The sequence below is a fragment of the Rhipicephalus sanguineus genome, chromosome 5 (assembly GCF_013339695.2).
Source record: "Rhipicephalus sanguineus isolate Rsan-2018 chromosome 5, BIME_Rsan_1.4, whole genome shotgun sequence".
Classification (NCBI taxonomy): Eukaryota; Metazoa; Arthropoda; class Arachnida; order Ixodida; family Ixodidae; genus Rhipicephalus; species Rhipicephalus sanguineus.
Genome location: NC_051180.1, coordinates 11,136,829 through 11,281,007, shown reverse-complemented (window position 1 = coordinate 11,281,007; position 144,179 = coordinate 11,136,829). Strand labels below are relative to the sequence as shown.

The 144,179-nt window shown below is 45.8% G+C and overlaps 6 protein-coding genes across 6 annotated transcripts in view; 2 read left to right on the top strand and 4 right to left on the bottom strand.

The window, feature by feature from the left end:
* Positions 1-12,400, top strand: part of LOC119392759 (signal peptide peptidase-like 2B) — an 18,586-nt gene extending 6,186 nt beyond the window's left edge. The window contains exons 5-12 of the mRNA XM_037659716.2: positions 136-232; positions 684-879; positions 2,281-2,355; positions 2,564-2,611; positions 4,647-4,800; positions 5,888-5,965; positions 7,387-7,541; positions 12,221-12,400. Of these exons, the coding sequence (XP_037515644.1) occupies positions 136-232; positions 684-879; positions 2,281-2,355; positions 2,564-2,611; positions 4,647-4,800; positions 5,888-5,965; positions 7,387-7,541; positions 12,221-12,400 (983 nt within the window). The remainder of the gene's footprint in view (positions 1-135; positions 233-683; positions 880-2,280; positions 2,356-2,563; positions 2,612-4,646; positions 4,801-5,887; positions 5,966-7,386; positions 7,542-12,220) is intronic.
* An 18,786-nt stretch (positions 12,401-31,186) lies between these two features.
* Positions 31,187-32,901, bottom strand: LOC119393208 (uncharacterized). The gene has a single exon (XM_037660063.2). It carries the CDS (start codon positions 32,768-32,770, stop codon positions 31,421-31,423), a length of 1,350 nt encoding a protein of 449 aa, XP_037515991.1. The 5' UTR covers positions 32,771-32,901; the 3' UTR covers positions 31,187-31,420.
* A 7,827-nt stretch (positions 32,902-40,728) lies between these two features.
* On the bottom strand, positions 40,729-95,907 carry LOC119393207 (kinesin-like protein subito). The gene is made up of 13 exons (XM_049415859.1): positions 95,886-95,907; positions 94,265-94,402; positions 89,452-89,603; positions 85,049-85,255; positions 83,755-83,976; positions 80,461-80,994; positions 75,349-75,716; positions 68,637-68,805; positions 67,096-67,271; positions 65,691-66,317; positions 61,432-61,729; positions 47,986-48,098; positions 40,729-41,847 (listed from the first exon to the last, which is right to left on the bottom strand). The coding sequence occupies exons 2-13, from the start codon at positions 94,380-94,382 to the stop codon at positions 41,721-41,723; spliced, it is 3,111 nt and encodes a 1,036-aa protein (XP_049271816.1). The 5' UTR covers positions 94,383-94,402; positions 95,886-95,907; the 3' UTR covers positions 40,729-41,720.
* Positions 95,908-105,216: 9,309 nt separating this feature from the next.
* On the top strand, positions 105,217-114,478 carry LOC119392758 (alpha-tocopherol transfer protein-like). Its single transcript, XM_037659715.2, has 5 exons — positions 105,217-105,331; positions 109,301-109,563; positions 110,307-110,477; positions 112,401-112,511; positions 114,302-114,478. Exons 1-5 carry the CDS (start codon positions 105,217-105,219, stop codon positions 114,476-114,478), a joined length of 837 nt encoding a protein of 278 aa, XP_037515643.1.
* A 1,954-nt stretch (positions 114,479-116,432) lies between these two features.
* On the bottom strand, positions 116,433-119,758 carry LOC119392757 (uncharacterized). Its single transcript, XM_037659713.2, has 2 exons — positions 119,497-119,758; positions 116,433-116,776 (listed from the first exon to the last, which is right to left on the bottom strand). Exons 1-2 carry the CDS (start codon positions 119,729-119,731, stop codon positions 116,601-116,603), a joined length of 411 nt encoding a protein of 136 aa, XP_037515641.2. The 5' UTR covers positions 119,732-119,758; the 3' UTR covers positions 116,433-116,600.
* A 2,417-nt stretch (positions 119,759-122,175) lies between these two features.
* Positions 122,176-142,516, bottom strand: LOC119393099 (uncharacterized). Its single transcript, XM_049415858.1, has 12 exons — positions 142,386-142,516; positions 140,728-140,880; positions 139,308-139,440; positions 137,318-137,388; positions 131,923-131,989; positions 130,403-130,549; positions 127,106-127,192; positions 126,198-126,266; positions 125,424-125,513; positions 124,049-124,179; positions 123,294-123,317; positions 122,176-122,203 (listed from the first exon to the last, which is right to left on the bottom strand). The coding sequence occupies exons 1-12, from the start codon at positions 142,514-142,516 to the stop codon at positions 122,176-122,178; spliced, it is 1,131 nt and encodes a 376-aa protein (XP_049271815.1).
* Positions 142,517-144,179: the final 1,663 nt, after the last annotated feature.

The window sequence follows — 144,179 nt, the reverse complement described above, 5'->3', positions numbered from 1 at the left end:
TTGTTCTTGATTACAATCTTCAGCTGATGGCTGCTCCATTCAAAGATGGCACATATTCTCCATCTTTCTTGGTTACCATAGTAGCACCTGATCGTTATGTGGCATGTAGTGCAATATTTCCATTCTTTCTCGCAGTTTACTTCATTCACGGCATGTTCGCGCTGTCCGCGTCCGTCGCCGTTCTCGGTGTTCTGGAGCCGTTGGCTTACAAGATGCCCTGTGGCACTGGCAGGTATACAGCCTATTAGACATACGCACACACGCAAAAAAAGCCAAGATTGGCGGCAGCACATACCTCGTTGCTTAAGAATCGTGCCGCTTAAAACGATCTTGCTCTCTTCAGCAAACTATGCTTGGACATTTTAAATGTATTGTTTAATAGCTCAACCATCTAGTATATACAGCCTCAACTGACTGAATCTTTGACGTACTGCTGTTCAATAACTAATTAGCTAGTCAGTTTAACGTCGTTATAAACGCTGAAGGGCCAGACCGAGAGAGAAAGAGAGCAAAAAAGGTCCGGGGGGAGCTCGTGATTACTTCGACCATCAGTCCATTTAACGTGCGCCTTTGTTCACTCGTCCCATCAGGAATGCTCCAGTCGCGAGTCAATCAGTCACTAAGTTAACTCTGTAGCCTGTCTTTCGCGCAACGCACGCGATGCCGTCTATCGGCGCGTGCAGGCTTCCGGATGGCGCCATACCCTGCTTCCACGGTTCGCTCGAGGTGCGGCAGGCGCTCGTGCTTTTCGCTGCAGTGATTGTGCCCGCTATCTGGGTCTACATCAGGCACCATCCGCTCTCCTGGATTATGCAGGACTTGCTGGGCGTCTGCTTCAGCGTGTACATCCTGCGCGTGCTTCGGATGCCTAACCTTAAGGTAGGTATGACGTGCCAAAGGGGAGGCCGATCAGTGCGTTCAGTTATGCATTTTATTGCGATAGCAATTATATACGGACACTCTCGGCTGGTTTTTGCCGTCGCCGTCGCGATCATGTCCCGGATATGTATATGTATGTATATATAAATAAAAGCCAGAAACAAAAATAAATCAGAAGGAGAAATTTCATAAGCGCGCCACCGGGATTCGAACCTGCGACCCCTCGCTCCGCAGCGCAGCGCGTTAGACAACTAGGCCACGCGCCATCCGCTCTTTGACGTATAACGGTGAGCTATTTATATAAACCATTTCGCACTGGTGGTATGCAGCGAGATTGCCCAAAGGGCGCGATTTAAAGCAACCCTCCTAGATTTTTCTTCAGTGTGAAAACTGCCCTTGAGACTCGCACTAAAAAGTGGCCCATTTCTGTACCCACTCGCGATGTGGAATGCCGGGTACGGCAGGAGGCGCGGAGGGGTCACTTCACGCGCCGCACTTTTCAAGAAAAAGGAAATATCTAAGAGCGCTGGGTTGTAGCGCGCTGCACAAACACGAAGTAACAACTGTAACAGTTGTTTGTTCGCATTTGTCCTGTGTATACCTGTGCGTTCTTTTCGAGCCTCCTTCCTTGTGTTTGAGCATAGCGCTGCAAGTGAATTGAGCCGTGGTTAGTTCGCACTCGTCCTGTGTGCGTTGTTTTCTTGCATCCTTCGCGCTTGAGCGGCGCGCTGCGAGTGTCGAGCTGCTTTCCGTTCTTCGTGTGACATTCTAATTTCTTTCTATCGCATTCATTACTTCGCCCTTGCGGCGGAACTATGACTTCTTTCTTTTTCGCGTTCTACCTAACAATTTGCGGTAGGCAGATTCCTGCTTCGCCTCGTCTGGCCTTTCTTCAACGATTGAAAAAAATTGCGTTTCCGATGGCAGGATTCGAGCCATGAATTCATAACGTAACAGACCGACGATATAACCACTGTGCCCCATATGTTTTCGTACTTCTTCCCCGCCATCTGGTCTGTTGACACTTGCTTGTGAAAATAAGAGCACGCGGGTGCGTGCCACTTTCGATTAAGCAATTGAGTAACAACGCCAAAGTAACTTAACGAGACTCTCGTGAGAGCAACGCTTTCACCAGCGCTCTCCTTACCGTTAGCTGACGATAAAGGGAGCAAAGATAAAATTGACACTCCGGGGCTGTCAATTTGATTATTGTAAGCGTGTGCATCACAGTGCACTGGTCATAATTCAGATGCTAACATCAGAGAAATCTGTACACTTCTAATCTGTAGCCAAGTTCTTGATCGCTAGATTGACGAGACCCGCTGAAAGTTTTAGAAACCAAATTGTTCTGTTGACTCTGTGCCGCAGATAACCTTATTGAGTACTTTCTTTTCGTTTCAGATATGCACTCTGCTTCTGTCGATTCTGTTCTTCTACGATATATTCTTTGTATTTCTTACACCGCATTTGATTCCGGTGAGTCCACGTTGGAGGCTTTTCTTTCTTTTTTTTTTTTGCTTTCTTATTTTATGAACATTACTAAGAATACTACAATATTGACGCCTGTATATGTGGCGTTCATTCGCTGTAAGACGAGCAGAAACGCTTTTTCAGGTGTTATCAAGCCGAGTATAAAAGACCGTGACGAAGTGTTCTTATTTTACTCGTCCTTTGACATTTACAGGCGAAAATGACTCACAACGCATCGACGAGCTTCGTAAATGCCTCGGGGGTAAGAGTTTTGCTGTTTTTATATCTTCGTAAGTTCTTTGTATGTTGCTCCCGTTCGTTCCAGCAACGTTACCTGACTTGCTTGTACTTGATGTGTATTACCCCGAGGAGCCTGCGCGGTGTTACATTTCTTATTTTATTAGCGTCACGGGACGACATTGGTCAGTTTACCCGCCGTGGTGGCTTAGTGGCTATAGCGCTACGCTGATAAGCGCGATGGTACGGTTATTGTTTTGATGGACGCGAAACGCAAAGACGACCTTGTACCTAAATTCAGGCACACGCTGAGGAACACCGAGTGGCAGTGGTCAGGATTAATTCGGATTACTGCAGACGCATTTCGCTACGGCGTGCATCATAACTGCATCTTAATTTTGGCTCTTGACGCAGCCGAATTTAATTTCTTGAACCTCATTCACCTTCTCATTGATTGTACACCTGAGAATGCGTTACCTGCACCCGTCGTGGTAGCTTAGCATTTGTTGCGCTGCTAAACTCAAGGACGCCGGTTCGATTCCCGGCCACAACTGCAGCATTTAGATGGGGCGAAATGCAAAGCTTAGGTGCACGTTAAAGAACCCCAGGTGGTTTAATTTAATCCGGAGTCCCCCACTGCGGCGTGCCTCACTATCGCATCGTGGTTTTGGCACGTGTATAGCACGTCAACAATTATTATTATTATGTTTTATCTCTATGTTTTGGGCTAAAATGTTATTGAGCTAGAATACCCGTCGCGTGAGCATAATGGATATGACCTCCTGTAGATAAGCACTTGGTCGCTGGTTTGATTCCCGGCTGATGCGGCAGCGTTCTAGTGGTGTGCAAGAACTCCCTGTGCCCATATCTAAAACTCCGAGTAAGATGGAAGTTAAGGGAACCATGCAGGCTTGAATGGATGAGAAGTCGTTCACTGACTTCTTATCCCCTCTAGGAGTACATTACGTGAACATATTGTTGATTAAACGACACGGCTACCTCCAAACGGGGCATGTGCTCGGCGAAGTGCCTTTGTATGTCGTGACTATACGTTCAAGTTCTCCCGCATGTTCTTCAATTTGAAATGCAACCAATCAGCTCATTCGATGGCGATAAAGTCGTTAGGTTCACGGGTGAGCGGTAGCATACAGTTGAGGGCGGGATGAAGAGAAAATGTAAAGAGTTATAAATGGAGATAAAAATTAAAGGTGCAAGAGATAGATATACAGAAACAAAACTTAGAGTATCGCGACTATGTAAACGCTCACCATATTTTCACCATATGCGTGAGAGAACAAACCTATTCAATGCTTTTTGTTTTTTTTTCATAAAACGTTTTTTATTACGGTAGCACATATATGCACATATAGCGCGACATAAACAGCGAGGCATCGCTTCAAGCCGAATTCTAGTGGCGTAGTTTTTATTCTTACTGTTTTTTTTATTTCAACGAACGACTTAATTCTAAGAGCCGCAACTATTAGAGCGACTGGAATGTGAAATAAAATTTTAATGATACTCCACGTATAATATAATTATGCGCACTCACGTGTAATGTGCTCGTCTTGTATGTTGTAATACATACTGCTCGAATTCATCGTCCTTCCTTGCTTACTACTTCTATATATTCACCCAACCCCCTACCCCTTTATTTTTAGCGAGTTAGAATTAGAATTTCGTACTCTTCATTTCGTTGGCCTCCCTTAAACTTTTGCATTAATGTTTCAACGTATTGATATCAACTAAACAGTAACTAGAGCTTAACCTTTTTTTTAGCACAACATATTTCATAAAATCAATAAAGCGGCTGTCTATATTATTAGGACGTCCATGCTGTTCAAATCTGTTTTAGTTTTCTTTGTTGTGGTTGGCTAAAAAGATTGTTAAACCTAGTAATACCTGTACTGGGCCTCACAAAGTGTTTCTTGGTTTAGCTGGCTCATTCCCTTCGTCTACGCTTATTCTTTCATTTGAAAGAAGTCTCAACCTGTCATGGTGTAGCTTGTCCGTCGCTTTTAGACATGTTTTTATCGCGATAAATCCTGCATATTTGTCCGCAGAAAGGCGACAGTATTATGGTTGAAGTGGCCCGCGGCGGTGGCTCCAAGGAGCAGATACCGATGGTGATGCGAGTGCCGCGGTTTGGGAACCAAGACATCTCCGCGTGTCTGAACACTTACTCGCTTCTCGGTTTCGGCGACATCCTCGTACCAGGTGAGCTGTCGACCAACGACTCCGAGTCATGACCATATCAGCTGTCACTCTGTTGGCAGTCCAGTACAGCTCCAAAAGTATTCGTTTGAGCGGCATGACCCAGTCAGATCTCTTGAGGGACAAGAAGCGAGCAGAGTGGGTCAGGGAACAAACGGCTGTTAAGGATATCTTAGTCGAAATCAAGAAGAAGAAATGGGCATGGACAGGGCATGTAGCACAAGTAGGCAAGATAACTGCTGCTGGTCATTAAGAGTAACCGACTGGATTCCAAGAGAAGGCAAGCACGCCAGGTGGAGACATAAAGCTATGTGTTCAGATGAGATGAAAAAGTTTGCGGGGATAACGTGGCCGCAGCAAGCACAGAACCGGGTTGATTGGCGGAACATGGGAGCGGCCTTTGCCTAGCTGTGGGCGCAGTCAGGTTGATGATGCTGATGATGGCCAGCACGGGACCGAGAAAGCAATTAGCAAGCTACAGCGTTCGAGCAGCTTAACAATAACTGGAATATAATTCTATGATTGCATTGGCGAAGCGCATGAAACATGGCGCGTATAGAACGATGTGCGTGTAACCAGCACCTGTCTGTTGTTCGAACAAAAGCAGTGCATTGACGAAGAATAACTTTAAGTGAATATTAAGCATCAATTGAGCTTGTTGGTGTGTGTTTCATCGTGGCACTAGCGGTGCTGCGCATGCGTATGTTGCACAATAAAAAGTCGTGCATGCAAATAAATACATAAGTAAATACAATTAAGAAATGTTTCAATGTAATATTACTCAAAATAGCGCAATTATGCGAGCCAGTGAGATAACGAATTCAATTGCCCCGTTAATTAACAATGTCTGTTTACTTACATAAAAGTACGCATTCGTAGGGTATACATTACGTGCCCCCAAGATATCGCGAAATTTTGGTGTACGGTATGAATTAGCCCTGTACTAAGTCGGAACCTCGAGCACTGAAATTTGAGGTGTAACAATTGATGTCTTATCCTCTGCTCGTTAACGTCATGAGCAAAGATGTGCCAACGTCGTCCAATGAAAGCGTACCGAAATGTATAAGCTATGCGCGCCCCATCTGTGCAGGTCTTCTTGTCGCCTTTCTGCGTGGCTTTGACCTCATCAATGTTGGTGGCTGCCTGTACTTCCCTGTGGCCTTAATATGTAAGCATATCGTCCTTTCTTGGCAGCATAATAAACCCTTGTGTCTCACTTTGTTTTAGATGCGAAGCATCTTATGGCGGAGTTCAATCCGGTGGTGGTGTGCGGCGTGACCACCCTTACTGCGCATGCGCAAGCCCTCTGCACACACCTCCTCTCCACACACCTCTTCTCCACCCCTCCTCTCCCCCGTACCCACTCTCCACTTCCCCTCTCCCCTATCCCCCTCTCCCCTTCCCCATCTTCACTTACTCTTTCCCCTCCCCCTCTGAAACGCAGGTTTGACATGCCGAAACGTTGCTTCGCATCGCCTCATGGTCCCCTTTAGCGGGAGATGGTGTGATGTTTTTCCTTTTTTTTCCTGTATGCCTTACAGTGTAGATGGGAAAGAGAAAAACAAACGTTTAATTGGCACATAAAAATAAATCACTGGCAACCCATGTGGTGCTTATCATTGAGGTTAATCGTTTCGCTCTTCAACAAATCAGTAGCTCGGCAAACTGTCATAAATGTGGCCAGGGGTTCCTTTTGGAAGGATACAGATGTAACAATCGAGTGCTGTGGACCAGCGAGGAAGCTTCTTAATAATGCTGATGTAGGCTAGGACATGTCCGTAAGAGACGGTGCGGAGTGGCTGTATCGCCAGATGAGGGAAATATTGGTTCGTTCTTATTTGCCGTGTTTTACGCAACTGTCGCCTGCAGGTAAATCGGGATACTTGTATTCTTTGTCATGATAACTGTGCCTGAAAGCAGAGCAAACACTAAACCTGTAAAAACCGATTTCTTCGCGAAAAAGAGGCAGTTTGTACGTTGGTAATCAAGAAGAGTTGGGAGTAATTTTCGTTTCTTGCCATGCTTGACAACATGGTTACAACATGGTTAAAGAACACCAGATGGTCAAAATTACCGGAGCCCTCCACTACGGCGCCTCTCATAATCAAATCGTAGTTTTGGGACGTTAAACCCCAACAATTAATTAATTAACATGGTTACTTATAGCTATGAGACGTATGGGAAAGTTCAATGGCTGGTGCACCGTTGATGGTCTTATTGCAAAGCTACAGGAAATCGAGACGTCAGTGCTGCTTATTTTCTGTTCCACGTTAAGATGATGCGATTAAACCGTATCTATATACAGCTGCTATTTTTGCGCCTGGCTTGATGTTCCTACAGCTTATTTAGATGTCCCATGTCCAGTGACCTTTGCATTCATAAAAGGGAGTCAGGCTGCAGAAAGGCGCGTCACATTATCTGAATGATCCCTTGTTGTTCAATAAGTTATATGATATCGCGATTCCATAGATTTCTAAGAGTAATTTTACGGCGATTACACAGGTGACGTTATCGTAACTGTAAAAAAAATGTGTCTGTTTCTTTAACCTTCAGCCTAAATGTTGGTTTGCTTTTTTTGACGTTGCGCAGTCTATGGCTTAGGCCTTATAGCGACGTTCGCCGGCCTCTACCTGATGCGCCTGGCCCAGCCTGCACTTTTGTACCTCGTGCCATTCACAGTAATACCAACGCTGACAATTGCGCGGTGCAGGGGCGAGCTCGACGACATCTGGAACGGAAAGACGGCAAGTGTTACGATTTGTGTGTGTGCGTGAAGTTTCCGTAGAATGATGTGGAAAGGGCTAAACAAAAACACTGACAGCGATTAGTTCGCCGTTTTCTTTGCCTTTCCTTAGTTCCGTTTCAGTTTCGCGCTACCTCATGACCACGAACAACTCGCCAAGTAGGCTGTCCTTCTTAAATACCATCGATGAAAAAAATTATAAGCTTTCACCGAAGTCGAAACATTGAAAGTGATAGCGAGGTGCAGCGTTTGTGCTCGAACTCCTTGGGCGGGGCTACACATTGAGGGGACAAATGTTAGCCTGACGGAGAAAGCGAGCATTACTGTCGCTACGCACAAGTGCCAGCTGGCGGATTGCAGGCGTCCCAAAATGGCGATTCGATGAGGGATGTCGGCAGCAACGTTTCTGTAGATATATACCCAAAATGAATATATATAGCTTTACTATCCGTTCAGTTGAGACCACAGTATTCACCAATGTTGGTATGCGAGCCTCGGTGTTGTACTCACACAGCCGTTTAGCAGAGGTGCTGGTGTTTTCGCACAAAACGCTCATGCGAAAACGCGATAGGCTGCAGAACCAATTTAACGGATGCTGTGTCCACTTCGATTCTCAGTTTTGGCAGCCAAACGAACTGCACATCTCTGGAAACCTAACACTGCCGTCGATACTGTATCGCCAGCAACCTAAGTCGCATAACAAATCAATTGGCGTGTAGGGAGCAAGAGCACCAAGAACACACGTGAACCCCGAAAGATCTACCAGTGACGTTCAAAATAAAAATATATGGCTCAACTTCACGCTGTGGAGGTGGTTGGACAGCGAAGCGACACCCAGAACGATTACCCATTGCGACGTCGCTTGAATGGTCTTCCGCATTAGAACCGCACACGAGTGAGATTGGCGTCTGACCTTCACCGGGAGCGATGGCCAAGAAGTGCTTCTGATTTTGAAGACCGGCCGTGCATGTTTCATTGTACACAATCGTCTGACTCGACGCGTTCATAGCCATGGCGCATTGCTTTGGGTCATCCAAGTCGTCGACGTCCATCAGCCTCTCGACCTCGTCTATCTCTCCTTCGTCCGGGACACGTCCGAAAGTCTGTGGATTGAAGCGAATGTTGTCGAACTTGTAGAGCGGACTCTGGAGAAGAACGTCTATTAAATTTAGAATCTGCGCCCTTGAAACGGTTGATAACATTGCAACTTCGTCGCTTACGCTGAGCGCATATGAAGAGCGGCGTCGAGAACGTCTATTAAAGGGACACTAAAGAGAAACAATGAATCGGTTTAGATCGATAAATTGTGCTCTGATAACTCTAATGTCTTTAATTTCGCCATCATAGGTTTATTAGGAGAAAAGCAAGTTCAAAGTTTCATTTTTAAACTTCGCGCTGAAATCTCCCCGTGTGACGTCACGGATTTTAAAGTGTACTTATCGCATTTTGGCGCCATTGGCTCAACAAAATTACTTCAAACTTGGTATGTTAAGTCTATGGCCCCCTCAGAGGACAACGTACTTCATTTTTACCGATTAGGAACTACGTAGTCCCTAGTAGGCACCGTCAAACATGTGACGTCACGGCGGATGGTGCGGAAACTTCAAGGTGGCGTCGCCACCCACGTTTTGTTTTTGCGCGTTTTCTCGCTTAATAAACGTCTTCTCGGAGCAAGCGTGATGTGTTTGGTATCGTGAAAGAGTACTTTACTAATATGAGAAAAATCGTTTTGTTCTTTAGTGTTCCTTTAAATCTAGAATCTACACCCTTGACACGGGTGTCCGAGCACGACGCAGTTTTTTTTTTCTTTTACGGAACGTCAGAGCAGCACGCTTTCTTTTTTTTTTCTTTTTTTGCCCACGGAGACGGAACCGTCGGGGGTAAGATATACAGTTTTTTTTTTTTTTTTAAGAAGGAATAAACAGCGCAGATACGGGACGAAGCGAAAGAAACACACGAGGACGGGCGCTCACTGCCAGCTGAAGGTTTCTTGAAAGGAACCCGGATACATACATGAAAAAACGAAAAAAGTCATGAACAAAGAGTGCGCTCGCAATCATGAACGGGACGTCAGGGAGCGGATTGCGCTGTCTAATAGATCCAGAGACGGCACGCTTATACACATTTCCCCTTTTTCGCTGATTACATAGGTGTCAAGTATCTCTCTTGCGCGCCTGTCACGATAGCGTTTAAGAACGGTGACGTCAGACAGGCTGGGGGTGCATCCGTGCTTGGCGCAGTGCACGACAAGATTGCTTCCAGTACCAGTTTTTAAAGAATTCGTATGTTCTCGCAACCGATCAAAGATGCACGGCCCAGTTTGGGCGGTGCATCAATGAGCTAGCTCAGCTCGTGCATCAAACGGCACTAGCTGAGCACTTAGATGGCTCAAAAGTGGTTCGCGTATTCCGGTACGTGGACGATTTCCTAGTGATGTTTACGTCCAAACCACAGGAGTACCAGGAGCATGCACAAAGCATTGTCAGGACGTTTGAACTAAACCTGGATTGATTCACGCTCACCAATGAACTCTCCTCGAATGACAGCATACGGTTTCTGGACCTTGTTCTCCGTTTCCGACCTGACCACGTTTGGTCGTCGACATCCGAACTGAGCAGCGCTATCCCGCTCCCGGAGGGCGTCATGAGAACTTGTTAATAGGTTGGGACATTCCCACAGCATATGTTTATATGAAGCCTTTTCTCTTTTGCATAGCTTGCATTTGTTGTTCGGGTATAAGTGTGGGTAGCGCCTGTGGAGGTGCACAGGGTTTGGGTAAGAGGTATTCTGCCGCTTGTTTTTTGTCTATAGACTCGGGTGGGTACGGGGAAGTCGCGCCTTGCCTTTCTGTAGTAGTGTGTGCGTTCCGCGTAGCTTGTAAGTCTTTGGGTGGTAGGTTGGAGGCGCCAGTGATGTCTATCACCCTGAGGTCTGTTCGGTTTGCGTGGTGGGTTGATTCTCGCGACAACTCGTGGGCCATGTCGTTCGGGCTGGAGGTATCAGTCTTTGTGTGCGCCGGGAACCATATTAAATATTTTTGGTTCATCTACTTTGGTTAGTTCTTAGCTATTAACGATGCTGCTGAGGGCTTGTTGTGAAATCCGCTCTTGCGTGAAACTTCTTATAGCTACTTCTGAGTCGCTCAGCATGAATTTGTGTTTGTTGGAGGTGATAGCCATGGCTATGACTACCTCCTCAGCTTCGTCTATATATTGTTGGTTGTGACTGTGCACGCGTTAGTTCACGTGCCAGTGGTGCCAAATGCGACAGCAGTGTGGGCCTTTTACAGCGCGAGACGACACCACAAAGAAGAAGGCACACAAGACACACGGAGCGCTGCATGACTGGCAACTGAAATTTTAAGCAGTACGTGGGACAAACTGGACGATGTTTAAAGCGAAAATTGAAAGAGTGCCACGACAATGTCGCACTTGTCGCCATGTGGCCTGCCGATCATAAGAAAGTGACAGTGAACCCTGCTAACCAATGTACACTGCATGATTGCAATGTCATATGTAAACACCGTGATGCCCTAACAAGAGAAATAGAGGAAGCACATGTGATTGCAAGATTCCAGGACACGTGTTAAGCACACCCTCATTAGCACTGTCCCAAAAAGAAATCAAGTACCTTGACTGTGAAATTTGACGCGTACCTCTTTTCTGCCAGCACTACTGTTCCGCCCGCGCATGTTTCTTGTACGTTCTTGCTGGCCACCAGTGGGTATAAAAGGCTTGCTGGTTTCAGTAAAATTTCAGTATTAAGTCAGCGCTCCGAGTGCCTTGTGTACCTTCTTCTCTGTGGTGTCGTCTAGCGCTTTAAATATGGAAGATGGAATAACCGGCGAGCGCCCCATTTCGAAATATAATAGAATATTGCCACGCCACTTCTTGTTTTATTTTGATGTATTTGGGTTTGACCAGCAAGGACGGCTGTCAACGCTCGACACTGTCCGCGAAGCAGTGTTCGAGAAGCTTCGCGATTGTAGTAGATCGTTTTGTTAAGATTGCGCGCCGCACGCGAATGTTCCAGCTTTGTCGAGAGATACCGCCGCCACCAGCGATATCGCTGGCAAGTTCGATAGCGCCTGTATAAAAGCCTACGCGCGTGACCGCTTGTCAGTTGATCGACGGTCGACGCTCTGTTCGCCGCTATCAGTGCATACCGTGTGTATTGCTGTAAATTACCTTTCCTTTTCCCGGCCACAAGTTCGGCCAAATAAACAGTTTCATCTTGAAAACGCCGACTGCTGTCTTCGCCGACGTCACGACCACGTGACAATATGGCAGCGAGTACCGTTTCCAAAAAAAGGAATGGTCGAATGTTGTTATACGACCGAACGAAATACATTTATACGCGATGAGTTCGCTGCCAGCGCTAGGTGAGAGTACCCAGCGCTATCGGCATGCAACCAACTTCTATTCCGGTACTTTCCAAATACTTCGAAAAAGTTTTTGTTGGGTATAGTAATGCTGCGGGTATAGTTTACGCAGCTTTCGCTGCATCGCGTTACAAATAAGCGCCGTAGGCATAGCCCTGAAGATTTCGATTAATGACGGAGTGTCGTTGGTGGATACCAAATCGAAACAGCTATAGAACGAAATAGCATTACGTCGTTAATTGCGCCCTTGCGAGTGCCACTCATTTTGCACTCATTCCTTCCATTTATCTTCGTTGCAGCCTGAGGAGCCCAGCCTGTCGGAGAGCGACATTTCGGGCGCGGAGGAACCCTCTAAAGCCACCGACGCCTGGAACCTGGGGGCTCAGCCTGTGCAGGCGGCGTTTCAGCCGGCGGGGTCGTACGGAATCGCATTAGCGGGCCACGCTTCGCAGACTCTCACTCCGGAGAAATTGCTCTAGCGCATTACTGGATCGATTTTTTTTTTGTCATTTCGGTTGCTTACAGCATTCATACTTTGAAAAGGATATGTAACGTACAGAAATTAATTATGACTGGTTCGTCATGCACGCCCGCTGTGTTGACACCGGTTTGTCACTGCGGGGGGGAACGTGCAATTTAGAACACATGTTCTGGCGGTGCTCCTCATTACGTAGGGACAAGGACGCCACAGAAGAAAAATGGTGCTCGGCCCGCAAGAGCTCGGAGTATCATCATCAACTTTGGGCTGTCCAGAGAGCCTGCGTCGCGGCGGTTAGGCTATAGCTATATGCATAGCTATTCCTGTCTTTTTGCTGCTGTTGTTTGCTGATGTTTGCAGTTTTTTACTCCATTAACACTTGCCCAAGCTTTTGCTGCAAGTGAGCACAATTTCTTCTGAGGGAGCAGTGGCCATTTTATTGTTATTGTAATAGAACCCTTTCCCTTGAAAAAAACCCTTGAAAAAACCTTGTTTTAACCTTGAAAAAATAAAATAAAATGAGTGGGTCCCGTACGACCAGCAGGGATGCCGTAGGTAAACCAAATTATAAAATATTAAAGTGCACTACAGTGAAACAATGAATCCCTTTAGACTGATACGATGTACTCTGAGAACTCTAATGTCGTTAATTTCACCATAATAGGTTTATTAGTGGAGGAGAAAATCAAGGTCAAAGTTTAATTTTTAATTTTATATTTTGCGCCGAAATCTCCGCGCGTGACGTCACGGACTTCAAGGCATATTTTTCGTAGTTTGGCCACATTGGCTGAACGACATTTCCTGACACTTGGTACATTAAGTCTCTCTGGCCCCATCAGAGGACAATGTACTACTTCATTTTTACTAATTAGGAACTACGTAGGACCTAGTAGACGCCGTCAAAGTATATGACGTCACAGCATTTCTTGCCGAAATTTCAATGCGGCGTCCGCATTTACTCTTTTCGCGTTTTCTCGTTTACGACGCGTCTTCTTGCGGCAAGCGTCGTAATTTTGGAATTGTGGAAGAGTAATTTACTGATATGAGAAAAATCATTTTTCTCTTTAGTGTCCCTTTAAGGCTTCCTGTAAACGCAGGGAAAATAAAGAGGAAAAAAGCCACTTGATCGTATTTTATTAATGTTCGGAGGCCATAGTGAACAGCGCGAGTTATAGGTGGAAGCGATAATGAAGGGGAGGTTAGATTGAATTTTTGGCAGGTGGACCTTGTATAGCTTACTAGTAAAGGATTGTTATTGTCAATGGTAATAAAGAGGAACATGGCGGACTTAACTGTGGCGTGATGCCGGGCAGTTCTAGTTCAGCTCCTGAAGCCGTGACATCAATTGCCGGATAAGGCAACCGCATTTTACCACTCGCTATAAGTTCCGCCCCACAATTTTTAGAAAAGCGCATGGGCCAAATTTTGGATGACCATCTGGAGGTAGCGAACCTCACGGATGACATTTTGCATTTAACCCATCAAAGAGCAAATGCGACGAGAGTGAAGAAACTTTATTTCCCTTTTTAAGAAAGGGGAGGGTCTGGAAGGAAGAGAGGGAGGTCTGTGATCCACATCTTAACACAGCGCGCACACACGAACACAGAAGAATAAGGAACCGACAGCACGCCCAAATAGCTACCCAAATAGGTACCCAAATAGGTACCCGAATAGCCAACTTGCCCAAATAGCTACCTTACTCTGTGATCCAGTCTCAGTATGGCGTCCGTCACCACTTCGTGTGGCATAACGTCAGCTTACCAGTCGCGGTATAGCCTCCGCTACCTCCCCAGCCCACCTCGGGACTCGGTCCTGGAGGGTGGGATCGGAGCTGCGCAGGGCAGTCTCCCACAGCTCCTCACGACTAATAATTGTTTTGACGGTGCGGGCGGGCGATTAGATGGGACACTGCCGCATGATATGCGAGGCTCCATGCCGTTCTAACGAAACTCTGGCGGACGGCGTCATGCTCGATCGGGCTAAATGTTCATGGGTAAAATACAGCACAAACCAGACGATTAACACAAGGAAGACACGGGACAGAGTGCTGACTTCAACTAACAGTTTATTCTTGGGCGAGCTTGCCTATTTATGAAATACGATCAAAATCAGACAAGATATCTCCCAAAAATAACAGATCAAGAAAACAAAAAGCCCTTACCACAAACACGTGCGCCACTGCGTCATCTCTTCCAGAACATAAGATTCATCTCGTACGTGATGACAAAAATTCAAGTTCTTTTTTTGTTAATAAGATCGAAGGAGCGCTTACGCACAACGAACCTGCCTTGTCAATTTCCCGAGCCTCAATTATTTCGTCTCACAAGTGCCGGTTTTCCTACGCCTCTTCTGTCAGCAGTGGCTGAAAGCCTTCTGAAGAAGTTTAAGAAAGCTAGGTGTTCCGAGGCCGAATCCCCACTGAAAGGGACGAGGAATGTGTCCGTCATTCCTTATTGCGACATGATTTCCCACAACCTGAAAAAAGTGGGTAATCGCGCAGGTGTACAAGTGGTTTTTTCCGTGCCCCAAAAACTGTCTCGGATATGCAAGGCAGTAAACGCTGCTGAACCTGCACCTAGGTGCACGACAAAACACCGTTCGCAATTCGTGGAATGCGTGGATGAAGTGGTTTACTCCGTTCCGCTGACCTGTGGAAAAAGATATATCGGCCAGACGGACAGGTGCCTGAATGAGAGGCTTAAGGAGCATCACTATAACGTGACGAGACTGCTGTCGGGGCATTTGGCTATACACTGCCGGGATTGTGGCTGTAAACCTATCTTTGAGCAGACTTCTGTTGTGCGCAGATGCCGGGATAAGACAGCGCGCGAAATAATTGAGGCTCGGGAAATTGACAAGGCAGGTTCGTTGTGCGTAAGCGCTCCTTCGATCTTATTAACAAAAAAAGAACTTGAATTTTTGTCATCACGTACGAGATGAATCTTATGTTCTGGAAGAGATGACGCAGTGGCGCACGTGTTTGTGGTAAGGGCTTTTTGTTTTCTTGATCTGTTATTTTTGGGAGATATCTTGTCTGATTTTGATCGTATTTCATAAATAGGCAAGCTCGCCCAAGAATAAACTGTTAGTTGAAGTCAGCACTCTGTCCCGTGTCTTCCTTGTGTTAATCGTCTGGTTTGTGCTGTATTTTACCCATGAACTATGCATCACCAACTAGCCTGCCAGCAAATGTTATTGAAGCTAAATGTTCGTTTGGGTTCGCGAGTATATTACAGTGGAATCGTTAAAGTCGAGCGTGGTCAGTGCGCAGCGATGATCGCAGCGTGGCCAAGTTGGGAAAGGGGGCAACTTTATAACGAGAGGGAAAGCATAGCATAAGCCTAGTGTACAAAGGGTGAGGGAAAAGGTGAGGGCGAGAAAAAGGGTATGGGAAACGGTGTGAAGAACGTAAAGGGCGAGTGAAAGCGAAGGGTGAGGGAAAGAGTGATGGTGGGAGAAAGCGAGAGGGTGGGGGCGATGGTAAAGAATAGTAAAGCAATGGAGCGTCAAGGCAAGGAACGAGTGAGGCGAGAGAGAGCAGGAACATTGCTTAGCTTTGATCCTGCTTTGCCGAACCGGATTCGCTCGCTGGATTTCAAGCAAGACGGACGTGCCGGCCGCGATGTCCTGGATTACTCCTCGTACCTCTCGCTGATCGGCGCCCCGTGACGGACTCCTCGCCCGCTATGCCGTGCGCCGCTCATCGACGGGGCCTTCGCCGCTTCGCCGATGTTGTGCACCGTGCCTCTAGCTGTGTTTCGCGGACCCGTCCCTGAACTCCCGTGACCGTTTCCCCATCTTTCCTGTCCTCTTTTCTCTTCGTTGGATGGATGTGCTCCTATCACTTTTCTTTCTATTTTCCTACTATTCTTTTATTCCCTCCTTACCCCCCCCCCCCCCTACAAGGCACTGCGCCGTGTCGCCTATAGGCAGACAGAAATTAGGTGCCTTTTTCCTTTCCTTAATAACCACAGAAGAAGAAGAACCACGCTCTTCTTCGCCTAGCTTTGCACAACTTCGCTAAGGCTTCCCCTCAGCTCCGCTTATCATTGGTGTTTGCGATAGAAAAGCCATGCCTTTTTAAAGACGATAGTCTTTCTTGGGGAACTTAAACGCAGAAATTTTGGTCTGTCTTTCTGTCTGTCTGTCTGTCTGTCTGTTTGTCGGCACGTCCCTCGTTTCAGCCACTCGGCCAAAGTTGAACCACTCGCCCAAGGGCCAGCCGTCTTGAACTGGTACGGCTGTTCATACTTGTGAACGTTGTCGATCCAAAAGTAAATATCATGCATATCTGAGGTGCAACATCACTAGGTAAGTATTATGTGGCGCGTTCCTTTAATAGAAAATGCATACATACGTAATTTTAAGGACCCTAGTTTCTTAAGCTGCGCTGAAAATGCATAAGAATGGAAGCTTGAGCGAGTTGGTATGCGTTCATCTTTGTTGAAACAGCGCTCACTAGACGACGACGAAGTAAAAGAAGGCACAGGACAGGCGCTGCCTGTCGTGTGCCTTCTTTTACTTCGTCGTCGTCTAGTGAGCGCTGTTTCAACAAAGCTGAAAATGCGACTGCGCTGAAATTTGCCTTCCTCCGTGCCCTTAGCACGAGCTCATTGTTGTGTTTCGGTTTCGGTTCTGTATTGCACTGTAAGAATGCCATGGGTTGGTGTTGAAAAACTTTAGTTTTGAGAAGGCCAAGAAGGTGAAAAAAAATATTTAAAAAATGAAAAAGCAGCGTTGTGGGCGGCCTTCAGGCTGCCGGTTGTGGGCGCCGCTCTGGCGTTCCTGTTTTACCCAGGCGACGTGTAAATAAAAGAGTGTGTGTACTCGTTGAGTGCGGAAGTTTCTCTGCTTCAGCGCTTCGCGCCAAACCGCGTTTTCGGGCTGGCTGGCGTCCCCGCCGGTCGCGTTGGTCACCGCCGGTCTTCGCCTGCTGCTGCGCCGGGACTACCAGCACGCAACACAGCACTCATGTTTCCCGACGTATTGCCAGATGGCGTCCATATCTCACACAGCGCCTCTTCTATCGTCTTTACACGACATTTGCAGCGAAGCACGCAGATACGCGGCCAATTTTTTTTTTTGGCTAAGTTATTGGTCGCGACTGATATCAATCCAGACCCTGGAAAAGCGCAAGCAGTCAAATAGATGCCTGCACCGTCAGCCGTTCCATATTATTTGGGAAGGTTATACCATAGAGTGAGTACAGACTCTAGAGGAAAAACTCGCTATAGGGCCCACGCATTAGAATGTCCGACAAGGGCGCCGTTACAATACCGTGCGAGCGTTCCAGCCCCTGAGACGCGTGCTAGACTTGGCGGTGGTATTCAGTTTTCATCGTAAATAATGAAGGTGAGCTCACACGGAATGGAGTTGTAAGTGCGTGTCAACAGAAAGCGCATAAGACGACGCACTGCAACTCACAACTCAGTCACAAGATGCGCAATCGGCCGTGATCTCGAACTCAAGTGCATTTATATAGACGTCAGCCTCTACTCAGGCGGCCTGTCAAAAAAATTTAAAAAAAAATCGCCGCCAGCGCCCTCCTCGCAGCCCTGGCGCTAACGGGTAGTGCAAAGAGAATGTGCGTCCGCAATAGATCTCGCCCCCTCTTTCGTTTGTGTCGAGGCACGGTTTCCTAAAAATCAAGGACCTAGAAAGCTTCTTCCGCCAATGCACGCATCAGAAAAGTAGGAAGCTCATCAAAGCTAACTGCGTGTATACAATGCAAAAGAAGCTTCAGTTATTTCGGCGCGCTGCGACTCGCAAATACAAGCGAGCATAACACGACGTTGAGCTCGAAGCAAGCCCTCCGACGTCCGTTCCTTAGCGCCTAAATGTGTTAAATTTGGTATATACATAATGTGAAAACGATGAACTACATACGCCATCAATTTATTTTAGCTATGTATCTTACGATCAGTGGTACAAGCTCAATTTGTCAGGGACAAATGTCCCCGGCGATTTTCGCCTTTTCAGTTGCATTCTCCTCCCTCCAGCTTTCGCTTCCTGTGCCTCGGGCTGTTTTATTACGTATCGAATGTTCTATTGACGGTTGTCTTCCGTTTGTTATACCGTAAATGGGGATACGTGCGTGTCCGCTTTCACGGGCTACAACCTAAGGCAAAACAAAACTGAATGTGGTGACGAACAACATTTTGCGTTTCACTTGTACGACGCGCGTGTTAGCGTTTGCTGGTTGAAAGTGGAACATTGAGGGTTCAAAACGTATAGTCTCAACGGTAAAAGATTAGCACAAGTGACCGGTGGCTGGAGCCGCAAAATCGCGACACGCGGCGTTGTTCTTCACGAGCACGCCGATAGCGAGATTGCCAAGCGCATTCCATTTTCCAAAGCAGGGGTGGCCGGCGGAAAGCAGCCCATGTTACTGTTGGCCCATCTGAAAGCCCATATCAATGGAGGTCAGTGGCCCATATATCTTAAAGAAACGCTTGTTCATTGCTTATCGGCAGATGTGGCTATGCCCATTATTTTTTTTTTTCGCTGGAGTTGCGAGCAACCGTATCTTTATCGCAGCTGTTCCGAAAAAGCTTTGTTGGAGTGCTTTCCGCCGGCCTCCTCTGCTTTGGATAATGGAATGTGCTTGGCACTCTCGATATCAGCGTGCTCCGGAAAAACAGCGCCGCATCTCGGAATCTTGCTACTCCGGCAACCGGTCACTTGTGCCAATCTTTTTCCGTTGAGACTTTTCATACGTGCGCGATGCTGTGTGGTTACGATTTAAACCTCCTTGGTTACGACCAATTCAGATTATGGGAGGTCGCGGTGTGCGTGATGTTCATCGTGCGTGTCTTGAGTCTGGCTCAGCTGCTCACTCCGTGTTACACGGCGCCAGGCCCGTAGCCAGGAATTTTTTTCGGGGGGGGGGGGGGGGGGCACTGGCTGAAAACCTTGGCTATTTGAGAAAAACGCCTATTTGCATTATTTATTTTTGGTAAAAACGCCTACTTCACCGAAATTTCGGGGGGGGGGGGGGGGCTAGCCCCCCCCCCCCCCCCCCCCCCCCCCGGCTACGGGCCTGCACGGCGCGCACCGCGGTCAGAGAGACTGCTGATTCATAGTCAAGGTTGCCATGGTTCTCCGTGAGGGCTACGCAAAACAAAAACAGCAGAGCCACATTATCACACTTTCTAATGCGACCAGCTGTAGGAATGCAAGTAATTCGCTTACCCAACACGTTCAACGGACCGAAGCCGAAGCCTCTCAGCAAAACTATTATACCCTAGCAGACGACAAGAAATACGTCATTGCTTCCTACAACGATTGCAGTGGTGTTAGTTCGTCTGAATTCGTTAAGGCTACGTGCGCCATGCGTGCTGTCATGTCAAGCACAGCCCGCACACCCACGAAGCAAAGCACATTGATGATTGATTACAGGCAGTTTTAGAATAGTGCACGCAGAGATAGCGTTCTTTGCGTACGATACGCTATTTTCGTCACTTAGCTTGGGTACCCAAGAGGTTAGCGTATGACGCATGCGCAGTGGCAGTAAACGCAAAGGACAGCGTGCGCAAAGCTTTGGGTATTGGGTATACCCTACAGCTCTAAAACCCTCTTATAACGACGTTTGCTCATTCTGGACTTCTCGATGCAGTCGCGATCTTCGGCTAACCTTTTTGGTCAAAAGTTCGAAGCAGCTTCATTCAGTTAACGTCGCGAAGACTGGCACATCATAATGCGATTTCATTTCTTGACTCTAGTTTTGCCACCATCTGCACTGTTTAACCAGCCTTCGCGACGTTAACTAAGTGACGCTACTTGAAATTTCAAATTCATAACGTTCAGTAGACCGGAGTAGTAGGGCTTTTTGGTCACAAATACAACCACGATCGATTTTATTAAAATTCGATGAAACACTGAAACATCAAAAAATACAATATTTCCAAAGGCTATAGGCTTACCTTTTATTGCGATAGCAATTATATGGACACTCTCGGCTAATTTTTGCCGTCGCCGTCATGTCCCGTATATATATATATATATATATATATATATATATATATATATATATATATATATATATATATATATATATATATATAAGGGCACGAAGAAAAATGAAGCAGAAAAAAATTCCGAAGCACCCGACTGGGGATTTGAACCATCGACCCCTCGCTCCTCAGCCCGCTGCATTAGACGACTCAACCATGCCCCATTTTTTTTCTTTAATTCATGGAAAGACGACCCGTTATAGCTGTGAACCACACACTACATACTTCGTCACATTAGAATTACCTTAACATGCAGAACACCCACATTGTTGCCTACAGTAAGAGGCTGTTCAAAAGTCAGGCAAACACACACAAGCGTCCAGAAGTGCAAGCCACTCCGGAACGGGCTCAAAAGTCTCAACAACACTGCGCACTTGAGCAGCTTCTTCTCGGAAGACAGACCTCGTCGATCGTGGTGGCTCGGCGTGCCTGTCGATCATGCGACTTTTCCTTAGCGAATAAAGTCCTAATAAGATAAATAAATCATACGGTGTATTATTGGTGGGGCTCTTTTTGAAAGGGAGGACCCTAATACCATGAGCTGTGATTGGAAGGTCTTTTCTGATTGTTCTCTTTAGAATGTCCCATAAATAAAATGCGTCACGACAATGGATAAAACAATGCTCTATCGTCTCAGGTTGGTTACGGAGTCTACAATTTACAGTCCAGGGCACATATATTGCTCTTTCATTGAGCCATTTCTTCGCTGGTAGAGTGGATGTGTGCAGTTTAAAGAAAAACGTTTTCGCTGCTGGCGATATGCACATTCTACGTACACGGAATAATACATGCCCCATTTTTTTTCCATCCATGGTATTTATTACACTGAGTATTAGGATGCACAATGAGAGCACAAATACAGAGAACAGAAATACAATCACATAGCGATAATAAGCGCTCAAACGTTACTAAGGACACATTGGATGGCTAACAGAACGTGCAGTAGAACAGTGAGAGTTCTTCACATCGTGTTATACAGGAAAGGTGGTGAGACCGAGCACCTCACCAAGAGGGGGTACCAGTCCGGTCTAATGTCCAGGTCGTCATAAATGTCCTTTAGGTGAATAGCCATTCGAATGAAGTGTACGCTTGAAGAAATGGTGGGTTCTGCATTACGGTCTTGCATACGTGTCTTCCATAAGCTATGCATACCAATGAGGAAAAACATATCATACGGCACTTCATCAAGTGATGTTGGTATAAGATAACGTATGGCATGAGAATTAATGACAAAACTTTTCTGCAGTGCTCGCTGAAGGACATGCCAGAGGAGAATAGCGTCTTTGCAGCTAACAAAGCAATGTTCTATTGTTTCCGGCACATCACATACACGGCAGTTAACAGAAGCAACAAAAATACCATGCCCCATGCATGCACAGGCGAAATAACGGCGAGTTATTATATACACCATTTACCTCTGGTGGTAAGCAAATCTCGGAGGAGCTTGAGCATGTTTTCTATCACGCAACACTCTTAATTTTCTTTCAATTTGAAAACTGCCCTTGAGACGCACACGACAAAGTGGCCCTTTTCTGTATCCACTCGTGATGCGGAAGGAAAAAAAAAAAACAAAGAACACCAGGCACACCCTACATCACACGCCCCCGTGTGGCAGGAGACGCAAAGGGTCACTCCACGCGCCGCAATTTAAAAGAAAAAGAAATATCTAAGAGAATGCGCTCTTTAGGTTTATGAGATCACGTAAAATTCTGCCATCCCCAACTAATATAGATTGTGAAATTATGTCGTCAGAGGAAATGAAGAAATCTTTGGAAACTATAGCTAAAGGCCTGGAGTGTCGATTTACATCAACTAAGTCGCACAATTTGCAATACCAGCGTTAAAGACAGATTTTACCAAAGTTACATTGGAAGAATTAGCTCAGGTGATACAAGGTTTGCCCTCGTCAGCTCCAAGTCCGGATGGAATTACAGTTAATATGATAAAAATATTATTCAAATTGTCACCATGTGACCTCCTAAACACTGTGAATTATTCATTAACTTACATCTGGATTCCATACGATTGGAAACTAGCTAAAATAATTCCGATACAATAACGACAAGGATTAGGCTATAACATAGAAAACATACGACTTATTCCTCTTACATCGAATATGATAAAACTCATAGAGAGGGTGCTACATAAGAGAATTACAGTATGGTTGGCGGTAAACGTAGTATTGAATCCAAATCAAATTGGCCTTAGAGTAGAGTGCTCAATATGGTGTGCACACGCAGACTTAGAAGGCCGCATACAACTTGCTCGAAAAAGAAGGCAACATGCTAGATATAGCCAAAGCACATGACAGTGTGGAACATTCAGTTTTATTGGACATCTTACAGAGCCACAATCTCCCACAATATATGATTGCGTGGTTGAGGGAATTTTTGAAGGCTAGAGAATTTTATTGTTTTAAGGATGGCTGTGCGTCGCCAAAGTTCAAACCGACTCGCGCAGTCCCTCTGGAAGCAGTCTTGTCTCCTGTACTCTTTAACATATTAATGAGCTGAATCCCCAATCGCCAGGATGTGCAAGTATATGTTTATAGCAGATGATATTGCATTCTTCACGGCAGATAGTGACATTCATTCTTTATATCAGAAATTACAGACATATATGAATATGCTAGAGATATGGCTAGAGACAATTTGCATGTCCATAAATGTAAATAAAAGCGCGCTGTTAATATTTCCGTTAACAGATCCCATCTCAATTTCAATATGTTATAAACAATAGCACATTCCACAGGTTGGGTCGCTTAAATATTTGGGGATAATTTATAATGGCAAGCTAAACTGGACTCCTCACATAGAGAGTATTGCATCTAAGGCACAAAGTTCCTTAGGTATACTACGCAGACTGAGCAGCAGACGATATGGACTACGTAGGGACACACATGCGCCCAATATTAGAATTTGGGTGTGTATTGTTCTCAGGTGGCCCTGCTTACAAACTTAAGCCTCTGATTATGCTGGAGCGAGAAGCCTTGCGATTATGTCTAGGGCTCCCTAGGTTTGTAGCTAACCATTATGTATCGAACGTTATGGAACGCTAACGTTATGTATCAGGAAGCGCGATTACCAACATTGCCTTGTCGATTCCGCATGCTAACGGTGCAGTCATTTTTAAAATTTTACAGCTATCCGTTAAGACGATCTGAATATGCTTTTAAAAATGACCAAGACTCCTTTTTTCGTGCTCATTGGCCACGTTTTCGTACACCACAGATTATTTTTGTTCAGAAGCAGCTAGACCGGATAAACGTGAAAATTCGAGATGTGCCTGCAGCAAATGTGTCCAATCAGAATCTAAAGGTAGAATATGATGAGATTTTCCCCTCTAAACATAAATTTCAATCATACAGGGTATTAAATAACCGGCTGCAAGATTACCTTGCACACGTGGAAACAAATAATGTAGCAGCCACAGACGCTTCAGTAATAGACGAAAAGGCAGGCGTAGGCATTTACTGCCCTTCGCTTGGCTGGTCATATTCATTAAGACTACCGTACTTCACCCCCATTTTTGAAGCGGAACTCTTGGAAATTATTCTAGCACTGCGCAAACTAGCCTTGAACGCCCATAGCGCCATAATAACAACAGACTCCATGTCAGTATGCACGTCGCTTGCAGCTTCATCAAAATCAACTGCCCTAAAGATGTTCCTTACGCTAATTCCTCCACAGCTGAAGCTCTCAAAATTATTATGGGTACCTGGCCACTCTGGATTAGAATTAATGAAATGGCTGACTCACTAGCGCGTATTGTTATAGCGCAGCTCAGTTTGAGCATAAAGAAAAGAGGCTTCAGCGAAGAAGGAAACACAGGCGACAGGATGAGCGCTAAACTTCCAACTTTTTGTTTATTGCATGACCCTACAGCACATTATATGGCTCACCTCACAGCACACGTGACGCCGCTACCTGACCAAAAACCAAACATGTGGCGCAGCACACGTGACCAGAAAACGCAGTTTACACCAATATCATAATGCACCAACTTGCCCATTCTGCAGTACTTGTCACTAGCGCGAGCTGCATTGAATGGTCCAATTCTTTCTGCCCTTCCTGTAGTGGCCAGTATAACTGCGATTAGGTATAGAAAATTTTCACTTCGTGCAGACGCCATAGAATTAATAACACCTAGGACAGAATTCGGTCATTTAAAATTTCCGTGGAAGATCCAGTGGTGTCACACTAGACAAATGGGAGTATTAGTAACTAGGTTACGATGTCGTGTGCCCCCGTTAAATCTATATTCACACAGGGCTGGTCTGGCGATATCACCCCTATGTCACTATTGTTTAGAAATGGAATCAATAGAGCACTATTTTTATCATGTCGCCGATGCACATTACTAAGAAAAAGACTTCTTGTTATCCCATTCGCTAACCTGGGGCTGAACTTCACAATTGACAATGTACTTACCGAAGGTGCTTCAGCTGTGGGCTTCAGCCACAAGAACACGTTTGATGCTGTGTGTAGATACCTTCGCGGAACAAAGAGAATACGACTTGAAAATGTTTTCTTTTTATTATTATTGTTCTTCTTCTTGTTATTCTTATTCTAATTTCTATTCGGGACAATGATTAAAGTGTCTGATCTGAATGTTTGAAAAAAGTATTGCACTCTTTCCTTGTTGCGTACCTTTTTATTTATTTATGTATTTATTTATTTTTATTGTCATCAACAATAAATACTCAAAATACTTCTAAAAATTCATATCAATTCTTGGCCAATCCCCCAGAGTGGGTGTGAGCCATGTGGCAGAGGGTACAACAACAACAACAACATCCGATTCTCCAATGTCGACACTTGCAACGCGTTGCTCAAGCACAACGACGCAACAACTGCGACAGTTGTTAGTTCACGCTTGCCCTGTGCATGCCTGTGCGTTCTTTTCAGGCGTCCTTCTTTGTGATTCAGCAGCTGGCTGCAAGTATCGAGCTGCTTGTCGTTCCTCCTGTGACATTCCAATTTCTTGCTATCGCACTCACAGCGGCGAAACTGTGACTTTTTTTTTTCGTCAAAAAATGCACCCAAGATTGATTTTATTAAAATTCAATGAAGCTTTAAAATATTGAAAAATACAATATTTCCAAAGGATATAAGCTTATCTTTTTGGTCAGAAATGCACCCACGATCGATTTTATTAACATTCGAAATAACTTTAAAATATCCATTAATACAAGATTTCCACTGGCTTACCCTTTTGGTCAAGAATACACCGACGATTAATTTAATAAAATGAGATGAAACTTTGAGGCATGGAGAAATGCCAGATTTCGAAAGGCTAGAGGCTTACCCTTTTGGTCAAAAATCCCGCACAATTGATTTTTTTTTAATTGGCTGAATCTTTCGAAAAATACAAGATGCTTATAATTTTGGGTAAAAAATGCACCCACGATTGATTCTATTATTATTCGATGGAACTTTACAACATCGAAAAATACAAGATCATAAATGCATGAATTATCATTTTTATTAAATTTGAAAGAAACCATAAAGAATTACGGGGCTTACAATAACAGAGAGCTGAGCTCGTTGGTAAGTATTCAGTCTAAAAACCTATCTTTTTTAGAATGAATTACGGGGGATGCTTAAAACATTCTAGGAATGTGGAGGCAAAAGTCCGAACTTTGTCCGAACTTCTGTTTTTCTGCTGTCGCAGCAGCGGTCTTTTACTACACCAATTCTGCATTCCCAGAACGCCTACATCGCATTAGGGCCGCATATGTTGCTGTAATGGACCACTGTCGCAGCTTTATCTGCAGCCGCTTCTTCCCGATCGCAATAACGGTTACGACGAGCGTAAAACTTTCTCGATCTTCCCCGCCCGTTACAAGGGCTTTCCTACTAATGCCGAAAAGACGATGTGGACGGATAGCTCGCGTGCTTTTATGATTATTTTTTTACTCATGCGAATGCCGCAATGACGAAGTCGACAGGCAGCAAAGCTTCAATTTGGGCTAGTTGGTATGGCATAGCTATGTAAATGCGCTGAATGAAGCACAGACGAGAAACGTCTGTGCTTCATTCAGAAGCACCAATAAGAAACGTAGCACCAATATGACCTCATTCGATGAACAACACGTTGCAATATAGTCCTTGTTATCTTCAGTGTTTTTTGTGTATATCTTTGACGTGCTTTTGCGAAAATAAACAGTTGAAAGTTTGCGCACCACTTGTCCTGTCCCCTGTTACGTTTCTCGTCTGTGCTTCATTCAGCGCATTTACATAGCTCGACAGGCAGCTTGATTTCTCGGTCCCCACGTGGGAGTTCGGGTGGCGCTGGGCAATCTCCGCGTCTGCACTGGACTCTTAAATATTGTACTCTACCTCGCGTGATATTTTCTATTATTGACCACGCGACCTTGAAGCATAAATATCGATAGCTTTCTTTTAAAAATCTACGAATACAAGATTTATAAAGGCTGCACCAATTACAGCCTCTGCTTTTTGGTCACGCCAACCTTTCTGTTCAATATACAAGGCTTACCTTTTGTTCAAAAATGCACCCGCGAGAGGTTTTATTAAAATTGGATGAAACCTTTTTTTTAATATAAAGATACAAGATTTATTGATTTATTTACTGAACGCTCTTCGCGTCCATGGTGCCACCAGTGTGCCAGTGTGGCCTGGCGGTGGCGTAACATTATTCTAGGCCACATACTAGGCACTATAGTTATGTGGTGTGCTTGATCCCGAACCAGGAGTGAACCCCCTTGGGTGAGCATTGGTGTGCGCGGTAGAGAAAGAAGAAGGAAGGCAGCATGACTGTAGAAGCGCTGCATTCAAGCCTTCCTATTTGACCCTTGGCTGAATCAACGTTGGTTTCATTGAAATAGCTGTTGTGCCATGTTGTGTGCATATAATTAAAGGGACACTAAAGGCAAATATTAAGTCGACGTTGATTGTTGAAATAGCGGTCCAGAAACCTCATGGTGCTACTTTCGTGCCAAGGAAGTGCTTATTTTGAAATAAAATCACGTTTTAGTGGTCCGCATCGCGTTAGCGCACTTCAAATTACCCGCCTGAAAGCGGTCTTTCTCACGTCACTGCTGCCGTGCCCAACGTTGCCCGCCTTTACTGCGCGGCGGCGTGCACCATTCGGGCATCCGGCAACATCACATGCATGCGGCATTTTGTCGAACTTTCCGTTAGAGCGACTTTCACGAGCGCGCAAAAACACACGCGGCAGTACGCGATACCGAAACTACCACTGAGACGCGACCGCGTGAGCGAAGCAGGACGCCGGGCGAAACGCAGTTCGGCGAAAACAGTACCTTTGAACCACGCGCGCCGTTCCCCATGGCAACGCCAAAGAGGTTCTTTTGTAGCCAGGGGCGTAGCCAGAAATTTTTTTCGGGGGGGCACCTCCTTGATATGAAGTGGGGGTCGGGCAGGCGCCACTGTTTGTAGCGTTAGCTACACTTGCCTAGCCCGAGCCGATTTCGCGTGGATCATGAGCCGTGCTGCGCATGCGCGAGGATCAGTGATGTCACACAGCTGGGTTGGCTGGGTCACCGGAGCTGGCATTTCACGCACTCTCCGACACCGCCGCGCGCGTCTCGCCGCTGCTTGTCTGCGGCGGGTTCAGGAGGAGTGGCGTCGTCCGCGGCAGACAAACTGGCGCCGCTGGCGCCGGCGCGCGCGACACGCCGCCGCCGGTTTGCGCTTTCCAGGGTGACGTCGTAGCCTTGACAGACGTATTGGCGCCAGCGCGCGCGCAGATATTCGCCTTCGCTGTGTAGTCGCCGTCCGACACTGTGCTGGAGCCGCTTGATAGCGCCTCTGACTGGTGTTTGCAGGTGGGTAACGCCATGGAGAAGGAGAGCGCAAATGCTGCTCAACGGCGCAGAAGAGCCGAGAAGCTTATCTCATCGGATCCCGAAGTAGTTGCCTGGCAATTAGCGGTTCAGCGTACGGAGAATGAACAGAAGAAGGCTAATAATCCTAGACAATCTGGAAAGCTAAGAATAATCAGCTGAACCTTTGCTAACGCTACGTATATCCTGGCATAGCCGAGCTAAGCCACTGCAAATTTTTTCCATGAATCAAACAGAAACGAACAAGCAGCATTTTATTACGTCTCTTGATGGATGGAAAGTTCTTTTATTGCAGCTAGTCTGATTACGAGCGATTAATTGTAGTCGGACTCTCTCACGTCATCGGGATCATTTCTAAAATGTCCCACTCGTGGCGCTCATCGTGTAATACATTTAGCTTAATTTCTCGCCAAGTAGGACACTGCTATTGATAATATTGCCGTTTTAGACGTTGTCATACATTGAGCTTTCACTCTGACATAAATTGTTATTTGCCTTAAGTGTCCCTTTAAATATAGGCTTGGATATGTGGCGTCACTGCCACACGTGCTCACCAACTAACTCCTGAAAATCCCTTGCATTGACCAGTGGTAAAACTCAGGGGCGGCGACAGCAGGTGGCATGAAGGGGGCAGCTGCCCCCCTAAGATTTCCGCCTGCTCCCCCTTTGCCCCTCTTAGTTCCCATCCTCTCTGCCCCCCTGAAGGAACTCTTGTCGTGGGTGCCACCACAGTAAAAAAAATCCTGGCGACGCCCTGGTAAAACTATGTCGGTCACATACATCAATCCAGGAACCCTCGGTATCACCACTTGCCCAACACCAGGGGCGTAGCCACGTTAGGGCCCACCCGGGCCCGTCCCCCCCCCGAAATTTTTTTTTGCCATAGCATACAGAGCAGAAAATGACACCCGACCACATCTGCCTGCTCGTCCCCACTGCAGATCAAGGAGGTGCCCCCCCCGAAAAAAATTTCTGCCTACGCCCCTGCCCAACACATATTTATGTCAGACCCATCCGGCTTTAAGTGCCTGTCGTATTACAGTTAATGCTAAGACGACGAAATGGAACACAAAGAGCGCTATTTCCAACTGTGTGTGCTGCTTTTCTTTGTCTGTGTCTTAATGCACTTACTGTTTTTAATATGTCACATTAGGAACTAGCTCGGACCCAGACAGTAAGTCATTACAGTTAAGTCACTTCTGATCTGCCGCACTTCTAGTAAGAGCCTAGCTAAGGTTGAAATCGATCAAAAATCATTCTCAACATTGTCAGTGACACCATAATACCCATTAAACAATGCGAAAGAGGCCCAGGAAAAATTACCTTTAAAAAATTCTAGTGTGACAGCTCCTGCATTTTGTTACTAGCCTGTGCTTGCATCTACTTCACCCTTCTAAGACGTGCTCCACTAGCTGAATGTCACCACTCTATGTTCTACCTCAGTTCAACCATACTAGCTCTTCTACGGGAAATGCAAGATTACTGGAAATACAAGATCTCCTTGTTCTGGGCTAAAGTACTACCATTTGCTGAACTGTGATATCATGAGCTCATGTACACTTTGATGAAACCTTCGAGTAACATCCTAAAATCATTGAAGCAGACACATCGAACAGTATCTCTGGGGTCAAACTGAGGGCACTTAAGTCACTGGGAGAGAGGAGATAACAGTTCTTGTTCTCCACCACCAACAGCCAATCAATTCCCCTAGTGGATGACAGCAGCTGGTTTTGCCTTTTAAGACAATGTCTCTATTATTGGAGTTAACTTTCTTTGAATAAACTAATTTTAATCATAACAATCATTTGCTTTCCGTGCCTCCTGAAGCTACTTCAGATCATTTGAACCAGAGCAACTGTAATATATACAGAAATGGAGGTTTTAAATGAAGAGATAGAGAAAATGCACACTGCAACAGATTTAACAACAACAACAAAAAAGTTTATATCCAGCAGACTAGGAATCATATTTGTCACTGCCTTGTTTCAATGGCAATGAAAGAAAAATTATCATGATTATCAGTGAGCATAGTAAAATTATACTCCCTTATAAAAGGAGGCTGCCGCATAAAAAAAAAAGGGCACATAAGTATGTTTTATGGCGATGGATTCCTTTCAGGATCATGAAGACTGAAAACAGGTGCAGGAGAAAGAAAAAAAGATGAAAAGCATGGTCATGGTAACCAGGCCCGTAGCCAGGAATTTTTGTCGGGGGGGGGGGGGGGGCACTTGCTGAAAACCTTGACTATTTGAGAAAAACTCCTTTTTTTCATTATTTATTTTTGGTAAAAATGCCTACTTCAAAATTTCGGGGGGGGGGGGGCTGGGCCCCTAGGCCCCCCCCTGGCTACGGGCCTGATGGTAACCACCACTCCCCAGTTTCAATGAGCATGCCCACAATATTGATCATATCATCTCATAGCACCAGGAGGACAGGAATACATAAAGGGAGGCTTTAGTTCCAGTGCTTTACAAAATGCAGTACCTAGTCAGACTCTCAGTGGACTGAGGTCTTCAATAATTGGCACTCAACATTTAAGCTTCATCACATATGGCTATGAGCAACGACTCATCGAGAATGCTCGATGAACACATGCAAGGCAATCAACGTATCACCAACATGGCAATGCATGATAGTGTCCTTGAAGAAAAAAATAAGTACAGGAGACCAACCTGGTTGCACAGCTTAACTTCATGGTTGCTGTAAGGGTCTATCCTAACTGAAACGACTCAATATGTCCACAAATAAGTAGGCAGAAGTGAGTATGAGAAGTGACAAGCAAGTTGTAACTGGTAAATAGGTAAATAAGGGTATGCTGCACAGCTGCGTTCACACATCACTTGTCATACAATATGACACAATAGAAACCACAGATCGAATATTACTTTTGTGAAATATTTTGTTCATTTGGTAACGTACAAGTGCAAAATATTTAGAATACCAGTCAAAGACGAAGAATGTTGGCCAGTTTTATTCATTCAAGTGTAAGAAATAAGTAATTTCTATCAAGTAACCAAACTGATCACTAAACAAGTGCAGCATGTGGCAATGAAAGTTTAGGTTGTTTGTTCCAAATGACCGTGATAGTGCACAAGTTTACACGTACAATAATGCACGGGGGAAGTTGAGGAAGAAGAGGAAAAAGAAAATAAACAAAGAAAGCACACGGCTAATACAGTCAAGATAATATTACAAACATGAATGCTGCGAAAAAACCTATCACATTGCCTACTATCCACACGTGTGGCAATGCAAAATGAAGCAGCGCAAATTCACAAATGACACCTAGCAGCTTGGGTACTGGAACCGGAAAGAACAAAAACAAGTACGAGCCCGCGGGGTAATAAGCCGTGTACACACCCTTCATGGCAAGCAGTGTCGCCGTCAATCCTAGGAAGCACTTGTAGTGCATCTCAAACGCACGCACACCAGCCACCTCCCTGTAGTTCGGCAGGATGTAGTACGTCACCAGGCAGAAAACGACGTTAGTGAGGACCGTAAGGGCCAAGAGTTTGCCTAGGAAGCGGAGGGTGCCCATCCTGTGTTCGAGGTAGTAGCCGAGGCCGACCAACGACAACACCGTGTAGGCCAGGTGGAGAGGTCCCGAAGTGTGCAATGCAGGGATGACGAGCAGCTGCCACTGGTGATGATCGATGACGAGCGAAGAGGCAAGACACTGACTGTTGACCATTCGCATCCAGTGGTGCGGCAAAATGTCCGTCTGCAACACGACTAGCGCCACCGACAAGAGGATTGCGCCGAACGGCATCGCACCCAACAAACCACCAGCTGGTACACGCCGACGGGGTCCGTAATGCGCCCGCGTGAGACGCGCGGGTTGCTGCCCGAGAAGGTTCCAGACGAGGTCGGAGATGGGTGTGATGACTCCGTACACGTACGCGAGGCCGACTAGGATACCGGCAAGGTGGCCGACCAAAGAGGCATTCGGCGTGACCAGCTGAATGAGCACCAGCTCGAGCCAGACGACTTGTCCCGCGGGCAAGTTGATGTCGATACCCAAAAAGCGCCGGCTTCGCCCGGGAAAATAGTAATTGTTCAGTACCTTGAGGGCAAAGATGACGCCCGAGAAGCCGACGGCACACTGGTAGTAGAACGCGTTGTCGACGAACGTGCCCAATAGATAGTTCAGACCTAACAACACAATGCCACAGAGTGCGGTGAAGAGGACGATGATGTAGGCGAACTGCGCGCCCCCGAGTACAGGTTCGAGGAGCATTCCCTTCCAAATGAAGGAAACCATGTTGTAGTACAGGTGTAGGCTGTCACCGTGCTCGATCGCCCCGTAGAAGATGCGCAACCACTGTTTTTTAAATATGACCGCGTCAACACTAATGCAAGCGCCGGATATGCCTCGCCATGGAACTCCAAAGAGTTGAAGGAATGTGCATGCTTGAGCGACGACGATCAAAAGCGTCACAGGTGGAATCGCTTCTAAACCGACCTGAAATAATACGTGGTTTAGGAGGAGCATCACGCCCATTGCATCTCGCTGCTGCCTGCGTTGCATTGCAGCCGCCGTTTGAGCCTACACTTTGATCGCATTCAAAATAAAGAAAGGAGACCCAAGGCTTCGTGCTCTGTGGTCAGCGTAACCCATTGCGCGTCGCGATATACAAGTTGAGTTAGGGTGGCAGCCCCTAGTTGAGTGAACGAACGCGAATGACACGTGTCATTTGTTTTGATGACGCACCATGATGACGCTATCCACTGGGCTAAGGTGATATACCGAGTTCCGTTATTCTGCAAACTGCAAAAATACAGAACTAAAATTTACAAGATACATAATGCTATAAAAAAGTGTAATATTTACATCGTGCGACAAACTAATGACGCTTGCAACATGAGTTCTACATGTGTCGATATGATAGAACATGAAGGAAGCAAAGGTTTTTCTTCTTTTCCTCACGTCGGTGCTGACGGTTTATTATTTAGCAATCGCGTTCACAGTACTCCACAGCATGCGTAAATAAGGTCCCTACAGAGGGACCTTATTAGAGGAAAAATAGAGGGACTTTACGCGTAAAGTCACGCGGCCAGCACGGGAGAGTATTTCGGCCGCGCGTTAAAAAAGTCACGTGGTACACAGAGCTGCTCCGCGCGCGGCGGTCGCGGTTGCCTAGACGACGAAGACGCGGCCGCGGCGGCACTCCGACCGTCGTTGGGTTCTGCGGCAGTGCCATGTTTCCTTTGGTATTACAAAGTATTCAGTGGGCATCGCGATCAAGCAGTGACTGCATGAGCTGCACGTCGCAGCGCACAAATGCAACATTCAAGGGTAAAATTTAGCACAGCTTCACTGACTTGGCGTCGCGAAGACTGATGAAACTGCGGAGCTGGTGCCTTTTCCTTGGCTTTGGGGTGCGTTTTTTACTAAGTACTATTTTAGCTGTCGATACAGCGATGATAATATGACGCCGCTAAACGGTCCGTGAGCTCCTGCTTTGGCCACTCGCAAGTCAGGATCGAATTCCCTTCGTTGCTGGGCGGCCGACGTCTCTCTTCCCGACGAGTTTTGTCGTGCAGTTGCGGCGACACGCATCACTCGAAACTCGGGGTCGGCCCGTCATCGTTGGGCCCATATGCTCTAGCGAATTCCCATCATATTTCCCGCCGCGCCGCTTCTTCTCCCGAAGACAGAACCTTGTTCGTACTCGCCATACTCGTCGCCGAACGTCGTAATGCTCTGCGCCGACAGTGCACGCTTTTGTACTGCTTTGTTCACTCAGAATTTATACTTGCAGCAACAACGAAATGAAACAATGTTAGTGCTGTTAAATCAAGGTGTGCGGCCTAGAGGTAGGGGGCACTCTTGTAAGCTCAGTGCGAGCAGTCCGGTCGCATTAGAATTAACACCACAATTAAAGCACGATATGCAACACGTACGAACTGACGGTCGGATGTCAACAAGCATGCACGCTAGCAATAAACAAAGATAATGATGTGCGTCTATCCTGGCCTCTCCTAACTCCATCGCACAGTAGTCAGGGAACACCAAGCCCAGCTTTTTACTCTGCCGAAATAACATAACACTACCGCAGAAGGGCAGCGCATACTATCGATACGATGGCCGGAGCCACCGCGTCTCCGTCTCGCCGGTCTCGCCACGGCCACCTGGATCGGGGCGCGCGGCAACACCGCCGCGCGCCCCGATCCAGGTGGCCGTGGTCTCGCTCGCCTAAACGGCCAGACCCCCGCCAGAGGGCCGCACCGGCCGCACTTTTTTAACGCGCGGCCGAAATACTCTCCCGGCCAGCACAGCGCCACCGTGGCCAGCACAACGGCCTCTAAGATCAGTATTTTTAAGGCGAAAGCCTTATATGGGTATGCTTCATAAAACGCGAAAATTGACCGGCGTCAACATAAATGATGCAAAAAGTCATCACGTGATGACGTCACAGATCGCCAAAAACTTGTGAGGTCATCATATGACATTTTTTTTTTTTGTTAAAGGTGGGCCGATCACGGAGGCAATGCAAAACCGGCAAAACCACGTTGAGTGCCGAAAGCTTTCAGAGGGTGGCGGGGCAGTATCAATAGATCGACTGAGCTTTCGCCTTCCAGTCGTCTTAGGTGAATGCATAAGGGGCCCTGCGAGTTTTTTTTTTCTCTCTCTCATACGAAAGAAGTGTGGTACAAAAGAAATGGGAGGCTCAAGTACCAGCGTTTTAATTCCTTGCTCACTCAAGCCAGCCAGACAGCTTGGCCAGCACATGCATACAAACTGCAAAAGCAAAAGGATGACACTTCTGTTCCTGTCTTAGGAAGGCACTAACAAGCTGCACTGTAGTCATTTCTCGTTTAATTGCTCTATCCTAAGCCCCACTCAAGTTGAACTTAGCTTTTTTAGCTATCAGTGAATGAATTTTCAACAGCAAATCTGTGCTGTTTAACGTGAGAATGGCCCATGCAACCCGGAATAATCGGCCGTGGCGAGCGTGGCAAATTTGCAAACAACTATACATGTTCAATTTTACCATGCTCGAAACATGGAGTGCCAACATATTCGGGAAAAATATTGGTCAGATGACAGCATTACACAAATTTCATTTTTGCCAGTCTTGAAAGCTTACCTTTGCTGGCTCGAGAACTTTTTCGCACCAGAAGAATGTTGCGTCCGCTGTGCCAAAGAAAATTGAAATGAAAGGTGGCAAAATTTAGGCAGCGTCTCGTGTGCTGAGACGCTGCCTACAGCAGGGCTTCTTACATACATCAGGACTTCTTACATGTCATGCCTAGAATGCATGTCAGGCAGTGCTTCATCTGGGTCTTGCAAAACCAAGCTACTTCATGAGAGCTATCATGAGACTTTGGTTATCTGGATAAAAATACCAATAATTAAAGTTGGCAACCAATTAAGGAGAATTTAAAGTGTAAATAGGCAACCATCATAAAATAGCTCCCCTGGGTGCCATCTTTTCACCAATGCACTTGCTTCAGCCAGGAGCAATTTTGACCAATCATGCGAGGGCAAGTGAAATGCCAAACCATGAATTTCATGGGCAAGAAAACCACTTTCAGATAGTGCGCCTGTAGCCATCAAAGAGAAAGTCACCTAAAGAGATGGTAAACTGGATGCAAATGACGGAAGCAAGAATGACCACAGAGGTTCACAGAGGCAGCAAGAAAAGAAATACGCAGGCGATATCTCTACACAAGGGTAAGCACTTCACTATCCAAAACCAAAGGTAACAGTCGGACAATAACATACCTGAGAAAATATTCTCAACATGATGAGACATGGATCTGCTGCAGCAAATGTCTGGAAATCATTTCATGTGCATTGTAACAGAATGCCAGGATATTCACCCAACAAGACTCACAGGTGTCAGAGGCACTAGGATTCAAAGTGGATTAAATGGTCAGTACAGGCACACCTAACTACTCATCATAGAAATAGAGGCTTGTATAAAGAACGAAAAATAAAATTGAGAGCCAGGATACTATTGTGGACATCAGATTTCACCATGTTGAATTCACTGTCTTCTCCACTCCAATTGGCCCAGGGGGTTGCTGCAGCCTCTCCTATTGGTTCAAACCACCACCACCACAGGATTTGACAATGTGGCCAAATTTGACCATTGCCAAAATAGCGCTTCTAATTATAATAAGCAGCCTAGGTAGCTCCTTATCGCTGCCCCATTTTAAAGAGGATGCCAATGACGACCATCATCATGAATATGACAACTAGTTCATTTCCCAAGGAATGTTACCCAGATCTTGAAGGATATGCTTTTGGGAACTCCATGCACTAGAAGCCATTGCAGAACTGTAATGTCCGATTCGTATGCAGAAAACTAAAGTAATGTTCAACAGTCTCCGAAGAGAAAACCGTGGTTCGCGGAAAGTGGCAAGGCCCTGGAAGTGGCACGAAAACATTGCTTAGGGAAGAGGCAGTGACCACAGATTTGAACCATGAGACCGAAGTGAATAAAATTCTGCTAGGTCCCAGTCCAGCAGAAATACTTCCAGATAATATCCGGTCCACATATTCTATCACTCCTATTGTTGATTCTTTTGTCATGTGAGACAAGAGACGAAACAATGAAAGAAAAAGAAAACGAACAAAATATGAAATACTTAATGCTGTAAACAATATAAGCATTGGGAAGGCAGCAGGGCCTGATGGCATAAATGCGAGGTTAATCAAAGACAACATTAAGCTATTGGGTTAACAGCTACTTCACTTATTTCATCATGTTATGTTTAGTGGCCACAGATACAACGAATGCTGGAACCGACATGAAATGGTTCGACGTTTTTTTTTCACAGATGGTGCCACCACCAAAAAACACCTGTAGATTCACTAATAAACATAATGCAAATTTATGTTTACAGAATCCAAGAGAAGGGCTTGATTAGTGAAGACACCAGAGCTTCAGCTTGAATAGCATGACCAAGTATAGTAGAATCTCATTACAACGAACTTCGCGGGACCACCGAATTTAATTCATTATTCTGAAATATCGTAGTACTGAAAAATGATGTCGTTAATGTAACACAACAGCGAAAGTAACGTACCTTTGCAGGAGGTGTACGTGTTGGGGCGTAAACAATGAACGGAAACACTGGGCACCGAGTGGAAACAATTTACTGCTTAAAAAAGTCTTATCTTCATCTGGCGAGTAGAAAGCAGGTGCTGGTGCATGTATGCCTCCACGTCCGCAACCTTCCTAAGAATGTCTTCGGGTACATCCTTGCAGCACCCGAGGTACGATCGGGTCTTCTCAAGGAACACCACAACATCCGAGCTGGAAATAGTCTCTTCCGTTGTCCCAGACTCTGCATCTCCAGCGTCGTCTTCGTGAGTCAAGTGCGTGAGCAAGATTGGTGTAGCAGTGATGATTTCTTTGCAGGTGAGCTCTGCGGACGTAGCCGCTGCGCAGTCACTGTCTACGTAATCCTCGCAGGTAACCGCGGTGTCTACCGGGAGCTTCTCTGTACGCTCATTTTAAAGCTCTAGGTCGAACTCCGCTTCGTCATCGCAGTCTCGTGGCGTAGGCTCGCAGTCTTCAGGAGAACTCATTGCCAGAAAAGCAACCGCACAACACTATCTCAATTTCGCAGCTCCAAACGACAGCAACTGGAAACGTGGTGAGAACAGCGGCAACAGCGGGACTAAGCCTACGACGTTGTTTGATTTGGTTTGACCAGTTTGACCGGTTGGTTATGCTCGCGTTGATGTCGACGCCGATGGGGCTGCACCCGTTGAAGCGGGTTTCCTGGCGCAAATGTGCTGCAGATGATATGTGTAAGCTTCAGTGATTTCCGTACCGAAACATTCACGGAACTTCGTAATAACGAAGCATCTTGTTGATTTCGGGGTTAAATTACGTACGTTAAAGGAGTCCTGACACAAAAATTTTCGCCCCGTGTTTTATTGCTGCAATGTGTTGCTGGGGGCCTGTTAGTCATAACACAGCACATCGTTTGCTGCAGTGCGCGACTGATAATTATTTACAAGCTCCTCATTACCGACACAGCCTCAGTTTCGGTTTGACAGAGCTCCAAAAACGACAAGCCGCCGGGTGCAACTATCACCACCTAGCGAGTGAAATGCTCGGTCACGTGAGCACACAGAACAGTGACGCATTTCCACGCGGTCTGTCGTCGTCGGGCTCATCGTCGCCTGATGGCGACGATTTTCTTGTGGCGGGGATGGAAGGAATTTTCGACGTAGCGAATCACTTCAGGTTTGACCCGCTGGCGAGGAGCGATTTGTCGGGAAGCGCGTCAAAACAGAAATGGCGGCTACGACGTCATCATAACTTGTACCGGCTGCAACGGTTACGTAGGGGAAGTAGGGGGGTCACCTCTGGTTACCTCCGAGGGTGTCAATGCACCAGGTGCAGCCTATAATGCTGGATCGCACTCGCGAACTTTCTGAAATTCGTAGTACCGAAAGTTTTTTACATTGGCAATATAGGCATTTTGGCGGGGATTTCAAAAAAAAAATTAATCTGAAAATTTCGTTAATCTGATGTTCGTAGTAACGAGATTTTACTCTATAGCCACAAATTGCCGAATTGAAGTACACTCAAGCCTCGTTAAAACAAAGTCACATCTGCCAAGAAAATAACTTCGTTATATCCGAAAATTCGTTATAAACGTTTATTTATAACACTGAAGCTATGACAAGACTATTCTTCATTTACTTCGTTATAACCGATAATTCGTTATATCTATGTTCGTTATATCGAGGTTTGAGTGTAACAGCAACTTGTGAACTGTTGAACAACATTCAAAACAAGTCCGTGTAGACAATAAGTGCACTGTAGCATAGAAAAACACTAAATGTTCAGAGTTGCAAAAAAAAAAGAAATATTCATAGAAATAGTATTGTTTTGCCTATCTTTATTGGAGCCTATATAAATTTCAGATTGCTTTACACGCAATATCTCTTCATAGAAACCTCGCATAACGAGTCATTTAAAGGCACAGCAAACTTAATTTCATTACGCTGAACAGCTTTGCTGGACATGCAGAACAGCTAGGACTTGCTCGCACTGTTTCAATTGCCATCAGGTAACGCTTCAGGCGAGGCGATAATGCTAGGTGTTATTGGAAAGTGCAGAATGCAAGCTTTGTAATGCAATATAATGCACATCCAATTAAAGGAGTGCAGCAAGCACTGTGCATCAGCAGAGAAAAAGACTAAAATGTGGAGCGAGTGTCGCTGGAATGGGACCGCCACTTTAAACGCTACAGATAACACCCCCTATGTTTTCCGCGATTCCAATCCCCTTCCTTCATTCATCAGGCTTCCAGAGATTTAAGTTTAAAGAAAATAAGGAACAAACTTGTGCTGCTTGGGCACCTTGCAAGACTATATTCATCCTAATTCAAGCTCTTTCCTTTCTTCTCGGCGTACACCTTTTCCGAGGAGTCTTTTAAAGAGACACTAAAGGCAAATAACAATTTATGTCAGAGTGAAAGCCCAATGTATGACAACTTCTAAAACGGCAATATTATCAACAGCAGTGCCCTACTTACCGAGAAATTAAGCTAAATGTATCACATGATGAGCGCCACAAGTGGGACATTTTCGAAGTGATCCCGATGACGTAGGGAAGTCGGCCTACAATAAATCACTAGTAATCAAACTAGCAGCAGTAAAAAAAGAACATTCCGAGCATCAAAAGACGTAATAAAATGCTGTTTGTTCGTTTCCGCTTGATTCATGGAAAACAAAACCTCCGTGGCGTTGCCATGGGGAACGGCGCGCAAGGTTCAAAGGTTCCGTTTTCGCCGAACTGTGCCTCGCCCGTCTCAGTGGTAGTTTCGGGATCGCGTACTGCCGTGCGTGTTTTGCGCGCTCGTGAAAGTCGCTCTGACAGAAAGTTCGACAAAATGCCGCATGCGTGTGATATTGCCGGATGCCCGAATGGTGCACAACGCCAGTGCTGCAGCAAGGAAACCGGTGTGTCTTTTCACTGGGTGCCGCGGAATGAACCCTTACGCTCGAAGTGGCTTAGTGTCATGCCATTGCGCCAGTGTGCTAAACAGTCAAAACCTCTGCGTGTGTGCTCGCTGCACTTTAGTACTGAGGATTACGAGACCAACCGCAATTTGGTGACGGCTTTGAATGTGCCCATCCGAGCACGTCTTTGCCGCAGCGCCGTTGTTGCTACTGTGGGTCCCGCTACTTCCGCTCGGCTGCTACTAGTGTCGGCGGCCGCGCAGTAAAAGCGGGCAACGTTGGGCACGGCAGCAGTGACGTACGAGAGTCGTATTTTCAGGCGGGAGATTTGAAGCGCGCTAACGCGATGTGGACCACTAAAACGTGATTTTATTTCAAAATAAGCACTTCCTTGGCACAAAAGCAGCGGTACGAGGTTTCTGGACCGCTATTTCAACAATCAACGTCGACTTAATATTTGCCTTTAGTGTCCCTTTAAAGCACTGCAGAACAATGAGGTCGACACAAGTGCGTGTACCATTGTATCGCAGAAAAAGGTTTACATGCTTTATTCAAGCTTAAGACATATAGTGGTGGCAAGTAAAGGAATGCTGAAGAATATTAAATGACATTTTGCTAAAAAGTGATATAAAAGTACAATGAAAGTTGCTGTACAAAATGAAGACTATTTGCAATAAAAGTAATATGGCTGGCTCAAATGGTAGGTCGCCAGCAGGTCTCCATCTGGTGTGGAAACTGTGCATCAATTACCTTACAAATATTAAATATGCATATTAACATGCATGTCACAATGTTTCCTTTAAGAGGGGACCCTGCTTTGGAGACATATTTCTTTGTTTTTGAGTACATGTTTATGAAACTTTTGCAGCTTATGTATTTTTATGTCCTGATTTCAAATGTGCAATTATTTTTCTAGCACACTATGCTGTTTTCAAAATAAATATTTCATGTATATTGTTGGGAGCAGGCTTTATTTCTAAACTATGAGAGTTATCAAGCAAATCAGCATATTACAATAACCTGGAATGAATACTGTATGCAATAAAACAAGAATGGATGCTCTAGGCCAATTTGAACAAGTTATGGTACGTTGAACATTTGGCAAGTGAGCAATGTCGAGCTTGGTCAAACTGGGATCAAGCTGGGAATGTTCAAAGTACCATAACTTTTGTTCAAATGGGCCTAGAACATCCATTCTTGTTTTATTGCATACAGTATTCATTCCAGGTTATTGTGATATGCTGATTTGCTTGATAACTCACAGTTTAGAAATAAAGCCTGCTCCTAAAAATACCAGAACTATTTAATGCTTTCAAAACTACATAGTGTATTAGAACAATAATTGCATGTTTCAAATCAGCACATAAAAATACATAAGCTGTGAAAGTTTCTTAATAATATGCTCAAAAACAAGAAACATGTTTCAGAAGCAGCGTCTCCCCTTAAAATGACTAAAAAGAAGTGCTATTAAAAAATATGCATGTTAACATGCACGTCATGATATACATTTAAATATGAACTTTAAAACAGTTGAAGGAAGTCACTGCTTGGCCTTCCTGCGTGCAGTTGTCCTACGCGGAGCAGATGGCGGCTGTTCATCATGCAGCTCAACGAAGTCTGCGTCAGTGGAAATCAGCTGGCGTCGATTCCGTGTACTTGTGGCCACTCTGCACATAGGCAATGTTTCTTACCGGTTATTTACAAACAGAGTAAAAAAACTCAGTTTTGCCGCAAGGGCGAAGCAATGAATGCGATAGCAAGAAAAACGGCCCATGATGAGTGCGCTGCTACGCTGCAGAAACATCTACCAACTACCGCGTGAGCAGACAGCGGATGATGGGCAAGGTTCTCCTTGCGCAAATATTAGAAGAAAAGCGAGCTGGCCGACGACTTTTAAATGCGCCCGTTGTGCTCCTCGCGCCATCTTGCTGGTAATGAAAAAACGCTTAGAAGCACCTGCCGTCTCCGAGTCCTGCCAGCGATAAAGGGTGTGTATATAATGCTCGCCGTTAGCTACCTGAAGGATCTGCGCTTTGTGGCATAGTGGTTAGTGCCAGGCGTTGCAGACCGAGAGGTCGCTGGTTCGATCCCGCGCTTCGGAAGCATTTTCCTGAATTATTTTTCTTCGGGACTTTTATATATATCCATACTTATACACATACGGTGCATGACGGCGGTGGCAAAAACCAGCCGAGACTGTCCATATAATTGCTATCGTAATACTAATACATAACACTGTAAAGAACCATAACACTGGTTTAAGAATCAGTGTCAAAATGCAACAACGCAAGCAACCTTGCACAACGCCAAGAAGGGCAGTTTGATTAGTAAATCACCCACACTACAGTCTGTGAAACAGTTGGTTACAACCTAGGATTAAATATGAGCTCTGCCCACAGCTAGCGCCTTCCCATGCAAGAAGGACCCACATAGATGCTGCAACCATGTTCACTCATTTTCAATGACATAAAGGACTTCTGTGTGTTATAGACACTCACTCGTATCACTGGTTTTGGACAAAAAATTTGAACTGAGTTTTATCGAAGATTCTGGACATCAGTACTCAGCCGCAGATAATACTTTGGCCAGAAGAGACAAACTTATTTCACAATATGCCTAGTATTTGCAATAGAAAAGAGAAAGTAACTTGCGCTCTGAACGAAGACCAGCTGGTCCGATTTTTTTTCTTTTTTTTTACAGAATATATGATGGGCAAACAGTGGTTTTGAGGGTGGCACTTGTACTTACCATAACAGTAGCCATTTCATTCGGCTGCTGAGCATGACCTAATGGGTTCTATTCTCAATCATGGCTGCATTTACTGTGCTGCACATGGAAGGAGTGCACACATGATTTCCTTTACACTTTTTTTTCTTTTGAGTTAAGTGAAGGTACAGGACCTCAAAACCACAAAGATACTGCCAATCCTCAGTGCACTCTTCAGAATTTAATCGAATATAACAGCTAAGACCAGCGTCGATTTAGTTTTTAGGGTCATGTGGTATATGGCTAGTGTGGATGACAACTTTTGAAAAGAGCACGTATGCTTGTTGCATGCGACAGGAGAGAGCAGAATAGTAGCTATAGTAGGCAAAGCCACGCATCGAATGTCCCGCATGAAGAAAAGTCCACTTATCGATTTAAACAAGCTAACAATTTGCAGCGGGAAGCAGAAGGGCAGTGCCTGCACCCCTAATGTAACAGCAGCGGTGCGTCCTTCCCCTCTTCTGCTCTGTCCATCCAACCTGGCCAAAACAAAATTTTCATGGTACTTTAAGGGGAGATGCGGGTCGAAAAACACTAGTTTTTTCAAAAATTATCGATATTTTGTTTTCACCTGTTTTGTTAAGATTAGTATCTCTACTGTTCCGAAAATAAAAATCAAAGTCGAGACTCAACTGGAAATGCGTTAAAATTGCGTCTAAAGAGCACAAGGTGGCTGCTAATCTTGACCGAAAGTGTGACATCTTCTAGCGCCTTGCGGCCGATAATGCGCGGCCGCTCGCCATTGGGGATCGCATGAGGAGATCTTCAAATAACCATGGTTTCCCGCGCTACAGAAGCGCAACAAATAATAAAGAAAGCATGCTTTTGCTGCGCTTTTCGAGTGCTGCGACTGACTTAAATCACGTGGTACGGATCGGGGACCGCCATTGGTCGCTGCACGCCTTGCGTGTTGTGAAGCCTGCTTGCAGGGTCCGTGTTTCATCGAGCCGCGCAGCTGAATGTTTCTCTCGCGTATTTATTTTTATCACGGACGAAGAGAGCCGTAGCAAGTGCAGTCACTGGCCAGTGAAGTATCGCTTGGTGAACAAATTTTGAGGACGCCGGCACAAATTGAAGCCAAACACTCGCCGAACGGCAAGTGCGTCTGCTGCCGCGAGGCCTAGCGACGACGACGGCGATGCTTCCGACGAGTTTGCCGCGGCGTTTGAGTATTTAAGGGCTTCTCAAAGAGAAGATCGGACTCTTCGACGACGAAGAAAGATCACGGTAGAAAGAGTCTTCCTTGATTGCTGACATAACAGCATTGAACATCCTCGTGATCGGTGCAGTGTGTCCAACGTGTCACCGTTCGGGAATATGCGTCCGGGAACCAGCTTACAAACCCAAAGGCGTCGTTTCTGGAACTACAATGCGAGAACAGCGAGTGCCCCGAAAGTATTCTTTCGATGACGTATACGTTGCGGCGAGTTGCTCCGAGCGAGGAGACCAGCGTAGGGGCGGCGAGTGCCGGAGCGATCGCAAGCATAACCAACGGCAGTGGGAGCTCGCGCAATAGCTACTCTGCTCGAAAGAGCTGTGAAGAAGAAACTTATGGCGCTGGCTCATTTTAGTGGCAGTGGCTACTAGAAGAACAATTTACCTCTTTTGTGTGCAATTTTGATTGGGTTTCATTACCTTTTTCATAAATAAACATCCAATTTTAACTTTAAAATTCATTTTTCTCAAAACAGACTTTTTGGCAACTTTTTCAGCGTGCCCCTCTTGTTTTTGGTACTTCTGGTGCTCTGATCTGCATGAAATTTTGCCCAAATTTTCTCTAAGGTGTGAGGAGTGCAGTTATCTCCTCCAAATCTCAATATTATTTATGCATATTAGAAAATTCGCAAGTAAACATTTACTGGGGTCTGGGTAATAATGGATTTCCCATGTTTGAATTTTTCACGTCTAGCAAATATTTTCTATGCACTTTCTGAATAGTTTTCGGCACTCTACAGTTCAAATGGAACAATACGAGCCATTAATTGTCAAAATGTATAGAAGTTTAAGTATCGAAATAGGAGGGCTAAAAGGCGCATGCACACATTTGTCATAGTGCAGAACAAAAAGTATGCAACTTACAAGAAAACTAATTATATATTTGAAATCAGCTTAACAATCTCTACAAATACCCCAAGTTTCATTGCTCTAGGTCGAATATGTAAAAAAAAAAAAAGTGTCTTCGAGCCACATCTCCCCTTAATACATTTAGAAGTGCCTTAGACTGTACCCAAAGAAGCAGCTTTTAAAGGTCCACTGACAGCCAAACCTGCATTAAGCACGCAATTGAATCTCAAGTGCTCCGACAGTGCTTGAAACAACAGAATTAATGCTCGAATCATTAAAGGTTGAACTGCTGTTCCAAGTAATCACCAAATGACATCATACCAGAGTTTATTGCCTCGCGAATAGACTGTCGCAAACATTTTTAGAATCCGTCAAGAACAAGTGGAGTTACAGGTTTCTCCCTTTATACCAACAAGTGCGCTGGAAGCTACACAAGGAGGGATGGCATGGAGAAAAGAAGTTACATCAGCACGCGTCATGACCTTGAGCGCACATGATGAAACGCGAATGCTTTCTCCCTTTGTGAATCCTGCGAATGAGTGTGGCTCACCATGTAATGTTAGCAGGCTATGAAGTGCAGCGCTACCCCGTGGCAAGAGGAGCATCTGATCCAAACGCCACTCTCGTTTTATGCTGGCTATTGACCAATGGCATGCTGTCTGCTGTTAGACTTCAAGTGCCAGCAGCTCCGAAAAGAGTGAGCACAGGCCTGTGTATGGAAAGTGAGTGCCTGAGAAAATGGAAACTTCGCACTCCACTTCCAAGTTCTCTTTGCCGCGCACAACTGCAAGATTTGGCAGAGATGTTCAGAGCAGTGTATGCTATCCACAGGATGAGTTCTCACCAAGTCCGAGGGGTGGTTCACGACCCCTTAAAGAACCCTGAAGCTTTTCCGAATTTTTAAATATTTTGTACGAATGCACAGAGCCAGTCATGCAAATCGTTCGGATCATTAGCAGAACAGTTTAAGCACCCCATGTAAAGAATGCAATTTATTAGGTTTTAAATAATGCACATTGCTATAGATCGCAATAGCCCTGGCAATAGAGTTTTCAGCCATTTCAGTGGCAAGAGCATGCACCTATAATAAAATCCTCAGTAAGGCAGGATTTTTATTTGCCCTTCCCAAAATTTGCATCTACTTTTGCCCTTGTATCCGAGACAATCCTGCGTGAAAAATAAAGAGCCGAGCTGAGACTGAACATAAAACACACCTGCACGTATAGCCGCCACCTCAGTGTCAAGAGTGGACACCTTTCTATAAAAATTTCTTACTAACGCAACTGCTGTAAGCAGCCGGAACCATTTATAGAGCAGCTAAAGAAAAGAGGAACAAAGGCCTGCCAATGAGTGCCAGTCTCAGTAGTGTTGCAATTTCTCCGTAAACATGTTTCTGCGACGCTGACAATACTCGCAGAATGGTTAAAAGTCAGCACCCAAGCAGCCACTAAGCTAGTCTTATTGATGACAATGCCTTAATTGTGTTTGAATGCGAGCAAAGTCAAGTAAGGACACAGGACTAGCGCCGGTCCCATGTCCCTACTTGACACCGGACTAGCATTAGTCCTTTGTCCATGTTTATATTTCACAGTTTTTAACTATGACTTAGTGGTGCCTTGTGGCATTGTCGTACAGACGAGCACTCGTGCCTATTTCGAAATAATACCCAAACACATTGAAAGCTGTGCTTGCTACTAATACTAAGAACTGCCTCTGTAAGCAGAAGAACGTCACAATAAAAGCATCTTACGTTTGAAATTTTGGTATCAGTGTACCTCTAAAGGGAACTACAGCCAATTTTTATAATACCTGTTTTCTATAGTGCAGCAGAAGGCATAAGGTCAGTGTCTAATCATGGAATGGCAATGTGAAAGGTTCTACGAAATATCTTTATCAGGTTTTTTCTATCTGCAGCATCACAGATGTTATATAGTATATGCAACACCTGCTGCAAGCAATGGTAGGCAAGCACGATAGCAATTATACAGTGGCAATCAAGTGAGGCCCAATCAATCAAGCCTATGTTGCGACAGGTTTGTGCTGGTGCGCTGTGGTACGCCGCACATGCGCCGTGGCTCTACATGAATTTATAGTTCCACTAATTGCCACGAAGGTAGCTCTACTTCTTAGTGCTAACTCCTTTTGGCTTAGTAACAAACATGTAATAAAGCGGACTTGCCATGGTGGCCGAGTGGTTATGGTGCTCGACTGCTGACCCAAAGGTCGCGGGTTCGAAACCAGACCACTGTGGTCGCATTTTCGATGGAGGCGAAAATGCTTGAGGCCCGTGTAGGTGCATGTTACAGAACCCCAGGTGGTCTAAATTTCTCGAGCCCTCCACTACAGCATCCCTCATAATCATAATGTGGTTTTGGGATGTTAAACTCTGACAATTACATGTAACAAAAAGGGAATGCTTGATAATATGCAGAATAATCTTAAACACAAATTATGGTGTGCCTAAACAACAGCAGACGTACAGCAATCCGAACAACTCTTTCGCACAGTACCAAGGCCAGCAGCGCGACATACCAGTTTAAGACTTTCAAATGCAATGTAAAAATGCAGATCCTATTGAAATCTCGAAAAGAATGCCAAAGTCTGTCTCTATAATTAATAATAATAATAATAATCTGGGGTTTAACGTCCCAAGACCACGATATGACTGAGAGACGCCGTAGTGGAGGGCTCCGGAAATTTCAACCACCTGGGGTTCTTTAACGTGCGCCTAAATCTAAGTACATGGGCTTCAAACATTTTCGCCTCCATCGAAAATGCAGCCGTGGCAGTTGGGATTCGATCCCGCGACCTTCGGGTCAGCAGTCGAGTGCCATAACCACGAGACCACCGTGGTGGGTCTTTGTCTCTATAATTCATGGTCTTTCCATTTCCACTACGACCTAAGCATGCATTCTGGCCGATTGTCAGTGCCATTAAGAAATTCTCCTTCAAAAGTAATGTTCAAGATTCCTCACCCACTACTCGTGCCCATGGACAGCATGCCAGCTACGAAGTTGCCAAGGCGTTTAAGTGGCGATGCTTCGGCATTGTCATCAGCGAGGACAGCACGGTGCTCATCCTCCTCCTCCTGCGTAGCAAGGAATGAATGCACATAAAATATGAGTACTATAGTTCAATACTTAAAGATGTGATGCCCCAGTGTCTGCTGTCAGGGCCAAATGACAGTTTTAAAATATGGGAAACAAACGCTAGGGGCGCAAGAATGCTTTGCATGTGCTAAGTTACACAAGAAGCAAGATTTAATAGGGTTTTGAGCTCACTATTCGAGTCTTGTGTCCACAGTGCTACGGTGGCTAAAAAAGGAGAGCTACGATGAATAAAAATATGCTGACAAAGGCATTTTCAAAATATATTTTAAGAAGTTTACTGGTCATGAATTTGCTGGCAATTGCCATAATTTCAGAAAGTCATGGCAGTGACTGAGAATGCCAGCCACTTTGGACAGACCTAAGAGAACAACAGATTTTTAAAAAAGGCGGCAATTTTCTGGGTCAATCGTACGCGAAAGAGTGGAGAAATAGTTTGCACAAGCATTTATTCATCAAGAATGTCAACTGACACGTGGCCAGTTGAGAACATTTCATACATTTGAGATATTAGTATATTCATTTTCGCCTACAGCCGTAGAAGAATGGAATGTACTGCCCGATTTGGTCATAGTAGTTGAATGCAATTCATAAAGATTTCAAGACTTGTTTCTGACAGTTTATGTAATAATCCTGCCTTGCTTTTTTTTTACTTGCTCAACTGATGGTTGTTTTTCAATTTTCTGCATTACATGTTTATCCATCCAGCCATTTATATGTTGTGCAACACTTCTTTTGTAAAATTCCGAGCAAGCACTCCCCCTACGGTGAAAGATAATCTGACAAGATTTGGAGTGGGGGCCCTTGCTCGATCGTGGATCAAAATTCAAGACGGCGGCGGAAGAATCCCTAAGAAAAAAATGCACACCCGTGCTTCTAATTAAATGTTTTATTGAGTACGCATGCTGCATAGCTCCAAGCTCGCCGACCAACTCTGGGCAGTCCAGCAGGCCCGTGAAGCAGCGGAGAGGCAAGGCCTTGACATCCCGACATGGGAGACCTGAGCCCGGGCCGTTAATCTGCCGGACAAACAATAAAGTTCTTCCATCCATCCATCCATCCATACGCATGCATTCGCCATTTCCAAAGCAGTGAACGAAACAGTAAAAGTGGCAGGAGAGAAGGGTGGGGGACGCTTGCTTTGTCACTGGTGCATAGTATTTCAAATCTCTCGAAGAAAGGAGGGGGGCGCTTGCTCAGGATTTCACGGTAGGTCGTTGGCAATTCCCGTTTATCCTGCATACTTGAGCTCTGAATAACTCAATGAATTGAAAAAGAGCAGGTGGGGAAACATGAATGTGTAAGTGACCACAGCTACTGTATCCGGTAAATGCATTCTTTCTCTTCCCCATCATATTATAACCCAACAGGGAACTTGTGTGCACCTTGTGTATGTGCAGTAGCATTGATGCCATGTCTTGGTTTTCACTTATCTTTTTTTACAGCAAGGACTTCAATGAAGCAAATTTGTAAAGTGGGTCAGTGCTTTCCATTTTCCAACTACGTATGCTGCACGCGAAGCAGCTTTTCTTCCTGTACCTGAAGCAGTGCCGTCAGAAATCTAAGCCGAAGGGTCCACATTTACAGACTTATCTGGCTTCACAGAATTAAAAAAATTTTGATCTGCTCAACTGGTGCAGTTTCGCAATCTTGAAGGGCAAGTAAACAACCCTGCAGTTCAAAATTTGTGATGGAGAGATAACGGCACACTTGTATGATGTGAACACGCTGCCGCAAGAATTTTGCGAATGAGTGGTGTAATGAAGCTGGAGTGTGTAGAACAACCTGCTTTGGCTGGTTTCTGTTTCTGGCTCTGCCTTCCCACCCTTCTCAGCAACGAAGAGCAGTAGGCATAGCCCATTGTAGCGACTACGCCCACTTCGGCGATGTAATACAATATCAGCGATTATGTTATCGGCATACAGCCAACGATCGAGCAAGGCTTCCTCTACGTGCCACTTGTGTCGGAGTGGCACAGTGAGGAAGCGCGGTACGAGGCAATGGCGAGGTAAACAAATATGCCACGACGCATGCGCCCTTCCCCTAGTGGTCACGAAACGCCTCTTGATTGCGCAGAGGCTTTTGTTCTGGCGATGCCGATTGTCCTGGTAGTCCCAGCTCTTGAAAACTGAAAATGCGGACTGTGCGGCCAAAACTACATCACCACAGGGCCAAGGTGCCGTTTCGTAGTGCAGAAGACGAATCGACGAAATCTGTGCTACGTAAAGTTGCCCATCATGTCACAGGACTGCAATATTTGCAAAAGTTGGAGGACGCCTGAGCTGCACCTCCAAGAGTAGAATGCGATAGAGTAATCGGGCCCTGTGTGCATCGCCTTCAACCATGCCGCAAGGAGCATTTGTGCACGTAACAATGGCTGTTTCCAACTATCCTAGAATGCCTACTGCAAGAACAGTTGTGAAGTGCCCACTAAGTGATAATTCTGCATTTTGCAAATTGGCGAAGTGCCCATTACACGTCCGTAAGGTGCCATGTGCGCCTGCACAGCTGCACACTTTGCAATAGGTGGGCAGCTTTAAACCACCCACTTGTTGCGCAATTCACATGTTTTGATGCCTGATGCGATTCTACGATTCTGCTCCGGAATACTGTAAGTCATTTTAAGCACTGGCGTGTCTCAGTGGCAGAATACCTGCTTGCCATGCAGAACGCCTGGGTTTGATTCTCACTCTGACTGAACATTTTTTTATTTATTTATTTGCATCTATCTCGAATTTTCGTTAATGGACAACGCCGATATTTCGCTCACAAACCAACGATGCCAACAGTGGAACTTTTGCGCAACAAGCTCTTTAACGCTACCACGTTAAAATGTGATTGCTGCAACTTTGTGCGCGATAGAGTGCTTGTTTGGAAGGAGTAGAACAAAAATTTACAGGGTATACTAGTTTCTTGTAGTATTGAATACATATAACAGGCTTAGTGCTAAATTTTTGCACTGTACTTGATTAGAGACATTGTGAAAAAGACCCAAACACAGGTGTTTTCAATAAGACAAAAAATGGGGAAAAAAAGCCCATTGCTGGTAGTGCACGCCAAATTGTGTGCACTGCAAATAGGGGCCACTTTTGACGACACAAGGCATAATAGAAAACTACAGAATTTTTTTTTATTAGTGAATACACAATGAGAGGACCAAATCAAATATGTACACTCGAACCTCGAGATAACGAACACAGATATAACGAATTAAATGAAGAATAGTCTTGTCATATATATAGTGTTACAGATATATGTTTATAACGAATTTTCGGATGTAATGAACTTATTTTCGTGTGAGATGAGACTGTTATAATGAGGTTTGAGTTAGTGCTATTAGTATATTGTATTTACTATCCAAAAATGTTCTTATATTTGTACAACCTTGACTACTGATCCTGCATCTTTCACAAGATTGTTTCAACTGCATCTACACAAGTTTAGAAGTCCGCAGCATCTCCTCCTCAAAGGTGGATGCACACAAGCCTGCACCACTGAGTGCGCGCTCCATACTGACGTCAGGCCCGAGGCATGATGGCAGTTTGGCGTCCGAGCCATGGGGCGTCGCTACCGTCGAAACGATTGCAGCGAACCTGGTACGGGCGGGGATTGAAGGCCTCAGTAAGCCTAATTAAAATAAAATAACGCGGCCACGGTAGTACACAGTAGTAAATAAAAACGTGCTTCTGCATTAAACTATAACCAGCCACGAGTATTACAAGGCAAAGTTTTAAAGAAGTTTTGTAAACATGACTGTGCGTGGCTCCGCTAGGTACCGCCGCCATCACGCCTGCGCAGCGCACAAGCAGACGTCGCGCAAGCAAGCACGAGAGCGCATAGAAACGCAAACTTTACTACCGCAGCGAGGAGCAGCGATGTCGCACCTTTATTGCGGCGTGAAGTGGTGCGATTCCTCGGGGAATGAAGGCGAACACTTCTTCAGAATCCCTGCTGACCACAGGTATTTATACTTTCACTATTATATATTTCCCAAGATGTTCGCAAAGTTTTGATTTGACTGTCGTTGACCGTTATGATTTGAAACTGCTGAATGAACAGCGAGTTTTCTTGCTGCCATTCGTTGCTGCAGCTATCTGTTTGAGAAATGGTTACGATAATAAGTTAAAATTAGTGGGCGGGCTGCAGTTTGTGGCTCGACGCGCGTCACCTCTCAAAAGCGGAGCTGTTCGCTAGTTATGGTTGCTCACGTTAGTATATATGTGCGTGCCTCACTGCCTGACGTTACCTCTACTATCTCATGAAATCTAACCAATTCGGATTACCGTGTCATGCAACCGTGTCTTCAGGGTGTTTTGTTACGTGTTACTTTAACTTATGCGTGCTAGTAACATTAACGGAGTGGGATAGTTGTTGTGCTCGCTGCAGCTGTTTTTTTAAGCGCTTTAATGCGTGCGTATACATCATGTCCGTGTAGTTTATGGGTGGTGCTCGCAGCCGACGAAAGTATCGCTCGCAAAGTTATTGCGGAGGCCCCAGTAGCGAACTCGGGACACTGCCCTCAGATTCGAATGTGTGCTGCGGTGTTGCACAAGTGAAAACCACCGCGTTCCTCATCTGTGTGTCTGTTTACACACCGACCGCCTGCTCGGATTTTTGTCGCCGTAAATTGTCCGCATTCCTTCCCTTCGGCGTACCTTGCCGCGCTGCTCGACGGGGGACCTTGAACCAAGCGTGATACCCACCTGCCCCTTTTCGCTCTCGGGAAGCTACCGGAAACAGTTTCGCTTATCTCTTCATCACTCCCTCGTGATGCTTCCAACGGGCGAAGGCATGGCCAAGCTCGGTTTTGGATGTTCATGAAACAGGCCGCGCTTATCGCGCGGGGCCACTTTTTTTTTCCCTCTCTAATCTGGACCCATCCCCACCGCCACCCTTTCACTTTTCTGTATTTTTTTTTCAATGCGCTGTTTGCGCTTAGCGTTTACACACCATAATTCCTTATAAGCTTTCAATATCGTTTCGACTCGCAAAAGCAGTGGAAAAACAAGAACTCGATCGAGTTGTGTTTCATATATCAAGTTTTAATTCAGAGAATATTGTCGGGATATATGTAATTATCTGCAATTATAATTTAGTGGAGATTAAAAGCAAGCACATTTATTAAGCTTAGTGCCATGCCTTTAAAAGCTTGCAAGTGTATTTACTCTACCAGCTGTTTTTTCACCGTAGCGTGACTAAGTTCGAGTACTTTAATTGCAGACAACCAGTTTACTGCAAGCGAGTTGCCGTCCCTGCTGCTGAGACTGCCCCCCTAGTGTGGAAGGTAGGTGTACCGAACAAGGATCTGTTTCACCTTTCTGCTTGGAATGAAAGGGCACAGAATATTTGGTTGGTGGTGCCACTGTAATACTGCACGAATAGCTTGCAAAAAATAAAAACAAAGAGCGGTAATATTTTGTATTCTACACCTGCACACTCGAGCAGATTGTTCTCTGAAATTAGAACAGTAGGTAGAAATGCCACAGCTGTTTTTCAATTACCAGTGCTATGAGAACAATTGCTGTACGTAAACCTTAAATGCAGGAAATGTACTCTAGGGAAAAAAAAATGTTGTTTGCTTGCACTCATAGAGTATCATTTTGCATGCTTTCCAGTAAGAATGTCTGAGTGCACTGTTTGCATGGTATGGATGAACTGATAGCATGCTGCACAAACACAAAATGAAGAAACAGGGAGATAGAGCAGCGAAAATGGCTTTTGGCATCTCACAGTATAAATAGTTTGTACTCTGTCCTGTTTCCGTCCTTACTCCTCTAGTGTTTGTGGAGCTCGGTATGAGTTCACAACAAACCAACCTCCCTGCAAGAAAACTTTGTTGCGTGGTATAGATATCTTTTCTTTTTCTACATCAGTGCATAGACTCAGTGCTTTCTTTGTTGAGCTCATTCCATAGAGATGAAAACACTGAGTAGTTTTCCTCAGGCACATGTGAAAATTGCTCCATAAGTCTGTTGCTCAGTATTCACATGTGCAATGCAAAGTGAGGGTATTAAAATACCTGCTTGCCAGCCTTTTATAGCATATTTATTTCTTTTTCAACAGCCGCTTCGCCAAGCACAACCACAAGAAGGCCACACCACCGTCACAGGTTTCACCAAGTGATGGTAAGTGCAAAAAGTGAGAGAGAGAATTATTGCAAAGTACACATCCTGCATCTGCATAAGGAAGCATGGACCAGTAGTCTTGATGTTTTCCTAGTAGATATGGACACCTAAGCCTGTGTAATATTGTCACAACCTATAATGTTGACAAAACCATACATATAGTTCAAGGCCTGCAACCCGTGATTTAGTTCACGCAATTATTTATATTTCAAATATAAGGTGGGTGCAGTTGGACCTACATAGTTCACACTGAAAATTGTGCTGTCCGATTTGTTGTGATGAGCGTAGCTCTGCGAGATAGGCCAGCGGAATATGATGCACAATCAAGGTGTGCATTCATGTAAGTGTGGCTTATGCAGCCCAGATAGCTATTTATGAGATGAATAATTCAAAATCCTCCACTTTGTAAATGTCATTGCCTCTGTTCAGCATTTCATGAAATGTTCATTTTTGCAATGCTTTGTGATATTTCCTTAATCATGGATGATTCTTTGAGGATAAAATGCTTGGAATGTATAAATCAATTATGATTCCTGTCTCAGTCGCAGAATACACATTGCTTCCAATGAAAAATGGCATGGCAGCACATAGTGGTCCGTATATTAGTAGCCCTGTGATTGCGCCCTGATAGCTTAATCGTGATTTTTTTTTCTCTGCAAGACTGATGAAAGCCTATACCTTCGCATTCTTCCATGTCTTTTTTTTTTTCAGCTGAGCCTAGTCCGAGCGGCCTCCAATTTTCCAAGGACGGCAGCAGCGCGGAGCAGATGCAAGAAACGCCAAGAAAGTGGGCGAAGAAAACGCAGCTCTGTGCACACCCTTCGCACCAAAAAGAAGCTGCTAACACTTCACTCACGAAGTGAAAGGTACCGCAAGGCAGTCGGTCAGATGAAAAAAAGGGACGAGGCGAGGCGAGTAACGCAGCAGGAGGTTTTAAACAAGCTTGAACCGGATTTGTCAAAGGACCTTTTTTGAACTGCTTAAAGCACGAATCAGGCTTGGTACATTCCCAAAAAAAAAAAAAAAAACATTGGTCCAAATGGATGAAACAATTCACTCTCAATTCACGCTTCCTCAGAGAAATGCTTCACTTGCCACATGTGCGGACACCCAGGTGCTGGCTGGCAGACATCCCAATGACACCTGGTGTCATTCCAGGTGCCATGGATGCAATAGAATCAATCATTAAAGCTTGGCCTCTGCAAGACAAAGCATGCTGTCTTTTATTCGATTAAATAGCCTTGAAAAGACATTTGATGTACGATCAATCAAAAGATATAGTGATTGGCTACACATATGATGGAAACACAAGGACTTCTCGTGTGGCAAATGCAGCCATTCTAATGGCTGTGTCTGGCATATCGAGAATTTGGATGCAGCCAGTAGCCTTTGCAGTGTCCCGCAATGCAACGTCAGCTCTTGCAATGCACAAGCTGCTATTAGATGTAATTATGCAGCTTGAAAAAAAAAAAGGTCTTTTGGTAAAAGTGGTCATCTATGATCAAGGGTCAAACAATGTCAGCCTGTCAAGAATGCTGATCCATTCTCTTCATGAACCATGTTTTACTGTCAACAACTGCAAACTATACTTCATGTTTGACATCCCACACCTGATAAAATGCACGCGGAATAATTTGAGAAAACACAAGCTCACGATTGGCTCCGAGGTTGTTGACTGGGCGTACATTGAAACCTTTTACAAAAATACTCGCAAATCACGCCTCTAACACACCAACTGAACATCTAAAAAAGAAACATTGCTAGGGAAGCTCAAAGAGCAACATATCTACAAGATGCCCTTTGCTGACACACGGCCGCTGGATAAAAAGTGCGCTTTTTCATCCAGCGGCCGTGGCTGACATAAGAGTGAAGTATGCCACACAAGTATTCAGTGAATCTGTCTCTGTGGCACTCCCCACTCTCATTGCCATTCAAGAGCTTCCTCTTGATGCTAAATTTACAGCTCTGTTCACAGAAAGAATGGATAAGATTTTTGGCAGCCAGAACAGTTCGACCCCAAAAAATCAGGATGATAAGTTGCGGTATGCAATGATTGATGGGTCGGAACACCGTGCTTTTCTTGAGTCATGCATCAGTTGGATTGCCCAATGGCACTTTGGTAGTCCTCGGGACAAGCAGCCGCGCACTGTTAAAGGTTGGCAGATTAGAATCAAAGCCTTGTTGTTGCTGTGGACTGGTTTAAAAGAGGACTTTGATTTCACTCATCTTTTCACACGTTGATTGCAGCAAGATCCCCTAGAAAACTTTTTTGGAATCATTTGTCAAAAACATGGCTGCAATGAGACACCAAATGTGTACTAATTCGTGGCGGCTCTAAAACATATTTGGATTGGCAAGCTCTTCAAGCTTTCTCAAGGAAACTGTGAGGTGACAACAATTGCTTTCCTCAACAACTTGGAGAGTGCATCTGCATTGTTGTCAACTATAGCAGCACACCAACCACAAGCCACAGCACGCAGCAGGCCTCTGATTCATCTGATGTGCAGGCATCTTCACAAGATGCGACCGACATGGTGTATGAAAATGTTGTGTACCATGTCGCTGGTACTCTTGTGAACAGCTTTCTTGAACTGAGGACTAGTGAGTGCATATGTGAGAGAACACTCCTTGAAGTGGATGGAGGCTCTCTCCATGGACGACACCAATTCTTTGCACTACTCAAGGAAAGTGGTGTACCCGAGAAACTCCTCGGTTCCATTGCAGTAACCTCTGAATCATGTCTGAATTACATAAAGGGATTAGATTCGGCCTTCAGACATGAAATCAACTATTGTGCACATTTTTCCAATGTGTGCAAAAATCTGGTGGAAAGGATGCCAATCCGGCAAGCTATTTTCTGTTCAGTTGGCTGCACTGAGAAATTTCTTAATATTCTGCCGCACAAGGCTACATTGGCACATTACATTTGTAAACAAAAACACACGAGAAACAAAGTCAAGGCACAGTGCTTCTGCCAGCAATAACGTAAAGTAGCAGGCTAAATTTATCCTGTGCCTTTCTAGAACATGATTATGTAAATTGGATTTCCAGTGCAGCCTTCTGCACCCATTTCCTATCCATTTTTTAGATGTGTTGCACTATTTCTTTTTTTATGTGTATATGTACGTATTTTTATGTATATATGTATATTTTATGTAGGTATATATTTATATATGTGTATTTATAATTCTGCTGTGGTTGTATGTAATGCGTTGACTACTTTTGCTCCTGCTGCGTTACTTTTGTATTATACAAGTTTAACCGACTAACTTTTTTTTTGAAGCCTTGTGTGCCCCTATCAGCATGAGTATTACAACCAGAGGTTCTGGATTGCTTTAGTATTGGGAAATGCCAACACTTCCCAAAATGCACTGGAAAACCCTGCTCGTTCTGCTTTCTTTCTGTTTGCTTGACATGGTTTGGAAGGCAATCAAACATCCAGCCTCCCGAAAAATGCCAAAATTTATATAATACTGACGACTCGTTTTACACTGAAGCAGTCTTTACAAACAGTAACAGTGTGATTAATTCACAATGAACGTTGCAAAAATAGGTTGATTAATAAAAAATGTGGAGGTTTTATGTCCAAAAACCATGATACGAATATGAGGCATGCAGTAGTGGAGCACTTCAGATATTTTGAGCACCTGGCGTTTTTTTAACGTGCACCTAAATCTAGGCAGATGGGCCTCAAGCGTATTGAATCCATTGATATGCAGCCGGGATTCAATCCCACTACGTTCGGGCCAGCAGTTGAGCACCGTAACCACTAGACCACTGTGACGGGCCACGAAGGTTGAAGCATGCATGAATTCAGGTGCTCGCCAAGTCCAAAAGATTTTCAGCACCCAGGGGCTCTGTCACTTTTCAATTACAAACCTCTGGTCATGACTGTTGTGCCACTGCAAAGAACTGATGGTGTCAGCTATTCACAGGCATAAAAGATACATTGATGAAGTGCTCAGCTCTGTGAGGATTCCAGAGGGGTTTGTGCAGAAGCTGCGACTCGGTTGACATGCATGTTAGTTTGAAATAGAAGCATGCATCCATACTCACTGAAACTATTCACAACGTACTGTTTGTGTAGAGCAACTGTGTTTCTTGTTTAACTAAACTCTGCAAACTCCGACATTCCACTTCCTGAACCAACGAATGACAAGCGATGCAGTTCTAGTTAATGACACATTATGATGAAACTGTGCAGCGTTCCCCATCTGCAATTTAAGTACTGCTCAGAAAATCTTCTGACATTGTGATGGATCCAACATGATACCTGGTAGAAAAATAATAGGGAAGCTGCGTTCAACTTTGCACTTTACTCTACTTATTTCTTTGATAAGATGCTTATCTTCGTGTATATTTCATGTTACCTTGAGTATTTCGCACCACTTCCAACTTGACTAATGACCTGTGATCATTCCTGTTGTTCACTAGTCACAACCACAATGTTTCCACAAATTTCAAAGGTCACCTCTGCAACTGAGTCTAGACCATTCTTCGTTGCGTTTTTCTCCCTTTATTACTTGAAAATTAAAGCATCGCGTGTCTTGTTCACATCACGTGAGCTTGCCTGCAACACATTTACCTGGAGGAAAACATGATCAGGGATAGCTGAGCCAAACGGTAGATTTGTCTCACTGCTTTTACAAAATAATATGCTGTAGCACTGCAGCATATTATGACATTGATCTACTTATGCTCCATGGGTTCGTCTACATGAGCCAAAGGCTATGACTGTTAGGTGCACTTTCTGTGTACATATATGCAAAAGTATGTGTGTGTGTGTGTGTATGTGCAAAAGGGAGTGACACAACGCAGGGCAATAAAAAAAAAGTACAGGAAAGGGTGTTTTTCCTATACCCCTTGTTTTCTTCGGCTTGCGTTGCGTCATTATCTTTTGCACAGTATGCACCAACCATTCGAACAACTTGTTTTGTTATGATATATTTCAATGCGCGGGATTGTTTCGCTTCATGCTGCTAGTCATAATCTGTACAACTCGTATGTGTACACTTATTTACGCTGATGTAGCACTTTATATGCTTACCCTGCTTATGTGATTGTATTATGCTGTATTATGCGTTTTCGTATCCTATTTATATTGTACGCGTGCTCGATGTACGCATTCCTGTATTCAGGTTTTACCACAGCAGTATTTCGAATCTTTTTCGTTTTCTTTTGTTATTGTTACCGATATTATAGCCCAAATATTGCCTAAACGTGCAGCAATTTACGTTTCCTTCAATAAAATGTCATGTGAAGAAAGTTATATGCGCTTTTTGCTTCTCGAGCGAGCGCCGAAAGCGGCTGCTATGCAGCTGCGACGGCGCCGCTCGCCACCATTCGCCATGCTACCACAGGGGCTACAACGAAGCAGAAAAGCAACTACACACATTACGTACGTACATCGGCAATAAAGAGAGAAGACAGTGCAGTAGCAATTAGTGCGCAAACGCTCGAACCGACGTCGCGGCCGCGGGGCCGGCGGCACCACGAGCGAGGAAGCGACCGCGAACGGGCGCGGCCATATTGGATTTTTTCCTTTCGGATTGGCTCGCCTCCAGCAGAAATCCAAAATCCAGTCAATCCCCGCCGCTCCCAGGAACCGCCACCGTCGCCGGAAGCGGAAAAACGTCCCCATTGGCCCTATGGGTATGTCACTCCACTGCTGACGTCATGAGCTAGACGGCCAGCGACCCCACCCTGCCTTCCGAGAACATTGGCGAGTGCATGAGTGGGACTATTTCTTTAGTCGCGGGGGCAGTCTGCTGCCAGGCTTTGGCAGTTAGGGCGGGGCCTCTCCGGACTTCTTAAGTTGTATTAGATTATAGTTCACGAGCAATTTAGCAAAAGTGAAACTTTCTTGCAAGTGGCCTTTAGTTCAGACAAGTTTCATTTACATATTAAGTTTTTTTTTAGAGCTGTGCAAATAGCAAAATTTTGGGTGCGAAGCGAATTCGAATATTGAAGTGTGAGTGCGAATCGAACCAAATATTTTTCGAATATTTCTCGAATATTTCTAGAATGTTTCTCGAATACTTCGAAGCGAAATTGCAGAAAAATAGTTGGAGAGGATTCCTAAGCATATACTTCTGAGATAGCAACATGAAAGTGTTTCTTTTTGCTAGGTTGATGAAGCGCTGGAGGGGTGGTGTTTCATAGTTGTCTTATCAAGAATGAGGCAATGCAGAGGCCGAATTGTATTTATGTACATGATTTGGTGCAACCAAAGTGTTGCCAACAACACTTTACACGTGATAGGCAAAGATGCCATTTCCTCAGCCTCTCCTCCTCTTTCAACTTCTGTTGAAGCCCAACTGATGTGGTGGACAAGGGTGTGCTCCCTTCAAGTTTGGAGTTCCAAATCTGCCTTGCAGGCGTCGATATATAAGAACATCTGAAATTTTGTATGCTAAAAAAGCTTCGGCGTCCGATTTTTCGGGCTTCCTGCCCAAATTTCAGGCCCAATACAGCATTATTTAGCCCCCAATTCTGCCACATCTTTCATCTCCATGTTGGGACCAGCGTTTTCTTGAGTTAATACGTTTGCGACCATAGCGGAGCTTGAAAGGCAGCTTTGCCGCAATATGGAGATGTGATGAGGTGAAGCATATTGAAAATCTAGGGACCACTTCCAATCGGACGCTGACTGTGTCTTGGCAAAGTTCGACCGTAACGAAGCTTGAAAGGCAGCTTTGCCGCAATACAGGGGTGGGATGAGGTGAAGCATATTGAAATTGAAAATCTAGGGCCCACTTCTAATCCGACGTTGACTGTCTCTTGGCAAAGTTCGACCGTAACAGAGCTTGAAAGGCAGCTTTGCCGCAATACCGGGGTGTGATGAGTTGAAGCATATTGAAAATCTAGGGACCACTTTCAATCGGACATCGTGTCTTAGCAAAGTTCGACTGTAACAGAGCTTGAAAGGCAGCTTTGCCGCAATACGAGAGTGTAATGAGGTGAAGCATATTAAAAATTTGAAGGGGTCAGTTGCAATTGAATCGGACGTTGACTGTATTTGTTTTGGGGAAGTTCGAATAGTTCGAATAGTAAAATTCCACTGCGAATAGAATCGAATAGCAAACACTATTAGCAAACACTATTCGAAAAATATTCGAAATTTCGAATATTCGCACACCCTTAGTTTTTTTTTAAACCACTGTTTAACAGAAACAGGGCAGTTGCTCACCAGTGGGTCATCTGGGGGTGCAACCGATTTCTTTGTGCGACGTGGGGTGCGGCGTGGAGTCTTGAAGTCAGCATCGCCATCCGATAGCTCGGACGATGCCAGCGACTGAGCCTTTGACCGAGTGGCTCTTGTGGTACGCCGGGTGGTCCGTGTTGTGCGCCGTGTGCGGCGCTGGCGGTTCTCATTGGCGGCCTCTTCTTCTGCATGCTCCTCGGCAGACTTCAAGGCCTGCTGCAGGCGGCTCAGCTCTTCCTCCTTCGCTTCAACAGAAGTCATGGCTGCTTGGCGAGACTGCTCACTGGAATAAAGGAGTGCCACAGTTTACAGAAACAAACGAGCTTGTTTTAACTTTTTCTCCGTAAAGGATAAACTATAGGTGCTACAAGCGAGCAGCACAAACTGATGACTACTGTATCCGTCAGCTTGTTCCTAGTTTTGCCACGGCAGCTGCATTTTCGATGGAGGCGAAAATGTTTGAGGCCCGTGTAATTTCCGGAGCCCTCCACTGTGGCATCTCTCATAATCATATCGTGGCTTTGGGACATCAAACCCCAGATATTATTATTATTGTTTCTAGTTTCAGTTTTAACACTAGATGGTAGTGCTTGTCAATACAGGCTAAAGTCCCTGAAAAATATAAAGTTGTGCCAACTGCGTCCCTTCGCCTCTGCCTCCTCTCCTAGCAGCTGCAGCAACGCCTCTAGGGTGTCCTCCGGAAAGCTACGGGTTTTACCCGCTGTAGTGAAAACCGCTTCTTTCTGCTGCTGTACCGGTGGTTGCTGCCACTGGCACAGCAGGTCGGCATCCTGAAGCATTCAGAACCACCGTACGAACTGACTCAAGCGTGGACGACCACGCACCGTGCACCGATCAAGTAAACAACCCAGACGAGGACGAACAAGATGGCGCTCGGACGACCTTCTAAAAAGCTAGTGCGCCACTCTAGAGATTTCTTAGCGCCGCCGAGTTTGCAGTGGCACTGCCATCAGGAGCGAGCACTTTTAATAATATCTGGGGTTTAACGTCCCAAAACCACGATATGATTATGAGAGACGCCGTAGTGGAGGGCTCCGGAAATTTTGACCACCTGGGGTTCTTTAACGTGCACCTAAAGCTAAGTACACGGGCCTCAAACATTTTCGCCTCCATCGAAAATGCAGCCGCCGCGGCCGGGATTCGATTCCGCGACCTTCAGGTCAGCAGTCGAGCGCCATAACCACTAGACCACCGTGGCAGGGCGAGCGAGCACTTTTACATACTAAAAGATTATGTACCGTACAATGTTATGCTGTTGGACACCACGAAAAGACGCCACTTGCTTCGCTATTAGGAGCTGGCTCGCCAGGTTCTTAAGCTGGGACGAAGTTCCGCGCCGTAATCTGCATCCATACATTCAAAGTGTCGTGGAACGCGAAGAGGAACGCTACGCGCGTTGTGTCTTCCCTTTAGCCTGTCCGTTAAGTCACACAGGGCGAGCGGGGAACACGGTCGACAGCCAGGCGAGCGTCGGACAGCTATTTTTAGGGCCACTTTGTTGTGCGCGTCTCGAGGGCAGTTTTCATATTGAAAGAAGATTAGGAGCGTTGCGTCTGCCAGTGTCGACAATGGAGAATCAGACGCTCTTAGATATTTCTTGTATATATACTTCAGCAATATGTATATAATTGTAAATTGTGGATATAGTTCATCAAAATTGTAAATTAATAAAACATTGTGTATATATGTATATATAACAGCGTGTGTCACGTCTTCATATGATGGTGGAGGACTTGGAGAAGATCGGGAAAACCCGTGAATCTTCCGTACGAGCCAGCTCCTCAATCATCATTCACTTCGTGGACATGGCGAGATTTTTTTTCATATCATTTATTTCGCGGACTTTTCGAACTGCGTCACTTAGAACTGCAGCCCTCTCGGGCGCTCTAGTGGAAGAATTGCACAAGCCTCTCTTTCCGGCCAAGAGCCATGATCTGCGAGCTTCACAGCTCAACTAACTTCAGCTGCAATCGACAAAGCGCACGGGAGAGGGGGTACCTGTACACTGACACGAATGGCGCTACTTTAGTTATTTTTCAGGGACTTTAATACTGGTAGCTTGGTGCAATCTCTCTTGTCATTCATTTTTTCCCTTGAAGAAGAACAAAGTTACCATTGATAAGAAGAATGGCAAGCTCCGTTTTCTGGAATTCCTTGTAAAATGCTGCAAGCAAGCTTCAACCCTTTGCATGCATGGAAGGTCCATACAAAGGCCACAATCCCCACTTCAATGCATTCGACACTCTGTGGAGCGTCTTGAAACAATGACATGGAACACAAGCACTGAGCAGCGAGAGCAGACTACTTGTCCAGTTTTCCCCCAATGCTTGCATGTGCATGCAAATAATGTAATACAGTAGAACCCCGCTGATACGTTTTTGAAGGGACCGTAGGAAATAAACGTAAGAGACGGGAAACGTAAGAGCCGAAAAACAGGAAAAACGGCAAAATATTTAGTGGTACAGAATCTTATTTCAATTCTTACGAGCAGCACGAAAATTGGCGCGCTCAGCCGCGATCTAGTCGATGGATAGAAACGCGGAGCTTAGGACGGCCTCATCCACAGAAATGTAATCAACGTATGTGATTTTTTTAACACCAACAGCTGTAGGCATGAAAGAACTAAGCACACGCAATCACGACCGGCGCGGCGAGTCCGACCGCGAACTGCACGCACGACCATGCGAGCTCTAACCAGCTCGAACTCCTCCCGTTCTCCGACAAATAACGATGATGATGAGTTTACGCCAACGCGATGGCAGAAGTGAATGCCAATCTCGAAGGCCTTGCTTTCGCAAGCAATTACGTCATACACGCCATGTTTGTGCAATACAAATCTCAAAGGCTATGCTTTTGTCAATAGTAAATGCCAATCTCGAAGGCCTTGTTTTCGCGAGCAGTTACGTCATAGACGCCATCTTTGCAATTTGAATCTCGAAGGCCATGCTTTTGTTTGGATCAATTGAAAGATTCTGTTGCTTGCGCCTCTCATGCGGCTAATATTACGTTCAAACGAGGCCAAGCTGCGTGAAAATGCACCATGACCGCTCTCTTTGGTCGTGACTCGGTCGGCTCCGAGCGCACTTCGCGACGTATCATACGGGAACGGTCCGACAGTTACGACGTAACAGCGGGGTTCCCAATACATTGTATCCTATGGGAGCTGTGCCGGGACCGGCGGAAAACGACGTAACAGCCGGGAAAACGCAGCAGTGAGGAACGTAACAGCGGGGTTCTACTTACTGTATGAAAATCTCCACACTTCACTGAAATGTAGCATTTCCTGCCGCATGGAGCCAATCTTTAAGAAGTCCGCGAAGGCCTCATTCAAATGAACGAAGCGTGGCAGCCGATCACCTCCATGCCTAAAGAAATAGTCCCGCTTATGCAGTGCCGGGGTGCCTGCCGTACCGGTACGTACACAGGCATTTGCCGCGAGAGTGTTCATCATACTCCCCTCCGTTCCCGACCACAGATGGGCACGGCAACAGCGAGCTGTGAAAGCAACAGGTCTGTGCGACGCATGTCTCTCACAAAGAGGCAGCAGTGAACAGTGGCGCAGCATGCTTAGATTGTCCCCTTTAAAAGTGTGCGGTACTCTTTAAACTGCACCAGGCCGCGGGCACTAGTGAGAAGTTAGCTAAAGATGCTTATCATAATACGGTCGCCAGCGATTAACGCGCATTTCTGATGCTGCATCGTCGCACTCGCACTGCAACAGCGGCCCCTTAGAATACTAGACATGCTTCACCGTGTAACACTTTGGCATAGCGGCAAAGCCGAGTTTTGGAATCCGCTATGGCCACAAACTGATCGACTCTCAAAGAGCCGATTTGAGCCTGCGAGCTAATCAACGCTACAGCTGTGGTGGCTTCAATTAATGCCATTTCGTACCTGCAATTGGAGAAGAAAGTCCGAAAAATCAGCAGTTGCCTGTATATTACCTACAATATCCCAATTTGTAATACAGAGGAACGAAAGTACAGTAGACTCTCGTTAAACGGAACCTGAAGAGACCAGAAAAACGTGCTCCATTTACCAGGAGTTCCATTTACTGAGAGACGAACAGGGGTGCAGAATGGAAGTATGAAACCAATCATATTAGAAGTTGTTGTTCCATTTAAGCAGAAATTCCGTTTAAGAGATTTCCCGTTTACTGAGAGTCTACTGTATGTAGTCCAGGAAGAAATAGGAGTGCACATGAACAGTTAATGCGCCCTCACCTGGCCACCAGCTTCTCCCGGCAGATCTGGAGCTCCTCATGCACTGCCTTGAGGCGCGACTCCACTTCGTGCAGAGACTCCTCCGCATTGCGAGCCAACCTGCGGACCTCCACAACTTCCTCTGCAGCAGCCTTGCTAAGCTCTTCTGCAGAAGCTCTGTGCGCAGCCTCCTCTCTGGCCTTGGTCTCGGCCTCGTGCAAGGCCTCTGTCATGTTGTCAAGCTGCTCTCTCAGCACGTCTAGAGCAAGTTCACGCTCCCTCATGTCGCGGCGCATTTGCTCGAGCTTGCAGTAAGACTCTGCGGCTGTCCTCTGCATATTATCATTAGCTCGTTGCAGCTCTTCTAGGCGCCGTTCTAAGTCCTCTTGCTGAACCTCTCGTGTCGAGAGTCTTTGTTGGATATCACCGAGTTGCTGGAAGGCTCGTTCGGCCGCAACCTCGGCATCCTTGCGGGCCTGCAGCTCGCTGGTCAGGAGAGATAGAGTCTCTTCGAGGCGGCTGTGCAGATCGTGCAGCTCACTTTCCGCTTTGGAGAGTAGAGCCTGTTCTTGCAGTGCGGCAGCTGTTGGATCTCCAGTGTCGATGTCCTCGGTCTGGATTTCCACCGGGGCTATTATCGGTAGGGATCTGAAAACAAGGCAAGCGCAGCACACGTTATACTATCCAAGGAATTCTGTATTCTGGTTATAGTTATAACAAGATCCTGTTACAACTGAATCCCTCTATAAGAGATGCCAGTATGCCTACATCGAAATAAGAGTTGACCAAAACATCGTAATGTGGCATCCTGCTTATAGAGTAATATGGTGCTAATGGGGCTAGTTGGTTGTTTAAAGTACCGACTTCAAACTGGTTTATTTTTCCAGTTTATTTTACACTGCTTTGGAGAAACAAATGCGGCAAGAGCATATGGACCGGTTCCTACAAGAAAAGCTGAAATGTCTTGTTATTGACGGTTCAATATTGGTTAAAAATTAAGAAGCAGCAGTTCAGTGCATAAGCAAATGAAGAAAAGCATTTCACTGCATTATCAGTTGATGTGGTAAAGAATAATAGTACAAATGTTTCACAAGATAATATTGAAATGTGCAGGTAGGAGCCATTCCAATCTCTATCTGTACCATCATCAATGTCAAATTCTGTTCAAAGTGGGTGTCTGAAACTGCCGCCATGTTTTAAGTTCCCTATATTAACCACAGAAGCATTGTAACAACAAATGTGAACAATAGCGTGCATACGCTGAACGCTACAGGTAGTTCAGCGTCTTGGACATGCGTATTCCGAACCCGCTATTCCACTCAGTCCGCTAAACTAAAACTGTCCATTAAGATTAAGCATTGGCTGCAGACAAGGTGTCTACCAGCGTTTGCATCTGAACTAAAGCTCAGCCCTCCCCGATAAAAGCCTTGGAATGGAGGTACGGACGGATTGCCAGTGAGAAGGCGACCCTTGCCTGCAATCTTCAGCCACCGAGTCATGCTGCACAGTCGCCTGCTCAGCCAGCTCTTTCTTGAGATCAGCAATCTGGCACTGTGCATCCTCGAGGCGTCCAAGAAGTTCTATAGTTGAGCCTCGCTCCGCCTACGAAAACAAATGAACAAAGCAGGAGACAATGCAATTCAATTCAATTCACAGACACCTCAATGGTTCAGCTGTGCAGAACACAAAGTGAATCACACTTACAATATTACGAAGGACAGTCCAAGAATCGTTTGCCACTGTTTTTGCAAAGAATAATTCCGAAACAAATTAGATTGTGCCACTGATCAAAGAAGCCGGTCATTTGTGCTAACAGCTAAGTGGCTATATGGGCTAGAATATTGAAAAGGAACAAAAACGTGAACAAAAGCATTGACATACATCCTAGAAAATAACTGCAACAGCGGTATTTGCAAAGAATATGGCCATGGAACAAGTGCTCACATGCCAAGCTGTTGACTCTTGAGCAGAAAGAAGTAATCAAGCAGACCATATAAATGCACACTATTTCAGCACTCAGCTTCATGATGAAACAAATATGTTCAAACTGAGCTGCCTAAACTGACTACTGTATTCAAGGCATCTTGTGGCGCTTGTGCAGACAAGTTCAGTATCGTCAAAATGTCTCATATTGCTTAATCTGTTTTTCCATGCTAATAGCGAGTACTTTCTGGATAGTACTCTCTTAATTCAGTTGCCAATGAAACAATGCTCAGGAGAGCACTATTCAGGTGATGATAAAATCTCACCATATGGACACTAATTTATTTGCAAAATAAAAGCAAAAAAAATGAAGACCTTTCCAGAAAGTGTTAATGTAAGAGTCCCGCCTACACAATCCACTCTTGTATCGGCCACACGACTTCAGGTGGAAACATACCAAAAATGCAAGCTATAAACTTCATAGGCAACGTTTTCAGTTTACTGCAAAGACAGTTAAGAAACTAAATATGCAACAGGCAGCAGTGGTAAGTGTTGCAGAACAGGAAACATCAAAAACCTCTAATTAAGAGCAACCTCCACTTACAATATCGACGATGCTTGCAGACAAAAAAAAAAAAAAAAAAAAATGAGGCTAATAAAAAAAAAATGCAGCCTATAGATGGCTTGCCATGTGGTCACTGAAACAGCCAGGTTGGAGCACCAACATGGCAGGATGCGAACTCTTTATGTCACGTTTGTGTTATCAGTACCTCGTATGCTGGCTCCTTCGTCATTCAAGCACAGAGGCTGAATAACGTTCCACCGACGTAGCTATCACACTGAAGAAGGTTAATCGCCACGTGATTGTGCTGCCTTGATGTCATCTAAGCCGCCATATTGGAGCCATGTTGTGCGTCCACGACGTTTATACTTGCAACTATAGGCAAATGACAAAGTTCTACAGTGCACTAGACTGGAAAATCCAAGCTGTTTATGACATTTGGATAATGCAAAGAGCTATGAAAAAACTCTAGGCATAATCACCTTGCGGTACATCTCAAGCCGAGTGATCTCGCAGGCGTTCTCGACACGAATGGCCATCTCCTGGTCAGAACGGTCACGCTGTGTGCGAAGCGACCTCTCCAAGTCTTTCACCATCTCCTTATAGTCGTTGACTTCAGCTTCGTTTGCAGCAGCCATCTTCTGTGCCCAGCTACAAGATAATCGTGCACTTTAACACGAAATGCTACCGATTTGCTGCAACAGTTAGTACAAGCATAGTCCCTCAATACTTTTTACTGGTCACGAAACTTCCCCATCACTCTACGGGAGAGCTTTGTGCGTCGCCAACTTTGACTGCGGGGCGGCGCCACCAGTGTTAGGGGGGCATTCGTGGCACTCGTCGAAGCAGTGAGCAAGGCGACGGCGTGGTCAGTTTGTTTTTGTGCGTCGTGCTGTATCACGTGTGTGCGGTGCTTTCTGCGAGTCTTATCGTATTAAAATGTGACAAATAGTTAGCGGCAGCGTGGCGAACGATGCAGAAGACGTCCTGCATGCCACACGGTCGCTCCGGCGAACAAGGTTCTCGTCGAGGCCAGCGCGGCGAAGGCGTGCTGCGTTTGCTTTGTTTGCGTCATTTTATCGCGTGTGTGCAGTGCTGTGTGTGCCTGTGACCATTTTCGTATGCAACAAAGAGTTAGTGGAAGCTGCACGAACGATGACAAATACATGCTGTGTGCCGCACTGTCGCTTCGGCTATAGAAGAACCACTGAAAAAGTATTGTTGTTTGTGTTCCCCAGCGACCCTGAAAGTCGTGAGCAGTGGAAGCGGGCAATACCACGTAAAGAAACGGGCACATTCTCGTTCAGTTCACAAACGTTCGAGTATGCGAAAAACATTTCTATAACGAGAACATTATTCGTGAAGATGAATGCATTATAAAAGGCACAGTTGTTAGGTTGCTGCGCAAAAGAGCGAAGCTGAGGGCCGGCGCTATACCTCGATTATTTGAAGGTCTCCCGGCTCATTTGTCCAAAAAGAAGCCGGCACCTCGGCAGTTGCCACACAGGCAGCCGGTAAAGCGTAGTCTGGAGTCTTCGGAGGATTCCAGTGGGGAAAATGCTGCGCAGAGGATCCGCGTAGAAGGCTCCCACGAATTGGATCCAGTAAAGGAGGGTAAATATTGCAGTTTTACGCGGCTTGCTCTTCTGTGTTCTTCGGCACGCTGATTATAACGCAAGTTGAGCAAACTTGATGGATTTCGTAAACCTTTGTGTTTTTCCCCTTATTGTGCAGAAAGTATGCCGACGGTAAACAAGGCTGAGGACAAAGCTTGCCAACAGAGGAGGCTGTCTGCAGCGCTTCGAAACTGCAGAAAGTTAAAATACAGCTCTGCCGTGCACAGCAGCAACTTGACTGCCAGATGAAGCTGGCAAAAGGAACGCTGCACGAAAAAAGACTCACCTGCATGAGAATTTTACTGTCTGCGTGCTGTTTACATGATAGTGTTCTATGCCTAGTTTCCGTATCCTCTAAAATATATCTGCTGAACTTAAACCTTACTCTATAGTTTAATACTTTCACAGCTGTTTGTGCTGCGAAGTTCTTCACTGTTTGCCTTCAGTTTCTGTTTTCAAAATAAAATGCTTATAGCCAGCAATTTACTGTTTGTTATGAATATATAGAATAGATGAAGCCCACTGGCTTTCACCTTTTAATAAGGTGCTGAAAGGATTGAATATTTCCTGTAGATCAAACAGCTGCACAAGACCCCTGTTCAATTTTCGTCCAAGTGAAAGAAGCTGCTGTAGAGCATGGCTGGGAAAATACATTATACGATCGCTTGGCACTTCGCAGAGTGCGAGGGCCCTTAGACATTTTGCAAGAAAAAAGAAAAAAAAACTACCTCATGTGGCTCTTCAATGTGCCTGTAAATTTAAGTACACATGTTTTTGCGCCTCATCTCCCTGGAATGCGACCGCTTCACCAAGCATGCTTAGCAGCACACCTTAGCTGCTTAGCCACCGAGGCGTGTAAAAGAGCGTTATCAGGGTTTTCGCTCGTATTATTACAATATTGTTGCGATATTCACTTCAGAGTTTTGTATGTGCAGTCTGCCCGAGACAGAACTTAGCGACGCATGGGCAATCTACAATTTTTTTCCCTCTAACGTGGTATTTCCTACGCCGAGCGTCGGTGGCACACGGAAATGCACCCTAAAGTAACGTTTAACGGTCATGTATATTCAGAGGAATTTAAGAAGTATCATCGCGTAAGTTGCGCGTGCCAGTACATTTTTCGGTGAAGAGGCGGGATTCTCGCCCGTCGTACGTACGGCTGTGTACTGGCAATGTTGGTTGCGGGTCTTCAGCTGACGTCGGCTACAGCCTCGAGGAAAATAAAAAATGTCAAAAAGGCATGACCAAGCAGTTTTTGCTGAATCAGCGTGCAAGGTGTGGCTGCACGCCGATGTCGCCACAAACGAAAGGAATAGAACACTGCTGCAACCGAACAGACATTTATGGCCGCTCCGCGCAGGTATGAGTACGCTGCCTATACGCGATGGGTGATCAGTATTTTATAAAAACCAACGGAAATATGTCCGTGAAGCCACCAGAACGAGTCTTCGCCACGGCAACCTCTTGATGCACCAAAAACACCGTTTAAGTGGCCGCGATGAAAGCCCCCTTGTCTGCAGTAATGCCCCCTGGCGGGGGGCTCTGTCCCTATACCAAACTTGGCCCGAAGTTTCATGACCAGTAAAAAGTATTGAGAGACTATGGTACAAGCCTTCAGAATGCAAAGCCTACCAGTGCAATTGACATGGACACTTCCAAGTCCGCCTGAACAAGTACCGCAACCAGTGCATTGGAATGTTTTTTTCCAATGTTGATCATTCTCGATGAGGAACCCACAGAATACTTTCGATAAATAGGTGATCATTTTATACCGGCAGCGCTCCGCGTCTGAGAGTACATGTCGACCATATGGCTACTGCTTCAGGCATGACATGCTGTTAATGATCTCTTCATGCAAACTAAGTATCAAACGTACAGAACATGTTTTAACAGCGGAGCTGTTTACACCAGCCGCCCGGCATAATTGAAGACAGAAAACCATCATCATCATCATCAGAACCGGGTACCGATTTGTCCGGTGCACAGTTCTGATAACTCTGATAGGTGAAGAACAAGTACCCAGAGAGAGAGAGAAAAAAACTTCTTGGCGAAAAAAAATTAAGGGCTAGCATCGTAACCACTCTGTTATCCAGGCACGCTAGCAAAGCATAATATTAGAGCATTGTATAGTATGGTGTAGCAAGGGGGTGGGAAAGGGAAGTGAGGAGGAGGGAGAACGAGTACAGAGACAGACAAAAAGATAAAGAGCAAGAAAGACACAAAAGAGAAAGAATGAAAGAGAGGGAGAAAAATAAAAATAAACAAGGAACTGCCCGGCTCCGCTGTTCCTTCAGAGCAACAGTGTGGCAGAATGGCCTTTGATATACCATTCGCAAAGCTAAGCCCAAATGCTTTTAGAGTTTCGCAGCCAGAACAAGTGATGCCTTCTGTGCACATCTCAGCAGCAATGTATAAAAATTCATTCAAGTGAACACCGACTGGTCATGAAACAATGCGGGAATGCGCACTGCACATTCATTACAGAATGTAGTTTCAACAGCCAAATATAGTCCCTTGTCAGCAACAAGAGCACACTTGAACAAGCAGACAAGTGGCTCTCTGCATGTGGAATTTCAAGATCAATGCCCACACACATTACAAACTGCATTTTCAAGGTGTGCATTATGACAAGGCCTCACATAACTGCCATGACGGTCTCTCACTGCTCACAGACTGCTGATATGAGTGTATAGTGTGTGATGACTTCGATCAACCCAAAATGAAATGCTAATTTCCTTCTCCAAGTCAACAAATTATGTGTTAAAGGGACCGACAACCGACTTTTCTCGACCAAGTTTTTTACGACGCGACAGGAAGCTCACCCTTCGTAGCGTTTGTAGCTGCAGTGGTTTATCCAAAAAGCACGTAGTTATTTTATAAGCAGTATTTTTCGATCTGAAAGGCTCCAAACACGCATGGAGGCTTGCTCCAGCAACGCTGAGAATTGATAGCGATGCCGCTAGCCCTTGTGAAAGCTGTCGTTCTGCTTTCGCAGGAGTTACTGTAACTATGCTTAACCACCTTTATTTTGAGCTTTCCAACCATTTTGAAAATAGCAAGCTGTTACAATGAGACGTGTGGCTTTATACACATTCCCGGTATTTGTACAGCGTTGTGTGCACCTGCGCCCAAGGTTGCCTGCACCTGTGTCATGGATGGCTTGTCCCGGTGTAGTTACTCTCTCGATGCATGAGCCAAGCCAAGTAATCGAAAACGTAACTGTGCATATGCACGGCCGCACCGAGTAGCAGCGCGCGTCATTTCTGAGACGTAGTGTAAACTATGTCGCTCCAAAATCTTAGCGACCTGGAAACTGCATGCACGGTTCCATGAGCACGCTGAAAAGATGCTCAAGACGCGCTGACAAGCATGGGATCATTACGTCACATGAAGGCAGTGCCACTTTAATGCATACTACTAACGCAGGCCTATATGTACATTATTATGGAGTAATACCTTTTAATATAAAGAAACGAAAAATATTTCAATACTAACAAAAGAAATCGTCGACCGCGTACAGCAATCACGGTCACGTGGCCGTCTTCATCGGATCATTCATGTTTTTGCCGCCAGAGGCGCCACAGCTCATTTTTCGCGACTTTCAACTAAGAAATAAAAATATAAATCCATCTCTCACGAAAAAAACAGGGTTGGTTTGAGTCAGTGCAATGGACAATCTTTACATCAGTGGAGTCAACTCATTTCATATTCTGGGCAGTTGTCTGTCCCTTTAACGGAAGGATGGGATCATGTTGCATTCACTGTAACCGCTTGTGGAACCTTTAAAACACATTGCTGAAGCCAGTTTGGGAATCCTTTAGAGTATCATAAATCTGAAGTTTACGCACTTTGCATACACATAACAGACTCCAGGTCACCTGAAGCAAAATTGGCTGCAGAGTGCTCGCTAATGTGTAGACTGCATTAATGGGGATAACACATGGCGGCCGCTTCTGCGCAACATGTAAGAGAAGCCATTATTGAGAATACCTCAACATACTCTGCAGATAAGTTCGTGCTTGTACATTAACAGCTTTTAAGCACATGAAATGAAACATACCCAACTTAAATCAATATTATGAGAACTAACAGACAATAATGCCAAGGGAAGTATAGGAGGTGTTATTTGTAGTAAATTGGATATAAAGGTGAACAAAGTAAAGTGGACCTTCTAATAACGCGTCTGATGCTCTACCAATGAGCTACGGCGGCGGTCATCCTCCCGTCCCCTTTTTGGGGTATATATGACCGTTTAAACCTAGGAGTGTAAGTCAGCGCCGATCGCAGCCATGGCAGCGAGTGTGAACACTTTTTCTGCCTGTTGGCGTCACGTAACACATGACGCCTGTTCCATAAGTAATATAGCACAGTCAAACTCTCTGCTCTCTTTACCACCCCTCTAAAATTCGTATCGCATCGCCTTGATCATGCACATAATGTTTTTATTCTCGACTGTAAGACTGTTATCCATTTAGAAGCAATTTCATCCTAAAACTTTTAGAGAATGGAAATAGCTGCCTCGCAATATTGTTGGAACAGTATCCTGGATCCGTGCCACTTTATACATTGCATGACAAACCTCATTGCTCCTGAATTAAGTAGCTAACCTTACGTTCGTATTCACTATTTTTATTGTGACAAAGCAGTAATAAAGGTAGTATTAATAGTGCAAATATAACAATTTATTTGCATTCTGTTTATGTGCTACGCATGCATTTATATTTAGATAATGTTGCATTGCTGATGTGCCTAGCCCCCTCTGTATTGAATTCAGGAGACTGCCTTGCACATGTGGGATATGAGTGCCTGTAATTATCAAGCACCAATATGTGCAAAAGCAACTGCACCTAAAGAAATCTAAGAGCTTGGAACAAATGCAGCATCCTAGAAAAACCGTGCATGCAAGAATATATACAGGGTCTGTCCGTAAGTAAGGAGCTGGGTCTTGTAAGTAAAATTTATGAATTTGATTGGCACATATTTATTTCCTTTAAATATTTCCTCGGGCATCAATACACCTTTTCCAACATGATTCTCACGCTGCAAAGGCTTCCTGAAAGGACGCTACCGAGACCACTATCTGAGACTGACAGCCAGTTAGATGGCGGGAACACTGCCAAAACTGACCTTTCCAACTTCTTGCAAGCTCTAGGAACTCGAAACAGTCCTGTGGGGCTCACATTTGGGCTCGTGCAGCCATGGTATAGCCCTGATGCGAGTCCAGCAGACTTCTTCCCGTTCCCAACGCTCAAGAAAAGCCTGAAAGGCCACCACTGAAACAGTGTTCCCGCCATCCAGCTGGCTGTCACAGTCTCCGATAATAGTCTTGGTAGCGGACTTTCAGGAGGCCTTCACAGCGTGGCAATCGTGTTGGAAGCGGTGTATAAACTAGCAAGGAAACTATATTTTGAAGAAATTAATTATGTGCGAATATGATCGATAAGCTTTTTGACCAGACGCAGTTCGTTACTTCACGGATCGACCCTGTAGCTCAGCCGATTGTTGTTGCTAGGACTGTGTAGCATCAATGGCTGAAACGATAAGAAGCTGCAGCACAATGAATTAAATGAATACACACGCGAGTTGGCTTCGGGTGTCCTTGAGTTCGCGTTCAAGTGCATCCAGGTCACGCTGTTGTGCCTCGATAGTCTCGAACAGCTCTTCTGCTGCGTCTGCATCCAAGGCTCCGGCTTCAACGTCTTCCGCTGGAATCGGTGAAAGTGCAGAGGCACAAAACCCTCCACTCGCACGGCTCCAACGCTCGCTCAGCCGACGAACTGCCTCTTTGCAGCGAGTGTGCCGCAGTTCCAGCTGCTGTGGCACAACTTCAATGGCAACAGCCGAGAACTTCAATGCGTTCAGCGACTCCTCCAGCATGGACATGGCTGGGCAGATGTTGACAATCAGAGATACTTGACCGCCAGTTGTGAAGTAGGCTTGCATCACCTACGTAAACCCAGAGAAGAAAAACAGCCTATCCTATATAACTGGCTAGTATAGTACATAATGAATGAAACAAAATGGATGTGAAGCATCTCATGAAAGTAACACTAAAGTGAAACATGAAATCACTTTAGTATCTCTGTAGGAAAATAGTAGCGCAAAACAACACAAGAACCAACAAAGAACACGGGACTGGCACTAACTAGAGAAGGTGATGTTTGGCGATGGTCCTTGTGTCGTTTTGCACTACAATTTTCCTACAGAAGTCATGAACCAACTAGCCCAAGAAAACGTTTTGCTTAGGCTTGTGCGAATATTTGAGCATTTCGAATATTCGAACGAATATTACAGTATTCGAATTCGCTTCGAAACAAATTTAAATTTTAGGAAATTTCGAAGTATTCGAAATGAACGAATAGACACATATAAACCGCATGTAACCCCCTGTAAAGGTGGTTTCACAGCAGTGGTGTGCTATACCGTGAATACACCTTTCCAGGAGAAATCCGCACTGCCGCAAAGCCCCGCTTCAAGATTAAATGAACATACAGTAAAACCTCGTTAATTCAAAGTCACTGGCACTGTGAAAAATCTAATTGAGCGGGTTTTTGAATTAACCAAACATACAAAAAGCGGGATGCAAGGAACCTTCAATTACTGGAAGTAATCAGAGGTGGTCGTTTGCTGTGACTGCTAGTTTGCGGCTACAACGGTTATGTCTTCCAGCAATGCCTGGTCCGAATTTTGCCGCTAAACCGAGGAAACGGCGGGCCTCGCTGCTGCCAGCGCAAGAAAAAAAAACGTCATAGTTTCGGCGCAACGGCGAAGCAATGAATGCGATGGCAACAAATTGAAAAGTAACGCGAAGAACGGAAAGCAGCTCGAAATTTCCAGCGCGTCGCTCAAGCGCAAAGGACGCACGAAAAGAACACACACAGGACGAGCGCAAACTATCATGCGTCGCAGCTCGACACTTGAAGCACACTGCTCAAACATAAAGCATGACGCACGAAACGAATGAACTGGTGCACACAGACGAGCGCGAACTGTCACAATTGTTGCTTATTTCTGTTTGAACAGTGCGCTCCTTTCGCAAACGCGGCCGCTGCAGCGAGCAAAGTGACCTTCGTACGCTCTGCGACTTCAGCGCTGACATCGCGGGGAAAGCACAACACATACAACCCCCTGCATCGCCTCATGGTCCCCTTTAGCGGGAGATGGCGCGATTTTTTTTTCCTTGCGCTGGCAGCAGCGAGGCTGGGATGCTTCACTTGTCACTCATTAGTATCGCTACATTGCATTGCCTTGTGGCTCCTAAGGGCCATCGTTTCTGCAGATTTGCGGCTAAATCGGGATTGGGGAATTGGTACATGGCACCCAAAGTTTTCGAATTAAGCGAGCTGGTACTGACCGGCGCTTCAAATTATCTAATTAAATTTACATTGCAAAATACGGGGCCGCAGAAATCCTAATTATGTGCGATTTCGAAATAACCCGAGTTTGAATTAACGAAGTTTTACTGTATTAGCCTCACATCGATTCATCATTTTTTAAGTTTAGAAGCTTGTTATACAGGCCTATATGCTCTAAGTATAGTAAATTTTAAAACGTAACATATTTTACAGGTTATCACTTGCATTCTACTGAAAGTCAAATCCTGCTACTACTCAAAGTTGCTTCCACTTCCTTTTGAACCAAAAAGAATGGCATATGCATATGCCTTGTTTCAACTTTAAAAATATTGCACTGGTTAGTTGGGTCATGACAGATATGCTCATTTTTCTTTATAATATGTGATATAAACCATTCGAATTCGCTTCGACCAAATCACTATTCGCTTCGAATTCGCTTCGGACCTAAAATTTACTATTTGCACAAGCCTAGTTTGGTAGACAGAAGTTCTTGGAGAACTCTATTGTTGCCGTGCAATAGTGCCAGCATCCCGCAAATAGCAACTATAGTGTGCAGCATATGTTGCCGCACTCTGACGATCCGCCGTTGTGTTGAATGTCTCCCCACTGAGCACAAACACATTAAAGAACCATTATAATTAAAGCACGATCGATGTAGCACTGCAAATTGCAAATCAAAACATGCAGCACTTGTGCACATTTACTAGTAATGCATAAGCACATTTACTAGTAATGCATAAAAGTGTTGGGGGTGGTGTAGGAGCCCTTTAAAGGAGCACTGACACCAAAATTTTGCATCTTGTTTTTTTCTGTTGCGATAAGTAGTTAACGACCCAATTATCACGGCGGAAAAGCTCGTTTGCTCGAGCACGCGATCGTTAATTATTTGGAGACTGCTTTAAAGCACCCAGTCGCAGTTTCGGTTTCAGAGAGCGCCGAGGGAGGCGGGACCCACAGCGGTGGCCATGAAAACATAGCTGGCTGCGTGAGCACAGAAAACCGCGTGCACATGAGCACCGCGTCGACAACTCTTTTCAACGAAGGCTTCCTGGGTGCTGCTACAATGCCCTCTGAGGCGTTGTAAATATGCGTGACCCCCCCCAAGATGCACTGCCGAGGCGAGGACACCGGCCGTGCAAGTCTCCCCTTCTTTCCGTTGAAAAGGGTCTGCTGGAAGAGAGCGCCCGGAACAATCGTGGCAGCCAACACAGCTCATGACGCAGGTGGTGGTTGGTTGTTTACAAGAACACCAAAAGCTTGTTTCGTGTGCCGTGGCGCAACTCGCACTTTAAACGCGATTTTAAATATGTTCTAGGCTATATTATCCGCTGATATTTCATAGATGATGCATGTGTGTCCCCCCAAATCCATCCCACCGGTTATCTCGCCTTTGAAATTTTGTGTCGTGCTCCTTTAAAGGAATACTGAACAAAATTTCCGCCGCCGAGATTTTCAGCCAAATTGAAAGATTGGGTGCAAAAAATTGAGACAACCTTCATTTCAGGAATAAACTAGCAGAAAATAATGAATTTAAAGAGTTTTTCACAAACTGCCGGGTCTAGCGGCCACGCCGTAACTAGAGAGGGTGATGTTTGGCGACATTTTATGCACTGGAAACGGGTATGCCAATAACGTCAGTCATCGCCCACGTCTCTCAACCCGCTCAGCTCCTAGAACCACCACGAATGGCACTGGCAGTGAACAATGCTCCCGGCTGGGGTACAGCCCACGAATGGGGAGACCCACCTCAGTGCCTTTGTGGAAGGGGGACAGAGAGATCTTTGGTATTCACGAGGTCGCAGCGTAGTGACAGACAAAAGAACCAGTGATGTATACACAACCGAACTGCGCGTGCCGGGCTTGTGCATCGAGCATGTGCCACCAATCTTTATTTTTCTCTTCTTCGGCAAGTGGGCCGAAGGCGCAGGCATTTGTTATGGCTGGGCTTCAAGAATGCCATACGACGCTTCCTCCTAGTTTTTCCTCCATGGGTATCACCGTGCTTAATATAGAGGCATGCGTGGTTTGTTTTGCTAGAATATTTTCCATGTCTCTGATATTGAGACTGATCAGCTGACGCACTTCCAGGAAGACATTTCGGCCGCAGTTGTAGCCACGATGCCTTCGACCGCTGACAATAATGCCGCCATTTTGTTGGCTTCCTTAACACAGGTGGTCAACCTCAGCTTGGAGAAACCACGGTTAGTGGGATAAGTGCCGTTAGGCTTTCCGTCTAACTGGGTAGTACCTACGGTTTGCAGGAACTGAGGCTCGTCGTAACCGAGGTTAGCGTGCCCGTGTAACTAGGGTTTTAGTGGTTCACTTTAGCGTCGAGGGGTGCTGACACTAATTTTTGAAGGGGAGTTTACTCTCCCATTCAAATCTTCTGTATACAGAGACTGTTCCAAGCAAGCGTGGAGCTCAGTCAATGCTGATAAGATATATTTTGCTTTTAAAATCAATTTTCATATGACACATCTAGAGACATCGACACTAGCATGTCGTCGGACTGCAGTACGTAATTCTGGTGACTTCATGCAGCAGCATGGCTAGCTGCAATGACGTCAGGTAACAAAATTTTCAAAATGGCTGCTTGTGTGTTACCAAAAAACATTCAAAATGGCCACTTGTGCATCACCAACAGGGCCACGGAGCGGAATGGCCATAGAAACATCCCAATATCTTGTGTGAGCACATGACGAGAGGCTCATACTGTGTTGAGGAGTCAGGATATAACAGGAACCAAAAGCAGTGTTTAAAAATACTATACTGCAATTTTTCAGGGTTTACTCGCACTTAGCAGTACATTTCCCTTTGCATGACCATGATCTCGTGATATGCTTTCCCCTACACCACGCACAATCCTATGCCAGAATAAAACCCAACTTGCATACATATATGCACAAGAAAAGCCTAGTTTTAAGAGCACTATGAAAAAGTAACTTGTAGGAGCATGTTATGTTGCAGGAGACTTAAAAAAAAAAACTTTTCAAAATTGCACACCGTCAACACTGCTCGACTGTTGGCATTTATACACGAACTTTTCACAAGTTGACAAATACTAAAAATATGTTAGAATGTTCCATTATATTCCAATGTAGTTGCTGCAGGTCCATATGCTTCGCATAAGCCTTTGATTTTGACTGTGCAAAGAGAAAAAGCAATGCCACAGACTTAACACTGGTCGTTACTTCCCCAAAATCCCCCCAAAACACGACACAAGTAGCTCTGAGAGCAAAAACTGACAAAGTTGCTTGATGTCAAACAGTGCATCACTGAAGTAATGGAGGACAAAACCTGGGTTACATTGTACCAGACCTACTATGCAACTGTACCTTTGTCAACTTGCTTTCTCTGAAGGGCACACAAGCATTCTTTGACGAGTCCTTCTTGTTACGTAGGCTTTCCAGGCAGCGGCTGAGAACCATGAGAGAGGTGTTGATGCGGCCAGCTTCGCGAAGCCGCGACCCATCGGTGCCAGCTTTGGACGGCCTCTCCGAACCTGCCAGGTCGCAGAGCATCAATGTGTTGACGTGCCAGTTTTGGCTGCCGTTGCGGCTGTCCACAGTGGAACTTACGAGCCGCACAGTGAAGACACAGTGGCTGCGGCTCGAGCTGCGGTTCAGCTGCGTCTCAGCGAAGCTCTGGTTGTTGCGCGCCAGGCAGAGCAGTCGATGAGCTTCATCGGCCGAGTGCACAGGCACTTCAACGAGCCCCCGCACAAATGAACGTTTGGCCCGGTCTTCACCAAGCTTCAGAATGGTGCGCCGCTGGCCGCCTGTTTTCTTCGAAGCTGCCTCAAGCGATGGGAGCAGCAGATCGTAGATGCCCTCATTGTAGATTTCGTAGAACGAGAGCCACAGCAACGCCTATAGACAAAACAGTGCAATGCAACCATTACATAAAGCAATTGACATAGCAAACACCTATTATAGTGGTTCCAACAAGAAAGCTTTTGAATCTCACGTATGTGGCAGTGGCATCTTTTTCAATTTTGGACACACTTGATGCCAAGATCACATCCAGGATTTCATTGTACTTTCACTAAATTGTGTCCTCTTTGTATAGCAATGTTACTACGATTTATTTGATGTCTGCATGCTTTCAAAAGAATTTCTTTTCTGTAAAATGATAATGTTGCCAAACACTGAGCACACATTGTCAAAAAGTGAAGTCTTGAAAAACATAGCATGCCAAGTCCGAAGCAAATCCATCTTCACTGAGCTGCCATTTTATCAAGCCATCACTCATGAAGACAGCGCATTAATTATTAGGCCATTTTAGAAGTGCAATTCACCACTCTAAATTAGCATATTCCCTAAACGGCACCCCACCAGATCTCGCAAAAAATCTGTTATGCAATGAAAGTTGAGAGGCACTGTGGCAGAGGAGGATTGTACCATAGCAAATAAAAGAATAGGCTTGAGAAATGGCGTGGTTAAAGGCCAACTCCAGCGATTTTTTGACCATGTCAAAGTAATGGTGCTTCTGCATTCCCAAGACTCTCCTGTCATGAGCCCGAAAGTAGAAATACTCTGCAAAGTGGACAATAATTTTAAATAAGCAAAAAGGTGCAACACCGGAACCGAAACCCAAGCAAGCAGTACTACAGTAAAAGCTCGTTAATTCGACACCCGTTAATTCGGAAATTCTGATAATTCGGACGGCTATATTGGTCCCGGCCAAAGTGCATGTTAATTTATGGGAGCAAACCTTCATTAATTCGTCAGAATTGGGCTCTGCACCACTTAATTCGGTAAAATGCTGACTGCTGCCGCTACACAAAAGTGTGGTAAAGCAGCGCTGGCACCACTGGAGCGAAACCGAAACCTGAGTGACATCGCCATCGTCATCAACTAGTGGGGGGCGATCGCAGTGTCACCAAACGTCAGAGTCTTCTTTCTTTGCTCCACTTAAGGAGGCTAAAAAAAATTGCTGGAATGGCGATTATTGCGCAAGAGTGAAGCCATGCCCACCAAAAGATGGCGGCTGCGCCCGCCATCTTAGTTGGGGCACGATAAACCATCAGCGTTTCGTGAAAGAAAGCGCGCGTTTTCCCCACATGCCAGACTAGTTTAATATGGCAACTTTTACGGGTCAGATGCTGCTCCAAGTGTGTCTCTGTGTTACTAGTTTTCGTAAATAAGCCTCAAAGTCATGGCAAATTTTATTGGAGATAAATCGCCAATATTCCTCTCAACGGGTTACTTTTGTCAGCAACAACGATCTTTTATTTTATAATTAACGTAGTAATTACACTAACAGATCAATGCCATCCCATCTCTCAGTAGGCACCACTAGAAAAGAGCATGTTTCCGAGCTCTTTGGTGGGCAAAAGTTGGCTTCACGTTTGCTGGCAAGGCACCGCGATACCTTCCACTCCAGAAATTTTTTTTTTAACCTCCTTGTCTCCACTGCGCCTCCGCCCCCGACGCCATTTTCCCTTGTGTTGTGTCGGCACAGTCTCTTCTTGCGGAATTCTCTTTTTCCCCGTTGTGACCGTGTTTACATGTGAAGCCTGAGCATGCAGCAGTAGCTGACGATGGCATCGACGAGGTGTCAGCCGAGTCCACCGACGATGACTGCCCGACCTTCGATGCTGTCCTTCCCACAGATATGACCCTTCAGGAATACATCGCGATTGATGATTGTGTCGCCACAACTGGTCTCCTGCCCGTTTTGTTCAAATGGGTTTGGAACATCCAATCTTTTATTACACACAGTTCTTATTCCAGATTATTCTAATACATAAATATGCAGTGAAGCATATTACTAACGGCATTAGTGATCAAAACTGTTTGCCACGCTGTTTCAAGAATGCAAAAGGCCTCCAAGTCTAATAGGAGTGTTCCACAAAAAGGCGTGGTTGAAAAACTAATAAAAGTTTAATGTGTACAACGAGGCCTTTAAGAAACAAATTTGCAAGTTACCATTTTATTATCCAAGACGCACCGAATTCTTATATACATGCTTCAGTTAGGCATATTTTATATTTGGAATGATCTAAGCAGCTCGATATATCTGGGAATGACTGTAAATGCTGTCTGTGTTTGCAAGTGCTGCACTTTTCTTTTGGCTTACATTCGAAGCAAGCTTATTTTCTGTTATCAGACTTCAGGGAGTCTGCTTATGGTGGATCCAGACGACGGGCCAAGCCACTCTTGTGGCCCGCGGCCTCGCCGTCACGTGACCCCCCACTTCCGGTTGGGGGAGTCCGTAGTTGGGCCGCGGATCGGGAGGGCCAACAATGCCAAAAACATTTTCACGAACCGTCCGTCCCCCTCCCCGCCTGCGGGCCGCGTGCTCGGAGGGGTGTGTTGTCAACAAGACAGGTTTTTTTTTCTTCTTTTTTCGGTAGCCGAGTGCGCCGGCGGCTCTTCGAATACGCAGTTTGTCTTTCGAGACGTGCACACAGCATCGTTTGCAGTTGGAACTGCAATCGGTCCGGGCTTTATTCCTCCAGTTTTGGACTGCACGTGTGTATGGTGCAAGCGGACGGGCCACTCGTGTTCTTACTGTCACGTGACTCAGCCGCCCGCGGGTCGGTCCATCGTCTGGATACACCTTTAGAATCGGGTCAGCCTGCATTCAAGCAAATATAATACCGAGACCCCCGCAGTATAACGTACCTGTGCTTTGTCATCATAGCTGTAGTCACTGCTGCGCGATAGGAAGAGCGATCCGTCGCTTTCACTTGCAGGCAGATGGAAAGTGCTGAAATCTGCAGCACTGCGGGCTCCCTTCTCACCCAACAATTTGCTTTTCTGCAAGAGTGCAGAGGCCTCCTCTTCTGCGTTGAGCAGGACAACGTCGTCAAAACAGTCGGGGCGCACTGGTGCCCCCTCGCACACCTGAGTGTAGAGAAGTATAATGCAGCAGGGATTTAGAATGTCACATACCAATTAAGGGACCAATGGGGCATTTGTCTCTTCGGGACACAGTAGTGGAGAGCTACAGATTCTGACCAGCCGAGAGTATTTGCAGCCAGCATTTATAAATGACTTAAGAGGCTGGATTCTACAGAGGAAGTTTCTTTAGTGCACTATTGGCATGGATGAACTAAAACAACAGCCCTGCAGCTGCAGTAATGGGCAATTCAAGTTGCAATGATCATGGTGATATGCAGGGTCTTAAGGCACAAGGGCCAAGTGGTGGTACTATGAAGTAGCAGATGGGATAAGTGACGAAAAGCAAGTTTCGTGTAGCTGTAATAGAAACCTTGAAAGCTGACGTGACGAGACTGGTAATTTTATGCTCAGCCTGCTCTGGTGGCTGCCAACTAAGGCTAGTATAGGACAAGAGTCATAGGCTGTGGTAAAAGAAGGGATGCTGCAGGGAGCAAATGTCTCAACAAGTCTTTGACAAGTCAAAAACATCAACATTACTTGCCTGACAAACCATTTTCATGGTACCCATTTTCTTTCGTGTAATAGCAGTAAGAATATCTAATCATGGAGTGGCTACACTAGAAAGGTTCAATCCGCCGAGCTGATGAAGTACATGCAACACATGCTGAAAACAGTGGTAGGCGACCGCTATAGTGGTTTGCGTTTGTAAACTGCAGTTTTCTGTGCACGTTTGCATGCCACATGCATGCACCATGGTTCGACGCGATACTAGTTGCCCCGAAAGCAGCACTGCTCCTCAGTATCGGCCCCTTTTAATTCATAATAAGCACAGATAAGCACGAATTGTGGTGTGCCTAAACAACAGCAGACTACATAAGGCAATCCAAACGACTCATTCAGGCAGTATCAAGGTGAAAAGAAAACTAGATTCTGTCACTACAATTCACAGCCTTTCCACCAGTGTCACGAAATAAAATCTGGCCGGTGGTCAGTCCCTTTAAGCCTTCATACCTCGAGATCCTCTCTAGTGTAAGGTAGAGTGCCGAGTAGAGACTTAAAGTGAGCGATTGCTAACCTGAGGCCCAAGCACCCTGAACAGTCTGTCGAGTGTGCGAGGCACAACTCCTGGTGCTGCAGGAGGGCCCTGCATTGTGTAAGTTTTGCCTCCATTAGTTGGGCCATATGCAAAGAGCAGCACATTGGCTCCGTTGATGAAGGCATCCACAGGATCCTGCACTGCCTCCTGAAACAGCTGCTCCTGGCTGCTGCCCTCTGGAAACACCTGGCCACATGGAGAGAATGAGAACTTAATGAGTGCCTGTGCAAGACTGCATGCAGGGTTCATAGCGACTTTTGAAGAAAAAAAAATCAAGGGTTTTTAAGGACTTCCAAGCTCCTAATGAAGAATACACGTGCACGCACGCACGCACGCACACGCACACACACACACACACACACACACACACACACACGCACACTTGCTCCAGCTTTCTTTCCCTCCAACTTTTCATCCATTTCTGCAAGCTCCAGAGTGTCTTGTCATTTTTCTTAAGCCGTTGCTTGCACAGGGGTGCAACAGCTGAAATAGGATTTGGAGCAATTTTTGGAGCAGCAAAATGTTGCTTTTGGAGCACAAGAATCCAAATTTGGAGCAGGTTACGAAAAAAAAACCTGAATTTTTTAGCCCGCAATCCCAAATTTGGAGCAGCATAATAAAGAAGGCTTACTTTTAGAAAAGAAAACAAAAATATGTAAAAACCATCCAACATCAGCTAATTCGTGCACAGTGCACATGAACATTACTATTTCAATAGAAGCAGTGTGTTTAGCCACCCCACAGTGCGAACAATGACTAAGTCCACATTAGCATTTTCAGGACCTGTCAAATAATTCGACAGGCACTATAAATGCTAATGTGGACCTGCGAACCTGGCAACCTGAAAATTTGGGAGATTCGTAAAGCAGTAGCAAGTGGGGGCAGCGAAAAAAGAAAACTGGCATACGCTTTTGTCTATTGTTTCTCAAGGCCGTAGAAACGCCATACACAGCAGCTCTAAATGATTGCCAATAATTTTTTAGATGTCAGCGGTCATACTAGTACTCGTAATTACATGGCGCGTGCACAAATGAGTAATTAAGGAACAAAATGTGCTGTGTCCCTCACAGCTATAGTACTAATAGCCCCTTCTAAATCTCAGTATGCTTTTCCACAGGAAACCAGTGTACTGCGGCAAAAGTGGCTTAAAAAGCGTTCTGCACGCAATAAAACAAGCATCAGGAAATTTGAGAACTACTGTCCTTTTCTATTGCGATAGCAACTATATGGACACTCTCGACGAGTTTTTGCCATCATCTCTCCTATAAAGTCCAAATTGATAACATATCCCTGTGCATAGTATGTTCTACCACGGGTAAAAGCGCGCAAGTGCGGGCGACGAACGCGGCTGAAGCAGATATAAAACGAGCCAGCCCATCTCCGTCGCTCTGAGGGCGCATGCGATAACACCACTCCGCTCGGGAAGCCTGCCATCGAAGCATAGAGGAAACGCTCCACCCGTCTTGAACGAGCATGAAAAGACGCGAGAGGGGGGCGGCGAGGGCGCTGTCGCTCGAGCAGCAACTTTGAACTTTGTTTCTAAGGGCGCGGTTGCGATCGCTGGCGGGCGCGCGCTATCTCGGCAGCCATCAGCGGGCGGCTCGTATATCCTCCTACGTGCTGCGCTCTCAATGCAAAGACGTGCACTGTGCAGAAAGAGCATCTTTCCCTGGAGCGGCCGTATTCTCTAGCACCAACATTTTGTAGAGTTATGCGAGATCGGATACAAAAGAGTTTGCTGCCAGCCTCACTTCGTATAACATTACAATTTGTTGCTATTGCGTTCATTGCTTCGTCCTTGCGGTGAAACGGACTTTCTTTTCTTTTGCGGGGAGGGGGGTTAGGGTCTGCACGTCTGTATTGGATGACGATGCCCACAGTGCAGATGACCAACGCGGCCTCCATTTCTCGCTCAAATTTGCGCAACTGAGAAAATTTTAAGCTGGTCGGGCATTTTGGCGCAGCGTGGCCCAATTTTAACATTTAACGGTTTTGGCGCAGCTTAAGGCAAAAATAAGGAATTGTATCAAATTGGCGCAATTGGCGCAGCTGTTGCATCCCTGCTTGTGGCTTTTGTCTACTCAGTATATAGTTGTCAGAGCAATTTATGTCAGAGTGAAAGCTCAATGTATGACAACTTCTAAAACGGCAATATTATCAACAGCAGTGCCCTACTTACCGAGAAATTAAGCTAAATGTAGCACATGATGAGTGCCACGAGTGGGACATTTTCGAAGTGATCCCGATGACGTATGAGAATATGCCTACAATAAATCACTAGTAATCAAACTAGCAGCAATAAAAAAATAACCTTCCGTGCATCAAAAGACGTAATAAAATGCTGTTTGTTCGTTTCCGTTTGATTCATGAAAAAAAGAACCTCTGTGGCGTTGCCATGGGGAACGACGCGCGTAGTTCAAAGGTTCCATTTTCGCCGAACTGCGCTTCGCCCGGCGCCCTGCTTCGCTCACGCGGTCGCGTCTCAGTAGTAGTTTCGGGATCGCGTACTTCCGCGCGTGTTTTGCGCGCTCGTGAAAGTCGCAGGTCCACCACAGCTTCATCTCCCAACACCGCACTGCTGGTTTCCTAGCTGCTTTCGGGCTCGGGAGAGTCGCTGCCGAGGCTGCTATCGTAGTACGCAACGACGCCGGCAATACGAGCCCTCAGCAGCATACCGCATTCATCGGGGCTCAAGTCGCTGAATTGGAGCCCAGCGTCACGAGCCAATGTCTCATTGTCAAGTTCTCCGTCCACATCCATTGTGGCGATTGCGGCAAGCTTCGATGGCTTCAATGGCCATTGTTGCTGCTGTGGGTCCTGCTACTTTCGCTCTGCTGCTACTAGTGTCGGCGGCCGCGCAGTAAAGGCGGGCAACGTTGGGCACGGCAGCAGTGACGTATGGAAGTCCGATTTCAGGCGGGTAATTTGAAGTGCGCTAACGCGATGCGGACCACTAAAACGTGATTTTATTTCAAAATAAGCATTTCCTTGGCATAAGGGTAGCACTACGAGGTTTCTGGACCGCTATTTCAACAATCAACGTCGACTTAATATTTTCCTTTAGTGTCCCTTTAATTCCAACCTCTTCTTTGTCTTGATATCATGTATGCCATCGACGCAGCTTTTCTTTAACACCATTGTCTGATCAGTAACTTTTCTTTTTATGACCCGTGCAAGTTAGATAGCGTTAGTGTGCAATTGAAACAGATCTATGCAACCCCTTTGTTATTCGAACGTTTTAGACGTCACCATCAAGATGAGGCATTGTTGGTTCCAGTACAGCAGCAGGTGTAGCCAGATGGAGGGCAGGGAGGAGGTATCAACCCCAGCTTTAGAACTTTTTTCAACTTAATTGAGTGTGTGTGTGTATGTGTGTGTGTGTGTGTGTATATATATGATATAATTCTTCCTAATATGACAAAAACACAGGAAAGAAACACAAACATAACACAGGCAGCACTTCTAACTTACTTTGTGTCTAGTAAACAGTTTTGACCTGTGCGGAATCAGGAAAAGGTCAACACTAAAGAAGATTCACAAAACACATGGGGTGCAACAGATGTGCATCTTCTCTTGAGTCTTCCTTTTCCGAGAGAACAGACTTTTGGGCTAGTTGGTTTGTTACATCTTTACATTCACGTCGTCTCCTCTTCCTTGGTCCCTGCATTTTTAGTGCTATGGCTTCATTGAATGTCTTTTCCCAACTTTGCGCAGTTCACAGTCGTTTACTAGAATGCACGAACTTTAGTGGCAATTATGCCATATAGCAGTAAAATATGTTAAGTATTAAAATTCTGTTAAAAAAAAATGACCGAAATGCAGAAGTGTGGTTTCTCAGTGGCACAGATTCCCCTAACAAGGTGGTTTCACAGTGCAGCAGTGAAACTATCTTTTAGGCTGGTTACACGCAGCAGAATATGTCAATGGCCAAGCGAATTCGACATCCGCAATATGAGATCGAAATTCAGATCGTCATATTCGGCATACAAGGACCACTACGAACCCTGGCAGGGAAATTTTAAGTGCTGTTTGAATGGTTTTTGAGAATACCCAATAGAACAATGAAACTGACGAGGTGTGGACTCGCGCTCAGTTTTAAATTTTATTTTGAAGAACAATAATTTTTATATAATCAAAATAAAGCAAATATGTATCAAAATAAAATTGCCACCAGGGCAAGACTCTTGTCCCGCCTTCAGATTTTTCTGGATTTACACCACCGCCTCTGACCAGAATAGTTTGAATTTGTGTCCAAGTTCCCAGACTTGAAAAATTGCAACTGGCGAACTGTATCACTCAAAATTAGCAACTTCATGAACATGTTACTTTATAATATACAAAATGATATTGTGCATTGTGCAGATACTGGCTGTGAAACCCACCTTTGTAAAGCTAAATCGCTTTTGATGTTTGTGTTCCAGAGTAGCTGTGGTGGACTCCACAGTTTTGTCATCAAGAGGCTGAAATGCCGGGTCTGTGAACGGCCGGCCCCCGACTCGAGGCCTGATGCGCAGGTAAACCTTCAGTGCCGAACCTGAAAACAAAAGTTTCCACTATATGCAAAAATTCAGAGTACACTGTGTTTGCCCTGACAACAATGTCTTTCCCGAAATAAATTATAAGCCTCTTTAATATGGATGTACATTCTGAACCAGTTCTCGCACAGTACTTCACAAGTTCATATTGTGCAAGTGCAGTGCGTTACCTGCATGCCTCGTGACACTATCGAAAATAGAGGAAGAAAGCCAGAAATGAGCCGAAATATTTCCTGTGGGCGATTAAAGGGGCACTGACACCAAAATTTTGCATCTAGTTTTTTCTGTTGCGATAAGTAGTTAACGACCCACTTATCACGGCTGGAAAGCTCGTTTGCTCGAGCGTGCAACCATTAATTATTTGGAGACTGTTTTATAGTGCCCAGTTGCAGTTTTGGTTTCAGAGAGCGCCGAGGGAGGCAGGACCCAGAGTGGTGGCTGTGTAAGCATAGCTGGCTACGTGAGCACACAAAACCGCATGCACATGAGCACCACATCGACAACTCTTTTCAACGAAGGCTTCCTGGTGCTGCTACAATGCTCTCTGAGGCGTTGTAAATATGCGTGACCCCCCCCCCAAGATGCACTGCCGAGGAGGCGGCGAGGACATCAGCCTTTGTACTCCCGTGCAAGTCTCCCCTTCTTTCCATTGAAAAGGTCAGCTAGGAGTCAGTGGGAGAGAGCGCCCGCAACAATCGTGGCAGCCAACACAAACTCGTGACGCAGGTGGCCGTTGGTTGTTTACTCGGACACCGAAGGCGCGTTTCGCGTGGAGTAGGGCGACGCGCTCTTTAAACGCGATTTTAAATATGTTCTAGGCATTATTATCCGTTGATATTTCGTAGATAATGCGTGTGTGTCCATATAAATCCATCACACGGGTTATCTCGCCTTCGAAATTTTGTCAGTGCTCCTTTAAGAGTGGTAAATCCATATGTAACAAAGGAGAGAGTATGGACCCTTGTTAAGTTGCATCTTACAAGTGGTAACAAAAGGCTTGCAGTGGATGCTATTTGGCCAAAAATGTGTCCCACGAGAAAGACTTACAAAGTAAAAGCAAGTTAGTGCACTAGAACAATTTAGCAATGTACCTGGACAATGATATAAGCATCAAGTGCTGCTCCCTCATTCTGGTTAAATGTACTGTTAAAAGCAAAATGGGCAATGTTGAACTCCACCAAACAAAAAATAAATAAAGAAAGAAAGAAAGAAAGAAAGAAAGAACGAAAGCAGCTTCTGTGGCTTCGAGCCAAAAGCACTGCCTGAATGTGCCTACATATAATCAAATTAAAGAGTGGAACAAAAGGTGGTCATTGCTGTTGTAGCGGCCATGAGATGGCATGCACCTCGACAGAAATGAGAACCAGTCCACCAGTGGCGAGAGGACGAGTAAAACAGGAGGGAAATAAACCCGACAGTTTGGGACTTGCGCTGCGAATTCAGCTGCCTCCCCGCGTGCACGCGTCCGAACACTGATTTGTCAGAATGAAGTCAGTGCTGCACCGCCTGAATTGAAATAAAGAATGTAGCCAAGTCGAAGAGACCACATTCAAGTGATGCTTGGTTCAATACAAAATAGGCAGTAGCCCAAAAATTGAAGACTGGCATGCGATGCATAGCAGACTAGTTAACTCTAACGAGTGCCAATCAACCTGATGCAACCATTTAGTAGGCATGCACAATAGACCTTTTAAAGGGACCCTGAAACGGTTTTTTGAAGTTTTGTCAGCGTTTAGGCAGGGGCATCCCCAAATCATTCGCACCAGAAATTAAGCGACGCACTGTCTACCAAGGCCGCTACGGAATTTATATCTATACCCTCCTCCTCACCACTGCCTTGCAACTTCAACTCACAGACACCCTGACATCGCCGGCAATCGCAGCGCTCTCATGAGCACACTCGACGGTTTGAGCTTCACCCAGTCATGGTCTCAGATATTGTGCGCCGACGGGTTGCGCGCAATCTCTGAGGCCCAACAAAGATTAAGTTCGTGGAGTGGTTGATATCTACTCCGACAGGTGCCACCACACTACCAGCAGATCTTATTTTATTCTCCTGTACAGCGACAATCTGCAAAAGCATGCGGACAAACAAAAATAATTCGAGAACGATCACCGATAAGCGTAAACTCGGGCAATGTGGTTGTGTCTTCAGGGGTGAAGTTACAGCCACAAAAACGTGGATCGTGGCGTTGAACGGATAGCGAGAGTGCGACGCTCATTGCAGCGATGAGCTGAAGGAATTCCGCTCGCCAGATGGCTCACGAACATTGCACGATGTCGCAGCTTTACAAGTCACCAATTGCTAGAAACTGCTAGATATGTGGCACACAACACGGCTAGGGAAATTAATTATGTCCAAGAAAAGAAACCTCGAGATAAACACTGTCGCTCAGCTCACGTCAACACGGAGTACGTTGTAACACAGACAGACGATGCTCGCTGCCCACAGGAGGTTCAGTGACGTGTGTACTGGACATATCCAATCAGATCAGCCGCCTGTGTGACGTCGCGCTTCCAATACGACGCGCACTGGAAGTGGGCGGTTTGAAAACGCGTTTGGCTGAGCCGCTGTGATCGGTGGCGATTTGCAGCTTCAAAGCCTTGTAATAAATTACACAGTTTATGCACAGAGCTTAAATCGGTCTGTAAATGATCCTTAGGACATGCTCTACCGGCTCAATGTGTTCGTACAAAATTGTCGAAACTGTTTCAGGGTCCCTTTAGGCAGTACTTGCTCCCATTGTGCCTTAACCACCAGAATTCTGGGCACTTTGGCATCCTGTTCCACTTTCACATTGCAGCCACAGAAAGAAAGTAACCCTGCCAAAGGCAGCAATTTTATACATCAGTTCAACGTCAAACGTCCTACACAAGTGTTCAAATACCGACATCACAAGCACAACTCTCTTTACACCAGATTGTAAATTTGTTTGGTTGCTTTTGTGCGCCTGGTAGGTTGCATTTACCTAACCCAAACAAAATCTATGGTTCTTGAGCTTAATTTCATTAAAGGGCAAAGGCATCAATATTCCACTTAAGCTGAATTAATAATAAATGGCTCAAAGCTTGCACTAAGCCACGCAACGCCCGATACACAGCAAAGCTCATCGGTCTCATGCTTATTTATTGTATCTAGGCAGAACTTGGCTGTAGAGAGGTTGAGCTTTGTTTGAACTTCGCTGTAGCGAAGTTGTAGAAAGTTTGGTCTCCAGCTTTGCCTTATCGTCCTCGGTTCTCCACTCGCAGGACTCTTCTTTGAAAGGGACCGAGATGCTCCGATGATGGTGGCGCCGGCGCCACCGGTAGAGGCACGGGCTTGCTCCGCTTCTCTGTAGGCTGGATCTTGCTGCAGGGAACACACATGAGCAGCATGTGCCACACGTTTGTGCTTCCTGTATTCGGGATCTTGTTGCCACTGCAGCCTCTTCTGTTCCGTTGGTGTTATACTCCGGAGCTTCTCGGCGCTGCCGCTGACGTTCGTGCATAGCGGCAAGCATCGTTTCTCGGAATGCGGCTTCTTCCTCGGGAGTGAGATTTATCTTCGGGCGACCCGTGGCTGCGTATGGTTAGGCGGGAGTTGCTTCGCAGCCATTTGTTGGGCTTCCATTTTTAGTGGACCAGTGGCGAGTAGTGGGATTTAACTAATTTTTGTGCACATACCTGTTTATGATGACAGTATTGTGATACGAGATACAAGGAATGATTTTCTAAACAGCTTCGCTGTTAATAAATGGATATTACGCTAAGGTAAAGTAAGCTTGACAAAGCTGCAGGGTCAGGTGATCATGTAATTTTCTTAGCCTTATAACAGTGCCCAAATCTCAACATGTGCACCTGGTATTTAGCAGCTACGACATAGGTCCCAGCGCATCACTTTTAGTGTGCCACGGACAGATGCATGTGGCAACCAATCTAGGAGGTCACTTAAAGAAGGTGTGTACAACTTGAGTTGTGCAAGCTGAGTGGTAATTTAAACATTTCTTTCTTTCAGCAATATGCCTACATTTGCAAGCCCTTTGCGATATGCCCACATGTTCTTGAAAATCTTGTGCAGAGGCTGTTCTGTCATCTGCACCATTTGAATCTATAATGCAACGTGGAGGGGAAGATGTAGACATAGAAAACTAAATACATCTTTAAAAACCCAGCACAATGACGAGGCTTCATAACCTCGATCCAGGTGAGATATAGGCTAGAACACTTTCCTTGGGGTCAAGCATGGTTTATGCATAGAAAGCGAAGTTCTAAAGACCTAAAGTGCATTAGCCAATGTTGCACAACAGATTTTCAATTGAACATAACTATAGTCAGGTACAACTCAAGAAAGCAGGACAGCCCCTCCCCCACCAATGACCATGGCAAAGCAGCAGATTGCCTCCACAATTAAAGAAAATGTCCGGGCCCCAGCCCCCCCCAGCCCCGAAATATTTTTTTGCCATGGCACACAGAGCACAAAATGACACTTTACCTAATCTGCCTGCCCAGCCCGCACTTCAGATCAAGGTGGTTCCGTTGAACCCCAACTCCCCCCCGAAAAAAAAAGTTTCTGGCTACGCCCCTGACTGACACTAATTGTTATGCTTTGAACGAGGTAAGCAGACCAAGGCGCACCGAAGCTCGTACAACTGAACTTTCGGAAGCAAAAATGAAGACTCACTTGCAGCGAGGTTGTCATCCAACTGCTTACAAATCGTCTCCACTGGTGGCAGATCCGTGCTCGCGGCAGACTGCGCAGACTCTGCCGAATCCTTGTATTGTCTCGCATGTCTTTCCATGTCGTGCGAGCGTGTACAAGCTGCAAGGTAGAATTTCAAGTACGTCAGCATGAAGTTTTCACGGTACCGGCCAGCATCACAGTCCTTGCCTATGCATATCGTAAGAGGCAACATATTTACGAGGAAGCTTCTTTGCCCATCCGCATAGCTTTGCGGGCATGGAACACGAGGGTGCACTAGCTAGCAAACGCGAAGCCAGAATGCTAACAAGAACAACCAACCAACCAACCAACCAACCAACCAAACAAACAAATGAAAATACAAAATATTCGGCAGATCCCATGCGTTGTGGTAATCTGTTTCATGCGAAGCAGTCAGCGAGTACTTCTATGTCGTATTTTATGGCTTTGAGCCAAGCGTTACAAAGTGGATCGACGTGTTTTTGTAAGTGTATACTGTGTGCACATCGCGGGCTTACCAGGCACGTCGACAACACTGGCGTTTAAAGGGTAACATGGTGTGACGCAGCGTCAACCCTCACGTTTAATACATACGTCAGTATCATCGAAACTAAGTGCACTTCATGGTGCAATCATGTCAATATCACACGTAGCTTTCGTTAATGTATTCCACCGGGGTCGAGCAATGCTTCAATATAGCTTGCTGAATCAGAGGAATACAAATGTAATGTTTATTAGACTGTTTTAAAAGCGGAGCCAACACTGGAACCACAGACGTTAATCTGTTATGACGCCTGTATCGTATCTATGCAGTGTTTATTGCTTTCTTGTAAAATTAGATATCCAGAACCACAACCACAACTGACGTCGCACCGACATTACGCCTGCATAGGGTGTTTTTCCAAAGCACTTTCTAGACCGGACTTGGCTCTGTGGTAGAATACGTGACTGCCACGCAGAACGCTTGGGTTCGATTCCTACTGGGATCCTAATTTTTATTGTTTCCATTCGTCGGTTAAACGCTGCCGATGTCTGTTTTTCTTAACGCTCTCGCATTTAAATTACCAATGTCTGTCTCGCCGTTCCTGGGTAGAAATAAACTGTCAGTCACCTGTGGCGCATACCCGTACGTCGCAGCCCGTGGTAAACGGGTATGTGCCCCCCGTGTCTGGAGCAAAGGGTTTGACGACGTACGCGACAGGATTTTCCTGTTATTCATGTCAAGACCCGATAGTGATATTCGTCAAATGCTCTTACCTTGCCATGCCAATTTCGGTCTACGCCAAGTTAAGGAGACGGTCATGAGAGCACCCGGACGAGATAGAAACGCTCAAAGTGCCAAAGGTTCGCTAAGAAATGTTTCGCATTTAAAAAAAATAGAACTTATGACGAGAGAGGCGTCTCTAAAACGCGCCCAACTTCGTGCGCTAAAACGGCCGGAAAGGACTGCTGAACGAAAACATCGTTTCTCGCTAAAACCAAAGTAAGCGGTTCCAACGACACACGGTTTTCATGAAAACCACAGGTTACGGGAACAGTCAATGTAACATGGGGCGGTTCTACAAGCACCAAAACGGTTGCGCCGGCACATTCAGCCGCTTACCTCAAAACGTGGTAGCAGTGGCTTCAGTATCGCAAGCAGTCAATCGTCTCCTAAGCATAAGCGCCGCTACAAACTGTGCGCTGTTGACCTAGGAATCGGTTTCGGTAAATACGTTGGTTTTAAATATCGTCGCAGTACGCCATGTGACCGACTGCAGTGAGTTTGATTGGTCACTTTTTCTCCCTTCGTGATTGGCTCGAACGGCTAGGCTACACTCTATAAACGTTGGCTACACTAGCGACATTGTGATGATCATAAGCGAAACTGACTCAACAAAAACGTGGCCTCCGCGACGTGCCGCTACCAACGTCAATCGCGAAGGCCACAACAAAATTTTAGCACTCATGTAAAGTGTAAGCTAGTGGCTAGTTATAAGCTTACAAATTAAGAAAATAGTACATGGTTACCCAATCAACACTTGTTCTAACACCTGCTTCTTCAGATCTCTTAGACTTTACACCCAAATCTCAAAGGCTATGTTTTGTGTGCCGTTGAGAGGAAACCAACGTTCGTAGATGGCGGCGCGCAGGCCGCAGAAAGTAGCGGCAAGCTCGCCAAGCAGCCGCTACGGTAGCTACGGGGCTACGGGTAGCCGTTGACGTGACGGACGACTGACCTGCAGACGCAAAGGACAGTCCTACAAGCAAGACTCGAAGTGTGCCGACCGCTCCGCACCTCTCGGAGACAAACTGGGCTTTCTCACACAGGAGTGTCGAACGTGCACTCTCCCGCCTTCGGACGCACACAGCCACAGGGCCTGACGGCATACCAGCTAACCTAATGAAGTGTCTAGGCTCAGACTGCAAAGAACAGTTGGCTGGTTTCTTCACCAACATGTTGGATGGCGAGGAGATACCCAAAGAATTGCGACTCGGCAGAGTAGTGCTGATCCCCAAGAAAGGAGGCAATACAAGTCATCTAAGCGACTACCACTGACAGTCACCTGCACGCTATACAGAGCCTTCACGCAGGTGATAAAAGACTGGGTCTACGGGTGGGCGGAGTCCAAAGGTCTCCTCACAGAACTACAGAATGGCTTCCGAAAGGGCAGGCGGTTGGAAGACAACCTCTTCGTGATTACGCATTGGGCCGAGATTGCCAGAAAAGAAACCCGTGGACTGCTTTGCTGCTTCCTGGATGTGGAGAAAGCATATGACAATGTTCCGCATGCCAGTCTCTCTAACTGCCTGAGAGACCTGGGTCTCCCGGAAACACTACTTACAACAATTAAGCAGTTGTACAGCGGCAACACAGTTAACGACGTCCTTTGCTGGGGTCACGACAGAATCTGTGGAGGTTTCGAGGGGTCTCCGTCAGGGCTGCCCACTATCGCCGATACTATACCTATTTTATGTGTCCGGACTTGAGCGAGCGATAGAGAGGTCTTCCCTTGGCTTCAGCCTGAAATACAGCACCACCGGTATAGACGAAAATCGCAAGATGCCGGGAGCCGGGACTAGCGTTTGCAGATGACATCGTTTTAATGACAGAAAATCATCGAGACATGCAGGCACTACTCAACATCTGTGCAGCGGAAGTCGAAAAGCTGGGGCTTCGATCGCTATAACGCCAAGAAGACGACAGTAGTACAGCTGGTGGGTGTGACACTGGGCAACGAAACCCTGACGCTGTCCGGAAAGGCGCTGGGGGTTGCCTCATCATACAAGTACCTCGGAGTGACGCTGTGTGCAGGAGGCGACATTTATAGTGAACACGAGGAAATAGTCAGACGGATGGCCCTGCGGGCACAGTGTGTTCTCCGGCGCAGAAGCATATGGGGATTCAACAGATATCTCATGGTTCGCGACATGTGGAAGCTTGCGCATGTGCCGGCACTGACTTTCTGCAACGCCGTTGTCTGCTTGTCTCATGCGACCAGGGAATGGCTGGAACGACGGCAGCGAGAGGTCGGCCGCACTGCTTTGGGATCGCATGGGGCAGTAGCTATCGAGGCTGTTCAAGGAGACCTCGGGTGGTCCACCTTCGAGGCACGGGAGGCGGCAAGCAAACTGATCTACCGTGGTTGCTTGCCTTTCTGCGGAAAGAGCGACTCGCCCGACAGGTCTCTGACTACCTCTCAGCGACGTATATGCGCACCAACTGGACAAACCGCATATACCGCCTTGAGAAGAAATATGGCTTCTTCACGGCACCTATACAGGCGGACACATATGGCAGCAATATGTGAAGGATGTGCGCGACCGTGTCCAGGAGAAGGAAGAGGAGCTGTGGCTGCATGCAGGGGATGGGGGGCAAGAGCTCTATGACCTTGTATGGACAACACAAGCGGACCATTGTCGCGGTGTTCATATATGACAATAGCCTTGGAAGCAGCCTGCTCTTCGAGGCGCGAGCTGGGGCCCTGCGCACCTTGGAACGCCAGCGGACTATAGATAGTGAGCAGCAGGATGTGTTGTGTAGGGTCTGTGAGTGTGCGGACGAAACTATGGAACACATTGTGGTGCAGTGCAGGGAAATCGAACCCCAATGTAGAGGAGACATTCCGTTGCATTTCGCACTGGGATTCGAGGGTGATGGTGGGGAGATGAACAGAGGAGCGGTGGAGCGCACTAAGCGGCGCTTGGAAAGATGGAGAATCTTATCTCTTCAGAGGGTCGCGAAGTGAACGGACCCCCCCCCCCCTCTTTTTTTTTCATAGAGTAGGTCGTCCCTCACATCCTCCTTAATCGTTTTTTTTCCTTTTTTTTCTTTTTCCCTTAGCTGGGGTTTTCATACTCCTGTATTTTTTTATTGCCAAGCCGCCATACACGCGGCGAGGTGTTATAAAGGGAACGGCACCACATCATCATCATCATCATCATCCGTGCGGGTACAGTCGTACAGTGTAGTGCGGGCGGGCAAATGATTTGGGCGCGCTCTTTCTCCGCTGCAGTGCTTGCGATGCTGACGAGCATTTTTATTTAGTGACGGCGAGAGAACTTTATGAAGTCTTTCACTGCTCTCATTTCATTTCACGTGTAATTTACAAGCGCCGACAACGCAGCCATAACGCAGCCGATACAGCAGGGGTGCCAAACACGCGGCCCGCGGACCTTGCTAGCGGCCCGACCCGCAGATGACTGCCTTTCCTCATATTTTTTATTTTATTTATAAGTGTGTTCATGAGCTACACAGACATGAATGGACTCAAGAATTTTTTTTCGTTATCGATGGTACCCCATTCGATCACCATGTGTTGAAACATAACTGTGTAGCAGAAACTCCATATTTCAAAATCGACGTCCACATTTCTGACATTCTGGAGATCAATGTCGATGTGTTTCTGGCGGCAAATCCCTTTCAGGGAAACCTGTGCCTTCATGACCTCGCTCATTTTTTGGTATACTTGACGTGTAAAGCTTCCTAATCTTTAATATACTATCGCGCAAGTGTTCCAACTGACGCCCCTCACTAGCAGGCCCACCCGACACCAGCACTCAAACGCCTTAACCCCATATTTTGCTCGCACTGACCTATTTAAGTTTTCATGTTTTCCGCGAACCATTAGTGAATGGGACTGCCTTACCGACACATGTGATCAAACTGCAAAATAACGTTCTCTGTTGTTGTGTCATTGCTACTTCTTTTGTACTTGTACGAATCACCCTGCATGGACCATTAGTCTGCAGTATTGAATAAACAAATAAATAAAAAAATTCCCAGAGCATCATGGCGCGAACCAGCGAGGCCGACAAGAATTATCGCGTGCGCAAAAAGCCCGGCGAGCAATCAGTCACTCTTGCGAGCAGACGTTCAGACTCCTGCGCACAAGCCAACTCTCGTCGATTTCACCGTGTTCATATGATTATGGAAAAAATTGCTGTCCCTGTCAAGTATACCACGTTTGTTGTTCGTGTAATATTTTTGATATTTTTCGTTTCGTTAACTTGCAGACTGTCACAAACGATCGCGTTATAAAGCGCGCGCGAGGCCGCTTTCAAACTGCTACGAGACAGAACGGCGCGAATCGCGCGCCCAAGAAGCGCGAAAGACGAAAAAACAAGCATCAAAAGACGCCGGCGCGCCGCATCCTCCTCACCCACTCGAGCCAGACGCCGTAAACACGATCGAACGCCTGGCAAGGCCTGGATCTTTCTAGAAGGAGAGGGTGACGCATCCGCGAGCGATGCCGTCGCGATTCGAACATACGAGAAAGCTCTCGCCCTTTCCCCAGGCTTAGCTGTACTGCACGCAGAAGAAACATCCCGACGCTTCTAGAAACCGGGGAAGAAGGGATAAAAGCGTGCAAACGACGAGGCCAGTCAGTCAGTGAAGGGAGTCGGCAAGTCAGTGAGCGAGTCAGTCGGCCCGGTGATGGTGAAGTTACGCTAAGTGTGGCTCCGTTAGCCAAAGAAGACGTGTTTATGATGGTGTGCGGTCAATCGCTCGTGGATCTGGAAGAATCCGATGACGACGCCGTGTGAGCCGTGACAAGTCACGACGACGGTTGAGCTACGACGATCAACGCTGGAGCTGGCGTGAGTGTTTCCTTGAAGAGAAGCATTCGTTTACCGTCCAAGTATTGTGGACTGGATACGCCACTATCTATTCAGGACTTTAACGGTCATCGAATAGTTTAATGCATGTGATTGCATTGGTTGCGTGTGATCTGTTTGTTTAGCTCCCGTTGTGTAAACACCATCTGAGTTATATTGTGAAGTTGTAACTGGTACCAGCCGAGTGTGCACGTGTTTGTGATATTGGTATTGCCTTAACTGAGAATATATTTCGTTTTCGTTTGTGTTATCGACTCTCGGCTCTGACTCGGTCTTTGGACCACAACCGGCGTTCGCTGGCGCACCAAAGGACCAACTCTAAATTGTCCGTGCTTTCGTGGTGCGTTTTCGGAGGGCCTTGACGCCAGCCCTTAGAATCCGCCCGGCGATTGCCGTCCTCATTAACGGGATTAGGGACAATTATTCTGGCGTCCGCGACACAGGACCTTTTTGGTGCAAAAGTGTGTCCAAAGTAGGGAGAAAGAGCCTTGAGACGTTGATAGTGCTTGCGAACGATTTTTGAGTGTTGCACCGCGTTCTCGCTAACCTGTGTGCAGAGAGTGTACTGGTATTCGAAGTTAGGCAGAGGTATTGTGCACGCGGCTAGGTTTTGTTTGACGGGCATCATGGATCTCGAGAAGTTAGTTGCCCTTGGTGAGAAGATGGGTCTTTCTGGGGCCGAACTACGAAAGTGGGTGAGCCAAAAGGAAAAGGAGGCGGTGGAAAGAGAGAGGCTAGCAGCTGAGAGGGAGAGAGAAGAAAGAGAGGCGCAAGAGAGACAGATGCAAGCTGAGATGGCTGAGAGAGAAAGGCAACGGCAGCACGAATTGGAACTCGAACGGCTCCGTTTGCAGCAGCGCATAGAGACTCCCGTCCAGGCTAGAGTGGAGAGCAGCGAAAGGGAAGATCATAGCTTCCGTTTGAACCCAAGCAAACTGCTTGTGGCGTTTGATGAGAGGAAAGATGACCTTGATGCATACCTGCACAGGTTTGAGACGATAGCTAGAAGCCAAAATTGGCCGGAGCAGCAATGGGCAACAGCTTTGAGCACTTGTTTGAGTGGCGAAGCGCTCAGTGTGTACGGTAGGCTGACACCTACCGATGCAGCTAATTACACGAAAGTGAAAGCTGCTTTGTTGAAGCGATTTCGATTCACCGTGGAAGGCTTCCGTGATCGGTTCCGTACGGGAAAGCCAGCTGATGGCGAGACGGCAACGCAGTATGCCGCGCGACTAAGCCATTATTTTGACAGGTGGATCGAACTTTCAGAGACGGCACAGGAGTACGGTGAGCTTAGAGAGCTTCTAATCAGAGAGCAATTTCTCACCAGTTGCCACCCGAGCCTGTCGCTGTATCTGAAAGAGAGGAAAGCTAAATCGCTCGAGGATATGCTTGAATTGGCCGACCAATTCTTGGAAGCGCAAGGTGGCACGAATCTAGCCAAAGTAAAAAAAGAAGTTCACGAGGAGTCAAAGAGATCGGCACCTGAAGAAACCAAGCGTGCACCAGAGAGTGTTCCGCGATGCTTTCTGTGTAACCGCGTGGGTCATCGCGCTAACAGTTGTCGGACCAACTTCTCACGCCCCAGTGTGATGAAGTGTTTTAAATGTGGTCAGACTGGGCACAAAGCCGACGCATGTCGAAGTGATGTGAGCAAAGCCCACCAAGCAGCTTGTGCGTATGCCCCGCCAAAAGTGGAAACAGAAGCAGGCAAAGATGAATTAGCCGAGGTGAAAAGCAGGAAGATAGATTTCATTGGTGCTGCGGTGACAACAGACTCGACTAAAGGAATGCCGACACTTAAGGGGAAAGTTGGGGGAAAGGAAGTCACAGTACTAAGGGATAGTGGGTGCACCACGGTTATCGTACGAAAGAAATTGGTCCGAGAGAGTGACTTCACAGGCAATTCCACCCCGGTTCGCTTGCTTGATAGTTCCATTCGAATGCTTCCCGAAGCCAAGATTGAGGTTGAGACCCCTTACTTCAGCGGGAGAGTTACTGCCCTGTGCATGGATAACCCCCTGTTTGACCTAATCGTGGGAAACATCGACGGAGCTCGAGGGCCATACGATCCTGAACGTTTGGGAGAAGCCCCGAAGATGGAGCCCTCGTCAGTTCAGGAACCGCGACGTAAAGAAACCGCGGAAGAGAATCTCAGGAAAGATGTCACCCGAGCTCATACTGAAGCCGAGGCGTCAGAGAATGGCAACAATGGAGCTCCAACGGTCACTGTACCGCCGGTGACGACACGCAGAGCAGGTGACATTGCAACTGAGCGGCCACCATCATCTGCGGCTCAAAAGATGACGAAGGTGGTCGTTCAAGCAAAACACCACGACGCGCAGAAGTTGGCGAAGCACCGCGAACGTTCTAACGAACGCGACCACGCCTTGCTAGCGTCAAATGTGTCGACGGCAGCAGAGACGCCCCCTCCGGCACCGTCAAATGGAACGGCTCGCAAGAAAAACAAGAGAAACAGAAAGAGAGCGAGCGAGCACCGAAAGAAGGGGCGCAAGCGCGAGTCTGTTTGAACAGGACAGGGTGTTGGAATTGAAGTGTTTTGAGTTTGAATGTGTTGTGTTTATACCCTGCGGGAAGTGTGTATGGCTAGTGAGCCGAAGTGTTACTTGCGTTATTTTATGTGTACAATGCTATCGATATAATTGTATATGCATTATAATTGAAGAGCTTTGTTTTGTGCGTTCACATTGTTTTATACGAAATGTATGATGGCGTTTTGTACTTATGTACTTGGGTTTATATTTCGACATTGAAATGCCCTGTGAATTGTATTCAGAGTTCTATTATGAATGTGACGCGCATTGTGTGTGGACTGAGTTATGGACTCTGTATGTGGCACATTTTTGGATGTGTATGTGCGCGCTCGTTTGTGTTGTTTGAATATTATGTGATAATATTCTTGAAGTGGGGGGCAGTGTCACAAACGATCGCGTTATAAAGCGCGCGCGAGGCCGCTTTCAAACTGCTACGAGACAGAACGGCGCGAATCGCGCGCCCAAGAAGCGCGAAAGACGAAAAAACAAGCATCAAAAGACGCCGGCGCGCCGCATCCTCCTCACCCACTCGAGCCAGACGCCGTAAACACGATCGAACGCCTGGCAAGGCCTGGATCTTTCTAGAAGGAGAGGGTGACGCATCCGCGAGCGATGCCGTCGCGATTCGAACATACGAGAAAGCTCTCGCCCTTTCCCCAGGCTTAGCTGTACTGCACGCAGAAGAAACATCCCGACGCTTCTAGAAACCGGGGAAGAAGGGATAAAAGCGTGCAAACGACGAGGCCAGTCAGTCAGTGAAGGGAGTCGGCAAGTCAGTGAGCGAGTCAGTCGGCCCGGTGATGGTGAAGTTACGCTAAGTGTGGCTCCGTTAGCCAAAGAAGACGTGTTTATGATGGTGTGCGGTCAATCGCTCGTGGATCTGGAAGAATCCGATGACGACGCCGTGTGAGCCGTGACAAGTCACGACGACGGTTGAGCTACGACGATCAACGCTGGAGCTGGCGTGAGTGTTTCCTTGAAGAGAAGCATTCGTTTACCGTCCAAGTATTGTGGACTGGATACGCCACTATCTATTCAGGACTTTAACGGTCATCGAATAGTTTAATGCATGTGATTGCATTGGTTGCGTGTGATCTGTTTGTTTAGCTCCCGTTGTGTAAACACCATCTGAGTTATATTGTGAAGTTGTAACTGGTACCAGCCGAGTGTGCACGTGTTTGTGATATTGGTATTGCCTTAACTGAGAATATATTTCGTTTTCGTTTGTGTTATCGACTCTCGGCTCTGACTCGGTCTTTGGACCACAACCGGCGTTCGCTGGCGCACCAAAGGACCAACTCTAAATTGTCCGTGCTTTCGTGGTGCGTTTTCGGAGGGCCTTGACGCCAGCCCTTAGAATCCGCCCGGCGATTGCCGTCCTCATTAACGGGATTAGGGACACAGACCAATTCCAAGGTGAAAGCCAGATGCCTCATCAAACGCGAATTTGACCATCGGCGACGTCAACACGAGTGATTAAGAAAAACCTTCATCGCCTGATGACGTCATCATGACGTCACATATTGCCGAAATTTGTGACGTTATCATGATGTCACATAACGTGGCGTCGCATAATGACGTCGTCACATGACATCGTCGCTTGGTCAAATGTGGGTCTATCACGGAGGCAGTGCAAAATCAAGTGAGGTCCAGAAAGGCCATCCAGTAGGCAGAGCGAAACCGCGTTCGGTGTAGAAAGCTTTCGAAGGGGGCGGGGGAGGATCAATAAATCGACAGAAAAGAAAAAGAAGGTGGCTTTCGCCTCTGAGTCGTCTACGGCGAATGCATAAGTGTAAATATTAAAGCGCATATATTGAAAAAGTTATTACATTTACTGAGCTGTAGAAAGTCTCCGTCGCACCAGACCATCGATTCTGTTCAGAAACACAAACACACACACGCACACACGTATGCTGCTGACAAGAACAAATACGTTCAGATTACACGGTGTGGCAAGCTTTGTCATGCGATCCGCTGATACTGCAGCAAATTGAGCAGTGGCAATGGCCGCTCGCAGCGGCGGGCGGCCATCGGCGCATATGGAAATGCGATTCGAAATTCAAATGAAAATGGCAGAAAACGAGTAGTACGCCAGCGAGCATGCAGTCAGAGGAGCAAAGCTTCACGAAGGAGAGACGAGTTGGAATTTCAGTGAGAACAACAGAAATGCGTGCGTCGTTCTTGTCTAACGAAGAGGAAGTATAGCGTGAGCTTGTTCCACGCGCTGCTGCGTGGCGCGTGTCCGAACCGTTCAACCAACCGTTCGCTCGCAAAGACGAGATGGCAGGTAGTCCACCGTCCTCGGAAGACTTCGAATCGGATGGTCCCTCCCCGGCGAGCCCAGTGAGCCCAACGACGTCGCGCGAATTGGAACATTTGAAAAAGCTCATTGACCGTAAGTGACACTGCTCCTGTCTGCCCAGACTCTGCTTGTAGGAACACTGCTGTCACAAACTCTAAAAAGAGTATCGTGCCTTGGAACGCATTGAATATATGTAATACCGTACCTTAAGGGGTACTGACACAAAATTTCGAGGCCGAGATAGCCTGCGGGATCGATTCCCGTCTCAACAACGAATATATATCTATAGATTAATTGCGAGGTAATTTATTTGAATTCTGAAGTTCGCGTGCGCGATCCAGCGCTGTACGCCGCACGTCGCGACATTGACATCATCTTAGGTTAGAGTTACTGTATATATGCTACCTTTAGGTAGCAGAGTTGCGCATAGGTCTGGCTAGCAACCACAGTTATGCGGCGAAGACGCGCTCCGTTTTTGCAGGCGACATGCCTACCGGGTCACCGATCGGCAAGTCTGCATGGCGTGTCGAAGACCGGTGATTAACTTTACTGTGAATGACTAGTGTCAATCCAGTTCGCTGCAGCGGCGCGATCGAGAAATACAAGACCCGAGCGTCAGCTTCTCTGCAACGCTTCGTTGCTAGCGGCGTTTGGAAGACGGATGCGCAACTCTGCTACCTGAAGGTAGCATATACAGTAACTTTATCTTAGGTGACTTGAAGGTGACACCTAACTTCCTCGAAGCGATCTAAATACAGCCATAACTCATCATCGTCATCAGAGCTTGTCGTTCTCGGAGCTCTCTCAAACCGAAACTGAGACAGGCCGGTAATAAACAGACTGTAATTAGTATCTGTCGCGCGCTGAAGCAATCATATTGCAGCAAAAAAAAAAAAAAAAAGCAAAAGCCATATATTTGTGACAGTAACCCTTCAAAAAGAAAACATTTTCGATTTCGATATCAAGGGGGCAGATTCACAGCGACATGTCAACACATTCTGACGTACTCTATTACGTGGAAACAGCAACTCGTGACGTACTAGTAGCAGCCCTAATATTAATGAGAACTGACAGTCAATACTGCCAAGGAAAGTATAGGGGATGTTATTTGTAGGGAGTTATATAAATGTGAAGAAAGTAAAGTGGACGAAAAGATAACTTGCCGCCGTCAGGGACCGAACCTGCAACCTTCGAATACTTTCGAAGGTTGCAGGTTTGGTCACTGCCGGCGGCAAGCTATCTTTTCGTCCACTTTACTTTCTTCACGTTTATATCAAATCTACTTCAAATAACTTGGCATTATAGTCTGCTAGTTCTCATTAATATTGTACGTGTCTAGCAAAGAAAAAACGAGCCCTTAAATGAATCTAGCAAGGGCTGACTTCTGGCCTTGTTGGTACGACATATCTGAAGTGTTTAGCGCAGATTTATCAAGACGGGACAAGGAGGGATAACACGTACACAGGCGCTAACTTTCAACAAATGATTTATTTGAATCCGGATCACGCATATTTATACACTGAAGAACGAAAACACACGCATGCGCAGGTACAGCCCCTTCGAGGAAAACCAAATCAGCAACTATTCATGGGCTCGGCAAAGATTGTGTTAGTACCCCGTCACTGTCTTTGACAAGCAAAGAACTGGTTTTCCTCGAAGGTGCTGTACCTGCGCATGCGCGAGTTTTCGTTCTTCAGTGTATAAATATGGGTGACCCGGGTTCAAATAAATCATTCGTTGAAAATTAGCGCCTGTGTACGTGTTGTCTCTTCTTGTCCCGTTTTTATAAATCTGCGCTAAACACTTCTGATATGAGCCCTTAAAAGTCCCTTTCCTTCCTTCATTCAGTAGCAGCCCTGTCGTCTGCTACGAGTTGCACGTAAACAACTGCCCTCATATGCAGGACGCAGAGCTCGCAAACCCAACGGCCCGTGTTAACTCGTCATGATAATGCTCATTGCTGTAAGGCTGGTTTGTGCATGCTGGACGGCAAAAACTTACACGTTTCCTTTCTCTGGCGTTAACACTGGCATATCAAGGAAACGGAAATTGTCAATTTTGCATTGCCTGTCAGTACTCACAAGGTGTCGCTATCGACGCATCTGCACAGATGTATACATCCTCACTATGTACCAAACCAGAGCGGAAGCACGGTGTAAGCGTTATTGAATACTAATAATATCTGGGGTTTAACGTCCCAAAACCACGATATGATTATGAGAGACGCCGTAGTGGAGGGCTCCGGAAATTTCGACCACCTGGGGTTCTTTAACGTGCACCTAAATCTAAGTACACGAGCCTCAAACATTTTCGCCTCCATCGAAAATGCAGCCGCCGCGGCCGGGATTCGATCCCGCGACCTTCGGGTCAGCAGTCGAGCGCCATAACCACTAGACCACCGTGGCGGGGCGCGTTATTGAATACAGTGTCGATTTCACTATTTTAGCACACTGTTAAACAAGACAGAGGACAGAAGAACGACACGTACACAGCGCTGTCTGTGTCGTTCTTCTGATGTCTGTAGTAGAGCTCGTTGGGCTAGTTGGTGCATTGCATCAAGGATATCTTGACCAGGATTTGGAGACATGTGCACGTAGCGCCGTCTCGTCGGTGACAGCGGTGGCCTGCCGTAACTGAATGGGAAATAGGCGAAAAAAATCATATCTGACGAAAAAAGATAGTTATCAAAAACGACCACCGGTTTCATACAGCAGAGACTTATTTGAACATTCTGTTAAAATCAAAGTGTCCCACTAGAAACCGCGTGGCTTCCCAGAGTGTTTAATATTTTATAATGGGGCCTTATGTGTTTCTAATGGGCGGTGTTCAATTGCCCTGGGAAGCCACACGCTTTGTATTGCGATACTGCAATTTTACCAAAATGTGCCGGTGGGGCTCGGCTATATAGAACTCGGATTCGTTTTTGATAACTGGCTTTTTTCAAGAGATGTAATCTTTTTTTCGCCTATTTCCCGCTCAGTTATGGCAGGACGCCGTTGCTGCCGCTGAGAGGTGACGCCGCGTACAGATGTCCCCAAATCCTAGGAATGATATCCAGCCAAAAACAGACGAACACAGGAAACGGTGAAGGAGGTAAGAAAGCGGCGAGACTGCCAACTCTTTAATCACCAAAGCGAGGCTGAAATATATACACTCACGCGGTCACATGGTTATATCATAATCGCCTTCACATCAACCGAACTAACCAAATAGGCATAACAAAAACATGGCATGCAATTACTGTGTGTCATTTTTTGATTCTGGAGATTATAAAAACGATTGCAGGAAATCTTGTTCCATTCTGCGCAACGCCACAGAGCTATCACTGCAACACGTTTCGCCCTTTGCAATGTGAAAGGCCTCGAGTATTTCATGTGCCATTTCTTCATGACTTCGGCCCAAAATTCTCATTTCATTTGGTGCCGGCTTAAATAGTGCGCTAAAATAGTAAAATGGATTACCAACACACCCAAGCCTATACGCTCTGTCATGAGTACAGTGGTTTGAGCCCATTTGAGTGCCCTCGTCCCAAGAGCCATCTCGGCGCTCGGTCGAGATAATTCTTTCCCCTTCAGAAAAAGCCGGCGGGCACCGAATGGCATTCGAAATCGTACTCGTCTTTACTTTCCCATCCCTAAAGGCACTTATCCGTGCCCCCTCGACGAGAGGCAGAAAATAGAGACCTTTTCATTCCTTCTTCCTTCCTGAACCCCTATATACGCAGACGCTCTACCTCTTGTCTACCGCTAAGGCCCTGCTGAAAGTTCATATAACAAACGCAGTACGGCACAAGTAAAGCTTTGCTGCTAATTGGTCTGGGCGTGTTGCAGGCCCGCGTCAGTGCTGCGATGGGACTTTTTCGCCGTTAGTGTCGATGTTGTGTGCCCGTTTTTATCCCTCCTGGAGATGGCCATAACGCGGATTGGCAATTGCACATCTTCGTCAGACCCGCTAGGGGAGCAGTACTTCTAGGCTACAGATCTGTCACGGCTTGTTTACAGTCGCTTTTCGCTAATGCGCCATGTACAAAAACTTTACTGGCCCTTTTTCCTGCCGCTGAAGGGGACGAGTCACTGAACGCCAAGATGGACAGCGATTTCTTAATGGCGTTCCTTCGTTTCTGCCACGCGAAGCACAAGCGTGCGTTCGAGGTGCTGAAGCGTTACTACGACTCCAAAAGGAAGGAGGCCGACCTGTTCCGCAACCTGTTGCCCTCGGAGTTGGACCACGTCTTCTCCAGGAACCTCGTCGGCCTGCTGCCCGAGAAGGACAGGAAGGGTCGCTTCATCCTCATTCTCAGGGCGGGCGCCTGGAACCCCAATCAGGTACACGTGAAAGAGTGGGCGTGTACAGAAAGCACAGAGGAACAGCAGCACTGGCTGCGACATTTCGCAATTGAGCGAAACACGGCTGGCGAATGAAGTCGTACAAAAATCCACGTCAGATACTTCACTAATGAAGTCATGGTGTGACGTCCAAATGACATCACAGCTATTCAAAATGTGCAACGTCCTAACATGACTCTAGATGATGGCATCACCATGTGACGTAATCGTCGTCGCTTGGTCAAGTGGGGACCGATATAGAGGAAGTGCAACATAAAGGAGGTGGAGAAAGCTTAAGCTTAGGGGGGGGGGGTACAATTCAATCGTCTGAGCTCCCACACTGCGACTCCTCACGTCTTTCCCGGATTGCATAAATTAATGCATTAACAATTGTACAGTAGACTTTCGCTTTCATGTTTTACAGAGAGTGTAACATGCCCCTAAATGTTTTCTTATTCAAAGAGATGACGGCGAGGCAACCGAAAGCATGACGCCGTAAGCGCCGTCGTGACTATGCAGTATTGCGCTCTTTTGCAGAGTTACAACACTTCTCTGCTTTCACATTTCAACGAGGCAGTGTCTGAATTCTAACCGTCTCGTCCAGGACCCCAGAAAGTCTCCTACACAAAGCAACAACAGTTACCACGATTGAGAATTTGCCCGTACCATTGCCTATTATTTCAATAAATGAATTTCTGAAAATGACTGCTTTTAATATGAACAATGTCCGTGGTGGAGTGCAGGTGTCTTTCATCGACGCGGTGCGTGCCATTCTGCTGTGCTTCGAGTATATCATGACGAAGAAGGGGGCGCAGGAGAATGGCCTCAGCATGCTCTGCGACTTCGACGGCTGGGGTTACAGCAGCATTCTAGCAGTCCCCAGTTCGAGGATCGGTGGCATCACGGGAATCTTTGTGAGTCCTTCCATTCACTATTACTGCGATAGCAATTGCACAGACGCTCGATCTAGGCGCATTTTTGCCGACGCCGTCTACGTGAGGTTCCGTAAAAATCCAAGGGCGATAACATCGCCCTGCGCATCGCACGTTCTATGTGCGAGTGAAAGCGTGCGAGGGCAGTCGACGAGCGCAGCTCATGCGGAGAGAGAGAGAACAAACTTTATTTAAAAGAGAGAGGTTTCGGGGGCCGATGTTGGCGGCCCCTGATGGTCGCTGTCCTCAGTCCGGGACACCGCGAGACTCAGCCGCCACTCTCGCCCTTTGGACCCCGTTGGGCTTTCGGTCAAGAGCAGTCGTGGATAGCGGTCTACCATGCCTCTCGCGTGGGGGATGGTGAAAGAGAGGGGTTTTGGGTGCATGCCCACTCAATGTGAAAGACGTCTGAGGTCTCCCCAGAGTGCGGGTACTTCCAGTCGCAGAGTATTGGTCTGTAGCCTGCGTAGAATTCGCTCATCTGCTCCACTCAGACCCTTAGCAGGCTCCGGATAGAGTCGATGACGCTCTCGAAAATCGAATAAATTTCTTTAAAGGTCAGCAGTGGTTTCCTGTTCTCAGAGTCCTCAAGGGTTGGGGAACGAGACGCCCGGGAGGTAAGCGCTTGGGCCATGGCGTCTGCAATCTCATTACCCTGCAAACCCTCGTGTCCCGAGTCCAGATAATACATTTGGACTGGTTGTGATCTATCACTTTTTCGGCATTCTTGAGAATTTTGCAGGCCAGTAGTGCCACCTCCCCAACTATGTGTTGAAAAGAGGCCTTACCGGGAGTCTGTGATAACCGTATTGCATCTGGGATCGGGGGCTGCTAGCACTATTGCTACCCCTTCCGCTCGTGTTTGGGGCTCTGAAGGAGAGCCCATTGACCTGAGAATCGTGGTGAATGACAGCCGCTGCTCATACCCCTCTGATGACGGTCCGGCCACGTCCACGTAGACGATGCCTCGCTTAGATCCAACTTTGCGCGCCAAGTCTTTTACTCGAGCCTTTCATTGGCCTTCGTGAAAGTGAGTGTCCATGTTACGCGGTGGGGGTCAGATATAAAGTTTTTGCCTCCATGCTTCCGGTACATGATCTGTTGTGTCTAGATGGAGAGAAAACTTGCCGGCCTCTTCCGTCGCGCGAAAGGTCCATGGTGGTCCCGGAGGAGGGGCTGCATGGCTCCGCCAGGAACTGTCTTTTATGTTGCCGGGCGCTGTCGCGGGCGCTTTATTTTGACAGGGATCAGCACACGGCTCATACCTTCGTACGTGCTGTGTTCTCACCGCTCAGTTTGCATGATAGATAAGCTCAATTCGCATTAAGCTTATCTGCATTAACATCTGCATTAGGGGTCAACGCTCTCGTGGCGTTGTGTAGGTGCAAAGTAGTCTGCCCTAGCACGACTACTAACGTACGTAGTGCTAGCATGTTTTAGTTAATATTTCACGTTGATATATACTAGGCAAGCTGAAATAACCCTGCATGTTAACGATCATATTTTGTGAAAGTTGAAGTACTAGCGAGGTTTGGCATAGGCGTGCGCACGGGGGCGAGGGCAGGCCCCCCCCCCCCCCCTAGTCACCTAAGAACAGGGGGGCGCAAAGTCTGCCCCATATGTTGACTTAACAGGGAGGGGGGCGTCGCGATGAACCTTCGCCCCCCCCCCCCCGAAGGGGAACCCTGCGCATGCCTATGAGGCTTGGCATACAGCAATTGTTCTATTCAAACATGATTGCATCATTCTGTCAGTCAGCTGCAGGATTCCATCCCTCTATAGTGTGCGCGGGAGCGTAGCTGAGAGATAAAAGCAGAGTATACGTTACTCGTTACGTTTACGTGTGGTAGATATATTTACAGACCTTGTAAGACATGAGAAATCTGTATATGGTACCTTTTACAGCCCGGCTACCCAATCAGGAAGAAACGCGTTGACATCGTGAAGCAGCCTTACAGCTTCAACGTATTCTTCAAGATGGTCACGCCGTTCTTAGACGCAGCGTCAATCGCAAAGGCAAGTAATCTACCCAGCGAAACGCGTGCCGCACCAGACTATTAGCTATAGGTACAGCGGCAAACACAGATTAAAGCGCCGATTGGTATTTTAGGTGCCACGAACTCCCAGACTAGATTATATACTCGACCAATTGCGCGCGCAACATACCGCGAACGCAGTTCGATTTAGCACACATCCGCTTAGTAGTGCAAGCGCAGCCTTCGATTAACTTACACAAACTCTTTTTCGTAGATTACCACGTGCATAGAGGTAATAAGTCTGTTAACTCTATGCCCACGAGTGCCGGACTGACAGGTGGCGCCTTAATTACTGCATATGCACAGATGAGTTATGTTCTTGTTTTTGTTTTTTCAGCTGCAGTGCACCCTTTCAGTTGTTATTCGGCGTTTGTGTTGACCTCACGGGCGTGCGCAAGGTTTTAATAATAATATCTGGGGTTTAACGTCCCAAAACCACGATATGATTATGAGAGACGCCGTAGTGGAGGGCTCCGGAAATTACGACCACCTGGGGTTCTTTAACGTGCACCTAAATCTAAGTACACGGGCCTCAAACATTTTCGCCTCCATCGAAAATGCGGCCGCCGCGGCCGGGATTCGATCCCGCGACCTTCGGGTCAGCAGCCGAGCGCCATAACCGCTAGACCACCGTGGCGGGGCGCGCAAGGTTTTCCATCAGGAGGAACATAGTTTACTGCAGCGCCCCCCTCCCGTTGGTCGAATTCGAAAGAAAAACGATTCGCAATGGCAGAGTCCTTCAGATTGAAGGATTCTGGCAATGGATTCAAAAATGAAAATGAAGCGATGACGTGCTTCTCACAACGACCTGCCTTTGGTCCCCGGCTTTCCAGGGGTAAAGGTGGAAAGTAGAATGTTCTTGGAATTCAACATCATGGGTCCTCGGCCGCCATTATCGCCAAAACACCTGCGTGGTCATGACCCTGCAAATTGAACAACTACGGGACCGGTCCAACCGAGCAAATGTTTGGGGCAGACTTCGCGCCCCCTTAGATAATTAGGTGGGGGGGGGGGAGGATCAAATTCTGGCCTTCTGCGTGGCAGTCAGGTGTTCTACCACAGAGCCACGCCATCACTTTAGGTGGGGGGGGGAGGATCAAATTCTGGCCTTCTGCGTGGCAGTCAGGTGTTCTACCACAGAGCCACGCCATCACTTTAGGTGGGGGGGGGGGGGGATCAAATTCTGGCCTTCTGCGTGGCAGTCAGGTGTTCTACCACAGAGCCACGCCATCACTTGGAACTGCTTCGGAAAACGACCGAAGCTTCGGCATACAGGTGTCATGTTGGGCAAGGAGTCACGGTGATGGTAAATGTCTTAACATGAACTTTTCAAATGCACTGCGCGACACAATCACCCTAAAAAGGAAACAAAAATGTGCAGAAAACGTCCCAGACATTGCGCTCGACCCTCTCAAATTCTGTTCAATAAAATTGTGGGCACTCATTTTAGTGCACTGTTTGATCTCCTAGAGTATTTTTGCAAGGAAAAAAATTTGTCCTTACGGGTGCTTTTAGTGGTGCCGAAGTGGGCGTAACATAGGTTGCTGAAAAAAATTGCCCCAAAATACAGTAAACGGAGTGCCTTGAATCTGCTTCGTTCTAGAAAAAGAATGGTGCTGTCATGGCGAATTCGCTGCCATGGCGTCCGTTACTTCGAGTCGCGATACGCTTTGTGGTAAAGCAATACGGCAATGTCGTGACCACTTCGAGAATTTGCTTTAAATTTTAGAAACTATATAAACACAATATAACTACATATCATAACTGCAGGTGCACTTACATGGCACAGACACCAAAGCGCTGCACAAACGGTTCCCGGCCAAGATCCTCCCTAAAGAGTTCGGTGGAACCAGGGGACCCTTCGACGCCTCCGTGTGCTACGAGTGGCTCAAGGCCAAGGAGGCCGCGTTCGCCGAAGACTTCGAGTACGGTTACATCCAAGACTAGCCGTCCTCTCGCATGACGCGATACGAGGCGCGCGTTTACTGTGTCGCGCATATACTGCGCTTTTATTTTAATTCACCGTAAAATACAGCTGTATCATACTGCTAACACCACGCGTCATACACAAGCTTCGAGTACTGCTTTTTTTTCTGCGGTTATTTGTATTCGACGAAATAAATAATTGTACCAACTCGTACCAACGGAGCTGTATCATACTGTTAACACAACGCGTCATACACAAGCTTCGAGTACTGCTTCTTTTTTTTCTGCGGTTATTTGCATTAGACGAAATAAATAATTGTACCAACTCGTACCAGCGGAGGTAACAACGTATCGGGTTGCAGTGTGCCGTGTCGGTGCCCGAAGTCAGCCACGGAGGCGCACACAGTCACATGACCGCACCGGAAAGATGACGTTGGTCCCAGGTTCGATCCCTGGAACAGGAAGAGCTTTCCTTCCTGAGAAATCCGTATGGATTTCCTCATGGCTTCGTGCTGCAAACGTGTGGTTGTCTTCATAACACTTCCGCCACCTTGTAAGATTCCGCCGAACTCATTCGCAACAGACGCACATCGCAGCGTACTGTAGACTTGACAAGGAGCTCAACAGATATTGACACCTCAACAGCTCGGGATCACGTGACCTGGACAGAAACGTCACGTGTGACGTCATTAATCGTCATACGTAGTACGTTTCTGCTCTGGTGACGCGAGCTCAGGTCACGCGAGATGTTGAGGTGCAATCGTCTTGTAACAGTCTTCCAAAAACCAACCCTGGTGGTTGTTCATAGTCGTTTCAGGCAGACGCTGGGCACTGTCTTTATGTTGTGGAATTTTTAAAAAGTTCAGGTATATGATAACGCAGCGTTTTTTAAAGGTTCAAGTAGAGTAAGACATAGCGAACAAACCTATAGCTAAATAATTGTTTTAAAACACACGTACTTGTGCGTTATACATATCCTTTTTTGAAAGGTTCAAGTAAGATAACACACAGGGAAAATTCCATTACACTTGCGTTAAATTTCTCAAGACAGCCACATCGAGACGAGCTTCATGTTGAGGTTTCCGATTTAATAGATCCATGCGATATGGGCTCGCTCACAGCGAGACGTGTACGGATGTCGGGCATTTTATGTCTTTTTTTTTTCCACGCTTTCCGCTTTAGCATTCGCTGTCGTGGACGTCTTCTTCTCTTTATCAACGCTGTCCACTTTCTCGTTCACTTTCGTAGACTTCTTTTCCGGTGGTTCGGAGCCTGTCAGAAAAACATCAGAGAAGAGAAAGAGGGAATATGTATCGTTAGACTTTGTCGGTTACAGCCTTTCCTATTCAACGTTGTTTTCGGGAGTCATCGGCATGGCGTCTTTCTTCTTTCTAGCGTTGGTCAGCGTCATGAACAGCCTCATGCAAGACAAACAAACTTTGTGCCATTTCGTGTCCTCCTGTGTTCTTTGCGAGGCAGAATAAAGAAAAATTCAAGACACTTAAAGAATCAAGTTTAAAATATTGACTTCAGAATAAAAACTGATATCACGTGCAGTTCTGTGGTCATGTTGGGTCGTGAGATTACTATGAGTCATTCCACGCCAAGCGTCCTACCCATTCTGGCGACCATCTCAAATAAGTTCGAAAAAAATCGTGCTTTATCACAATGAAAACAGTGAATTTCTAGAATATTTCTAGAAATTGCTATGCTAGAATTGCTACGCTAGAAGCCGTGAATTGCTAGAAACTAAGCCTCTCCATGGTCTCCTCAAAAGTTAAGGTATGCGTTTCATTTTTCACCGATTAAGAACTACGTGGGCCTTAGTACACGCCATCATAGCGAGTTGGTGCGGGAACCTCAAGGTGGCGCCGCCACACGCATTTCCTTTTTTGCGAATCTTCTGGTTTACTAAGCATTTTCTCGTGCGAAGAGTTGTGCTTGTGGTATTGCAAAAAGGGTAACTTACTGATACGAGAGAAATCGTTTGTATCTTTAGTATACCTTACAAAAATGTTAGTGAGTAGTATGTTGATTTATACTTCTGGTGACGTACAAAAATGTTAGTGAGTAGTATGTTGATTTATACTTCTGGTGACGTATACTGAGCAGGTAAAATTGCAAGTTATCATTAGCTTTCTCTCTAGATCGACGATGAAGACGAGGCAAACGATGCCGAGAAACGCCTTGAACGTGAAGGGCCATAAACACCTTGCGTCGGCGAGGAACGGGGCCCCACTGTGGAGGTCGTGTCGTCCGAGTCTTCGAAGCCGGACATGAAAAGCGCGCTTCTCAGTGGTTGAAGTAGTGAGCTCGGTACTGCAACGTCAGAGGAGAAGTCGTTCGTATAACAGCGAGATGAACGCGAGCTTCGGAAGCAAAATACTGAGGACTGAATCGAAGTATCGCGTCAAATGTTACCAATAAATTTTCATCGATTCACGACCAATGAGTTACCAACTATTTACACTCACAAAAGGTCGGCAACAAAAGCGTTTACCTCGAACTATGCGCTATATCAGTGGTCTCAAACTCACCTCAGCTAGCGGGCCGCAGTCACGAAATTCAGTCCCGCAAGGGCTGGGATGATTAAGAAAGCTGGAGCGCGGTGAAGGCAGTGCAATGTCACTTAACGTCGCCTTTTGACAGAAGGCTTTCTCTATATCTCATATATCAGTGGCGTAGCCGGAGGGGGGGGGGGTGCACCCCGGGCCAGTGACCGTAGTGCTTCCCCCTAATTTTTTTTAAAATTTCACATGTGTATATACATGCACACATACAAACGCACGCACGAACACACGTAAAGTATGGCGAACACCCCCCACTTCTGAAAAACATGTATGGCTACGTTACTGCTGGCAACGCTTAGCTGGGACGAGAGAAGGAACGTGTGCACTATCTTCTTGTGCGGAAACGATCGTAGGTGCTCATCAGTCATCCCTGACCGCAGTCCTGACTTGTTCATTAGAAAAAAATGTATAGGACGATGACAGTCATGTGCCGGCCGGGCCGCTATAGCGAAACGTGCGCGGGCGGTGTGTTTGAGACCCCTTCTATATATTTTGTATTTTCTTAAAGAAGATGTAGTTGCATGTTTTGTATCGCGCTTTGTCTTGCGACTTTGATTCAATTCCAAATATTTCGCAAACTTTCCGATGTAAAATAACTTTGATTCAAGTTCAAATATTGATAAATTTAATTCAGAACACTATTTGAGCATAAAAAAAAAAACGCTGAACGAAAAGACGAGAGCGAATAAACAGACCGTCGTGGTGTACACATGTGTGCTTTCTTTAGTCGCTGTCATACAGCGCAGATTTTTGATCGAATCATAACCCAACTGGCCCTAATACGTACCGTTATATCGGGGCAATTCATTCAGCAGCTCAAAATTATATAATTAAAACGTTAATATCGTGCATTCGAGTACAGTTCTACAGCTTAGCTATTCAGTGAATTCTGCGAACACTTTAATCCCGTGTCAATGCTAAACTATATTCATACTTGCTGACTGTGGCTGCAAAATCACTTCCCAACTGCGTGACTCGCATCCTGATTGAGAATGTGCTACTAGGACATGGCCGCACATCGTAGAAACCGAAGCGTTTAAATTTAATTTGAAACTGTAAAAAATGGCGCATTTCAAATGTTTTCGCACAATAGTCACCAGCATGTAAAAACTTCCCCATCAGAATTTTCGAGGTTTTTATGCCAATATTCAGGCTTAGGCATATCGCTTCACCGCCACACGTATTTACTTATTTATTTATTTACTTATTTATTTATTTATTTATTCTCAATTGTCTGGAGGTCTCACAGAGTGAAGGGAGCGAGAAGAGGTATGTGTATTAGAAGTTGATTTGAAGTGTTTTGGGACAAGTTATAGCAGCGATGATGGCGGGGAGGTGTTTGCAACCATTGCTAGTATAAGCAAATCTGGTATATGGCGGTGTGGCATGAGGATACATCAGCTTTAAGACGGTGTCACTAAAACAAGACTTTTTTGGAAGAGATTGAGTCTAAGATACTTTCGCCGATCTCCAAAGTCGGCTAAGCCAGGAGTTTGTTTCATTGATGAAACACTGAAATAACGAGTAGAATCATGAAACGTAAGACGGAAACACGAACTAGTTGGTGAATATGCGTCACTGAAAATTCAAGCGTAAACTAAGACACGGACAAGAAAGCAAACGAAGCGAGCGCCTATTATCAACCGAAAGCTTTATTATTTCACAAATAATACATATACCAAACCAGACCATGTTTACCCGCAACACATGCGCACCGTCCCCAAGTGCTAACACAGGCCAAAATCGCGCACGCTGCATCTCTTTCCTTTCGGTCGGTCTGTGTCTTTCGTTCACTTTCTTGTACGTGCCTTAGTTCGCGCTTGAATTTTCAACGGTGTAGAATAAAATAATTCACAGTTTCACCGAAAAGGCGAAGCGATGAATGCGATGCAACAAGTTGGGATGTTATGCGAAGTAGGGCTACCAGTTAACACCTTTAACAGCTGACCTGATGACGTAAGTCACCAAAACGCTGGTGTAAGGAAACGCGGCCTCTGCAGCGAGCGAAGCGATCTTCGTTCTGTCTATCGCTTCAACGCAAACTGAGCGGTGAGAACACAGCACGTACAAAGGTACGAGCAGTCTGCTGATCCTTGTCAAGATAGGGCGCGCGTGACCGCGCCCGGCTGCTCAAAGTGCGCAGTTCAAGCCGAAGCCATAGATGCAGCCCCTCCTCCTGCACCACTCCCCCCCCCCCCCCCCCCATTGTCCTTTCGCGCGACGGAAGGCGGCCCGTGCGTTCCATCTCCGCCTGAGCCGCGATCGTCGGCTGCCCTCGCACGCTTTCACTCGCACATAGAACATACGACGCGTGGGGGGATGTCATCACTCTTGGACTCTATACGGAACCTCACGGCGACGGCACAAATGCGCCAGGAGTGTCCGTATAATTGCTATCGCACTAAAAGGTGCGTGCATCCGCCGTTTTTACACTAATGAGCTTCAACGGATAAAATCAATACTACACACCTGGTGGCTTGGGCACTATCATCTGGCGGAAGGGAGACTCCTTTCCTCTGGGCAGCTTGGGATCGTCGACGCCTACGCGACGCACTACAGAGGTGGGAATTATGCGAGCAAGGTCGTGGCTGCCACTGTCCACTGACACTGCGGGCAGGGCGGGCGGCGCTTCGAGCGTGTCGAAGCTCATCACCAGGCAGCGAGCTTCGCGGCTTTGCTGCAGGATGTGCTCCCTGCAAAGCATCGGCTACTCAGAGCGTCTTTAAAACACACACATGAGGACCGGGCGAATGAACAGGACACAAAGGGGAACTACAAGTTATACTTTATTAGAAGCAGCAACACATATATAGGCTGAATTAGCCAATTAGAGGCTTGCAAAATCAAACACCACCAAGAAAATCCCACAGGGCCCGTCATGCATTCGTCTAAGACGACTGGAAGGCGAAAGAAAGCCTTCTTCTTTGTCCATTGTGTTGATACTCCCAATGGTACGCGAGCGCGACGACGGTTCGTGTTCGTGTGCTGAGATCAATGCGCACGCGTGCACGCCGCGCGCATCCGCTGTGGCTCGACATTGTCCCACTAGTTGCCGCGAAGTCAGCGCCGCTTCTCAGCGTGAACTCCTTTTACTTCGCAATAAGCACAAAATAAAGCGGGGATGCCATAATATACACATTGCAATGTCGAGGACGAATTCTGGTGCGCCAGAACAACAACACACTGCGTACACCAATCCGAACGACTAATTCGTGCAGTGCCATGGATACCAGGCGATGCGACGTGCCGGTTTATGTGATTCAAGCTCAATTAAAAAATACAAATCTTATTGATAAGAATGCTCGATTCTGTCACTATTTATTCCGCAGTCTTTCCACTTTCGCCTGTGCCTTTGTGACACGTTCTGGGCGGTTGTCAGTCCCTTTAAAACTTGAACACTAAGCCATCCTCGTGCACTCAACAGAAGTTGGGTACAACTTCGGTGTCGAGGACACACACGGTCGTCTAAATTTACCAACGGCGTATAAGTTAGATCAGTGGCCATCGGCTATATATTCATCGCCTTTATATATAAAATAACTTTGAAATCCGTGACGTCACGCTAACATACAAGTGCAGGAATGTTGGCGCGAAATTAAAAAATTAAACCGACCTTGATTTTCTCTTCTATTAGCAAACCTATGGTGGTGAAATTAACGACAGTAGAGATTTCAAGGTATAATTTAGTAATCTAGATTGATTTAATGTTTCACTTTAGTGTCCCTTTGAGTTGACTTTCTCAGAGTCCTCACCCATGACTTCAAAAAACGGCATGCCGTAAAGCCGTTCACTCCAAGCTTTGGGGCATATTAGAAGAATCAGACGCATTTGGACGCAGAGAAACGTATAGGTGGAAAGATCGACCACTGCGCGCTCCTGTGATCAAGCATGGATGTCGAGAATGTCACCGTACATGATTTTTTTTTGCTTGGGCGTTCCTTGATGCTCTGGAAAAAGCGAAAAACATCCGGTACACACAGATTACTTTTTCCTTACCTGACTTCTTTGATTCTCCTGAAGAACAAAGAAAAAAGACATTCATTTTAGGAAATGTGACCCAAGAAGGTGTTTCGCGTCGCTCGGAAGTGCACTAACCAAACCGTTGCTCGAGGACATAAAAGGCCTTGTTTACAAAGCCCACGAAGCAGAATTAGAAATGTGCCTGTCATTGGCACGTCTAAGGTTGTCTGAATTTCAAGAAATTGCCGATGACAGTCTTTAAACGAAGGTGTGCACTGAAGTAGCCTTCTCCCTATAATTCTAACACACACACACACACACACACACACACACACACACACACACACACACACACACACACACACAGCCCCGCCACGGTGGTCTAGTGGTTATGGCGCTCGACTGCTGACCCGAAGGTCGCGGGATCGAATCCCGGCCGCGGCGGCTGCATTTTCGATGGATGCGAAAATGTTTGAGGCCCGTGTACTTAGATTTAGGTGCATGCTAAAGAACCCCAGGTGGTTGAAATTTCCGGAGCCCTCCACTACGGCGTCTCTCATAATCATATGGTGGTTTTGGGACCTTAGCCCCCCCCCCCCCCCCCCCCCCCCCCCCCCCCCGCCACACACCGGTGAGAGGGAGAGATGCAAATGTGAGGTGTAAGTTAAAGCGGGCTTTTCCCCACAAAGCCTAGGTATGCGGAGAAGCTAGCTTAAAAGCGCTAGTTATGACTGGGCACGTCATATGGACAGCTTTAAACAAGCCACCGCACTTCACGAAAGCTGCTTTAAGCGAGTGCACGCAGCACATGCTTCCTGTGCGTGACTACCCCACAATACTTCACTAAGGCTAAAACCAGGTTATGGCTGCAACTGCAGGCTGCGTCTCTCGAACGGTCTCTCTCGAGCGTCTCCGACTTTCAGTAAACACAAAGCCGTTGCTGCGAACAATGCGCTACCCATAAAATAGCCTGTGTTTTGACGAATGTGTTTATATTATATTGCCCTGTTGCATATACTATGATTTGGTAGTTCGGAAGCATAACATGGCGGTCAACCATTTTTATTACTTTTTTTTGGGGGGGGGGGGGGCAGCAGTAAGTGCGAATCGCTTCACTGCGCCGCCAATCCGGTTCCTAAATTACCCAAAGATGTTTGTTCTCGTTTCTGCAGCAGCACTCAGAATTACTCACTTGAGATGCTTTTCCTGCTTCATCCTGGTGAAAAGAGATGAATAAAGAAGAAAAAGAAACAAGTAGGTGAAAAGCTTCGAGGATGCTCTTACACTCTCTAAGACGACTCCAGGGCGAAAGCATATGTCCCGTCAGAATACGACGAGGCGTTTCGCTCATCACGTCCCATTTCGTGGTTGTCGAGCCTCCTCTGACGTTGCATACCTCTTCAGATTTCAATACCATTGCGCAACATAAAAAGACACGGACAACACAGAGAAAGACACACCCAGCGGAACTGCGCAATTTTAGTTCCTCAATTGTATTGAAGTATTGGATTAGAATAACAGAGAGCTGAGCTAGTTGGTAGGTATTCATGTTAAAAGATAACGCGTCTAATGATTGAGGCATGGCATATTGATAATAGTGGTAGCGCATGCTTGAGCCCACCGTCGATTAACTTGTATAAAGAAGAAATCAAATGCCTGAACAGTTATCTCTCACGTAGACCCCCACGTGTGCCGATTGATACGTACCACCACCTTTTGCCTGGGCATGCGCAGATACGTTTCGGTGTGTACTTCCTTTACCGCCGCTGTGCGCCCTTTCAGAGGTTAGTCAGCGTTTGTGGCGTCTTGACTTCTCTCTTGTGTCCGCGTCTGCACGCCCTGTCTTTTAACATGAAGTAATGGAGTTAGGTAGAAATGTGGGCGAGTTGGAATCGATGCGCACTTGGAGTACCAGCGCGAAAACGATGCCCCGTGTCCTTCTCTTGATGCTCCGTCGTCTTCGCGCTGGTTTTACAAGTATGAATTAATGGATTACCAACTTGCCCAGAATGCTGCTCTCATTGGGCTCTTCAGACTACCACAAAATCCACTAGGCCTTGGCTCGCATAGCGCGCCCTTCCCGCTTTACTCCACAGCCGTCAGTTGGCCGAGTCACGCGTATGCCGCTTTTTATGCTCTCAAAGTGGTCGTGTTGTCGTTGTTGTTGTGAGCGCGCACCTCGCGCGCTCACTTCGTCATATTTTTTTTTTTTACGATTTCGAGTCGACGACAGCTTTTCGCTGAAGGCCACTTCACATGAGAGTTAAAAAAAAGAAATGTAATAATGAGGGCAGCTTTCGACATACCTGGCTTCCAGATCGCCTCGAACCCTACAAGAAGAAGAAAAACGTCAAATTAGGTACTAAGCAAAGTATGGGTAAACATCAAGCATGTGGCATCATGAATGTTGTCACAATTCCAAGCACGCATAAGAGAGCTCGCCGAGGAAATATTTCTGGAAATTTCCGGAAATTCAATCTCCCTTGATAATGGGCTTAAGGTCTTTGAGTGGAAGATTTTGAACTAGACAAAAGTGTTTAAGATAACAAGTGAACAGCGACCTCTGACCAACCGAAAATATTTGGAGATTGGGGACACAAGACACCATCGCTGTTTCTAGAAAATTTCATTAACGAAACGACGTTCCTTACGCATAACTTCTATTCTCGAAGATTCCAACCTCCCCGGCTGAGTTCACCTCGCCTGAAGAAAACTTCTTGAACTGCCGAACAAGCTCGCCGAAAGCAAGTGCGCCACTTCGCGACCTTTGTAAGCTGCTCCTAGCCTATAGTTAGGCTCGGAGCAGCCCTGCAAAGCGGTACACATTAACCAAACGGGTAATATGTCATACTAAACATATAATTTTCACCACCACTATTCAACCTATCTTTCCCTAAAGTACGCAAGCAGATTAGAAATAAAGGTAAGCTATTGTGAACATATTTTTAAATATTTTTACATAAAGTCTATTTGAGCAGAGCTATGCGTTTAGTTCGGAACGCGACGTCCCAGTCTCCTATAGGTAGAAACTGCTGCTGCGAGATAAACACGAAGCACGCACTCATCGTCGGGTGCCTGGCCATCCACCATGTAACGGTGCATGCGCAGGAAGTACCGGGAGATCATCAGCGTCACCGGAATCGCGGCCAACATGCTCAGTAGGCAGCACACCAGCGACAGCCACAGGCCGTTCTGCGAATGCACGTACACAGCATGCAAACACGTGCTTACAAGATTACTCTACTTTGTACGAAGAATTTTGTTGATTGAAGGAGCGACCAGCTGCTACATACTGCGTCGAAATCATCTGCCTCTGCCACAACGGGAGAGTTCTACCTCAAAAGCTCGGGGTCCCGTGATTTGAGCAGAAACATCATCTGACAGGTCATACCACTACCGTACAACTTGAATGAAAGCAAAGTTCTGCCTGACGTTGCGTAAGTACCGCTATTCTGCCACTCTCAGCGGGGGTGCGGCAACATACTAAGCCGTGCCGCTAAGCAGTTCTCACGAGCAACGCTGCTGCCAGAGCGAGGGTAGACAGCGACGTTCTACCAATGGCGCCATACGTGAGGTCTTCTCTCAGGTCACGTGAGCTGCTGAGGTGCGAACACCACTGAAAACAGTTTTCTAATTATACAACGGAGAGCCTCCCCTACAACAGTATGAAATATCAGTCAGCGTGTTTTATCTCCTTCCACGTATACGTCGCGGAATTAACTTTAAATCTATTTTGTTGAAAACGAAACGTTGACAGTTTCCTTCTGAAGACAGTGATATGGGTTACCACTGCACTCTGCTATTTTTGAGTGAACGGGAACACTCGCATTTTCTTTCCTATAAAGCTCGGTCGAATATACCTAGAGGATTTCATTTTGTGAAGTTGTCATTAATTCCGAGCAGTGAATTAGGGTCACTTGCAGATCTGACAAAGAATACATGAATGAACGTAAGCAGTGACACGGCTAATAAGGAATCCCGCATCATAATACCACAGATTCTTGGCCGTAAAGTGTTCCATATGTAAGTACACAATTCTCGTAGAATGACCTAATAACGTAGATATATTTAGTGGTTCAATATATTTCCCGTCATACATTACCACGAAACTAAGATAATTAAGTTTCTTGCTTTTTTTATTACATGCATGTCGACATTTTCCCCTTCCCGCGACCCTAAATTTGCCTCTTGTGTGGATTCCGTGCTCTTAGAAGCGCGCATTTTAACTGCATAACGGAAATGTCAACACCGTCGCTCTACTTCACCTACGCAATTCACGGCTGGATGGACGGTCGTTTCGTATGTGTCCAGCCGCAATATACTACATAATGCTTCGTTGACAAGCTTCAAGTAACCGATTTTTAAGCGCGTGTCCTCACAACCACATATACGATCACCCTTCACATCATGGCACACGGGACCGTCCGGCTTCTCACCATATTGTCGGACACTATTCGGCACGCAACAAGAAACCCGATGGACGCCACCCTCCGAGCGACCGCGCAGTCTCCCACGTGCGTATGAAGCTGCGAGTGAACACAGAAGCAAAGAAACGGTAAACAGCTAAAAGGCCACGGTTTCTCTTCTCCGCATGTGCACTTTTACAGAGCGTGATGCAATACACTTGGTAAAATAACGCAGTACTGCATAGCTCATTTCGACAACCATTAAATAGGTTTAGTTCGTCCACAAAAATTTTAGCGTTTGCAAATTACCAGAGCCGTAAACATTATGTTGATGGCGCCACTTGGTCGTGCAGAGACTAATTAAGCAATCATTATTGATGCAAACAAGTGTGTTCTATACTCCACTGCTTGTGTATACTCTGGGCGCAATCACGAATTCGTTGCCATTTATATTTTACATTGCACCGCACTCATGGAACGCGAAAACGTGTCTAAATGGATTGCGGTTCGACGAGGCGTCTCAACTTGTCGGTACAATCGTTCGGAAACCCTGCAAATACCGGATACGCTAGGCTTTCTGGGTGCCGCCATGATGCCCTCTGGGCTGTGGTAAATATGTCTGACCCCCCCCCCCCCCCCCAAAAAAAAAAGAAGGAAAGAAAAAGAAGCACAGCAGAGGCAGCGTGTCGGGGTGCGTCAACGTTTGTTACAGTCCAGAAAGGAGGTGTTTCCTCCCTCCGTTGAAAAGCTCTATGCCAAAATTACCGCCTTTCTCAGGATGACTTGAAGCGCCTGAGCACTCACCGTTTCGATCGCTTGCTTCCTTATCTCCTCCGCTTTCCATAACGAGTCGTTTAGAAAGAGAATGACTTCCTGCAAGTAAACGCGCTAAATGTGCCTGTACAGTGTTGAAATAATAATAATAATAATAATAATAATAATAATAATAATAATAATAATAATAATAATAATAATAATAATAATAATAATAACAATAATAATAATAATAATAATAATAATAATAATATCTGGGGGTTAACGTCCCAAAACCACGATATGATTATGAGAGACGCCGTAGTGGAGGGCTCCGGAAATTTCGACCACCTGGGGTTCTTTAAAGTGCACCTAAAGCTAAGTATGTACGGGCCTCAAATATTTTCGCCTCCATCGAAAATGCTACTATTCAAACTATTACGACGGCCAACTGTTAAATAATTATCTGTAATGGCACAGAGCAGAATATGGCGGTGAGCTTTTATTATATAGTGGCCACAGGGGAACGGCACATTTACAGGTCTTCAAAGACGAACGAGTGAATGACATTCGCCATGTAAGATAATGCATTAGCAGTTGAGGTCAATTAAATGTCCAGCTGACAAATAATGAGATCCACTTAAAAAGTCATTATATATTTATTGGTGTCGATGGAAGTGGCTGTGACGTATAAAAATATTTACTTGCGGATTCGCCGTTGCTACGACAGCCCCGATTTTAATGCGACAACATTGCATGGCGCAAAACGGAGACTCAAACACGCAGGGTAAGAACACTATCACAAAACTCTAGCAGTTTTCCTTATTTGCCATACCTTATTTCGCTTATTCGTCGTCCGCTTGCAATTTACAAAGTTTATCAACAGTACCAAGTTGAAATAATTTCGCGTGCGCCGTGCTATACCTTCATGCCGGGGCTTCCATAAGCATCGGGCTCACCTGGGCGATGGCGACGTCTATATTAGTGGACGGGTCCTTCAAAGCCACTAGCTTGTCCGTGGAGGCACTTAAAGTTTTTACAGATTCCTAAAAGCACAAATGAATGTGGGAGATAAAGAAAACACGATTTTTTTTTTACACAGGAGGTTTTTCGCTCTTCATCATTAAGAGAATTTAAAAGGAAAGAAAGAAAGACCCGTGGCATGTAATACAACTCGACCACCTGAGCCAGATTACGATCAGAAGCGTACAATATATTTTTGACTAAATAACAATGTTTCGATATATCACTACCTTAAGACACATATTTTAATTAAAAAATGCGACCAGTTCGAATATCACCCAGCTGAGCCGAACTCTGAAAATAACACCAATTTAGAGATAGGCGTTACCAAAGTATGCAGCGATGTGCATTTGTGTTTCAGCTACTTTTGAACTCGAATGCAGAAAGCAAAATTTTTTATAAAGATAACTCTAGAAACGGTGAATTTTTATCGCAAATCTGACAGTCTTAATTTGAAAACTGCTGTTCGAATACCTTGTGAAATTTCTCACTGATTTAGCGCATTGCAATATGTGCGCCAGATTATTTAGTTAAATAGTTGATTAGTAAAATTGTTTGTCATTTATGCATTTTAATTTACCATGTAAATAATGTCAGACTCTTCAAGTAATTCAGTTTAGTGCGAAAACCTTTGCTATATGCTCCAGCGTACCCTTAAAAATCTGCTCACGTTAAAATAAAGGAATAAAAAAACTGTGCTACAGGCACGATCGTTGAGCGAGAACTTCATTAAGTTTTTTATTTCGGTGATATTTTTGTCGGCGCATTTATCATGGCACACGTATTTACAATTATAGTTATTTTACACATAGTATCACGTTGCAGACGTTTCTGCCCTTGCCCTCTAGGCTTGTGCGCCAAATATAAACGAGCGACAGCGCTATCAAAACGGAACTAAATAATTTAAGTGAACACAATAATCAACTATGGTGACGCACATTTCAACGGCTTTCAAGAACGCTACGCTGTCTCCTCAGCGCAGCGTGTTTTCACAACAAATTACGAACTATCATGCGAAGTCTTCACACATCAAGGTCTAACAAAAATTGTACACTTAATATTTGAGCAACCAGTTATGGCTCCGAAAAATAAAACAAGCCATGCGCATCCTTTTTTTTTTCTTGCTTGCCCTACTTATAAACGATGGAATCATATAGAAGAATGGTCATTTACTCCTATGGATGGATGACACAGGTGGATCACGATGTTTCCCTATCATAAGCTAACACACTAATATATCAGATATTGCAGAATAAACCTTTTAAATTTTTGTTTGCATTGATCTCACGGTTCCCTTTTTACGGACAAGGTTGTGCACTAACACTGTGTCCGCCTTTCTATTTCCTCCGAACGTGGTCTGAGCTTGAAAGTAGCGATTTGCAAGCTGAAAGAAGTCACGCCAACTTTTTTTTGTGTGTGTGTCAAAAGTACACTTACGAAAAAGTTGTTGAATTCTTTCGCTGCTGTGCTGATCATCAGCTGCAAAGAAACGCACGTCATTGAACTACCGGTCACTCAGAGTGAGATCATTTTTCGCAAGAAAACGCATTTAAGACGCAGCTTGTCAGTTGCAACACAAATCTAATGTTCGGGTTTGCCTAGAACTGGTTTGAGCGCACCCACGCATATAGTGTGTATTGATTACCGTGCTGCATCTGTAGTTAACCTGTCACCGTCACTGCAGCTTGGGTGGTATTGTCAGTAATTGCAATTTTTTTTTTTTGGGGGGGGGGGGGGGCGTAATGCGAATACTGTGCATTCGTTATCTTCATGTGTAATAAGTTTTCATCTGCGAGCGTAGCTTTGTGTTAGCCGTCTCCCTGCCTTTGTCGTGATTGAAAGAAGACGGGTATTTTCAGGGCTCGCTTCTTTGCTTAACACAACCTTAACGAAAACCAGCAGATAAAAAAGCCAAGGAAAGTACAGAAGACGTTAATTGTACTGTTTTAAAAGTATTGTAGTAATTGTGATGTAGATGTGAAGAAAGTAAAGTGAACAAAAAGACAACTTGCCGCCGGCAGGGACCGAACCTTCAGATTATGCGCCCGATGCTCTACGGCGGCGGTCGTCCTTTTGTCTACTTTATCGGTTATTTATGTGCATGCAAACGAGGGAGTGTTCGTCGGCGCCTTTGTCATGGTCTCTTGCGCTCTCCCAACCTTTGACCTTAACCAGCCTTCCCACTTTGGTGCTCTTTTAAAGAAGTCTGTCACAACGGGAGTCTGCCATTTGCGCCAACATTTGAACTACACAACATCAATTTGTCGTAAACGTCGTAAAGGTACAAATACTTAATATATGATGACTTGACGAGAATAGGTAACTCCAAAGCTGCATCCGCTGGGTGTCACAGGAACAATGAGTTCAATCACAGAAATGTTTTGAAGTCTACAGCATTGGTATGCATGTTACCCACAGAAGACGAAACTATTTCGAAAGCGTGTATAAGCCACCAAGTAAGAAAGTATTCAGCGACAAAGAAACGTGACACTCCAAACCACGAAACCTAGGCCTTCGCAGGACTCTCCCATTACCTGCATGTTCTTTTCAATAAATAGTCGGCTTTCGGCAACGAAAGCGTCCATATCCGCCTACGAAAGCGAACTAAGAAACTATACTCGCTTACAGCCTAAGCAAAAATGGAAGCACCGCCCACAGAACCGCGGCGCTCCTGCCTTTCATTTGTGAAAGACAGTTGTGCTAGCTGCAGTTGCCGCTCGAACAACAAGTACTTTTTCTCGGCTGCTGTAAATACTACGCATACTAAGAGTTCGTCATTACTGGCTAAAACATTCCGTTTGGCTGAGCAGCGATCTCAGAATCCCTGGCGAAATTTACCAGGACGTTCAAGTTTCCGACCTAAAATCAGCGTCACAAACGTGTGTCTGTATGGGAAAGCCAACTACCTGAAACACTCGAGAAGTGATTGACGTTGTTGACGTCACGAAAATAACTACGGGCTATTGGATGGAACAGTTCTTCTTAGGTTGTAACCGGCTACAGATAGCGTTTAGTCTAAAAGCGATAGGAAGGGCTCAATGAACAAGCTCGTTTGCTTGAAGGAACTGCGAACCATATATGTTTGTAGCAGTGCTGTTGAACACGTAATTACGTGGGGAACGACGCTACCGCGGCCTTTATGCCAACGTGCATGATAATTGGCGCATAGGTAGTTTTCGCAATCTGCGGGAGCACCACAGAAAATAAAGAACGTTCTCTGCGGCAAACATTACCTCGTCCATAAGGTGATCCTGGCCTACGTTTGTCATTATGGTTTTAGCGTACTTGTTGACAGCCTTTATCGTAGAGCTCTTGACGTATTCTTTCGGACTTTGCGTTCCATCTTTGTCGAAAAGTTCTTGCCGGAATCGTTGAGCGTTCTGAAGAGGGCAGACAAAAAGGGAAGGAGAATTTTATAATATTCAAAGTCAATAGCTGGAAGAGACAATAAAGTAAGCGGCGTAGCGATTAATTGGCGGCAGATGCCGAGAAGGGCCACAGCCCGCAACTAATGCAATGACTAACATACTTCGATTTCCAAAATGATTAACTACCCAAGCTAAACCCTTGAAGCCCGACACATCATTTTGTCACGCACGCTTCTCCTTGTGCTACGTTAGTGCTGCGCATTTGCTTGTTACACTGCAGGTTATGTACCTGAACATTCCGATTAAAGCTCGGGAAACCCAACGCACGGTAGCGTTTTTGATGTGCTAGACCAAGTTTTCAGTTGTAGTATAGTTCATCACAGCAAGTGCTGGTGCATCAGAGGTTATATTTTTTGCTCAAGAAACACCTCATTATTTTTGTTAAGATCCGTGGTCTGAAGAAAACGTGACCATGTCGTCCAGTTTTCCGTGGCAGGAAACAATGCTTGGGCTCCGTAGGGTTAAGATAATGGCTGCTGAGGTCAAACGAGCTAAAAAAAAAAACGAATAAAGTCATTTATAAAGCGTTCAATCCAAGGGTGACACAACGCAAGTGATCGTTACAGTAACTTGTGATCAAATTACCCCACATTACCTCACATTGCCACATACGTATAGAGCGTTGAACGAGTGATCATCAAGAAATATAGCAATCCAGGAAATCTTATTTTGTTAATTACTTAAATAATGAATTACTTAACTGACTAACTAATTCATTCATTAATAACAAGTCGCGCAAGGGGTGCGGTATGCCGTAGTAAGGGCCTATATACACGTGTTAACTTTTAAAATCAGTTTATTTTCAGGCGCCTAGGTCTGCCTTGACAAATCTAATTAACTCACATTTTCGCATTCGGTTCATACTGAAATTCTGTCGCCGTGTCCAACAATCGAATACTCGAGCTCATGCGAATTGTTTCAACTATAGCAGCTTCGCATATATAGTCAAATATGGTGCAGCACAAGACCACGGTATACCGAATCGTGGGAGTATCGGCCACTTTCAAACATACGCGACGTATGAAAACATGCGTTTGGAATAAGCAGCCACATGTGGTAAAGTTAGTTCGAAATTTTATGTATTTCGGCGGCGCCCAAAACCAACTCTGCAGCTGTGAAAATGTGAATCCATGAAACCTGGGCTAACCAAACTTCTGAAAGTAAACAAGTGTCCTTAATGTCCCTTTCTCATAGCTTGCCAGATAGAAAGCTGGATAGCGTATTTTACCGATTCTTCTTTTTTAGTGGAACGCTCACGCCCAAATCCAAGCTGAACTCTTCATTCGATTTTCAGCGTGAAATCAATATATCAGAGAAGTGCTCACAAGTTCTTCCAGCGGAGAAAGCGACAGGTGCGAAAGGCCTGCGTAGGCAGTTTTCTCGTTACATTTCCTGAAATTAAAAGAAAATTGAATCATTCAACGAAATTTACAAAGAAACCAAATACTAGATGCGTTCTGCATGAGTCAGCGATTCAACCAGTCTTGTCTAACCGAAGCAAACTAGGCTTGCTTATTGTAGTGATACAGAGTAGGCTATGGGGTCGGCCCTATTCTCTTGATTCCGAGCACACCCTCACACCGTCGTCTTACTTATGGCCACCTCTAATTTCTTCACAACGTTCGCGTATACATGTCTAATTCATTTTCCTTGCCATTCGCGAGTTACTATACGTTCCACAAGCCTGTACACACATGAACCCGCACACTGTTTCAAAGGGGTCAGTAAGTGTAAACAGAATCTTAAAATTTTTTTAGTTCCTAATCAAATGAAAAAAAAAGTCACAGTTTCGCCGCAACGGCGAAGCAATGAATGCAATAGCAACAAATTGGAATTTAACGCGAAGAACGGAAAGCAGCTCGAAATTGCCAGCGCGTCGCTCGAGCCCAAAGGACGAACGAAAAGTACGCGCAGACGAGCGCGAACTATCATGCGTCACAGCTCGATACTTGAAGCGCACTGCTGAAACATAAAATAGGACGTACGAAACGAACGAACAGGTACACACAGAACGAGCGCGAACTAAATGTCGCATATTACTCATTTCTCTTTGAACAGCGCGCTCCTTTCGCAAACGCGGCCGCTGCAGCGAGCGAAGTGACCTTCGTACGCTCTGTGACTTCAGCGCGGACATCGCGGGGAAAGCACAAGACATACAACCCCCCGCTCCACCCCCCCCTTCTTTCCTTGAGATAAGCGCACGAAAGCGACCACGCCCTGTAGGGCAAAGAGCATCGGCGTTCGCAGGAGCGGGGCGACGACTTTGAAAGACCAGCGCCCTGCTAGGGAGCCTTCATGTGCGCGCCTCCGTGCCTGGCACGGAGGCGCGCACATGAAGGCTCCCTACGCCCAGCTAGAGTGCCTCGATGCCGCACATCGCGCCATCTCACTGGTGAGTAAGAAAGCACGCCGAAGTAAATGGTTGATATAAATAGCTCGCCGTTAGCATGCTGAAATACGGCACTCTCCGTGGCTTAGCCGTCTAAAACGCCGCGCGTTTCGGAGCGAGAGGTCGGCCGTTCGATTCCGCGCGTCGGAAAGTATTAAATGCGAAGCATTTCTTAGCGAACTTCTGCGACTTCGAGCGTATCTATCTATCTATCTATCTATCTATCTATCTATCTATCTATCTATCTATCTATCTATCTATCTATCTATCTATCTATCTATCTATCTATCTATCTATCTATCTATCCTATCTATCTATCTATCTATCTATCTATCTATCTATCTATCTATCTATCTAGCCCCCTACGTTTGGGCGCTCTCCTGGTCGTCTCCATAACTTGTAATATACCAAAATTGGCATAGCAGGGGAACTGTGTATGACGAATACGATTCACTGGTCATGACATGAATAACGCAAAATACCCGTCGCGCACGTCATGAAACCCTTTCTCTCAGTCACGTGTGGCACATACCCGTATACCAGAGTTCAGATTATGCGGGTATGTGCCGCAGGTGATACAGAGTCTCAACCAACACAGCAACCGCGAACACACATTGACACGGAAGGAAAGTGATAATAATAATAATATTTGTTGGAGTTTTATGTCCCAAAACCACGATATGATTATGACAGACGCCGTAGCAAAAGGCTCCGGGAATTTTGACCATCGGGTATTCTTTAACGTATACCCAGATCGCACAGTACACGGTCATCTAACATCTTGCCTGGATCGAAATGCGACCGCCGCGGGCGGGATCGCACCCGCGACCTTCGGGTCAGCAGACGAGCACCGTAACCGCTACACCACCGCGGCGGACGCAAGGAAAGTGAGGAAGCTGAACACAGAACACCCCTGGAAGACGCTAAACTGCCATCCACTCGTGCACGTGGTCCGCGTGGATACCTCGCACTTCACAAAATTTACCCCGGGATGTACCCTAATTCGCACTGCAAGTTTTGTTCTGTCAGGCGAGCGGACCTTAACCACATTATGTGGCAATGCAAACGTCACTCCCCTCCCCAGAGCCTTCGTGAACAATTAAGTAGTCAGGAGCTGTGGGAGGCTGCCATGCGCAGCTACAACCCCGCACTTCAGGAGGCTATCCTGAGGTGGGCTGAGGTGGTCGAGGAGGCCTACCGCGAGTAGGATCCCTCGCCTTCATCTCGCAGCCCCTTTCCCTTAAGATGGGATAAATAAAGTTATTTCTCTCTCTCTCTCTCTCGCACTACACTTAGACTCTTCATAGCCACGATCACGAACGGATCCGATTAACAAGTCCGGTCCAGCTACTGTTGCTCACTGATCACGGTGATGATGACCTTGTTGAAGAACTGTCAAGAACTCCTTCTACACATACACACGGGTTCGTGAAACGTGCGTGCGTTCTCTGCCTTAACGGACAAGTATACGCATAACAACTGTGACTGTAACGTACGTGCAGTGCACCTGCGCGTGCCACTCGGCTGTTTGTATATCTAGGGAAACTTTCCTGAATGAAGCTTAGTTCCAAGTAACGGCTGTCCTGTGCGTCTCTGTTCCTCCTTTGTCCTGTTGGGATTCGCGCTGTCCCGAAGAATATAAGCGCTACATATCAGCTTACCGCGTCTGGTGTTGGTAACACCCATGTTGGCATCGTTACGCAACTGTAAACAACTGCTTATATAATACATATACTCTTCAACATATGTGTGTGCGTATACCACTTCAACATTTCTCTAGCGTCGTTGCGTAAAGTTTCGTTCAATGGAAAAAATTACGCCACAGTCACTATCACGCGCTTGCTTCGCATAACATCGATTCCCACGGCACGTGGGATCTGCCGATTTTTTTATCTATGAGCCCTCGCGGAAAACGTATATATCAAGCCTAACCTATATTAAAAACCTTCGAGAAGTAGTCACGACTTCTGTATGAAGGAAAGAAGGTGACTTTTAAGGGCTCGTTTTTCTTTGTTAGACACAATATTAATGAGAACAGACAATAATGCCAAGGAAAGTATAGGGGGTGTTATTCGTAATTGGGATATAAGTGTGAAGAAAGTAAAGCGGACGAAAAGATAACCAGCCGCCTGCAGGGACCGAACCTGCGACCTTCGAATAACGCGTCCCATGCTCTACTACTGAGCTACGGCGGCCTCTAGTCCACTTTATGGGGTATATATGTGCATTAAACCTAGGAGTGTTAGTCAGCGCCGATCGCAGCCATGGCGGCGAGTGTGGAACACTCTTTTAGGGGCCAAGCTCCTGTTAGTCTAACCTTGTCACGTCTCCGTTGTCCGGCGTAACCACTTTTGCAAACTGCCCACTACTTCGTATTTGCAAACATCCCACTACGATCCATCACCGATCCATTACTTCACCGACCATAAAGCCGTTATAATGAAAGGGGAACGGAAGCCACCTTTGCAAACTGCCCACTACTTCGTCTTTGCAAACATCCCACTACGACCCATCACCGATCCATCAATTCACCGACCATAAAGCCGTTATAACGAAGGGGGATTGTCGAGATTGTAAGTGCACGCCAAAATTTGATGAATGCGCAGTGCCATACCGGCATAGAAAATGAAGATACGCGCCTGATGATTGAAGCATGGCTTATCGAGAATAGTGGTAGCGCATGCGGGAGCGAACCGTCGATTAACTTGCATAAAGATGAAATCAAATGCCTTAACAGTTATCTTCCACGTAGACCGCCACGCGTGCCGGATAGATAGGTTCGCGCCTGTTGCAAGGGCATGCGCAGATAAGTTTTCGTGCCTTCTTTTTTTTCAGCCGTTGTGCGTCTCTTCAGTTGTTAGTCGGCGTTTGTGGTGTCCTGACTTCTTTCTTGTGTCCGTGTTTGCACGCCCTGTCTTTTTAGAATGAAGGGGGAACGGAAGCCACGTCTAGCTACCACTTACGATTAATAAAATTTCTTGTATAAATATATACAGTGTTTGTCACGTCTTTGATGATGTACTGGGCTATCGTTTTGATTACTGCTGGGCGAAACCACTGAAGATTTCACGGTGTAACCATGATTGCTTCAGGAGCTTCGCCCAAGCTCTTCATCATTCACCCGTGGATATGCTGTGAATTTTCTCTGCCTGTCGGCGTCACGTAATATGCGATCCTTTCACGAGCCGGCAGCTGATCAATTATCCCTCGCATACTACCTGAAGGCACCAAGTCTGCCAGAACGAGACCCTCGCTATGAATGAAGGAAAGAAGGTGACTTTTAAGGGCTCGTTTTTCTTTGTTAGACACAATATTAATCAGAACTAACAGACAATAATGCCAAGGAAAGTATAGGGGGTGTTATTTGGGATATAAATGTGAAGAAAGTAAAGTGTAATGTATGTTATAACTGAAAGAAAATGTTCATAAAGACTGGTATCGGTGCCGCAGGAGACTATTTTTATGTTTATCGAAACACCGTTGTAACATTTATCGACAAAATACGTGAGCCCACCCTTTCTCTGAAAGCTGGCTTCTTCAGATTAAGAGAGTATATGTGGAGAAGCCCACTTCAGTGATACGTGTACAGCGTATATCGGCATGTCTGCAAGTAAGGCCGTTAGCGTTGAAACGGGTGAGCGCCTCTCTGTAGACATTGCACGGCGCCGAACCTGGGCCTTTCAGAATCGTAGAACATTGCACAACATAAGAAAAATGCATCACAAAATTACATTTTATGTTTAACAATGCAGCATGAGGCTCCGGTATGCTGCATTGCAAGCAGTGAATGATGGTGGCATTTACGGCAACGAATCACAGGCACAAGTGGTACGTAAAAATGAGCCAAATATAACCTTTGTTTCTTTGAACATTAGGTGAGCGCTTATTTTATATTGATCATGCGAAACTCAGCCGTATCGATAATACAGCAAGCAGACTGAACATGTGCAAGATTGTTGTAGAATTTCAGGCACTTCAAAAGTAACATGAATGTTGGTCGGAAGCGAGTATAGAGGTTCAAAATGCATTGAAAATCGTTCTACGAAATGATTTTCAGTATTTCAGCTACAACCGGTATAAATCCAGAGGCAGGGATAATTCCTCTCCAGTACCGCTCAAGTAAGTTGGAGTAGTGATGCTTTTTTTACACAAATAAACTTGTGAACCTCCGAGGTTCTGTATATGACAGATTTTCTCACACGTTCCAACTAGCCATATACCCTACAGTATATAAGGAATAAAATGAAGAGTGTGAAATTAGGGGCATACATAACACACGTGTCACAATTAAAGCTGAAATACATACTTGGTCTCTTTGTTCGCTTACTTACCCAAGTATGTTGCTCGGAGTGAAGTACTGGAAGAGTTTCCCCTTTGGAATATTAAATAAGTATTGTGCGGCCTGAAAATAAAACAAAAAGTTTCTGTTAAATCACAGCAGCGACGGCTGTGAAAGTCGCCTCAAAATGCGCGTGTCACCACTACTGTACCGCGCAATGGTGTCGTCGAGCGACGTTGCGTGCTGCAAAGCCCGGGATGTTTTGAAAGAAGCTATCTAGCGAATTTTCGGAATACCAGAGGAGCCTTCGTCAAAGGTACCTGAGGCGTAAAGATTTTGCTTAAAGATAAACAATTATCCAGCATACACAAGGTCATTTAGAAGTTATTTTACAGCGAGTAAATATTAGGGAAAAAACGAATAACAGGACGAGCATGAGACACGTTTCTTTTTCCAAATCCAGAAACCGAAATTGGGTTGAATTTCCCGGAAACGTAAAGCACGCCTAAGCACCTTTCACTTTCAAAACGTTTGTAATCAAACTGTGGCAATTCTTAATTGTAACGTGAACTCAAAAACGCAGTTTCGAATAAAGAATGAGCCAAATCCTGAAACTGTTGTCTGAATCAAACTGAGGCAGATCCATTAAACCAGCGCTGCGTCCACAATCGTGACCAAAACAACCAACATGGCCGCATCCAATCCGTTTCATTTGCGTCCTAGTTGCTTTGCTATCGTGCTTTCGTTCCACAATTACATTTTCTTGGGCGAGTTGGTGCCTACTGAAGGATATTACGTTGCAGTGCAAAACTCGAATACGAAGAGTAAGAGGCTGACTCTCCTACTTTTTTGTTCCTCTTAGTGTTTATTTTAGAGCTTTGCGCTACAGTATCATGTTCTTCTTTCGCTCAAAGACGGTATATTTGAAATAGAAGACAGCTGAAATGAAGATATTGGGACCGATCCATTCCTTTAAGAAGAAGTAGTGATCCGAAACGGCGCGGCATAGAACCAGCTAAGAAAGCTAAGAAGAACAGCTGAAGCAGTTTTTGAAGGCCTTCAAAAACTGCTTTTGCCTGGAAGGACCACTCGCCCTACAAGACTAGTCATCGCCAGTAGCCCCCTGCAACAAAAGGCGGTACCGACGGAAGCACAAGGATGGTGTTGATATTGTCGCAGAATATTGCTATATCGTTCATTCGCTGCCATTTAGACTTATTTTGCGTAGCCAATTCAAGCCCAAATTAAGTGTTCCATTCTTTAAGAGACAAATCTAAATTTTACTGCTGAGTACCGACGACAGTGGGCTATATATATTTTAGCCGCAATATAGGTTTGAGGTATTTTGGTGATAGGAACACACTGGCAAAACAATTGTTGTAGCAGGCCCGACCGTATCGTCAGTAGCAAAAAACTGCGTTTTACTCAGTTAAGGTGCACTTGGCACTTTCAGAAAAAAAAAGAAAGAACGCCACATATGCATTTTTTCACCGCAATAAATCCACTTGGAAGTGAGCGCTCTTTGCCTCTGCCTGTTTTGTCCCGTTTTTTTCCCTGATCTTGCATGCGCTGTAGAATACCTTTTAAATGCATCCGTACCAATTCGCCCAAGCTACAGCGCTTAAAAGACAAGGTAATCCAAAAGCGAAGCCAGATCCGGATACACCATGTTAACATGTACAGACAGGAAAGAAAAAAAAAGAATGAAGCGTGTAGCGTATAAAAGAAAGCGCTTTCTCCGAACCAGCTGTTGTGACATCAAAGGCAAAATAGCTTAGGAGGGTAATCATACGGGCAAGCAGGTCATACACGTTTAAAGGTTAACAACAGCACGAAACACAGGCTAAAGATAACAACAGACGAAGCAATGAGAACTACAGCGTTCGGGATCGTAGGGTTTGCTTTGATTGGGTACGCACGCTATTTTTGAAATATAACGACGTTAGCGTATGATGCATGCGCAGTGGCGACAAACGCGCCTTTTGTTTTCTTTCAAGTCTGCGTTGTTCTGCGCTGTTGTTGAGCGCAAAGGCAAGACTGACCCCGTCCAGACTGGTTCCGTCTTGTTCGTCGTATGGCTCGCAGACGTAAGCCTCGAGCATAGCCGCCAGAGGAAAGCAGAACGTCAGCAGCACCGGGATGAAGGCACACGTGGCCCACATGAGACCCGCATTGCTGCACGCATGTCAAAAGGGATCTCTTGTTCACTAGACTCTCGTTGCACAAACATGCAATGCTTATAAAGGTGAAAGCCTAAGATGCCTTATCAAACGCGAAAATTGACCATCGGCGGCGTCGGCGTCAACACGAACGATGCAAAAAATCATCACGCGATGATGACATCATATTACATCACCACGGCGACACAGATCGCCAAAATTTGTTACGCTATCATGAGGTCACCACGACACCGCATAAAGGGACGTCACATGATATCTTCGCCTTGTCAAAGGTGAGCCGATCACGGAGGCAGTGCAAAACCAGGTGATGTGCAGAACGCCTGCTACGCCTCCGATCCTGGGGGCCGTGCAAAACAACGTTACGTGCGCAAAGCTTTCGGAGGGGGGCGGTGGAAGGTCAATACATTGACTGAGAAGAAAAAGAAGAATATAGCTCCTGCATTCGCCGCGGTGGCCGCATTTTCGACGGAGGCGAAAATGCTTGAGGCGACATGCTTGGCTTCTCGTGGATCTGCGCTGTATTTCATTCGCTTGTGCGTTATTGAGTTAGATTCCATTTAATTCGCTATAATCTCACATGGCGTAGCTCATAATGCGTGCTTTTATGTTTATAATGGGTATGTACTGAAAAATAAAAGGAAAAAGAAAGCAAGTTTCAGTTAACACACGTAACAATGTTCTGAATCGGTTGCACTTACGTCTTTAATGTTAGTAAAAGTGGAAGTGCACCAGAGTTACGGATCTCTAGAATAATATCGCAGTAGCTCCGACTGTTTACACAAAGCTGCATAGTTGAGGAAATCAAGCATAAAATAGTCCGGATGTTTCGATCTAAACGAAAGGAAAGAACCTTTGTTAATATTCGACACTTCGGACATTCGCAGACGCGTGAATGTTTCTTTCTTTAGCTCTACTGAATAACTGAATGCTGCAGTTTAGTCGGCCAGTCATCACCTCCCCCAATTTCGAAATGGCCGCCTAGAGGATCGTTCACACCTGCGACTGCTCGATTCAGTCTCAAACCTCTGAACCAATCAGATGCTCAGGAACAGGACGTCAGCTTACTTTGCAGGGCAATAGCAATGCGAGCAGAGGTTAATTATGTGTGTCGACGGGTATAAGTCGCACGCAGGTGTGAACGTCGGCCGCGTAGAGTCGCTTTGTCGTCGCCAGTCGCTAATGGTCGAGCGACCGGTGCAAGTGGCAGCTGTGAATGAGCCTTAAGGCCCCGATAAAGTCGCCCACGGGCGTGTTACAGGCGCCCATGTCTGCCTTCACTCACGAGATGAGCACGATGCCTCCCATGTTACAAGCGGTGTTTCGCTGCGTAGGCCTCACGTAGGAGCGATAGTTGGCGACGCCCAGGATGAAGCCGAAGATAAGGCCCGCCACAATGGTGGCCACCGACACCACGGACACCATCAGGAAAGCCGCCCTGCAACAGAACACAGTTGAAGCTTGCTGCAAAGTCACGACGCCAAGACATCGATACGCTTCGCGAAGGAAGTTATGCCATATAGGTGTCTACGCCGGCGAACTTAATTTTAGAAGCACCTGTATTGAGTACAACGGGAAAACTTTCCTGCTGAGCCATCCACTGAATCAGTTTTGATTAGCTATGTCCCACTTAAAGGAGAAAGACAAAGTTACTGCTTGGTCACTGCTAAGTCAGTCTATTTTAATGGAATTTCTTAAAGGAACATTAAACAGAAAAACGATTTTTCTCGTATTAGTAAATTACAATTTCACAATGCCGAAAGCACCAGTCACACTGCAAGAAGACGCTTGCGTAATCCAGAAAACGCACAAAATGAAATACAGGTGGTAACGCCACCTTGAACTCGCCGTGACGTCATATATTTTGATGGTGTCTACTAGCTAGAACCTACGTAATTGCTTATCGGTAAAAAAAAATTGTTTACATTGTGCTGTGACGACCCAAAGTCTTAACATAGCAAGTTCGAGAAAATTTCCCCGAACCAATGTGCCCAAAATACGCCCAAAGACTTTGAAATTCATAACTTTACACTGACGCTCATGTACTCAAATTTTGGCGCGAAATTCGAAAATGATACTTTGACCTTTGACCTTCTGATAATGAACCTATAATGGCGAAATCAATAAGAATAGAGTTCTGAAAAAAATAATTTATCCGTCTAAACTTATTTAAGGTTTAACTTTAGTGTCCTTTTAACTAAAATAATTTAATAAAAGCCAGAGTACCTAAAAGTCTAGAACTTCAGTTTTTTTTTAATACCGTAATAAGAATTGAACTCACAGCAGCGAGGGTTTGGTAAGGGCGTATGCGTTTGAAGTGCACCGTTGACCCAGCAAACATGCGTTCCCCCTTTCTTTGCCTCGTTTCGTGCTGTTCAACGAGACGGAACACCAGCCAGCACGTTCTCAAGCACACCACACCCGTTCGCTTCATATATTCCAACAGACTCATAAACGGTGACGAAAGATCTTCCTGCTTCCGTTACTGTTCTTCAAATTTGCCAATGCTAGACATCTTCACAAATAATAATTCTGTTTCCAAGCAACGAACATGGCAAAAATAAAATATACCTTACTCTCTAAAGTTCTTAAAATTGAATTGAGACTGATCCTTGTGTTGCAATAATATAATTAAATATATTTCACGTGCGTTTATATATGCACTCGGAGTCATCCAAGTGCTGAAACTCAAAACTTGGCCTTAAAAAAATAAAAATTAAAAGGAGGAAGAAGAAGTCTATTTTTGCGCGCCTCTCATTAACTACCCGCTGCGCGCTAAAATACAACATTGGTCGAGATGTTATGCGTTAGATATTATTCATTTAGAAGTGACGCAAATGGCGATCAGCGAAATCCGAGAAGTTATTGTTTTTTGTTCTTTTTATCGTCACAGACCCGCATCTGCGATTGAAGTTCACAAAACGAAAAGACACGTATACGCACCTGTAAATTCTCAGGGACTGCGCGTTCACGATACTTTTATCGTGGTTCAACATGTGAGCAGTCCTGGCCAGGTGTAATGTCTGAAAAGAGGAGGTATACACGCGGCATTCAAAGGACAGCGCGTGTCCCATCCCAGCCGTGGAGAGGCAAGGCACGATTGCCGTTTTCGATGCATTATGCCCGTGTTCCAAATAATTGTTCCAGTTGAAAGGAAAGAGCTAACTAAACGGAAGCTGACCTCTTGGAACTCTAGCTCGTATTGGTCGTAAGATGTTTTGATGCCCTCGGCCGTCTCCATGAGGCTCCGCTGCACATCTGCGTAGAGAAAGGTGGCATATACGATAGCGTCACATATACACACTTTGTGCATCGAAAATCAGCCTGTTCGTTGTGCCGCATACAGCTCTGCAAGAAAATGCATTCAACGGTGCGTATCGGAACAAATCAAACATGTGAACGTAACAGTGCCATCACGGGTGAGATTTCTCTTTACAGGCATCAATATGAGAACTGCACGTAGATAACAGTATATGCTGTTGGAACCGCTTATACGCAATTAGATGCATACTCTGTTAATATTTGATTTTGTTGAATTTCCAACCTTGGTCACTCCCAAATCGGACGCGTCACTGTGACACGAGGAGCATCAAGCCTCAATTACACATGTCGTACTTCTATGTACTTCTATGTACTTCTATGCGGATATACACATAGCAATAGCATTCTTTTCTTGCTGCAGCGAGCAGCATATATATATATATATATATATATATATATATATATATATATATATATATATATATATATATATATATATATATATATATATATATATATATATATATATATATATATATATATATACCACTAAAGTAAGGCATGTTGTTGGGCTTCGAGTGTGTGCGTATTCTATGTTTCTAATGCGTTGTATTCTTCGTGCAGTTTAAACATCTCTTCAAAATATACATCACCTTCGTCTTGGCAACACATCCAGATAACGGATATAGGCATAAAATAATGCATGGAAACTCATATGTCAGTCGAAACGAAGACGAAGTACCCTGAAAACGTCCTACATAAGATGCACAAATGGGGCTGAATGAATGAATGAATGAATGAATGAAAGCGGGAACGGTACGTGTTGGTCGCTTTTCGTGAAACTTTGTGACCAACTCCAAAAAAGGCGTTACATACCAGCTTAGGAAAGCGATTGATTGTAGTTCCTGTGCACAGCATTGCAACTGCAGTAAAATATGCAAGTAGAAATCCATCGTTCATTGGAAATAAAACTCCTGAATGAAGCTCTGCTCATTCAGATATCTCCTAAGGTTCTGTTCTTGGGGTCAATATTCTCTTTGATCTTCAGAGACGACGTTGCTCAATACATGCCGGTAAAAATTCACGCAGCGGCACACTCGCTCTTCCTACCCCAAAAAAGTTAGCGAGATTTCGTGCAGGACTAAAGCTTACAATTTTTTCCCGTACCATCCGTGATAGGAACCGCTTATCCAGAGAAGTATAGTCGAGTGGTTTCCGCTTTCCCTGGCGCACTTCACAACACGAAATGATAGTGTCATCCTTATCGCCAAAGGTCTAGCAACGTGCCATGTATAGCGTCGCACATATCTCTTGCTTTTTATTATCTCATGCTTTCTTCAGCTATTGTGCTTTCTTGATGCCGTGCAGCGCGTTGACGCGTCTAACGCGTTTAACAGATTAACCACCCAGCAGTTCAATTTTTTTTATTATTATTACTACCATGCGTCGAGCAACACATTTGCTATGATGTCACCA

What these genes read in the sequence shown, in the direction of transcription:
- LOC119393208 (XM_037660063.2), bottom strand. Translation starts at nt 32,770, where the DNA reads ATGCAACGCAGGCAGCAGCGAGATGCAATGGGCGTGATGCTCCTCCTA.
- LOC119393207 (XM_049415859.1), bottom strand. Translation starts at nt 94,382, where the DNA reads ATGGAAAGACATGCGAGACAATACAAGGATTCGGCAGAGTCTGCGCAG. An exon ending in GGATGACAACCTCGCTGCAA is followed by an intron (nt 89,604 to 94,264) that starts GTGAGTCTTCAT and finishes TTTTGTTTTCAG; the next exon opens with GTTCGGCACTGAAGGTTTAC. An exon ending in GTCCGTACCTCCATTCCAAG is followed by an intron (nt 66,318 to 67,095) that starts GCTTTTATCGGG and finishes CCTTGTTTTCAG; the next exon opens with ATCCCTACCGATAATAGCCC.
- LOC119392758 (XM_037659715.2), top strand. Translation starts at nt 105,217, where the DNA reads ATGGCAGGTAGTCCACCGTCCTCGGAAGACTTCGAATCGGATGGTCCC. An exon ending in TTTGAAAAAGCTCATTGACC is followed by an intron (nt 105,332 to 109,300) that starts GTAAGTGACACT and finishes CTGCCGCTGAAG; the next exon opens with GGGACGAGTCACTGAACGCC. An exon ending in ACGCAGCGTCAATCGCAAAG is followed by an intron (nt 112,512 to 114,301) that starts GCAAGTAATCTA and finishes TCATAACTGCAG; the next exon opens with GTGCACTTACATGGCACAGA.
- LOC119392757 (XM_037659713.2), bottom strand. Translation starts at nt 119,731, where the DNA reads ATGCTTTGCAGGGAGCACATCCTGCAGCAAAGCCGCGAAGCTCGCTGC. An exon ending in GATAGTGCCCAAGCCACCAG is followed by an intron (nt 116,777 to 119,496) that starts GTGTGTAGTATT and finishes CTGACGTTGCAG; the next exon opens with TACCGAGCTCACTACTTCAA.
- LOC119393099 (XM_049415858.1), bottom strand. Translation starts at nt 142,516, where the DNA reads ATGGGACACGCGCTGTCCTTTGAATGCCGCGTGTATACCTCCTCTTTT. An exon ending in GGAGGCATCGTGCTCATCTC is followed by an intron (nt 139,441 to 140,727) that starts GTGAGTGAAGGC and finishes ACATGCGTGCAG; the next exon opens with CAATGCGGGTCTCATGTGGG. An exon ending in GAATAGTGTCCGACAATATG is followed by an intron (nt 124,180 to 125,423) that starts GTGAGAAGCCGG and finishes GTGCATTCGCAG; the next exon opens with AACGGCCTGTGGCTGTCGCT.